The following is a 121,896-nucleotide window of genomic DNA, read 5'->3' as shown; positions in this document are numbered from 1 at the left end:
GGTGGCAGTAGGGAGGTCAGTGTTCAATCACAGAAGTGCACCAGACCAGAGAGGGGACAGATGGGGTTGGTAAGAGGGGTCAGATTAGAGATTTATTTTAAAAACGGGCCCACACGATTTTCTGACCTGCTGGATGTGATGTTGGAACCAAGAGGGCAGGGATGACTCCAGGATTTTGGCCTGAGCATCCTGCAAGAATGGAGTAGCCACTGACTGAGGTGGTCAAGACTGGTGGAGCACAGTTTTTTTTTTTTTTTTTTTTGATGCTTTGGGCCAAGAGCATGGTTCATTTTTTTTTAATTTTTTTATTTATGATAGTCACACACAGAGAGAGAGAGAGAGAGAGAGAGAGAGGCAGAGACACAGGCAGAGGGAGAAGCAGGCTCCATGCACCGGGAGCCCGACGTGGGATTCGATCCCGCGTCTCCAGGATCGCGCCCTGGGCCAAAGGCAGGCGCCAAACCGCTGCGCCACCCAGGGATCCCAAGAGCGTGGTTCAGACGTGTTAAGTGTGAGGGGCCTGTTAGCTCTCCAAGCGGGTGGCCCGCTGGATTCTGAGGTTGTTTGGGGACGTGATCCTGGGGGACATCTCTAGAGCCTCGCCCAAGTACTATCACGACGGGCTTCCTCTCCTCTGTCCTCCCGACGGCTGGAGCCTCCCTGGGGGGCAGCTCTTCGCGCCTCAGCCCCTCCCGCCGGCAAAGCCCCTCTTTCTTCTCTGGGGCGAACACCGAGAAAAATCCACAGGAACGACGCCGCGCGGCACGGCCTCCAGCCTCCCCCCCTGCAGGCCAAGGGGCTAAGCCTGCGGCGGTGGAAGCGCAGACCCGCCCCCGGCGCCCGCGGAGCCCCGGGTGGGCGTGGCCTGCGGTGGGCGTGGCCTGCGGTGGGCGGGCCCTGCGGTGGGCGTGGCCTGCGGTGGGCGGGGCGGGGCGCGGCGCGAGCGCACGCCACAGAAGGGGGCGTGGCCGCTGGGCTCGCGCGCTCGCAGCGTGCGCGCCGGCCCTCCTGCTTCCTGCGCTTCCCCGGGTGATCAGCTGGTGTGCGCTGCCCTGACGTGGGCCGGGGCACGTCACCGCCGAATGGCAGCCTCCAGAAAGGCACCGCGAGTAAGGTGAGGGACCTGCCCGGGAGCCGGCATCTGGGCAGGGCGCGGGCCCCGGGGCCCGGGCGCGCAGGCTGCAGCCCCGGAGGGCAGGACCTAGAGGGTGAGCAGCCGCAGGCGGCGCATCGCGGTCTGGAGGAGGCCGCGGCGTGCGGGAGCCCCCCGAGCGGGAGCAGCGGGAGGGAGTCGTGCGGCCGGGCAAGTTCCGGGCCGTTTTTGGAGGGCCGCGGGCGCCCTCGGGCAGCCGGATACCGGCCCGTGGACGCCTGTGCCCGCGGAGCTGCGGCGCTCGGCCCGAGGGGCGGCGGCCGTGGCCCACCTCCTCCCCAGGCCTGGCTGGAAGGCCCCGCTCTTGCAGGAAGTTGGCCCCTCCGGGCGCCTCCGGGGGTCCTGGGAATGGGTGAGCCCCTGCCTTCTCCCCTCCTCCCGTGGACTGTAATCTTGAGGTTACAGCCCTGACAGTACGGACACCAGCAGCTCGCCTTACTCACTTGCCACCGCCAGGAGGATAGGGACCTGCGGGCCCATCCCCATCAGATGGTTTCAGTGGCTGTGTAAGGGAATACTGTGTCATAACCTCTAGGAAGAGCCCGCCAGGAACGCGCCCTGGGCTCTCCCTGGGCTCTCCCTGGGCACAGGGAGCTGGGAAGGATAAACTCCTGGTCTCAGACACATTTCAGCCTATGCACCCCCCCGCCCACCTAGGGTATGCTTATTACAGCAGCTAACAAAGTGGGAGACAGAGCAATGTTGGGAGATCACAAAGGCCGGAAGCAAAGATCCCTGGCGTTCCACACGGGATCAGGGATCAGCCGTGCTCAGCTCAGGTGGGACTTGGTGACTACCCTTGGCAGGATGGCCAGGCTCACTTGCTGAACACAGACCATGGCTTGTATTAGTGATTGTGAGTGGACAGATCCCAAGCTGACCTTGACCTGGCCTTGGCCTTGCTGGGATGGGATGTTTGGGATGGGTAGAGAACCAGACCTATCTTGTGGAAGGATGGGGGGAGGTGTGGCCATCCTGGTGTGGAAGGAGTTGCCCCCTGTGTTAAGTGCTGGAAATGGGGTTAGGCAAGTGGATAAGGATGAGTTAGATCCTAGGCACATCCGTGGACCAAGAGTAGGTTTATAGAATCACAGTATTTTGGGGGGCAGGAGGGTCTTTGAGCATCTGCTGGCAGAGCTTCCTTGTCACACACAGAAGGCAACTGAGGGACCGGCAAGCCTTTTGCCCCAGGCCCTTCCCCTTGTGGCAGAATTTGAGGGCTATTCAGTGTAAGCATGAGAACTTCTTGCAGTTCAGGTAAAATGGACTTAGGTAAAAAGAGGTTGAGCTGGCCTCTAGTGCAACTGAGTCCAGGAGACCAACCCTGGCATCAGTCTTGGCCTCTCTTCGGCTCCAATTTCCTAACTGTTGGCTTCGTTCTCAGGCCAACTTTCTCCTTATGGGAGGTATGCCCGTTCTGTGTTGGCAGCCCCAGCAGAAATAGAGCCCTCTTTCTTAATGGTTGGAGCGCAAACCCCAGATCTGATTTCCAGGGGGCTGATTTGACCGTATGTTTATTCCTGAACCAGTTGTGTGGTCCCAGGGATAGATTGTCCAGGCCTGGGTCCCAGAACTTGGTGGGTGAGGGGATGACATTCATCCCAACTCTGTAGGCTGAAAGAGACGGGACAGTCTCAGATAGAAACCATTGTGCTTTGACCAAAAGAGGGAGGGATGGATTTGGGGTAGGAAAAGACCACGTTTCCCACTACATACCCTAAAACTTGTTTCAATCTACTCTTATCTGAACTCCTGAGGTGTGATTGAGCAACTCGGTGCTTGTTTTGCCCCATCCTGCGTGTGATAGACACATATGATTCTCATTGTGGACTGAGGGTCAGGGTGCCGGTAAGCACGCCCCTGCTGGGATTTCTTTATTTTAAAGAAAAGAGAGGGATCCCTGGGTGGCGCAGCGGTTTGGCGCCTGCCTTTGGCCCAGGGCGCGATCCTGGAGACCCGGGATCGAATCCCACATCGGGCTCCCGGTGCATGGAGCCTGCTTCTTCCTCCGTCTGTGTCTCTGCCTCTCTTTCTCTCTGTGACTATCATAAATAAAATAAAAAAAAAAAAATAAATAAAAAAAAAAAAAAAGAAAAGAGAAGAGAGAGGGAGAAAGATGTGCCCTGCCTACCTGATGCAAAGGTCGAGCAGGCAGTTCTCTGCACACTTCCTTTCCCTTACCCACGTTATGATGTTGAGAAGGTGTAGGCGGAAGAAGTCCTGGGAAGGGGAAGAGCGCTGTGCTGGATGTTGGGAGGCCTTGGCTGTGGTTCTAGACTAGCCCTGTCACCACCTAGCTGTGAGGCTTTGAGCGAGTCCTTTGATCTCTGTTCCTCAGTTTGTCTAGAGGAGGGAGCTGAGTTGGTACCTGAGGTACCTTGTATCTCTAACCTCTCATGGTAGCCCTGCTGCAGCTGCGAGGCCTGAGAATGTGTCTGTCCAAGTTAAGTGAAGGGTGGCTGGATTTTTTTTTTTTTTTTAAGATTTTATTTATTTATTCATGAGAGACAGACAGAGACAGAGACAGAGACAGAGGCAGAAGGAAAAGCAGGCTCCATGCAGGAAGCCGGATGCAGGATTCTTACCCCGGGACCGCAGGATCGTGCCCTGAGCCAAAGGGCGACTCTCAACCGCTGAGCCACCCAGGCATCTGTAGGGTGGCTGGATCTTGGATTCAGAGATCAGGGTATCACAGGAGCAGAAAAACTGTCATGTTTAACTGCTTCATGTTTAGCTTCCTTCATGATCCTGACAGGAGGGTGGAGGTAGTGATGCTAAGGGAGAGAGCTTTACTTCAAGTTCTCCATGAGCATCACCTGTCAGACCTGATTTCTTATTATGGCTTTGCAGCTGAGGTATGTGGCCTGTGGCAAGTTATCTTTGTTCTCTTTTAAAGTGAACGAATAGAGCTACTTCTGAATAACTTCCCTCCAACTCTCTTGTCCTGTATCCTCATTAGTCACGGGGACCAGTTAACTGCCAAATGTATAGAGAAACCAACTTCCTTGGCTCACCGTCTTGTAAAGGTGAAAATATGAAGTCAAGGAAAACCAGCAACTTGCCAGGTGACCATGCGACATGGATCTCTGCCCAAAAACAAGAGGTTACTTTGTAAAATATTACAACAACTTTATTGAGATAGAATTCATGTACCACACAATTCACCTTTTAAAATTCTGCCATTTCAGTGGTTTTTAGAATATTCTCAAGAGTTGTACAACCATCACCACAGTGTTTTGGGACATCTTTATTCCCCTGCCAGAAGAAACCATGTACATGTTAGCGGGCATTCCTCATTTCCCTCAGCTTCACCCCAGCTCTAGGCAATTGCCAGTCTACCTTCTGTGTCTATGGATTTGCATCTTCTGGACATTGCATATGGATTAATACAGGGACACCTGGGTGGCTCAGAGGTTAAGCCTCTGCCTTCGGCTCAGGGCGTGACCCTGGAGTCCCAGGATTGAGTCCCACATCGGGCTCCCTGCATGGAGCCTGCTTCTCCCTCTGCCTGTGTTTCTGCCTGTCTCTCTCTGTGTCTCTCATGAATAAATAAACAAAATCTTAAAAAAAAAATAGATTAATACAAATATGGTCTTCTGTGACTGGCTTTTTTCACTCAACATAAAATGTTTTCAAAGTTTACTATGTTGCAGCAGGTTATCAGTACTTGATTCCTTTTAATTGCCAAATAATATTGCATTGTATGGATAGACCACTGATTTATCCATTCTTCGGTTGATGGACGTTTGGGTTGTTTCTGTGTTTTGGATATTAGGAGTATGCTGCTATGAACATTTGTATACAAGTTTTTATGTGGACTTTTGTTTTCAGTTTCCCACACCTAGGACTGCAATTGCTGGGTCATAGGATAACTCTTTATTTAACTTCTTGGAGAATGCTGGATTGTTTTCCAAAGTCACTATACCATTTTGTATTCCCACCAGCAATGTCTGAGGGTTCCAGTTTTTCCATATCCTTACCCATACTTGTTATTGTCTATTTTTTTGTATTATAACTTTCCTAGTGAATGTGAAATTATATCTCACTGTGGTTTTGATTTGCATTTCCCTAATGGATAAAGATGTTGAAAATCTTTTCATGTGCTCATGAGCTATTTGTATATCCTCTTTGTAGAAATGTCTGTTCAGAAACCCTTGACCATTTAAAAATTGGGTAGTCTTTTTATTGTTGAGTTGTAATAGTTCTTTATATACTCTGGATGTTAGACTCTTATCAGATATGAGTTGCAAATATTTTCTCTCGTTTCATAAGTTGTCTTTTTACTTTCTTGATGGTATCCTTTGAAGTACAGAAGTCTTTAATAATGAAGTCCAGTGTATCTATTTTCTTTAGTTGCTTATGCTTTTTTTTGCTTATGTTTTTTGATGTCATATTGAAGAAATCATTGCCTGCTCCAGGGGCAGGCAGATTTCTGTCTATGTATTCTGGGAAAACATTTATGTCTATGATCTATTTTGAGTTAAATTTTTAAAAAGATTTTATTTATTTATTCATGAAAGACACAGAGAAAGAAAGGCAGAGACATAGGCAGAGAGAGAGAAGCAGGCTCTAGGCAGGGAGCCTGATGTGGGACTTGATCCTGAGACTGCGGATCACGCCCTGAGCCAGGAGCAGGTGCTCAACCACTGAGCCACCCAGGCGTCCCTTGAGTTAATTTTTATATATGGTGTGAGGGTAGAGGTTCACCTTCATTCTTTTGCATATGGATATCTAGTTGTCCCAGCATTATTTGTTGAAGAGACTATTTTTTCCTCCATTGAATAGTTTTGGCACCATGTCAAAAATTGACAGTAAATGTGAGGGTTTATTTCTGAACTAATTCTATTTCATTGATATATAAGTCTGTCCTTTTGCTAATACCACACTGTCTTGGTTAGTATATTTTATTAGTTTTGACATCAGGAAGGATGAATCCTCCAACTTTGTTCTTTTTCAATATTGATTTGGCTTCCTGGATTGCATTCTCATATGAATTTCAGGATCTCTTTGTCAATTTCTGCATACAAACTAGCTGAATTTTTTTTTTTTTTAAAGATTTTATCCATTCATTCGTGAGAGACACAGAGACAGAAGCCGAGACATAGGCAGAGGGAGAAGCAAGCCCCTGTGGGGAGCCTGATGTGGGACTCAATCCCGGATCCCAGGATCACGCCCTGAGCTCAGGGCAGACCTTCAACCACTAAGCCACCCAGATGTCCCCAGAGTATAAGTTTGACATCTATTTTGTTAAATTTATTCCTAGATACTTCCTTTGATACTTTTGTAAATGAACTTTTCTTTTTTTTTTTTTTTTTAAGATTTTATTTATTCATGAGAGACACAGAGAGAGAGAGAGAGAGAGAGAGAGAGAGACAGGCAGAGGGAGAAGCAGACTCCATGCAGGGATCCCGAAGTGGGACTCGATCCCGGGTCTCCAGGATCACGCCCTGGGCTGAAGGCGGCGCTAAACCGCTGAGCCACCTGGGCTGCCCAAATGAACTTTTCTTTTCTTTTCTATTTATTTATTTATTTATTTGTTTGTTTATGATAGTCACAGAGAGAGAGAGAGAGAGAGAGAGACAGAGACATAAGCAGAGGGAGAAGCAGGCTCCATGCACCGGGAGCCCGATGTGGGATTCGATCCCGGGTCTCCAGGATCGCGCCCTGGGCCAAAGGCAGGCGCCAAACCGCTGCGCCACCCAGGGATCCCCCAAATGAACTTTTCTTAATTCCATTTTTGGATTGTTCATTTTAAGTATTTAGAAAAAAATTTATTATTGTATATTTTTAGCCTTCAGTCTTGATGAGTTTGTTTATTCTAACTTTTTTGGGTAGATTCTTTAGGATTTTCTATTTGAAGATAAAATGCCCTTTGCAAGTAGACATAATTTTACTTTTTTTTTTTTAAGATTTTATTTATTTATTCATCAGAGACACAAAGAGAGGCAGAGAGAGGGGTGGAAACAGGTGAAGTAGGCTCCATGCAAGGAGCCCAACTTGGGACTCGATCCTAGGACACTGGGATCACACCCTTAGCCGAAGGCCGATACTCAACCACTGAGCCACCCAGACGTCCCTTTACTTCTTTTCTAATCTAGATGCTTTCTATGTCAGTTTTTGCCTAATTGCTCTGGATAGAACCTCCAGTACAATGTTGACTTAAAATAGAAATATTGGACATCTCTGTTCTTGTTCTTGATCTTACAGGAGAAACATTCAGCCTTTTTATATTAAAGATATTAGCTGTGAATTTTTGTAATATTCACGATCAAGTTGAAGAATTTCTCTTCTTCCCTTTAATGAGTACTTTTATCATGAAGAGGTGTTAGATCTTGTCAAAATGCTTTTTCTGTCTATTGGGGTAGTCATGTAGTTTTTATTCTTTATTCTGTTGATATTATTTATTACATTAATTTTTATATGTTGAATCAGTCTTTCATTCCTAGGATAAAGCCCATTTGGTGATGATGTATGATCCTTTTTATATGTTACTGGATTCAGTTTTGCTAGTATTTTCTTAAGGATATTTGCACTTATATTTATAAGAGATATTGGTTTGTTTTACTTTTTAATGAAAGAATATATGATTCTTTCAATAAAGAATATCTCATTCTGTCCAACAAAATTAAAGTAGAACATTTCATTCTGCCCACACAATTAAATTCTCCGAGAACAGGTCTGGAGTGATTGGTGAAAATGTCTGGTCTTCTGGTTCTGGCTGTGTCGTAGACTGAGCTAATGCGGGCTCTTCTCCCTTTACTATAAAAATGTGGTAAAATTATAACAAAATTACTTTTAACTTCATAACTGAGTAAAATCCAAACTCTTTGTATAACCAGTAAGAGGCTCCTTGTTGCCTCTCAGATCTTATCTCTTAACCACTTACCTCCTCATCTGCTAGCACATGCAACCACACTGGCCTTCTTGCTTTCTCTGATGTATACCAGGCATACTCCTGCCTTAGGACCTTTGTACTTACTATTCCCCTTTTCTAGAATGTTCCTTTCTTAGACATTCACATGACTTGATTTTTAGGACTCTGCTAAAATATCATCTATTAGCAAAGAGACCTTGCCTAGAAAACCCATATAAAATCACCTTTCACCTTAACTCCCTGACAGTCTTCCTCTTGCTCTGCTTTACTTCTTTTCATAGAATGCATACCCCCTGATAGAACATATTCTTGTTTTGTATCTTTTGCCTCTCTTCCTGGATCCTCCTCTTTTTAGCATCCTCTAGCCCCTACCACACACCCTTCTAAAACTCCTGAGATCAGTGATGGTGTCTGTTTTGTTCACTGTTGTGTCTAGAGTGCCTGGATTGTATAGGAGAGTCTCAATGAATATTTGTTGACTGAATGGACTTGAAAGAGAGAAATCCTCAGGTGCCAGAAATTTAGAGGAACTTAAAGCTTGAATGGTAGCTAGTAAGCTGAGCCTGAGGAGGTTATTAGACTCTATAGGCCTTCATACCTGGGGTCCAGGGCATCAGACTATCCTGTATGCTGATTGGAGACCTGTGTGTAAATCTCCTATCGAAGAAAGTGGAAATTAGTCTCATAAGCAAACAACAGTGACAGTAGTGCTCACACAATCTAGGACATGTCTGATTTTCATAGATGAAGTAGTCTCAACTGAAGATAAGCTCTTTTTTTTTTTTTTTAAAGATTTAATTTATTTATTCATGAGAATACACAGAGGGGAGAGAGAGAGAGGCAGAGACACAGGCAGAGGGAGAAGCAGGCTCCATGCAGGGATCTTGACATGGGATTCGATCCTGGGTCTCTAGGATCAGGCCCTGGGCCATAGGTGGCTCTAAATCGCTGAGCCACCAGGGCTGCCCTGAAGATAAGCTCTTTTTTTTTTTTTTAAATTATTTATTTATTTATGATAGTCACAGAGAGAGAGAGAGAGAGGCAGAGACACAGGCAGAGGGAGAAGCAGGCTCCATGCACCCGAAGCCCGATGTGGGATTCGATCCTGGGTCTCCAGGATCGCGCCCTGGGCCAAAGGCAGGCGCCAAACCACTGCGCCACCCAGGGATCCCTGAAGATAAGCTCTTAATAAAAGATTACAAAACACACAAGGAATAGCTTACTAAGAGGGAGCCATCAGACCCAGCAAATTGAAGATTAACCATCCCCAGACCTTCTAATGGAAAGTCTGAAATGAATTATAAAGGCCCCAAATAATTAAAGCTGAGAGAAAGAATAGGAACCATAGTGAAAGAATGAGACACCATGAAGAAAGAGCAGTCAAATTTAAAGAGAACCAAACAGAATTTATACATGTAAAAAAAACCAGTCATTGCAAACAAAAGCTTTTTAGACTGCTTAGGAGATTAGACATAGCTGAAGAGAATTCAGGAATTAGAGGTTAGATATGAGAAGGTTTGCCTACCATGGTGCTGTTGTAGTTGCAAGTTTTATCTGAAACTTTTACTTATTTCGTTATGATACCGGGGTGAGAGTCCTTCTGACTCACGAAGGAAAATTGCTAAGTCAAGTAGATATCCTCTAACTAAGCTTTGCCACATTTCCTATGGTCAAAGTCTGCAATATCTGTTCTTTCTCTTCTTAAGGGCAAATCACCAGGATTTTCAGCTGAGAAATTTAAGAATAATTGAGCCTAACGAAGTGACACACTCAGGAGACCCAGGTGTGGAAACAGGTAATAATTTTGCCTATTAATTAGATGGGAGTCTGAAAAGAATTTTAGGTCCCTGTACCCTAATCCCAAGTTGGGAGAGAAGAGAGGGTAAAGGATTAATAATTGCTCATGGCTGGGACCGAGGGGACAGAAATCTGGAAATTAAAAACCATTTTATCCTTTGGGTTCTAGCTAGTTGTTTTTGTATATATTTGCCACTTTTTTAAGGTAATAAGTTAAGAGAATTATAATTTTCATATTTCCTATTTTTGGTGATTAAGTGGTAGTGGTTGAGGAGTACATAGGTTATTATTGAAAATACCCTGTTCTAGGGTCTAGAGGTGCCTGGGTGTCTCAGTTGGTTAAGTGTCTGACTCTTGATTTTGGCTCAGGTCATGATCTTAGGGTCGTGAGATGGAGCCCTGCATTAGACTCCAGACTCTCTCCTTTTCCTCCCTCTGCCCACCTCCACCCTGTACCCCTTCCCCCAAAAGCACTATTCTAGTTTTTCCTGTCTCTAACATAAACTTTTATTACTACCTTAGAGATTGGCTTTCAATTTTTGTCATAAGATTTTGAAATGAGAAAATTTTATAGTATATTACTCTGCTATATAAATTATGCATTCAGGAAAATCTTTTTGGGAAAAATTTCTGGAACCATACTCTCTTCCCAGAACTGGTTAGTTGTGTTGTTGGGTTGCCAGAAACTTGAATTCTGAAAAGTGGTATATTACTGTATTTCTATCCCTTGAAAGCTAGTGCTTTTCTTTGGGGTACCCAGGAGCATTTACTTTTAGTCAACTGGAAAACTTGATTATTTGAAGTTCATAAACCATAGAAGAGCAGTGTTATAATTGCATGCAATTAGGTTCCTTTTCTTTAAAAATATGGATACATATATCCAACATATTTTAGGCCATATTAGGAGGGAGGAGAAGAGGAAGGAAAAAGGAAGGGGAAAAAAGTAAAGGAAAGGAAACAGTGATAGAATTATCAAATGTAGAGTTTAAAGAGACCTTCTCTTTAGTATGTCTGAAGAAATAGAAGTTCGGGGACCATCAGTTGTTTGAGGTTGCAGATCCCGTGGAAACTGGAATCCACTTGTTTCGATTCTGTTGGTCTTAGAATACTTTAAGAGAGCGTAGCAGAGCGTCCTCCAGATAATATGGTATAATAGTGCACAGACTTGGGAGTTAGATAGATACTAGGTCCTGGTGCCTGATGATTGAGTTGAATGGGGCAAGTATTTAACTCTTTTCCTTTATCTGTAAAATGGGAATACTGAAACCTCCCTTGGAAGGGTTATTTTGAGAACCATTTAAGTATGTAAAGCCCTTGGTCCTCCCTCAGCAGTGAGACAGAGAAACAAACCACTGCCTCTAAAGCTATTGATGCTGGAAGAGCAGCCTGATATCTATGTGTGTGTTAAGATGCTGAAATTGGAGTAAACCAACCCCTTCTATTCTTACAAAAAGGCGTGTAAGAAACCCAGCTGGTGCTTCAGATATAGATTCAAATAATATTTCTTGAGCTTTTATAATGTACCCGATGCTGTGCATGGTGGTACTTTCACACATGTTGTGAAGTTGACTTCTCCTACCCACCCAGTGAGATAAATACGGTGTGCCTTTCATATACTTCTAAGCAGTGAAAAGTTTTGTTTATGATAAAGGCTCAAGGTTTCGGAATCTATTTCTAAAAGCAGGCCCACATATGCAAGAGACTTTTACATGAGTCATTCTCTTTAAAGCATGATTTAAAAATACCTGGCAGCGTATGGGCTAATGTTACATCATGGACTAGGCTTGTTGCTCTTGGCTTCCTACTTCCCAGCACACCCTGATTAACTCTTGGCTGCTTCTAAATTTCTCAAAGTGATAGAATGCGGAATGAGCAGATGCTGTTAATACGACGTCTTCTAATAGCTTCTTTCACTGAAGATTCATTGCTGTTGATTATATTGAGTCTGGAAAGATCATGACATGAATTTGGGACATTCACTCAGCCATCCTTGAGTGAGTATCCACATGTGTTAGGTGGTGGGCTTAATACGTGGATTCAGGAATGATGATGACATGTCCCTAGTTTAAGGAGAAGCAATATGCATACCTGTTGTACTATTTATCACATTGCTTTCAGGGTTAGTTAGTATCTACCTCTATTAATTGTACACACATAACATTTACTATGTGCCAAGCACTGTTTCTAAGGCCTTTGTATATAGTAACCTATTTAATCCTTGTAAGATTTTTCATCTCCTCTGTCTTGGTTGCTTTTTCAGCCACTGCCACCTCCATGGCTGGATCTTGTAATGGTGTCAGCTTTGTCCCCTCCTCAGCTAGCGCCTGATCCATTCAGTCTCTTTCACGGCCTGTTGGTGCTTGTGGCTACAGCTGTCCAAGCCACCTTGGCGCATTGTCACCACCTCCGTGAAGCTGCCTCCATGGCCACAGCTCGTTGCTTTGGCCATTGCCTGTCACTGTCTTCTTCACCTTTACTATGGCTGCCACTGCTGCTTACCATGTCCTAACTGTAGGTTGTGGTATTGGGACACATATCAAACACAAAGATATCTTTGTGACAAAGAAGTGGCTGCCTCTGACCCAGGACACCAACCAAATGCAAAGGGCGTGAAGGAGGAGGGGGGGGGGCGGGGGCAGCAGTTATGGCAGGTGGCATTTTTTAAGGAAGTGTGAAATTCTGTAGTAGAGTAACCCTGCAGTGCTGATGATTCTGAGGAGGCCAGTGGAGCGGGAAAAGGAGATGATGAGGCAGGAGATGGTGATGAAGGCCAGGATGTGCTGGTGAGGAGGCAGGTTATGGTGCCTAGGAACCAAAGGAGACCTTTGACTAATTCCATTTCATCTTTGATGGTTTTTAGTTTGTAGTTGAGGATTTTGTGCTTGCCATTGGTTCTGTTGATTTTGTCAATGAAGTCAGTGACCAATAATGTTGATACACACGATAGAGCGATAAACACCCAGTCAGTGCCATCAAAATCCTTAAGTCAGCATATGCCCAAATAGAAACCAAATTCTATAAGGAAATAAATGATCTTGACAGAAAATACATCGGCTTCTATCATGTTTTTGCTCTTTAAAATTCCAGATGCCCAGCCTATACTTCAGACTAATTAAATTATTAGAAGTCCCTCAGGTACTTCTGTTTTGCAGCCAAGGTTGAAATACTGCTCCAAAGGAAGTCTACTTTTTGGCTTGGCTCTTTTTAATGATAACTTGCTCAGAAATACAATTTGAAACCCCTGAAAAATGTCATACTAAAGTTTCAGATGCTGGCAAGCTTGCAAGGTCACTATAGGCTTTATTTTGAACCCAGTTGGAGGTATTGACATATAAACTTAGTTTGGATCAGATCATTGTGATCTCTCTTTCTTAGATGAGAAATTACAGGTTCAGTAGATTAGACAAAAGGAAAGGATGCTCCTCTGTATTCAGAATTAGCTCTAATGCAAGGAACTAATGCCTGTTCAAATTGAATAGGACCATTTCCAGTGACTCTAAGTACTGTCCTTTGGAGACTCAGATGGAGCTCTGAGGCTGGTGGTTGAAGCTACCCTTGCAAAATGAGAATGAGGCACTTTTTCAGTGAGTCCTAAGATCAGTATGATGCCTCATAAGGGAGTCTATTGGATGTAACCATAATGATGGAGACTTCTGTAGCTCCAGATGCTGGCAATGATGGAGAAGAAGCAGATGGAAATGTTAAAGAAAAAGAAACTTAGAAAGATCCATACCTAGCCAAGTTCAAGCTATAGGGTGTCAGTCTTGGAAGATATAATGGCCCCAGTGTAACTCTTCATTACTTACAGCTTTGTATGCTAGGATATTTTTGGTTAAAATATTTTTTATTTGTTTAAAAAAATGAGTTGGCAAAATCTGAAACACTGGCAGCACAAATGCTGGTGAGGAAGTAGAGCATTGGGAACTTTCATTCGTTAATGGCAGGAATACAAATGGTCAACCACTTAGGAAGACAGTTTGGCAGTTTCTTATAAAACTAAATATATCCTTACCTTATGATCCAGGAGTCATGCTCCTTGGTATTTACCCAAAGGAGCTGGAAACTTATGTCCACACAAAAACCTGTACACGGATGTTTATAGCAGCTTGGTACATAATGGCCAAAACTTGGAAGTAACCAAGATGACCTTTAGTAAATGAATGTATAAATAAACTGGTCTATCTAGGCAATGGAATATTATTTATCCCTAAAAAGAAATGAGCTATCAAACCATGAAAAGACCCAAAAGAACCTTAAGTACATATTGCTTCGTGAAAGAAGCCAATCTGCAAAGGCTGTGTGTTATAGGATTCCAGCTATTTGACTTGCAAAACTATGAAGACAATAAACAGATGAGTCACTTTCAGGGGTTGAGGGCCAGTGAGGGGAGGGCTAAATAGACTGAGCAGAGGGGATTTTTAAGGCAATGAAAACTTTTCTTTTTAAAATTATTTTATTTTATTTTTTGATTTATTTATGATAGAGAGAGAGAGAGAGGGAGAGAGAGAGAGGGAGAGGCAGGCAGAGACACAGGCAGAGGGATAAGCAGGCTCCATGCTGGGAACCTGATGCGGGACTTGATCCCTGGACTACAGGATCGCGCCCTGGGCCAAAGGCAGGCACTAAACTGCTGAGCCACTCAGGGATCCCCGGGCAATGAAAACTCTTAAGTTATTTTGTGTGATATTGTAATATTGGATACATGACATTATGCATTTGTCAAAAACTATAGGATGAAAAAAAAAACTATAGGATGTACCACACCAAGAGTGAATTCTTATACAAACTATGGATTTAAGGGGATAATAATGTGTCAGTGAGGGTTCATCAGGAGCAACAAATGTACCACTCTGGTGAGGGATCTTTTAAAAAATTTTATTTTATTTTTTTCAAGTTTATATATATATATATATATTTTTTAAAGATTTAATATATATATTAATATATAATATATAATATATAATATATAATATATAATATATATAATAATATATAAATATATATATATTTATTTATTTTTTAAAGATTTAATTTATTTATTCATGACAGACACAGAGAGAGAGAGAGAGGGGCAGAGACACAGGCAGAGGAAGAAGCAGGCTCCATGCAGGGAGCCTGATGTGGGACTCCATTCCGGGTCTCCTGGATCACGCCCTGGGCAGAAGGCAGGCGCTAAACCACTGAGCCACCGGGGCTACCCTCAAGTTTTTAGTTAAATTCCAGTTAGTTAACATATAGTGTGATATTAGTTTCAGGTGTACAGTTTAGTGATTCAACACTTAGAACACTGGGTGCTCATCACAAGTGCCCTCCTGTTTTTTTTTTTTTTTTTTAAAGATTTTATTAATTTATTCATGAGAGACACAGAGAAGGAAGCTGAGACACAGGCAGAGGGAGAAACAGGCTCCCTGTGGGGAGCCCAATGTGGGACTCAATTCCAGGACCCCGGGATCACATGTTGAGCCAAAGGCAGACGCTCAACTACTGAGCCAGCCAGGTGCTGCCACAAGTGCCCTCTTTTTTTTTTTTTTTACAAGTGCCCTCTTTAATCCCCAAAAGCCATCCTTTCACCCATCTTCTCTATAGTTAAGAGTCTGTTTCTTGGTTTTCCTCTCCTTACTCCCTCCCCTCATGTTTATTTCTTAAATTCCACATCTGAGGAAAATCATATGGTATTTGCCTTTCTCTGGCTGACTTATTTCACTCAGCATAATGCTCTCTAGTTCCATTGGCGGTGGCCTTGATTGTGGGGCGGGGTGGGGGGGGGAGGATGTTTGTATGTTGGGAGGAAGGAGGTATAGAGGAACTCTATTTTCTGCTCAGTTTTGCTGTGAATCTATAATTCTTCTAAAAAATAAAATCTATTTAAAAAATGAGCTGGAAAAACTCATTATTCTACTTGAATTCTAATAGTATAGTTTTGTGTCACTATATGGGATTAGGAAAATATGGTTGCTGTTTTATAATTGGCTTTTTGTGAAGTTGTTTTGTTATAACTCATGGGACTATAGTTAGATATAGTCCTTATCTAGTCAGATCTATAGTTACTATACAGTATGGTTTATCAGAACTGTACACTGATACCAATATTTTTTGAGAAAAGATTTTCTTTTAAAGATTTTATTTGTAAAAAAAAAAAAAATAAAGATTTTATTTGTGAGAGACACAGAGAGAAGGCAGAGACATAGGCAGAGGGAGAAGCAGGCTCCATGGAGGGAGCCTGATGTGGAACTTGATCCCGGGACTCCAGGATCACACCCTGAGCTGAAGGCAGACGCTCAATCTCTGAGCCACCCTGGTATCCTGAGAAAAGATTTTTTTGAAGAACTAACTAAAGTGATTTGAAAGTCTGCTTGCGTCATCTGTGCCTTTATCACATCGAAATAGTCGATGCAATGCTCTGAGTACCTAGAAATTAGTAAAATTTTAAGAATTCTAGTAAGACCACATTTAACATTTTCTTTTTAATGATTTTCATATTTCTGTTTCTATTTTGTATTTTCTTGAGCTGGTGACTCTGTCTCAAAAAACTCTAGTTTTATTGGGATAGACTCCTAGGGACCCCTGTGATTTTTTCAGGGCTCAGTTTGGAAACCTTGGATCTACTCTGCTCTCACCATATTTTAGAGAGGTGAACACAGACCACTGAGGCCTGTCCCCTTCTCCTTGACGTTGCACACCCAATTGATAGTAAGTATTCACTAGAGCACATGACTTAGACTCTTGACTTGTAGTGGTCTGACCTTTCTACTCTTCATCTATAGTTGGCTATTTAACTGAAACATAAAACATACTTCTTTTAATGCAGTCAAACTTAAACAGTAAGATACCAGAAAAAGAAAATAAAAAATCCCCCTGTCCAAAGGTAACCATTCATTAACACTGGGGTGACTGGCCTTCTAGAAACTTCTCTGTGGATATACACATACGGAATTTTATTTTATTTTTTATTTTTTATTTTTTTTAATTTTTATTTATTTATGATAGTCACAGAGAGAGAGAGAGAGAGAGAGAGAGAGAGGCAGAGACATAGGCAGAGGGAGAAGCAGGCTCCATGCACCGGGAGCCTGATGTGGGATTTGATCCCGGGTCTCCAGGATCGCGCCCTGGGCCAGAGGCAGGCGCCAAACCACTGTGCCACCCAGGGATCCCCACACATATGGAATTTTAAATAAGAACGATCTATACATATTTTATAATCTGTTTTCAATCTTTGCAAGTGAAATACAGGTCTGTATAATTTTTTTTTTTTTTGGTCTGTGTACCTTTTAATGATTTTAGTGTACTATTATATGTATTATATGTATTATAGTTTATTTACCTAGTTATGTATTTTCCTCCACTTTTTAAAAAAAAACTACAAAGATAAACAGGTATCTTTGTGCATTTATATATCTCTTTGTAATATAGTCCTGGAAGTGAAAGGGGTAACTGATCAATTTGGAAATGAGTATTAGTAGCTCAACTTACTTGCCGCAAATGGCTGTTTGGAAGTGGTATATAAAACTATAAACTTGAGAGTTTTAGGGACCTTTGGTTTTGGTCTGGTGGTGAGGTGGTCAGTTTGAAGATGCAGCTGGGGTGAGGCAGCTGGCAGGTATGTCTCTAGGGCTCTCTTTGAGCTAGTCATGAGTTGCATAGAGCAGGCTGGTTTTGGAACTAACTCTCCTGTTTTTGCAGACGGCAGGATGGCTCCAAAGGTAACCTCAGAGTTGCTTCGGCAGCTGCGACAAGCCATGAGGAACACAGAGTATGTGACAGAACCGATCCAGGCCTACATTATCCCATCGGGAGATGCCCACCAGGTACTGAGGGAGATGGGCCAGTGGTGGACCTCATCAGCCTCTACTCTGTTTTCATTCTTTTCCCTCATCCCCAGGGTGTTTGTAGGATTCTAGTTGTCAGTCTATAGCTGAGCATGTCCTCCAAGGCTTAGCACAGGGACCTGTGTCTAGTTGGCTCTCATGAATGCTTGTGGATTTGTCCCTGGCTCCGTTATTTCCAGTGAATGCACTCAGTTTTCAATAACTTGTGGAAGCGTTAGTGGACAAATGAAGGGGCAGAGGTCTGGGCCTTTCTGTTGCTGACACACTTTACCCCATCTCTTTTGCCACACCCTTTCTTTATAAGAATTGCCTGTCCTGCCTCCCTTCTCCCCGTCCAGACTATCCCTCCCATCCCTCTGACATGGCTGGAAGAACAGCCAGAAAGTAGTCTTGATCTGTACCCCAGCAGATTTTAGGAATAATTTTGAATACTACCTTCTCCTTTCCTTCCTCCCCTACCATTACCTTTGATGGAAGCAACTCAGTAAGTGCCCTTTACCTCTGAGAACACTAGTGATCTAAATATGGGAGGAGTTGGGTTTAGAGAGGTGGAGACTGCATGTGATGGGGCTGAAGGGCAGAAGGGTGGAAGGATTCTAGTATCTACTCTTTTAGGTCACTGAGTCAGCAAGTGTTTAAGTGCCTATACCATGGTCATGGGACTGCAGGTTTACAAAGGGATGTGACAGTATACAAAATACTGTTCAGAGGGATGAGACAATATACAAAGAATATACAAAGTATTATTCTTCCATAGACTCATCTATACATATATATTTTTTATAGCCTTTGCTTATATGCAAGGCACTGCCCTAGATATGGTACATGACACAAAGATGAGAATGGTCCTGTTTTCAAGAAGCATACAGTTGAGTACTGGAGTAGAGACATGTCTGTATTCAAGGTGGGACGTGGAAGTGCCATCAAGAAAATCTGGACAAAACACTGTGGAAGTTTGAGGGTGAAAGGGAAGATGACAGATGGCTTCAAGAGCAGGGAACGCATTTGAACTGGATTTTGAAGAATGGGTAGAATTGGATAAATAGAGGAAGGGGAAAGGATTCTAGGTGGGAAGATTAGTAGGAGCAAAGGCAGAGAAGCGGGGAAGGTTGGAGTACTTTGAAGAAACAACATGGCAAATTCCCATGGCAAAAGCCCAAGGAGGGCTTAAGCAATGGTGGGAAATACAGCTGGTGCTCTAGGATCCAATAGTTATAGGTTGCAGAAACTGCCTTGAGGTCCTTTGAAAAATAAAAAGACTTTATAAAGGTTTATGGGCAGAGCCACTGCTTTGGCAGAACTCTAGCTTATGAATGGTGGTCTTTGGACTTGTGGAATGTCAGGGCCTCAGATGGAGTGTCTCATGGAAACTGAGGGCAGGAATGCAGGAGGCCAAGAACAACTGGGATGGGAGGGTTTCAGTTCTTGCCATAGATCAGTTTCTTCCTTTCTTAGGCAACAAGGTAGATGGTAAATAGGGGTCCATCTGACAGTTCCCACGTTTATATCTTGATCTTTTACTTTGAAGATACCAGATTGAGCTAGAACCTTAATCCCAAATCCAGAGTCCTGAGTGAGAACTTAAAAAAATTTTTTTTTATTAGAGTTCAATTTGCCAACATATAGCGTAACACCCAGTGCTCATCCCGCCAAGTACCCCCTCAGTGCCCATCACCCAGCTGAGTGAGAACTTGATTAGCATAGTAACTTGGTGTATTTTGTATTTTCTTGAGCTGGTGACTCCCAAAAAACTCTAGTGTGGGGATCCCTGGGTGGTGTAGCGGTTTGGCGCCTGCCTTTGGCCCAGGGCGCGATCCTGGAGACCCGGGATCGAATCCCACGTCAGGCTCCCAGTGCATAGAGCCTGCTTCTCCCTCTGCCTGTGTCTCTGCCTCTCTCTCTCTCTGACTATCATAAATAAAAAAAAAAAAACAAACAAAAAAATCTAGTGTGTGTGTATGTGCACGCATTTGTGGGATGGCATGTAGTGTAGATATGACTGATGAGGGTCTACCATGATGGAGGGGAAACGTGTAAGAGTATTACTTTAAGTTGAACAAAGTTCCCCAAAATGTCAACTTGAACTGGCCTCTTTTCTGTCCCTCCCCAAAGGTGCCAGACTGCATGGTTGTGACAATATCAGGCCAGTGTTAATCTGGGATAGCAGGAATATTGGACCCCTGCCTGGAAACATAAGATTTCCTGGCCTCAGGGAGCAAATGAAAGGCTGAAATGAATAACCAAAGGGATTGGATAATTTGAGGCAACAGCGTGTAGTTAGTATACTTTGATGTTTAGAGCCTTATTCCCCCAATAGTATTCCATAGTATTTCTATTGTGTCTCATAAGATGTTCTGGATAAAGTGTATTCAGTGGTCAAGAAAATGGTAAATGAGCTGAGCAGTTTCTTTTTATTGTTACGGTAAGGAAGCTTAACATTAACTGTCATCGCAGCTATTTTTAAGTGTACAGTACAATAGTGTAAACTATGTGCACATTGTTGTGTAACAGATCTCTGAAACTTTTCCATCTTGCAGAACTGAAACTCTGTACTCATTGAACAACTCCCACCCTTGCCTCCCCTTTTAGATTTTTATTTATTTATTAGAGAGAGAGAGCAAACACAGAGGGAGATGGAGAAGTAGACTCCCCGCTGAGCAGAGAGCCCGAAGCGGGACTCAATCCTAGGACCTGAGATCATGACCTGAGCCAAAGGTGGATGCTTAACTAACTGAGCCATCCAGGTGCCTGTCTAGTTTCTATTTCTAAGAGTTTGACTACTTTATATACTTCATATAAGAGTGGAATCTTACATGGAATCATACAATATTATCTTTTTGCGACTGGCTTATTTCACTTAGCATAATGTCTTTAAGGTTCATCTATGGTGTAGCATATGACAGGATTTCCTTTTTAAAGGCCAAATGATAATCCATTGTGTGCATATACCACATTTTTTTTATATGCCACATTAAAAAAAAAATCTGTTCATGTGTTGATGAACATTTAGGTTGCTTCTAGCTCTTGGCTCTTGTGAATAATGCTGTAGGGTATATAAATGTCTCTTCGAGATCCTGTTTTCAGTTCTTTTGGATATATACCCAGAAGTGGAATTGTTGGATCATACAGTAATTCTATTTTTTTTAGAAGTAAACTCTACCCCCAATGTGGGGCTCGAACTAAGGACCCCAAGGTCAAGTGTCATGCTCTATAGACTGAGCCAGCCAGGTGCTCCAGTAATTCTATTTTTATTTTATTTTATTTTTTATTTTTTACTATTTTTTAAAAGATTTTATTTATTTATTCATGAAAGACAGAGAGAGAGACAGAAAGAGACAGATACATAGGCAGAGGGAAAAGCAGGCTCCATGCAGGGAGCCTGACATGGGACTCGATGACGCTCTGGGCTGAAGGCAGCGCTAAACTGCTGAACCACCCAGGCTGCCCCAGTAATTCTATTTTTAATTTTTTGAGGAACCTCCATACTACTTTCTATGGTGGCTGTACCATTTTACCTTTTCACCAGCAGTGCACAAAGATTCCAATTTCTCCACATACTTGCCAATACTGTTATTTTCTTTTTCTTCTTTTTTCCCCAATAATGGAATCCTAACAGATATGAGGTAATATCACATTGTGGTTTTAATCCTCCATTTTCATGATGATTAGTGATATTGAGCATCTTTTTTTTTTTTTTAAAGATTTTATTTATTTATTAAAGACACAGAGAGAGAGAGAAAGGCAGAGACACAGGCAGAGGGAGAAGCAGGCTCCATGTAGGGAGCCTGATGTGGGACTTAATCCTGGGTCTCCAGGATCACGCCCTGGGCTGAAGGCAGCGCTAAACCGCTAAGCCAACGGGGCTGCCCTTGAGCATCTTTTCATATGCTTGTTGGCCATCTGTACAGCTCTTGGAGAAATGTCTATTGAAGTCCTTGGCCCGTTTGAATGGTTTTTTAACTGTAGGACTTTTCAGGGCTTTCAGTATGCAAATGTGCACTGTGCAACTCTGAGGAGAGGATGAAGTATTTATTCAGCATTTTCTAGACTTAATTGGAATTGGAATTCCATGGAATTCCAATTCCACAGTCATCTCAGGGGGTAGGGTAGGCTCAGGGACTCAGTGTTCCATGGAATCCCTTGGTCCATTGATCCATAACAGCACTTTTCATGCTATGATGGGTCTTACTTGCTTCTCAAACAGGTGAGAGGAAAGGGAGATCCTTGTGTAGAGAGGAGAAGCCACCAAAGACTAGGGTTCTGCATGTAAAAGTGGACGAAGGGGGAGGTGAGAGTGTGTGAGATGTGAGTATAGGAGAAATAGAAGATCTGGTTAGAGCGGGAGTTGGTGGCATGTGAGGAAGCAATGGTGGAGGAGTACATTACCGTTAGCTTTAGTAGGCAGTGGGGAGGTGGGGGGGGAGTTGGGTGCAAGTTTAGGGCAGGGGTTTATAACAATTCTTCCATTCACTTCTGTTCTTTAGAATAGATGAACAAGATTCGCTACCTTCGTAGGAACCAAAGTTTCATCTTGCCTAAGGACTGGATGAATAAGTAATTCAGCCAACTCAGCCTGGGCCAGAGTCATGGTAGGAGGTGTAGGTAACAGGCACCCCAGCATTTAAGAAGGGCAGACTCTAGCCTTGTTCCTGAGGAAATCCTTTTTCCCTCTGCCTGGGCCGCCTCTGATGGGTCTTTCCTGCCTCCTGTCAGTTCAGGCTTTAGCCTTTGGACTTGGGCTTCGTATCACATGGATTCTGTGCTGATGCGCCAGTGATGTTTTTCATTTTCTGCCTTTCAGGCATCAGGCAGTTGCCCTGGACTGATTGGATTGCAGCTGTTTTATCTCAATGTTGAGCAGGATGGTGGTTCCTGAGGTGGGAGCACATTATATGGCAACTGGTGTGGGATCTTCTGTAAGTCCCTGTATGGGTCTGGTTTCTCCATAGAGACCGAACAAATAGGATGTATAGAGATAACTATTTATAGAGAGACATCCTGAGGGATGGGCTCCCACATTAGGTCCCCTGGTTCTCAGACTTTCGAGTTTGAACTGGAACTACACCCCCAGCGTTCTTGGTTCTCTAGCTTGCAGATGGCACCAGTGGTGTATGTCCCTGTCTGAGTTAAAGGCCCGAGAACCAGGAATGCTGATGTCTGAGGGCAGAAGAAGACAATGTTTCTGCTTAAATGAGAGAGCAAATTCGACTTTCCTCCATACTTTTGTTTTGTTCAGACCTTTAATGACTTGGATGCCGAACACATTGGGGTGGCAATCATCAGCCAGTAGCTGATTCAAATGTTGTCTCTTCCAGAAACCAACTCATAGACAAAGTCAGAAATAATGTTTTACCAGCTAGCTATATGGGGATGCCTTATCCCAGAAGGTGGCCCACAAATTTCACTATCCCTGTCCCCTAGCACACTGCTGTCTGAAATTGGGTCTCTCTTCTGAGAGGGTCATAGAGCCTGTTGTAGAGTCCCAGCCAAAGACTCCTTACAGCTCTGCCTTGTTTGTGAGCCTTCACCTCCAGGGGAGGCCTTGTTGTAGGAAAGACTGGACCATGAATGTTATTTGAATTAAATGTTGAAAGGTTAAGGGTTAAGGGTGTTAAGGGTGGTTAAGGTTAAGAGTGTGTTGGCATTTCAGTTTGTCTTCTACCTGGAGTTAGGATACAATGTATATGTTTACTAGTAGGCGATGTCCTTGTAGCCAAGGTAAGCCAAGTTTTATTCTTGGTTCTGGGTGCTGTCTGTGAGCCTTCTTTTTTCTTTTCCTTTCTTTTCCTTTTTTCTTTTCTTTTCTTTTCTTTTCTTTTCTTTTCTTTTCTTTTCTTTTCTTTTCTTTTCTTTTCTTTTTCTTTCTTTTTTTGTCATTTTAAAGCTATTTTTGGTCCAATATCTTGATTTGGGCCTAATCCGTCCAAAGCAGTTCCTTGTTAAACTGGGGGAATGACAATGAGAGTGGCTGAACCACAGGTGATATTCCAGGCTCTCCCCAGCTCTTCATCCCCTGCTAATGATCCCAGAATATTAGAATTAGTTGGCTTCTCCCTGGATGAGGAGACTGAGAGTCAAAAGCCTGTTGAGCCTCATCTCCCTGGATGAGGAAGCTGAGAGTTCAAAATCCTGTTGAGGGCTTTTGAACAAGGCAGTGACATAATCAAAGGAGCAGTGTTGAGTGTGGATTGGAGAAGGGACATTCTGGGAACTAAGAAGCCATTGGGAGACCATTGCAGGATCCCGGAGTCGGGGTACAGAGGCCTTGGACTTGGTGGTGGCCTTTAGGAGCAGAGAGGACGGAAAGGATTTGGAGGGAGAAGTAGTAGAGCACAGATTGAATGTGGACCTTATAGGCAGATGGCAGAGGGGTTTGGGAAGGTTGGAACCTGGGAGAGTTTGTGATGCCACCGGAGAAACAAATGAGAAATGCAGAGTTCCTTGTTTCAGTTCCTGTGGAGAGGTGGGGCATAGTTGGGGTGACTGCTAAGTGGGACTCTGGGGCCTTGCCAGGACTGTGAAGACAAGGAGCAAGGGTTGGCTTTGTGTGTGACCTGCCGCAGCAGCCTTCTCAGGAATAGAGAAGCTGCTGTTCTCTGTTCCTAATTGTTTCATTTCAGGCTAGATTCAGGTTTGATGGAATTTCTCCTCTGGGTGGGGAAGGGAGGGTGTTGGAGAATGAAGGGGAATCTTGAATTCTGTCTTTTGTGTACTTTCCAAAACATAAATATGCACACCCACACACTATTCCATGCTAGAGAGAGAATGCACCCCAAATGCATAATTACGCAAGGACTGGGCACTCCAGGAGTCTGCGTCTCACTGTCCTCTGCAACTCTAAGAGTTCGTTCTTTGTAAACCCAGGACAAGTGATGTGGTAATCATGAGTTTGGGCCCAGGGGGACTTTTACAATGAGAAGTTGTCCATTCTTTCTGGTAATCTGAATGCTTTCATGTACCATCTAAGTCAAACATTGGGATTTGTGGGTGCCTCTGGCCCTTAACCTGGAGAATCATTGAGTGGGGCCAGAACTGTGCCAGCACTACCCTTTAGAAATTCAAATTCTTTATCCCCCCAATATGTAAGGCTTCATTGTTCTGCTCTTGGGTGTGTTTAATCAAAGGGTCATGTTCTGTCAGAGGTGACTGCCAGTTTGAGTTTTTGGCTATTTTTATGGTTCCTCCTTCTGGAAGACTTGAATCAGATTTTCCTAACCTCTGTCCTACTTCCATTCTTCCTGGAGTCAGCTTCCTGTTTTGTATCTCTTAAACAGGCTCTCTCCTAGGGTGGAGTAGTGATTTTTTTATTTTTAATTATTTTGGAGTAGTGATTTTTATCACAGAGTGATTTTATCTACTGTATTAATTAGAGTAATGCTAGCTGTGGTAACACATCTCAGAGTTTCAGTGGCCTGGTATTGTAGAGCCTTATCTCTTGTTTGTATAGCTGTCTGGAGTGGGTGTTCTTGGTTGGTGGGTGACTTTCTTCTACTAGGAAGAGAGTCATTCAGAGATCCAGGCTCTTTCCATCCTCTAACACCACTACTCCAGTGAGTGGAAGGCGGAGGAGTATGAAGAGGTCACACCCCCTTTTTACTGCCCTGACCCAGACATTACCCCAACCCTACATTTCATTGGTGAAAACTAGGCATGTGACCCCACCTAGATGCCTGGGTACCCGGGAAAAGAAGTCCTAGAGGGGAATATAATTGTTGGCAATAGTAGGGATTTTGTTATCATCACCCAAGGCAGGGCATGGATAAATGCCAGTGTGGATTGTCCTGCAAATTTCTGACGTGTGGGAGTTCTCTGAGTGGAGTGGGCTAGAAAGCTTTGTGGAAGAGGATGTATTTGAACTGGATTTTGAGAGGTGGTTAAGGCTTTTTTCCCTTATTTATAGTTGTGTTTTATTTGGCTGAGTATTATTTACTTGTTTGAATTAGATGCCAACACTTGAAAGATAGGTGACCTTTCATCAACACACATATATTTAGCTTCTGAAATACTGAGGGGTGGCAACATGTGGCCTGTACTCCAGCATGACAGGCATCAGAGGTGAGAAGAGCTGCTCTCTGGAAAAGTCACTTCTTAATCCTCCTTGTCTAGTTTACTTGCCTGTACCCTAAGACACTTGAGTTTGAAACCACAGTTACAATCCCTTCTGGTCTGAATAGTACATTCGTTTCCTCCCGCTGCTATAACATTATCACAAACTTAGTGGTTTACAATAACAGAAATCTGTTATCTTACAGTTCTGGAGCTCTGGAGTCTACAGTAGGTCAGTAGGGCTATGTTTTTTCTGGAGATTCCAGGGGAGAATCTGTTTCCTTGCCTTTTCCTGTTTCTAGAGGCCACCTGCATTCCTTAGGTTGTAGCCCTTCCTCTGTCTTCAAAGAGATGGCTAAGATTTTAGCTAGGTACAGAGAAAAAGGCTCATCTTTCCTTCTGCTTTGTTCATTTATTCTGCAGATATTTTTAAAAAATATTTATTTATTTATTTATTCAGAGAGAGAGAGAGAGAGGCACAGAGACACAGGCAGAGGGAGAAACAGGCTCCATGCAGGGAGCCTGACGTGGGACTCGATCCCGGGTCTCCTGGATCACACCCTGGGCTGCAGGCGGCGCTAAACTGCTGCGCCACCAGGGCTGCCCTATTCAGCAGATATTGATTGAGGATGAATATATACTACCTATGCTGTGATAGGGACAGGGGCAGTCAAAATTGACAAATACTCTGATCTCATGGAACTTATATTTTGGGGCAGGCTAATAATAATAATGTAAGAAAGAAGAAGAGCATAAAAAAATGTGCTATACAGAGAGGTAAAGGCCAGGTGGCCACTTTGGGTGGTTCAGGCAAGCCCCTCTGTGAGGTGATGTCTGATCTGAAATGTAGTGACGAGAAGGAGCTAGCCATGCCACGATCAGAGAGGGACTTTGATAGGCACAAGAAAGAGCTTATGCAAAGGCCCTGAAGCCAGAACGAGTTTGGGAAAGAGCAGAAAACCGGTGGTGTGGCTTGAATGTTTCAAGTGGTGGAGAGAGTGGAGGAGAGTCCTGAGAGGACAGCAGGGCCTGGTCAGGCAGTGCCTTGGGGACTGGGCTGGAGTTCGGATTTTACCCTAAGTTTGATGGGAAGCTCTTGGTAGGTTTTAAGCAGGATGCTAACATGGCGTGTGTAGACATCTTGGAAAGCTCACTCTTGAGTGTGTGAGAAGAATGGATTGGTGGGTCCCTGGTCCAGGTGGAGATGATGGAGGCCTGAACTGGGTGCTGGTCTTAAGAGATGGAGAGAAATGGTGTTTTTGGAGAAAAAGCCAATAGCTCTACTTCCTTGTTTCTCTTTCCTGGCATGCTAAGGTTTTGGGTTAATTATATCTCCCGGGAGAATGTTCTTGGATTTTGCCAGCCTCACAGCTGGGGGAAAAGTAGGAGGCCCAGGCCCAGTGCTTGTCTGCCTTTTGCCTAGCTTGTTGGTATAGAGGTGACAGCTTCGGTCAGTGACGGCTTCCTGGCAGGTTGACTACTTAGGTCATGTCTAGACATTCTTGCCCAGACCTCCTCTTGATCCCAAACCAAACATGTCCACCTGCTGTTAATTCCACCTCCCTTTGGAGAAACCTGCCTCCTGCCTTTGCTGATAGGCAACTCCTTTGAGAGGGCCTGTCCCGCTAGGGGTGGGGCATTCCTGGAGAGCTGCGTGCTTGAGTGGAAGAGTCTGCCTGTGCCCAGACGAGCAGTCCCTTCTCTGCCAGCCCTTTGCTGGCAGCCTCACTGTGTGTCGCAGGTGGCTGAGCCTCTAGCAGGGGAGACTCAGACTCCTTGGCCATCAGGAGGGCCCCTTGCCTCTTCCCCATTGTGTACTGTGAGTTTTAGCATGGAGGTTATTTTTGTTTCCTTAGTTTTCCCAGCCTCTTGGACGCTTTTTCATCATTCAGGAAGAAACTAATGCTATCTGTTCCACTGCACACTTGCAGCACTCTCAGCATTCTGGTGAGTCGTTTTAGACATTAACTTATTGCTCCTCACAACGATCCTGGGAGAGCGGGAGCTCTCCTCTACCCTCCATTTTTGCCTTCTTTTTCTTTAGTCTTGCACCCAGTGATTACTGCGTTAATAACCAAATGAGAATTCTGCAGTTCATAGATGCTGCTGGCGGCCATTCTTCCTGGTATTAGTGCTAAGATCAAGCATTCCTCTGTGTTTGGGGGATAAAACATGTGCCTGCTGTGGCTTTTCGCAGTCTGAGGGGACCTGTTTTAGAAATGAGGAACTGAGCCTGAGAGACGCAGTGAGCCTTGTTGTAGACCACGCAGCTGGGTCTGCTGGAGGGCAGGTGTGACCTTGAGCTCTGTCATCTGTCATGGCTCCCTCTGTCATGGCTTCCTCTGTTGGCCCTTTGGGCATCTCCATGGAGAGTGGTCCTCTGGCCGGTTTGAGGCTGTTGCTGCAGCTACCTCGGTGAAATGAGTGGGAGCGAGACATGGATGCTTTTTCACCCCTACTTTGTGTTGACCTAAAAAATGCCTTGGTCTGGCAGCCCCATTCTCTATCATCAGCATTCTTTTTTTTTAAAGATTTTATTTTATTTATTTATTTATTTATTTATTTATTTATTTATTTATTTATTTATTAAGATTTTATTTATTAATGAGAGACACAGAGAGAAACACACACACACACACACACACACACACAGAGAGAGAGAGAGAGAGGCAGAGACACAGGCAGAGGGAGAAGCAGGCTCCATGCAGGGAGCCTGATGTGGGACTTGATCCCGGGACTCCTGGATCACACTCTGGGCTGAAGGCAGCGCTAAACCGTGTTGAGCCAACTGGGCTGCCCTATCATCAGCATTCTTTTCTTTTTTCTTTTTTTTTTAAGATTTTATTTATTTATTTGAGACACAGAGAGAGAGAGAGGCAGAGACACAGGCAGAAGGAGAAGAAGGCTCCATGCAGGGAGCCTGACATGGGACTCGATCCCAGGTCTCTAGGATCAGGCCCTGGGCTGTAGGCTGCACCAAACTGCTGAGCCACCTGGGCTGCCCCATATCATGAGCATTCTTAACCCTGCTCGGTCCTTTAGCTTAGAAGACCCCTGCCAACAGTAGAAGGAATAGCAGCTCTGGTTTCCAGCACACCAGATCCTGGCCCAGCTACTGACCTGTGAGTGGGCAAGTTGCTTAAAGATTCCGTCTTCACCCTTCAATTTTCTCACTTGCCAGTAGTCTTATCCCAGAGAGTTGTTGCGAAGACGAGAGATAACATGTCACATGGGTGCAGCACAGCAGAGTGCTTCAGAGCCTGAGTTCAAAGCCCCTGCTACCTTTGGGGAAGTTACTTTACTGTGTTTAAGTGTGTTGCCAGAAGTGTCCCACCATGACCAGGTACCATCTGCACAGAAATGTGAACTTTCTGTGTTGTTCAGTCTCTAACCCCTTCCTTTTAGAGGCAAGGGGATGGGAAAAGCATGCTTTGGGACATGACATTTTCTTTTGCTGAAGCCTCCTGGATCAGAGGAAGTGTTTCCATTTATTCTCTAATGGGAAGGGACAGGGTCTGTATGGGAATGACAGGGTCTGTATGGGAATGATTGGTGACGCCACATTAGAGGAGAATACACCCAGAAGTTCGGAAACAAGCTCATGCCTAAAGAGATCTAAGAGAACTATTGGCACCTAAAACAGAAATTCAGCCTTTCTTTTCAGAAAAATAACAGATGCCTAAATGTCAGTGACAAGGAAGAGAGAAGGCTATTGGTTTGTTTTTTGAGTAAGATCTCAGAAAAGAGCAGTTTATTATGTTTTGTCTTAATTTGCTTTGTTCTCCAGAAAAAGAAATAGAGGCTAGTGGGAATAGCTCTTTTAGCCCATATTTAATTAGGGTCTTCTGCAGCATGAGCAGAGTTTTCTTCATGTTCAGCTTGACTTTTTAGCTAGACTGTTCCTTGAAGGTGCCAAGGCTTTGCCAGCCGTGTCCGCTGTGTCCCCTTGCACACAGCCGGGCACATGGAGAACAGTCAGCATGTGGCCGGTCTAGGTCCACTTCAGCATCCTTTCTGTTTTCCAGAGTGAGTACATTGCTCCATGTGACTGTCGGCGGGCCTTCGTCTCTGGATTTGATGGCTCTGCGGGTGAGTTGCTAAATTCTCTCTCTGTTCTTTCTGTATTTTGTTTGCTTCCCCGAAATAACCAGGCCAACTTTCAGCCTGTGATAGAACCAAAAAGAAAATGCAAACCAGATACTCCCCCTTGAGCCTCTGCAGAAAGGTGTGAACTCCCAGCATCCCCCAACTCTCTGAGTTTACCTTTTAGTGGCCCTTTTCTCGATGCTTTTGCTATTAAAGTTTTCTTTTTCTTTTTTGCTATTAAAGTTTTAAAAAATTTTTCTTTAAAAATGCTTTGGACTTTTTATTGAATATAGCATACAGACAGACAGTTGTATCAAATAAACCGAAAATACTTGTGTAACTAGCACCCTGAATAAGAAATGGGACACTGACAGCGTCCCGAACCCACCCTAAGCTTGCTGGTCCTATGTCATTCTCTAAGTGCTTGACTTCCAGATTCAGTAATTTCACTTTCAGTTTAAAAACAAAGGGTAATATTGAGCTACATTGGTGCCCTGCCCTAACTTTTCCAAAACTGCTGTGCCCTCGAGTTTTAGGGTGATATCCCCCCTTCAGACTCTCCTGTGTTACACTAGCTAGACTTGGCAAAGAACTGCTTCCTTTGGTCTAAGTGCTTGTGTTGGTTGGCACCTCAGGGTTGCCTTTGGCTGGTACGTCTGCCAGAAGCCCTGAGTTCTGTCAGGCGGTAGGGACTGAGGGCAGGTAGGGATGGGAGGCATCCAGGAGTCGCTGTGAATACTGATAGTCCAGTTGATTTCTCTCAGGAAAGGTGAAGCAGTTCTCCACCATAAGTGGAGCAGAGCACTATGATCACTGTGCTGGAGTCCGTTTCCCCTCTGTCTTGTTGATCATGAGGTCTTTTTGACCATAGGTACATAGTCCTCTGTTCTGTTGGCCTTGACTCGTGCTGTGTAGATGGGGAGCTCCAGGGACCCATCAACCTGGGCTGCCTGAGGGCGGTCTCCTTCAAAGCTTGACCCACAGCTGGTTCTCAGTGGCATTGTCTTCTCTTGCCTAGAGTTTTTCCTGGAGTCAGAGGCCCATCTGCCCCACTGGGCGTGAGTGGTGGTGGTAGGCTGACCGCACAGGAGCTGGTACTTCTCACTGTGCTTCTCAGCCTGCTGCCACTGTGTGCAGCTTCTATGTGGTCGTCAGAAATTTTTCTCTTTCTTTTGCCCCCTACTCCAGGCACGGCCATCATTACAGAAGAGCATGCGGCCATGTGGACTGATGGACGCTACTTTCTCCAGGCTGCCAAGCAGATGGACAGCAACTGGACACTCATGAAGATGGGTGTGTAGAGGTGTGGCCAGCCCAACTTTACTTGGCCAGCTTTGGGAAGGGACCCTAGAGTTCTTCAAGGTCTCTGGATCTTAACCCTTTTGTGAGGTCATGGTCCCTTTTGAGAATTCAGGGTGTGTTAGTCTGCTTGGGCTGCCATAACAAAATACCATAGACTAGGTGAGTTAAACAACAGAAATGTATTTTCTCAGTTCTGAAGGCTGGAAGTCTGAGATCAGGGTGCCAGCATGCTCAGGTTCTAGTGACAGCCCTCCTGATTTACAGATGGCCACCTTCTCTCTTGAGTTCTTACCTGGCAGGGAGAACCTCTCTTCTTCTTTTTAGAATCCTATCGGATTAGAACTCCACCCTTAGGATTTCAACATAGGATTTTGGGGGGACACATTCCAGTTCATGGCATAAGAAAACACTCTTTCTCTCATGTCTACGTGCACATGCACACACAGAGGCAGACATCTGGGGGCTCTGGGGCTGGTACAAATGGATAGGCTAGTGGCCTTTAAACTTGTTTATTGCATGCCTCTGGCTCATGTACCTTCAACATATATTATACTTGTTTATATGTTTATATATAAATATCTGCATTTCAAATGTGAGCAAAGATTAATTTCTTTATTTTTTAGACAAAAATAAATACAAATAGACATCTTAACACTTCCTGCTAACACCCCAGGGGATTGTTCAGTGTGTCCCTGGGGTATGGGTATCTCTCTTTGGGGCCCACATCTCTAGCTGTCAGGTCTGCCTGTTCCATCTCGTAGGTATGTAGTGGCCTGGCGGACGAGTCCTCCTTCCTTCTAAGTCCCCCTGTAGTTGGCTGTGTTTTCCCCAAGCCCCCCTTTCCTCAGGCGTCTCTCCTGTGTAGGGCAATTCTGGTGGGTTTGGTTGGGGAGTGATTCATCCCTGAGTTTTTGCCAGATATCTGTCTGCTAGGAAATAGCATGACTTCATCCTATAAAAGTCATACTAAGGGCATTAAAAGAAAACTTCGTTAGTAAGTGGCTTTTTAGCGGTTTGGAAAAAAATAGCCAAGAATCAAATAGCAAAATAACAGCTCAGTGCCAGCTTTTAGGCAGTTTTTTGGAATTGAGGTTCATGAGCTCATTTCTTTATAAACCTTTGAACTTCCCCTCTGTGGTTATGTGGTTATCAGCAGTCAGTAGGGAAAACAGTGAAGATAAGTACTGTTTTTAGAATATACGAACTTTCACTCTAAATATAGATCTATTTCACCAAGATGTTAACTTTTTAGTAAAAATCTAATCAGTTAAGAAGCATACATCCAAATGTAGAAGGTATTGGCTTAGATTGAAGAAAAACTGGAATATCAAAAATAACTTCACTTCCTTTCTTGAGGTTTATTTGGTGTCCCATGACTCGTCTCTTGGAAATGGGAAGGGCTGTTTGCTCTTAGGAATTGGGAAGCCAAGGAGCCATCGTAAAGATGATGGTGATGAGACCTGTGTGGCCCTCTTGTAATCTTTGGAAAGATTTCTTTGCTGCTGAGACTTGTGTTCAGACCCCAGTCAGGCCTGGTTCAGGGGTGGGAGCCTCCTATCTGCCGCCCTACCTTACAGTGAGGGGAGAGCACCATGTCCTGTGTTTCCTGGTGTGAGATGTGAGGGAGGGTTTCCAGTTCCCAGCCTTCACCAGTCACGACCCAAGTGTTCATCAAGTGACCAGTAGTGATAAAGTGACCAAAGGCTGAGAAGATGTTCTTTGCAATGACATATGTGCCAGTGTTGCAGTGATTCCCAGGATGCTGTTTTTTACTAGGAGTTGAATGAAAATCTTGCCTTTTCCTTTTTTTTTTTTGGTCTTCTTACTCCTATGCTTTTTTTTTTTTTTTTTTTTTTTTTTTAAGATTTATTTCAGAAAGAGAGGGAGAGCGTGAGTGTGAGGGGCAGAGGGAGAGGGAGAAGGACTATTAAGCGGACTCTGTGCTGAGCACAGAGCCTGACATCGGCTTGATTCCACAAACCTGAGATCATGACCTGAGCTGAAACTAGGAGTCGGACGCTTAACCAGCTGTACCACCCAGGCACCCCTGGTGCCATCATATACTTTTTAAATACATCATCTTATCCTTCTTGCAATCTTCCAGGATTAAGCAAAGTTTGGGTTCTCTAAGTGCTGCCAACCTACCATATAGAAGGTGCTTCATAAAGACCCTAGGATCATGATGTTGGTGAAGTGCATCCTTTGGGTAGGACTATGAGCTTGGGTCCATTGGGAATTGTTTCTTACATGTTCTTCCCTTGGTAGGTCTGAAGGACACACCAACTCAGGAAGACTGGCTGGTGAGTGTACTTCCTGAAGGATCCAGGGTTGGTGTGGACCCACTGATCATTCCTACAGGTGAGTGAGCTGGGGTCCTTCCAGTGTGGGGGAAGAAGTGGATTCTAGATGCCTCTCCATTCCCTTTGTTTGCTTGTGGACTTGGATCATTTAGGGGCTCAGCATGACTTGATGTCATGATAAAGGTCAAGGTGAAGAGAAGAGTTTTGGCAGAGAGGCAGGGGAAGGCTGTTGGTGGTGAAAATAACCTTTTTACACTCATCCTGCATACCCAGTGCTAGGCCATGGGAGGACCGCCTTTCAGAAGGCACTGCTGCCTGCCTCAGCTGAAATGGCATTTGGTTCATGTATGGTTGGGCTACGTGTATTTCTCCCCAGATTACTGGAAGAAGATGGCCAAGGTTCTGAGAAGTGCAGGCCACCACCTCATTCCTGTCAAGGAGAACCTTGTGGACAAAATCTGGACAGACCGTCCTGAGCGCCCGTGCAAGCCCCTCCTCGCACTGGGCCTGGATTACACAGGTCAGAACCCTGCTGCGCCTAACAGGGCCCCCAGCCCTTGTTCCCTGCCCGTCACCATTATCCCCATCCCAGTCCTCTGAATCAGAATCCAGCTTGAGCTGGTGGGCGGTTTTGCCTCACCCTGGCACAGTGCGGCATTTGATGAAAGCAGGAGCTTTATTTGTTTCCACAGTGGCCACCTACTTGCCACTTATTTGCATAATTTATGCTTGCCACGCTCTTCTGGGCAGACCTTTGGCCGCTGCTAAGATGGCTTTTTTACCACTCTGTTGCTAACTGCCTCTAACATGTCTGATAGTGGAAACAGGGCTGGGGGCTTTCTAGGTTCCATTTCCTTTTCTTCCACCCGCATTTGGAGGTTTACCTTCCTAGGCCCCCCATCCTGTATCTAGAACCTTCTGCTTTAGAGGCTTTGGGTTGTGGGTGGGTTTCTTTGGCCTGTATATTAGTGGTTGATGAAGAGCAAGTTGTGAACTGTTGGTGGGAGCTGAAAGTGTGGATTTATAGAACAGTGAGGGATACAGAGAGAGGCCAGGGAGGTGGGGCTGCAGGGGAGAGAGCTGTGCGGTAGAAACAGAAGAGGAGAGGTGGATGGGGGATGTCTGGAATGTAGGCAGATTGCCCAGAGGGGTCCTGGGAAGAAAGCATTACAGCCCGGGCTCTTGCCAAGTTTTAAACAGCATTCCCGAGCTGATCTTCAAAGCTGTGTTGGTTGCGGGGGCAGCCCCCAGCTTGCTTTCCCTGTGACGCCCTCACCGGAGGGGATCACAGACGGAGGGGGATCGGTCCAGTGAGTGGCCCGGGGTCAGCTAAACATTTTCCACGAGCATGTTTTGAATTTTTTTTTTTTAACTGACTCAGAGGCTCCGACCTATTACTTGTACAAGAGGGGAGAACAGATGTTGGGGGTAAGACTTTTGGTCAGCAAACGTGAGTGACTCCTACGTGCAGGACACTGTGCCAGGGGTTGGGTGAACCAGATGGTTCCCCAGTTCCCAGGGGCAGGCTTGTAACCTGAGCTGTCAGTGCTGTTTCATGGCGGGTGATGGTGGTGATAGTGGTGGTGAAGGGGTGTGCCTCTCTAGGGCTGCAGTTTCATCTGGAGAGCTGCAGGGAGCCAGCCCCTGGCTATGATGGGACAAGGGTGATTTGGAACTTAATAGTCACAGAGTCAGATTGCAGGGAGTTCCTAGGTCTTAGCACCATGAGGCGAGTCTCTCAGCTCCAAGAATGTCAAGTGGTGGGTGATTATTCCCCTGGGCCTCTAAGCCTGGATGAGTTTTCTCTGCTGGGCAGTATCTTCTCATAGCTCCCTGTGCTTCTGCCACTATTCAGTCTTGACACAAGATAACTACTGCTGTATTGATTGTCTTCCCTTCTAAATTGTAAGCCCCATGAGGGCAGGGGCTAGGTATCGCTTAGAGCTGTGACTGCAGTGATGAGCACAATGTCTGGCAGATATCTGCCCACAAAGTCTAGATACTTCAGAGACATTTGTTGGATGAACAAATGCATTAATTTTGTGAGTGAGGCTGTCAGGGCTCTCGAAAGTCAACAGGCTTGGACAAGAAGCTTGAGTCCAGGCCTCCTGTTTCCTCAGGCAGCATGCTTTGTATAAGATGGCCTGGGTAAGAATGTTTGGGATGGGTTCTTTCACTTGGCTCCCGTGCAGGGCCAGAGTCACAAGCACATTTGTTTCTTGCAGGCATCTCCTGGAAGGACAAGGTTGCAGACCTTCGGTTGAAAATGGCTGAGAGGAATGTCGTGTGGTTTGTGGTCACTGCCCTGGATGAGATTGCGTGTAAGTGCTCTGGCTCTGCTGTGTGGGCACATTACCTGGTCTCTCCCTTGGTTCTCTTGGAATCTGGGTGTTCACGCCAGTCTGCTTTCTGAGTGGCCAGGGAATAGACAAAAGACCACGTCACCAAATGAGTACCCAATACACCAAGTAGGATGGAGAAAGAATGACAGAGAATGGGAGAGAGGGACATAGCTTGGCTCAGAGTGGTATTATAGCCTGGGGCTGATGCGAAATCTGTGATGTCCACCTCTGGCGAGTCTCTTCAGGACTATGACACCACCAAGGAAGGACATTTCTTCCCAACATTTTGTGTCTGTCAACATTCATATGTCTCTCCAGCTGTAGAAATGGCACCATAGGAGATTATTTTTTTTCTCTACACTTTTCCTGTATTTCCCTCAGGTCTTCACAGTGGGGATGTTCTAGAAATATTTCTATATCAGAAAACTCAGGAACTGAAGATTCTTTACCAACTTTTTTTTTATTTTTAAGATTTTATTTATTCACGAGAGACAGAGAGAGAGGGGCAGAGACGTAGGCAGAGGGAGAAGCAGGCTGGAGCCTGATGTGGGTCTCAATCCCAGGACCCTGGCATGACGACCTGAGCCAAAGGCAGATGCTCAACCACTGAGCCACCCAGGCATCCCTTCATCAACCTTTTTGATAACAATAGCAGTTTCTGAATCTTTAGACATTAAATAACCCTTATGCAGTTGTTTAGTACCTTGTCATCCTCTAGAACCTGAAGACATTTGGTTGACTCTTTTTGTCCTGTCTTCTGTTTTCTGATTGGATTTAACCCAAGGTAACTGAGAAGAGGCACTACTTTATCTGTTTATCTTCTCACTAGAGAAAGAGACCCTACTACACACTGTCCTGTTTTTCCAACTCCCAACCCCTAAACTTTGTCAAATATCAGTGATGTTTGACATGTATGTCATATATCAGTGATTGATATCTTTAATTAACTACCTAGATATTGGCGAGAATAACAAATGTAAAGTTAATTTCTCCCTTTGATTTTAAGAAAATACATTCTTGGGACACCTGGGTGGCTCAGCGGTTGAGCACCTGCCTTGGGACCAGGGCATGACCCTGGAGTTCTGGGATCGAGTTCCACATCGGGCTCCCTGCAGGGAGCCTGCTTCTCCCTCTACCTATGTCTCTGCCTCTCTCTCTCTGTGTCTCTCATGAATAAATAAATAAAATCTTAAAAAAAAACACATTCTTTTTTTTTTTAAAGATTTTATTTATTTATTCATGAGAGACAGATAGAGAGAGAGAGAGAGGCAGAGACACAGACAGAAGGAGAAGCAGGCTCCACATAGGGAGCCTGATGCGAGACTTGATCCCAGGACTCCAGGATCATACCCTGGGCTGAAGGTTACGCTAAACCGCTGAACCACCCAGGCTGCCCCAAACACATTCTTATTGTGGAAAATGTAGAGGAAATAAAAAGAAGAGAAAAATATCCGCTATAATTTTGTTACCTAGAGATAATCACTATTAATATTTTGTGCGTATATGTCTTATAGCTTGATTTTTCTAATGTCTCTGTATACTCTAAGCATATATAATCATAATTTAAGTAAATGTAAATATCCCATCATATGGTTATCCATAACTTACTTACTTAACCATTCCCCTAAGGATGGCCTTTGGGTTATTTTTGATTTTCCCTTGACTTTATTATGATGCTACCATCAAAATCTTAGTACATCAGAATCTCTGTATATTTCTGATTATTTTCTTATATTTGTGATTGGCTTTTAGGGGTGGCATAACGGGTTAGAGGGTATGTACATGGTAGGGCTTTGGACCCATCTTGCCAGTTACCTGCCAGAAATGTTTATGGTGGATATGAATATGCCTGTCCTGGCACACCCTTGCCAGTCCCAGATACTGTCATTTTTTAAAAAGTGCTAGTCTGATAGGTAAAAAATATTGCTTCATTGCTGTACTGTGAGAGGCCATTATTTTAAAATAGAGGCAGTTCTTTTCTCTCACGAGGGTCTTTTTAACATTCTGTTCTTCGGGAGAGCAAGAATTAGGCAGCTGGAAGCTATGGGAGCATAGCTATGGTCTCTGCTGGCCCCTGTACTTCTTAAACATACAATGACTTCCCCAAATGCCCATTGACACTGGCTCTAGGCAGGTCCTCCACTCTGGTTTGGTACCACAGTTTACCCTTGGGTGGGCTTGGATTTGGGTTTCATTCATGGGCCTAAGCCCTGCTGACTCACTGCTTTTGTTCCTGTGCTGGGAAGTTCCGCCTCCGTGGAGCTCCTCGACTCTTAGCCAGAGGGCCTTCTTTGAGCTCCCTCATCGTGGGTGGGTCTCAGTTTTTCTACCCTATGTCTTCAGAAGGGAGAGAGTGCTTGGCCCTTTTCCCTTTACTTGGGAGTGCCAAAGGTTTTCCCTGTGGCAAGGCCAGGCTTGGCCGGTCACCACCAGGCAGACCATTTCAACTCTTTTGTTTGGAGGGTAATTTGCCTATTTTTTGACTAACTTCCATTGCATTCCGTTCCCGGGGCAGTGCTGTGGCAGCATAAGGAACAGATCTGGTGCCATCATTTGGTGGACATGAGCAACTGCAGCTCAGAGGTAAAACCAGGAAACAAGGTTTCCTGCTTTTCTGAGAGATGAGTGTCACTGAATCCTTCTGTAGAAGCCTTCCATGGATGCCAAAGTACTTAAAAATTCCTGTTAAAATCTCAAATCTTTTTTTTTTTTTAAGGGCTGTTCAATCTCCGAGGATCAGACGTGGAGCACAATCCCGTGTTTTTCTCCTATGCAATCATAGGATTGGAGACGATCATGTGAGTGTTTGCCCCACACGGGAAAGTCCTTCCTTCCACACAGCTCCTCAGATGCTCTGTCTCCCTTCCTGGTCAACCCCATCGCTGCCTGAGGTCCTGCTGATGCGTTGCTTTTCTTCTGCTTTTCCCCTTTCCTGCCTCTCTCTCCCTTTCCCTTCTGATCTTCCTACACAGTAGGTGTTTTTTACATCTCGCCTCTTTCTTAATCTTCCAGATGATTTGAAATCCATGAAAGTATCTCTAGTACTAGGAGATGAAAAAAAAAATAGGCAGGGACATCAGAACAAAACTGGAATGAGGTTAGTTCACAAGATTCCTGCTGCAAAGTCTTGGTCAGGCCATACACTGGATTCTAGGTTTTGTAGCAGCCAGTGCAAAGGGATGGATAGGCTCAGTGCTGCAATCCTGGGTACACAATTCAGATAAACTCTGGCATTCAAAGGTCGGAAATGACCTAGGAAGATGGTTATGCCTTGTTGAATTGTCTATTTATCTGCCAAGGAATTGCTTGTGACCTTCTTGTGGTTGTGCTTCTATCTGGATGGCTCTCTTTATTCACATAACATTTATGAGTTTCTAGAATCTCTGTTGGCTGCTAGGTTGCATCAGACAGATAGGGTCTGGGGCTAGAGTTGGGGAGATGAGTGTCTCTTCAGGGGGTTCAGGCATGTAAGTGCGCACTGACTTGTCAGTAGGATGGATATTGGGCCTGGCCTAAACTTGGGGGTCACAGGAGACTGACAAGTAATACTGAAGCAGAGATCAAAGGCACATGTGAGCTGGTTAGGTGAATGGGGGCCACGAGGAATGGTGATCTAAGCAAAGGAGAACAGCATTGTCAGTGGCTCTGGGCAGGGGAGAGCACGATGGCTGTGAAGGACCTGGAGTGGCTTAGTGTGGTTGGAACATGGGAGTGTGAGGCCGGAAGGTGAGCAGGGGCCATGGAAAGGAAGGCCTGTAAGCCAAGTCCAGGAGCTCCGACCTTTGTTCTGAGGACACTGGGGAGCTGTTGAATGGATTTTTCACAAGAAACCACATGATTTTGCAAATCATAGAGAATACTATGGCTGTGAACATGGGATGGCTAGGGGCAAGACTGGATCCAGGGAGACCAGCTAGGAGGCTGTGACACAAATCCAGCAGGGAGATGGTGGCAGTGTGAACCTGGCCTGTGACTGGGCAGGGCTGGAGTCAAAGCTGGACAGACTGGATGGGATTTAGACTATAGGTCCAGAGATCTTAGTCGAGGGAAGGAAGGACATCGGGGACAGTGCCCAGGTCCTGGCTGGAGGAACGAGGTGGATGGATATAACATACACAGGGATAGAGACAACTTGGTGAACAGGATGTGGGAAAGGAACACGGAGAAGGAGAAGCTGCTTGGTTTTGATTGCTAAAAGACGGAGCCTGTTGTATTTGTGGGCCATGTTCCTCCCTCTCGCTCACATGCCCTCTTTTCTCTGCCACCTCACTTCTCGCTTCTCTGCAGGCTCTTCATTGATGGTGACCGCATAGATGACCCCAGTGTGAAGGAGCACCTGCTTTTTGACTTGGGCCTGGAAGCCGAATACAGAATCCAGGTGCTTCCCTACAAGTCCATCCTGAGCGAGCTCAAGGCTCTGTGTGCCAATCTCTCCCCAAGGGAGAAAGTGTGGGTCAGCGACAAGGCCAGCTATGCTGTGAGCGAGGCCATCCCCAAGGTTGGTAGCCCTGCTGAGGCCCATTCAAAGCCTGTACCTACCAGCTGCCAGCCCCTTCCCAGTTCTGGCATCCTGCAGCTTTGTCTTTGAAACAGAGGTTGTTCTGGACGATCTCTGGGACTGGCTGTCAGGTCAGGGATGACCTGTCCCTAAAGGAGCCCTTTGGGCTGGAGCCATCTTGAGGGTCTGAGGGCCCTTAGAACTCATTGAGTCTTCTGTGTTTTCCAAAATGTAGCATGAGAGAGGATCTTAGGTGGTAAATATGAATGCTTAGGTTTATTTAGGTGTTACCTGTTTTATTTTTTTATTTTATGTTTTTAAAGATTTTATTTATTTATTCATGAAAGACAGAGAGAGAGAGAGAGAGAGAGAGAGAGAGAGAGAGAGAGAGGCAGAGACACAGGCAGAGACACAGGCAGAGGGAGAAGCAGGTTCCATGCAGGGAGCCTGACCTGGGACTTGATCCCAGGTCTCCAGGATCATGCCCTGGGCTGAAGGTGGCGCTAAACCGCTGAGCCACCCAGGCTGTCCATGTTACCTGTTTTAAAAGCAATTTAGTGTACACTAGAAAAAAATATTTCTAGCGTTTGAGACCATGATATTATAAAAATTATTTCTTAAGACAGAGTTTAACAAACTAAGTTGATTTAAAGATGGTCTAAAGAAGTATTAAGTAAATAAAGGTCTAGAGGGTAGGCAGCCAGGGTGGGAGCTGAGTAGGTGGTATGAGAACACCTGAAATCTGGGAAACACAACATATGCCCCTTCCGTACCACATTTACCAGTTAAGGAGGCTGGGGACCCAGAGTGGCGTGGGAAGTTAGAGACTGGTTGAAGGTCAAATGATAGTGGTAGCCTTGCCCTTTACTGAGTCCCTGCTGGGTAGTGCTAAGCAGTGGGCACCTGTCTGCTCATTTTCACTAGGGCTCAAGGCAGGACTGTAATCCAGGCCACCTTGGATGTATGTAGCCTTTTCAACTGTCCTGCCTTGGGTCTCTGGCTGCAAGTGGCCTTTGGTAAGCCCAGGGTTATCTCCTCTCTGCTCCATCCTGGGAAAAGCCTAGGCCTGGCCCACTAGACCTACCTTGTGAGTGCACCCTACCACCCTCATAGTATGTGTGAGTCAGTCTTGACCTGAGTTGGGGGGTCATGCCTGCTTTCTTTGTTTCAGGAGGTCTACATGTGAGAGTGAGGGAATGAGATTGGAGAGAATGAATGCCTTTCAACAAGCTCTGTGCAAGAGCACAGATGTGGTCCTGAATCCCTCTCCCATAACACAGGGCTGGGTTCCAACTCATTCTTAAATTGGATAGGGTCTTCCCATACCATGAAGAGCAGGTGATGTGTGATCCTGGAACAAGATAGAGGAAGGAGTGGGAGCCCTCCCTCATCAGTCATGTGTGTCCTCAGACAATGGGAAAAAGCCTCCTTTGTGCAGCAAGAAAGGGGTTATTTCGGTCAAGCTTTGATCGTTAGTGAAGTCTGACCATGACCATGACCATGACCATGACCATGACCATGACCATGGAGGCTTGAAAAGCAGTATCTTCCTGATGGCTGGCAGCCAGTAGTGTCCAAGAGCTGAGGATGGGGGCAATAGAAGAGAAATACTTTGTTTGATGGACTTTATCTTTTTGGAAGAGCTCAAGCCCCTTTCGTCATGCTCAGAGTCCTCAACCGAAAGGGGTGGGTCTTCAATCCCCAGGCACAGCCAGGTGGGTCCTGAGTGGAAGCTCTTCACATGATTTGTCTTACGTGTGATGTGCTGGGTGAAGCCGTGCCTGCCTTGGCCTGGGGTGCGTGGAGCCGGGTTTGATTTCCCATACCGCTCCTTGTGCCCCTAGGATCATCGATGCTGTATGCCTTACACCCCCATCTGCATTGCCAAAGCTGTGAAGAATTCTGCTGAATCAGACGGCATGAGACGAGCTCACGTGAGTAAAGCAGCCTGTGCAGAAGAGGGGGTGTCAGGAGGCCCATCCCAGTCCCTCGCCTGCCGCGTGGCTTTGAGCCTGGCACAAGGTCAGAAATTCTCTGAGCCTTCCAGTGTTAACGAGAGAATGAAATCAAACACTCAGTGGGTTAGATCTTTACAGAGTCTAACATACACCACAAAAAAAAGGCATTGATCATGATGTCTCTTAAAAGGCCCAGCATATATTTCAAGGCCAGTGGTGGGTCTAGAAGGATGTGAGGCCCACAGATGGCTTTTGCCAGTGGTTTGATCGCTGAGGGATTTGCCCCTGCTCTCCGGGAGGGCCTTTCCTGGTTGTGCCTGAGCTCCTGAGCAGCAGAGGAGGCCTTTCCCTGCTGGTGGGAATTGCTGCCCAGTTGTTTACAGGGAGTGCCTGCATGAAAAGTCCTGATGGCTGGAGGGCGTGCCCTGTGAGTCCAGCCTTCTTGGTATCCTGCTAGGGCTGGACTCTGAATTTGCCCAGCTGATTTGCAGTAATAACTTTAAAAAAAAAATGTCTCCATTGTTTGCACAGATTAAAGATGCTGTTGCCCTCTGTGAACTCTTTAACTGGCTGGAGAAAGAGGTTGGTTCTTAGTCTTTGTTTACCACGTGGCTGTAGATTATTCAGAAGCTGTAAACGTGTGACTCTAACCGTGGCCCTCTCTGTGCTCTGGTGACTCTGAGGTCTAAGGTCTTGATCCAATTTTAGTACTCTCTCTTGGTAGTTCTTTCAGGAAATTTGGTGTGTATTTAGAATTTTTTTTAGTTGTTGAAAATAGTAACATTGATGAAGAAAGAATTTCCTTAACTGAGAGGACCTTTTTTGGGTCAAGGCATTTTCTTGTAAGTGGAATTTCATTATAAGGAAAAATGACTCACAATAATATTATAGGCAAGCTGATTGTATTAAGAGAAAAAGATCTTTGTGTACATTTTAGACTTCAATTTGAGATATAAAACTCTGGATAGTATATTGACTCTTCGGCCATGAGTTTCTTGCCTTTTCATTCCTTATGGTTGACAGCAGGGGGATTGCTTTGTGCTGTTATTAAACAATCTCATGTTCCCTTTAAGTGTTATATAAACAACTCTTTAAAAGTAGCTTAAATTGGAAAAAGAGTATCACCCTTACTCCCACCTATGTAACTATTTTATTCCCTCTGGCTGTTGTTGTTCTGTGTAAATCAATTTTACATGTCTCTCAGTGTATAGATATGATTTTGTATTTTATTTTATTCACTTAGTACCATAGTGTGAGCATTTTCCATGTGCTTTGAGGCCTTTAAAAAGGATCCAAATTGTAAAAGCATTGTGTGGTGACAGATGGTAGCTACACTTGTAGTGAGCATAACGTAACACAGAGATGTTGAATCACTGTGTTGTATACCTGAAACTAACATAGCATTGTGTGTCAACTACACTCAAAACCACAAAAACAAAACAAAACAAAAAAAAATAGCAACAGAAAAATGGATCCAAATAGAGAGGTTGTGTTTAGTGGTTAGACCAATTTGCCATTCCTCCTATTTTCAAGTATTTAGAGCATTTTTTTTTTTTGTGCTATTATCAGCTTGTAATACTATCTTTGTGTTTATCTTTTTATTTAGGATGACTTTTTTAGGACGATATCCTAGCAGGAGATGCTTTTGAATTTTTAAACTTAGATGGATTGTTTGGGGGAGGTTTTAGGGCATAACATGGAGGCAAATAGTTGAATGAAAAATTGAAAGGATAGAAACCCCTTCTACTTTAGATAGCTTTGATAAGAATCTTTAGACATTCCCTCCTTATTAAAGATGAGACATCAGCTGTGTCCTGTAGGTAGAAAGTTGGGACATGGGAAGTGAAGAAAAAAATAAGCTTTTAATGCATGCCCTTTAATATGTACGAAATGCATTGATATATTGCCCCAGATGGTTTATAAGCAACTCTCTTAATAGGTGCCCAAAGGTGGTGTGTCCGAGATCTCAGCTGCTGACAAAGCCGAGGAATTTCGCAGGTAAGGAACCATGTGTGGGGGTGTGGGGGCATGAACCTTATGGTTATTTCTTTGGCAAGTTAAATGAGGCTGAGAGGGCCCCGATTCTTGGCACAATAAAATCCTTTAAGCCGCTTTGCTCTCTGTGCCTTTCTGTTCTAGGCAACAGGCTGACTTTGTGGACCTGAGCTTCCCAACGATTTCCAGTACGGGACCCAATGGCGCCATCATTCACTACGCGTAAGGCATGCGGAGGAGCACGCTGCCTGGCTTTGCTGCTGCTTCTGCACAGAAGCCTGAGCAGGGGAGAGACATTATTTTACCAGAGGCCCCAATGCCCACCTCTATGTGTTTGTTGAAACTGTTCTTATATGGGACATGAGGACTTGTTATCTCTTGTTTCCTCTAAATCTCCAAGTCTCTGCCTTTTGGGAGCCTTGACCTCAGGTGTATGGCATTGATCTTCTCCATGATATAGTCAAATGGGTTGTCCCCTCTTTCCTTTCTGAGGTCACAAAAGCTGTCATAGCTCTTGATCATGGTGATCAGAATATTTAGTGTTTGTCTTTCCTGATAATGGTAGCCTTCTTGATGTATGAGTCCAAACATCTTGTGAGCTCCATCCATCACCTCCTTACTGAAAAACTTATCACTAGGTTATTGAGCATCCTCTTGTGATAAGGGAGTTAAGTAGCACCCTTTCTTTCCTCCCTGCGGGCTTGAAGCTTGGCACCCAGCCTATGGGGAATATCAGCAGATGATGTGCAAGATCCTGTGGACTCACAGCACAGAGCGTTCCCTGTACTCTGAGATGGGAGGAGCACTGATGAGTTTGGGAAACGAAACTTGGCTTGGTCATTAGGCTCTAGCTTCAGATTTGTCCAGTCGAATGGCTTTGCCTTGTGTTGAGCATTTTGAGTTCTTTGCTTCATGTCTGTGATATACACAATCAGTGGTGGAATGCTTGGTCTGTCTAACCGGGCTGTATATAGGCAGAGATCCCTGCCCCCCCCCCCCCCCCTTTTAATAATTGCTTTTAGACCTTTTAGTCTTGGGGCAAATTTTGAAGCGGTGTGTGGGAGACAGTCACAGATGTGATTGTGCAGTTCTCTTACATTAATGCTTCTGTTCCAAAATTAAAATGTAAAAAGGACTTCAGTTTTTTTTGTCTTATGTTTAATTCAGGTGATGAATTTCTTGGCTGGATACTATCCTATAATTTTGCATATAATTAACACATGAAAAAATTTCAGATCAAGGAGGGGGAGAAGTCTGCTTCTGCTTTGGCATTTTTACCCTGTGGGCTGTGGGAAGCCTGTTGAGAAGCAGGGCGCTGGAGCTGGTTCCATATCTGATTGTCTTTCTCAGTCGTTTGGCTTGGGTGTGACCACTGATGCCCTTGGTGCTGAAGAGAGGAGGTGGTGCCTGGAAATGAAGGAGTCCTTCTCTCAGATGCAGGACAGAGAATTGGAATGCTCCCTTTAGCATTTCCCAGTGCAGTGGTACTATCTGGAAATCAGATCACTCTTTAAAAATACCTCATGTTCATTTAAAAAAAGTGCTTCAGCATTAGAACATTGTGATCCACTCCTTTTCCCAGTTAAAACCCCTTTAGTTTTTCTCCCAAACTGAGACATTTACCTTCTGCCTGTCTGGTGGTGTTGGGAGCACATGGGGAGGCCCCTGACGTGGAATCTGAGGCTGGGGCCTGGGACTCCCACACCCAGAGACAATGACTCCTGGCCGCTCCATTCCCAGTTTTCAGGACTATAGCATGGTCCTCTTGAATCTATTGATTATTATTTCTGTAGCTTTTATAATTATTACATGAATACCTGTTTTGTTCCAGATACAAATAGAGATAGATGTGAAGAAATACGTTCTTCTTCCTTCTCTTGAGCTCTTTATCCAGTTGTGGAGATAGATTGGGTCTTTGAGTAGTTCTAGAAGATTAAATTATTTGGAATAATTGTGTGGGTAACTTTTAATTTTGATATAATTTCAGACTTACATAAGTTGTAAGAGTAGTATAAGGAACTCTTGTATGTCTTCTCCCAGATTCAGCAAGTAAATTTGTGGAATAATTAATTTTTAATTAACTTTCTTAGGCCAGTCCCTGAGACGAATAGGACCTTGTCCCTAGATGAAGTATACCTCATTGACTCGGGAGCTCAGTACAAGTAAGTGAACTAGGGCTTGATTGGGGTTGGGTCAAAAAACTTGAATAGGGAGCAAGCCAGGCTCCAGCCAAGGGTGCTCAGCTGGGAATCTCACTCTGCTCCAGGCACTAATGGAATCGTTCTCATGTCTTGTCCTTTTTTTCACCCCTGCTTGAACTTGTCCGTTGGTGACTCTTCCCACAAAAGGCTGTTTGATAGAAATGTTTAGTTCTTGGCCGGAAGTTGTTAAATACTAAATAAATAACTAAAAGCAAGCTTTCAAAACCATTGGAAAGGCTTCTTCCATAGCTCATAAACTGCGTGCTAGCTCTCTGGACTTGCAGCGGCCCCAGGGCCTTACGAAGTGAGAGATTAATTTTAAATGAGTAAATGAGAAACTAGGGTTGCCCCTGAATTTCTGAATTTCCATCTTGATGTCTCGCAGCTTTCATACTCAGCCTCTAGAAAGTTTCTCAGAGAAGAACCCAAGATTTTGCTGGATCTGAATGTGGAACCCAGGAGAAGGAGCTGGAATAGGTGTTGTCTGCATTAAGAGAGCACAAGCCAGGCCTTTTAATGCTCCATTCCCACTGCAGTTGGGACTGTGGCTGATGGAGAGCCTGAGTATTTTTTTTTATTTTTAAAGATTTTATTTATTTTTTAGAGAAAGAAAGAGAATGAGAGCAAGATTGGAGGGAAGGGATCTCCCCAGAGGGAGAGGGAGTAGGAAAGAATCTCACTGACATGGTGCTGAGTGCAGAGCCCTACATGGGGCTTCGGATGCTTAACCGACTGAGCCACCCAGGTGTCCCTGGAGAGCCTGATTATTTGGTGGGGTCTGCCACATATGTGGAAATGACAGCCTAGCCTGGGGACACACTGGTTACCATTAATGATAACAGCTTAGAGCTCAGGGTGTTGAGATGGTTCAGTTTTAAATTTTAGTAGGATTGCAAAATTCCCATTTCTCTGTTAGGGGTGTGAATTAGGCCACTCTAAGAGATGCCTTTGGGTATTTTTAGGGTCTAGTCCTTTGCTGTCCTGAGGGGAGGAATTAGAGGTTGGCCCAGTTTTGATAGAAGCAGGTTCCTATTTGCTCCTATTTACTTTGTCCTCCTCCCCCTCATTTATAACCCCGTGATAGTGTCTCCGATGAGACAGTCCTCACATTGTAGACCAAAAGTGCTTATGTCAGGGCCTGATGGAGTTCATTCTCACTACCTCCGGCCATCCTAGCATTCATACTTTGTTTCATTTTATTTATTTATAAAAAGATTTATTAATTTGAGAGAGAGAGAGAGAGAGAGAGAAGACCACAAGCAGGAGGGGAGGAGCAGAGGGAGAGGGAGAGAGTGAATCTTAAGCAGATTCCACACTGAGCATGGAGCCCGATGTGGGGCTTGATCTCAATGACCCTGAGATCATGACCTGAGGTGAAACCCAAGAGTCAGATGCCTGACTGCACCACCCAGGTGCCCCTGAGCAAAAGCTTATATTTAGTGAACACTAATCTGTCCTTTCTTTTGGAAAGGGATGGGACGACAGACGTGACACGGACCATGCATTTTGGGACCCCTACAGCCTATGAGAAGGTAAGCTGGAGCAGAAAACGAGAGAGCCCTCCCTGCTTTCTTAAGAACGGCATTGCTTTTATGAAAAGGAATTGTATAATGAAGTAAAATTTGTCTGTGAGTTAGTAAAACAGCTCATTACTCTGGAGCCTGGCTTATCTGCTTCGTGATGTCCATTTAATTAATTACTGGAGAAATTTTAAAAGCATTCCGTTTGCTAAGGTCAGAGCCACTCAGATTTCAGTTTACACAGCGTCAGTGTTCTCTTGAGTCAGGAAATCTCTATGGAGATGGGAGTGGGGTAATGAAACGTCTGCTTTTTACAAACTGTCTTGATTTGATTCTGAAAGCCACCTGCCTTCTTTTAAGTTCAGCATTTCCATCTATGGCTTACCTCAGGCACCCCCTGCAATGGTACACACTGCTTAGGTTGTGCTGTCTGGCGTGGAGAGGAGATGGCAGTGAGGTAGAGGGATGTGCACCAGGAGTCTGGAGGTTGGACTTCAGGTCTTCTCTGCTGTACACTGGCCCCGTGACTTGCCTAAAGCACTTAGACCACCTCCATAAAAATGGGGGTAAGAATACCTGCCTCCAGGGCTGGTTGTAAAGGTGCCATGACCCTGGTAAATTCCAGGATCAGTCCCTACCAGGTGAATGTTGGTTGAGTCTCTTGAGTGAATCTGTTTTTCTAGGAGCTCCTATAGGAAGTTTATCCCAGGGGTAGAGTTTTATGCCAAGCTGCAGAGCAGATTTCATAGTCTTGGTCTTGTACCTCATCTGTTTGTAGACACGAGCACCTTAAAAGAATTTGACCTCGGTGCCACATACCTTTGGCATGACTCTTTTGTGCAGGCTAAAGAGCTTGAGACCAGATTGAAGGGTGTGGGTTTAGTTCTGGTTCTGTACCTTACTGGCAAGCCACTAACCTTCCAAGCAGCACTCTTCTTTTCCAGGCAGTAGGGCTAAGCCCTGAGTATAACATTGGTAAGGGGCACAGTTGCTGGAGCAAGACCGCCTGGCTTAAGGTCAGATGCTGCCAATTACAAGCTACGCCACTGGCAGGCTAGTTCATCTGTGTCAAGTGAGGGTGACAACAGAATCTCCAGCATAGCGTGTGGGGTTTAGTGTTCAGTGCTTAGTACCATGCCTGGCACAGGGGACTAGCTCGGTAAATGTTAGCTGGTGTCATCAGGATTTTTTGTTACTTTTCCTCGTCTTTCTCAGGCTCAAAGTGTATCAGAATGTTCATTACAAGGGAAGGACCTGTGGGCTCATCTCTCTCACAGTTCTCTTTTAACTAACTTTAATTTCAAGATTTTCTGAAAAATAGGCCCCATGGCCCACCTTTTTTTTCCACCAGAGTTTTTTCTTTTTACTCTGATTTTCTCTGTGGTGTTGCTAAAAACCTTCAGAAGCAAGGTTTTCTGAACTGCCGGGACACTACAGGACCGAAGCATCTTGTCCTCGTTCTGCAACATGCCCCCTGGGTTTTCTTTGGCAGGAATGCTTCACATATGTCCTCAAGGGCCACATAGCTGTGAGTGCAGCCGTTTTCCCGACTGGAACCAAAGGTAGGTGGTTCCTTCTGTCATATGGCAGGCTTTTTCTTGTTCAGGTACCAAACATGTCTAAATTTGGGTAGGAGAACATTTCCTTTCTTGTCATGTCAGGCCCAGCCAGGGCTAGTGTTGCATGGAGTCTCCTAGAACCACTGACTGAGCTCAGGGAACCTCCCAGGGAGCCAGGCTTTGGTTTGGGCCTGATGTCAGTGGTGTACCTCTCCTAACCACCTAAGGTGTTAGATGAGACATATGGGTGGATCCCAGGAGAGAGCAGCCAGGGCTGAAGGCCTCCAGACCTGAGTGGAAGTTGATACAGCCTCCTATCTGTCCTGCCTCAGTGGACCAGTGCCTCCTTTTGGGATCCTTGTCAGGATTTATTTTCCTGGGGACCTGACTTCACATATATACCAGTTGAGGACTGATGGCTGGGCATTAGATGGGGAGTGGACAAGCCCTGGGCCTTGGATCTGCTTAGATTGGGCCTGCATTCATCTCCCTTGGCACCTATTTCCTTGTAGTCTGTTTAGAGTCTCCTCTTTGTAATCCTGAAACCTCAGGATCCAGAGCCAGGAAGGGGATGTCTGTATCATCAACACCCTGAGCTGCAGCAAGGTGTCCAGCCCCTTCACTGGCTTCCTGGACAAACAGTTCTCTAGCTTCAGACTGAGCTCCAGACTGGCTGGGGAGTGGCCGTCCTTGGGAGCTCTGATTGTTAGTTCTTTCTTACGCTGGGTTGAAATCAGAGCCCTCCAGTAACTTTTACACGTTGGTTACTGTTTCACTTTCTGGAGCCAAGCATAATAAATCTAATCTCTAAAGTGCTTTGCAAATTGAAAAGTACTGGACAAATATCATCAAGTGGTTCTTATGTGTCTTTCAGGACACCTTCTTGACTCGTTTGCCCGCTCAGCTTTATGGGATTCTGGCCTGGATTACCTGCACGGAACAGGACATGGTGTTGGGTCTTTTCTGAATGTTCACGAGGGTCCTTGTGGCATCAGTTATAAAACCTTCTCTGATGAGCCTTTGGAGGCAGGCATGATCGTCACTGATGGTAAGTGTCCCTCACATCCAGGGTGTGCACGGGTCTTCGAGCCTGTATGAGGCTCTCTGTTGTTTCTTATATTTTGATGATCTTAAAGTAAATTGGATATAATTTCCCCCTTTTGTCACCTTGAATTTAACAAGACAACTTTTTATGATTATAAAAGTGGTACGTGTTCATTTTAGAAAAGATGAGACTGTGGGACAGTGTGTGGAAGATGAAAATCATTTGGAATCCAACTACCTAGGGGGAAACATTGCTTAATATTTTGATGTTATAGCTTTTGGTCTTTTATATATGTGTGTATCTTTTTTTTTTTCTAATCATTCCGATTCTACTGGATGACCTATTGTTTGTATTCTACTTTCTTACTTAATGTACTACTTTTCCCACATCATTACCAGATCTCTGCATAAATTTTAATGCCTGCATCGTTGTGTCTCATGAATGTGCTCCAGTGATTTATTTGGTGAACCCTCTGTAATTGTATTCCCTACCCTGGCACCTGTTTTCAGGGACTTTGGAACCTTTCTGCTCTTCGAGTACCTATTGGGGGTAGCCTTATGGAGGAGGGATCTCTTGGCTCTTGCGGCCCAGAGATGAGTGGGCTCTTGACCTGTTTCCCCTGCTCCTTCAGAGTGGAACTGTCATTCCAGGAGCGAGCCCTTCCCCTCTGTGTGCACGTGTCCATCATGGGCTGCTTTTCATTTCTGGGTTTGATTTCTTTTAGAGCCGGGGTATTATGAAGATGGGGCTTTTGGAATTCGCATTGAAAATGTTGTCCTGGTGGTTCCCGTGAAGACCAAGGTAGGTGATTATTTATTTATTTATTTATTTAAAAATTTTCTAATTTCTTAATGAGGCGAAATGAAGATGTTTGTCTTTGGAGCCACGAGTGTGCCATTCTGGAGCCAAACTGGATCTTCCTTGCCCCGACATCAGGGAGTCCCTTAGAAATTACTCTCCTCTGCGAAACCAGAAAGAAAAACCTTAGTGAATTGGGATCCACAGCTGGAATTCATGGGCCCCAGGCAGGCCCCTGCCAGATGTGATTTGGAGCTCTCTCTGAGTTTACTGGAGGCTGCTTCTTGTCATGATGCTTCCTCTACTGGGGGCAAGTGTTGGGGCTGAGAGAGGTGCTTGTTTAACGGCTCCTCCCAAACCCGGGGCCAGGGCTTGGAAACTGTATTTTCAACAAATGTCTCAGATGATTTTTATTGGGTAAAACTGAGGAACCCTCAGTTATCCATGGGTATAACAGGCCCCGCAGGCTGGTGATTAGACAGGTCTTTTGCCCTCCAGAAGACAGGTGCTTCACCTCCCCATCACTATTATCAAAAGGTTACAAGGCTTGAGGTGCTAGGCTTTACCTAGAAGACCCATTTATTCCTGTTCTGTGGTGATGGTGGAAATGGAACAGTTGGAAAGAAGTGGCTTCCTAAGCCTGCAGGGATCTGCTCTCTGCTTCCACATTGAAGTCACTGTCCTTGTGAGTGGCCTCACACCTCACTCAGTCCCACAGGCCTTGCCAGGAGCAGAGACCCAGCATGCTGGCAGGTGCCCTGGCCATTCCATGCTATGTAGCATGGACAGACCTGTTATCTGTCACCTGATGAGACCAGCTAGTCAAGGCAGGACACATGGTTAACTGTTAAATAAAAGTGATGTTGGGAACTTGTACTCCGATAGAGTCTTGAGAACACAAACCATTGATGCCCCTCATCCAGACTACCATGCTCTGCCCCTGCTGCTTCTCTATCACAGTGGACATTAGCTTGCAGACCTGCTGCTGACAGCACCTCGGCTTTTCTGGTAGCTGCTGTTGGCATAGCGGAGCAACTCGAGGACAGTGGCATCAACTGGGTTCATTGTACCTCCTGGGCCTATGAAAATGCTGACCGGCTCACCCCTTCTTGGTTTCCTAGTCACACGTGGCCCCAGGGCATGGGGGCGGTGATCATGTCTGGGGGGGAATGACCTCATGGTGGTTCACTGTGGTAGAGAGGAGTAAAAACTTGTGTTTTCTTCCTTTTCCAACAGTATAACTTCAATAACCGGGGAAGCCTGACCTTTGAACCTTTAACTTTGGTTCCAATACAGACCAAAATGATAGATGTGGATTCTCTTACAGACAAAGAGGTAATGAGGGTGGCTTGGAGGAGACAGAGTGAGAGTGGGGGTGGAGAGCTTACCTCATATTCTCTAGTCTGTTCTCACTTGTTTAGAGGTGTGTGCCACCTGAGTCTGAAAATCCTGGGTCTCCTGAGGACTATAGGTGCTTGTCCTGTATTTATTTGTTGGCTCTCCAGGTAGAGATAGTCCTCCTTGCACCATTGTGGGGCTGCAAGTCTATGACTGGGACTGGTCCATGTTGCTTTCCTTGAGGCCCAGACCTGTAGGTGTGCTGAGGTGCGTTTAGCAAACCATGGGCCACGCGTCTTCTCTCTGAAAAGCTGGATGGGTGGTAGGGCCTGTTGGCCATTGCATATGCCAGATTGTTTTCTCGTGTTGAATGAAACATTAAGGGAACGAAAAGCAAAATCTATTATCACATGCCCAGTTTTCACACAGAGAGAAGAGAGGTGGTGCCTACTATCTGGTCACTCCAGGCTGTGAAACTTTGTAAAGCTTGGAGCACAGTGGTGCCCACTATCAAGCTCAGAGGGTTGCAGGTCTTGAACCCCCCTTCACATCCTGTGGTGGGTGTCTGGGGCCAGAGGGCCAGGTGAGGTGGCAGGCCCCGGGACCCAGAGTAAGGCCTGAGGGATCAGGCAGGTGATGAAAATCAGAGTAGAGAAAAGGGTCAGAAACAGGGCAGGAACAGTCAGCACTGGACAGACAAACCATTCCCAAGCCAGAAGCCAGGAGGACATAAGTTCCAGAGCAAGGCAGGTGACTGATGGGAGCCAAAGGCAGGACAAGCATGACAGGTTACTGTAGGAGTAAATTTTTGTTGCCCAGAAGAGCCACTGGCTTCATCCTGGGGACCTTGAAGTGCCCCTTCAGGCACCTGGGCCTCATGCTTGGCACCAGAGCAAATGCCTCCAAGGCCTGAGGAGGCCTCGCTGTTGGACTGTAGAATGGGACTCTCCCAGCCAGAAGCCTCTTTTCCCTTATCCAGCTCACAGATGGGTGACAGAAAAAGACCATCTACTTCCTGCTTAGCATGGGCACCTCTGCTTAACCGTCATTGTCCTTGACCAGCCAGATGTTCCCACTCACGGCACTTAAACGAGGGGTACTGTTGTGGCTTTATTCAGCTTGTAGATGGTGCTGGACAGGAGACACAGCTTGTCGGCAGCACAGGGTCCAGTGTGTCTCTGGCAGGAAGAGTTCCTTCAGCAATCCAGGGGCTCGTCTCGAGCCCCCCTATGGGTGACTCAGGTGAAAGGGGACATGATGAACACATGAGTGGGCATGGAAGCCATCCTGCTTTGAATCCTTGGTGCACCGTAGGAGCCAATGTCTCTTCTCACGGGCTTGGGTACAGCTTCCAGGGTCTTAGCAAGGGATTCTCCTGCAATCCTGTAAAAAGTCACTCTCCTCTCGGCAGCCCATGGCAGTGGCTCCCTACCACATAACTCTAGGTCACACAGTCTTTGCTGTCCCTATAAAGTGCACTATCAAGAGGCATTCCTTCCAGTAATACTCTACTTTGTCCCGGGAAATAGTGCATGGGGAGGGGTGAGCAAGGCCATTCTTCTTTGAGGGAGAGTTTTGTTAACCTAACTCAGTCCACCCCATGACATTGGACATAGACCAGTGGGTTCTGTTGTCATCATTGGTTCATTACTACACTGTGCATGGCCAAGTCACTGTTCTTTCTACCAATTCGTTTTTATAGGGCAGATAGTATCTTCTTAGCCTTAGATCATAAGCAAGTTCCTACAAAGAGCAGTAGATGTATTTAACATATCAAGCAGAGTATATTTGTTGTTTCTTTTAGCAAAAGAATCTTTTTCCATGTACCCCTTAATAAATCCGGGGCTTCATTCTCTTTGAAGGCACATTACTACCCACAACCAGATTCTTTCCATTTGGCTTTTATGATACTTGGTCATGCCCGTTACCATCTCCCAAACAGTCTTTTTGGTTTCTTTAGGGACTTTTTGGATTGGGTTTGCATTCCCATTCTTTATCACCAGATGGCAGCTGAGGACTTTGGTCATGAACATGGGCGGCTGCAGACTTTCAAGGCCTTTGGGATGTTGGTCAGGTCCCACTGAGGATGTGGGTACAACTGAAAGGGTCTTAGGGGACTTTGACCTCGGCTTCAGGGTTGGCTGCCTTCGGCTGCAGGCTGTCTTGTAGCCCATTCTGACCCATAGCAGTCTGCTAGCTTTTGACACCCTGTCCTGCTCCCCAGCTCCCAGCAGGGGCTAGTAGATTCTTAATAGTGGGGAGTGGAGCCCTGGCTGGGTCAGAGCCAGCTGGCAGTACCACTGCATCTGTCTGCCCATCTTAGTCCCTGAGCTCATCCTTGGTATGTGGGCGAGACCGTAGTCCCTGATGTCCGTCCATTTGTAATACCACTGCCTTCCCAGATGGTGTGTGGGTCATCACAACAGCAGCATAGATGATGATATTACTCTTGCCAGCCTCACTGCACCTGAGTGTCTGGTCAGGCCCACTTCATGGACAGTGAAGAGAATAGGTGGTAGTCCTCTGGGTAGAACTTGCTTCACTCTAGCCTTCACACCCGCCCTGCCCCAAGGGGGAGACTTCACCCTTTTATGGCTACAGAACTTTCACCATCAGGTGCTGGAGATCAGCTCTGACCCAGGCACCAAGTCCTGTCAGACCTCCTTCATTCTTACCTCTTTTTTAAAAAAAATCTCTTGGGGTGGTGGGCACATTCAGCTGAGTGTCTGAAAGTTAAGCTCCCAGGCCCATCCTGTAGCACCACAGTCCTTGGTTCGCCAAAGGTTTGGGGTTCATCTAGATAGCCACACTCCCAACACCCATAGGGGCTCAGCTGATCCTAGTTTATTCAGCTTTGTCAGTGGATACAAGTAGGAAACTCAGTGCATTGGTGGGACACCTTCAGGTGTGTCTCTTAGCAGGGCTCTTACTGGCCATCTCAGCGCTAGTTTTCAGTACTCTTTCCTCCACTGCCACCCTGAGATGGCGAAGGTATTTGGGAATAAGGCCACATAGGTGGGTGTAGAACCTACCAGATTGCCTGCCCCATCCCTCTTACAATGTCCTGTGGTTGTGGCTTCTGGGGGTCCTGTTGAGAATAATACCTGGTTCCAGGTTACTCTGACTCAGGGGAGCCCAACACCTTGCTCTCAGGTAAGTATGGTTCCTTCACATGCAGTAGACTGTTCTGGAAGCATTTTGCCGTAAGTGATGTGGCCTTGTCCCATCGATTTCCAGGGAAATAGAGCACAAGGAAGTCACTCGTCCCTAAGCAGGGGGAGAAGGTTTTGTGTATCTTTGTCCTCAACTTGTAATCTTGGTACTCGGGGCCTCCCTGTTTGCCCATGGAATCCTTGGGAGAGGTGTGAATACCGCATTTGGCTTTCTCCCTTCTTGTAGTGTGATTGGCTCAACAACTACCACCTGACCTGCAGGGATGTGATCGGGAAGGAATTGCAGAAGCAGGGCCGCCAGGAAGCTCTCGAGTGGCTCATCAGGGAGACACAGCCCATCTCCAAACAGCATTAATGCCTCCCTGGTTTGGGTTTTTGTAAGACGCTCCAGGGAAGGGAAGAAACCTGGCAGATTCCTGACATCTGTCTCCTTTCCTCTCCTTCCTTTCTTCCCCTTTTTACTTTGAGATTCTAAGGAGAACTGAAAATCTTCTTATCCTCTTTGATATTTTCTTGCAAACACTCGATCTTTTATGATTTTTTTAATTATTGAGAACGAGCCAAGAATAAAATTGCTGCACTGGAAGGAGGGTCCCCCCCAAAACTGAACACTTGACCCGGGGGGACGCCTCGAGCAGCCACAGTGAGTTCTCTGGCCCGTGATGGTGAAGCCCTGCGCGCTTGCTCTCTGATGGTTCCAGGTGCTAGTACATCATTCACAATCTCCTTGATTCATGGGACTGTATTTATGATCAGTGAATAAAATGTCAAAATGTACTCTGTCTCAGCCGTGTCTTTCCTCGCATCACTGTCCACCCTGCGTGTTAGACAAGCTCATTCCTAGGGCTGGTGGCCTTCGGGGGAGATGTTTTCTAGGTAGAAGGTTCCCTCTGAGGGCAGATCCCTGGCCTCCCCACATATTGTCTGGCTTAACTGGAAAGCCTCCCTTTCTTTTCTCTAGAAAACCCAGTATTTTGGTGAGTATGTCAAAAGTGAGTCTTCCGTGGTCCACCCGGTGTCACACATTGCGGGGTCTCCCCCGCACACCAAAGCCATCATATTTCCTTGCTTGTGCACAGTGTTCTGTGGTAAGTGCCTGCGACTCCCCATCCTTGGGCTTTCTCTTGACTTGCACACATGGGGCAAGCCCAGAGGGCTGCAGAGCTGATGTTCCATGACAGACCATCATAGTTCGGCACAGGAGAACAGACTTCTTCAGCCCTTGACTGGGATGTCTGAGGTGTGGTCTACACTGACTCATGGGGTTGCCCAGTGGGATGGAGCCCCGTTGCCCACCATGGTAACTTGTTCAAGAACACACCCTTTATTTTCTTTCTTTCCTTCTGTGTTTCACTTTTCCTTTTCCCCACCGGTATTTCCTGGGGACATCCCCCCCAATAAACTAATTACACACAAATCCTTGTGTCAGGGCCTGCTTTTTAAGGAACCCAACCTAAGACATACCCTGGAGATACAGCCACTAATCTGGTATATGTTTTTTCCAACTTCTTTGTGCTAAGTATTCAGTAACATGAAGAACAAGTATATGTGTATAAAAGAATACATATGTGGAAACTAATACAACACTGTGTGTCAATTATACTTGAATTTAAAAAAGTGACAGACTGCTTCCAGTCTGAATTTAACACTGAACATTAAAAATGGAAACCTCTTTGATTGAATTGATAGTGTTGTGTACATACAACCTAAATCTAGTTTTAATCTGTTAGGAAATTCAAGTTATGTTTGGTTTGATGGGTTAATTAGTAACTTCTGAAAGTACATCTTTTCTGCTGTCAAGATGAGATTATCAGTTCAAAATGCGGATTTAAGTTCTCTGAAACGGAGGGAAATTTTTAAAATATGTGAATATTTTACATTTTTGGATTTATGGTTTTAATATCTGAAAAATATTAAAATTAAATAACCTCCTTAATCATAAAAAAGAAAGAATATGTATGCATGCGCACACACACATCACATGTATAAACATTGGGTCATGCTATACATATTACCAAATTTTTTTTAATTTGGCGGTATATCCAATTATTTTTCTATATTGGTGCACATAGATCTGATTATTTGTGATATTTCATTGTATGGTTAGCTCTTTTTAAAAAATTTTTATTTATTTATGATAGTCACACACACACACACAGAGAGAGGCAGAGACACAGGCAGAGGGAGAAGCAGGCTCCATGCACTGGGAGCACGAGGTGGGATTCGATCCCTGGTCTCCAGGATCGCGCCCTGGGCCAAAGGCAGTCACTAAACCGCTGCGCCACCCAGGGATCCCTGGCTAGCTCTTTTTAAAACTAATCTCATTAAATCTTAAACCATATCTTGGATTTGAATGGCTTTGAAAGATGAACAATATAGGCATGCTTCGGCCATCCACCAAAAGCATGGTTGGCAATGTCTGTTACTTTCTGCAGCTGGGGAAGCAGAAAATAGAGTGAGCTAATCTATTTTTACCATTCAGAACCAGGATGTCAGCAGGGAAAGTTTCACTGATAACGATGAGCCTTAAATTGACAGAGTGCCTAAAAACACTTGCCAACATTTCCGTTGTCCTTCCTCTCTTCTCTCAAGGATCGTTGGTTCCACCTGCTATGTGGGAGGAAGCAAGATACATGGCTAGTTCTCAGGTTGTATTTGTGATGTGGACTCAAAATAACAGGATGCATTTTGATCCACCAAAGATCAATTCTTGAATATGTGTGTTTCACACTTGCTCCTCTCTGTGTCCCATAGGATTGGACTTAAAAGAAGTTTCTCCTTAAATGATAGGATGTATTAGTCATGTTTCTCCTCCATCATCCCTCTAAAAGTCAGAAGACCTCCCCTTTAGGACTCAGACCATCATCTCTTCTGATATCCTGAAGGTTTTCCTCTCTCAGGAAACGGGAGCTGTGAATTGCAGTTGATCTGGAGTTCAAGCAGACCATAACTCAAGTGTGACAGCAGCTCCACTGTTTGTTCAGCAGGCTGTTAAGCCTGTCACTTCCCAAGGCAGCCTTAGAGCAAAGTTTGATTTAATTGGCTCAAGCCCAAGAAGCAAAGGTTCCTGGTGCCAGGTTCCTGGAACTTCCTGCCTGGATCTGTGTGTCTTGGCATTAAGGCCAAGTGACAACACTAGGCAAGCTGATCCCAGAAAGATGGAGAATCGGACTATAACCGCAATGTGCAAGTGCTTAATTAAAGGGAGGATGAGATAAACGTGAGTCAAAAGACTCTTCTTTACATTTAAATAAATGATTAAAAAAAAAGTTTGGGTGTAAAAGCAGATAGTATGCTAAATTTATGGAATAATTCCAGGGAAGTTGATTTTTTTAAAAAAAATTTTTTTTGTTAACTTTTTATTTATTTATGATAGTCACAGAGAGAGAGAGAGAGGCAGAGACATAGGCAGAGGGAGAAGCAGGCTCCATGCACTGGGAGCCCGACGTGGGATTCGATCCTGGGTCTCCAGGATCGCGCCCTGGGCCAAAGGCAGGCGCTAAACCGCTGCGCCACCCAGGGATCCCAAGTTGATTTTTTTTTTTTCTTGTTCAGTTTATCCCTTGGTGAAGTTTTAATGTACGAGGTGGTGAGGATTCCAGGAGGGGTACAGACATGGGGCTTGTGCTGTGGACAGCCCTCAGGGGCTGACTTCCCTCTTGGTAAAATAAATCCATCCATGTCATTTGTACGGTGTGAGGGGCCTGCCCACCACCCAGCCCTTTGTGCTTGTCCAGCCCGAGGGCCCATCCTGGCAGCACGAAGACAGGAATGGGCAATTGTGTAAGGAGGCATGGTTGTGAGCTGGGAGGATGGTTTTGCCCTTGCTGTTTCCACACAGCTGGGGGATTTAGGCCAGCAAGGACATGAAGAGTCAGTGAGAAGCAATTTGTAACATTTTTCATGCAAAATAGATTGAATCTATTTCAATCTATTTTGCTCCTGGGGGAGATGGGGGTGGTTGTGGGAAGGTGGGGGGGGGGGGGTTGAGGGGAGGGGCTTGGCATTTAAAGCCCATACTGTGCTTGTTAGGTGTGGAAGTATTTGGAGTACAGAGTAGGGATTAAATGCACAGTATCTGTGTTTGTTTGTTTGTTTATTTATTTATTTATTTATGTATTTATTTATTTATTTATTATAGTCACAGAGAGAGAGAGAAAGGCAGAGACACAGGCGGAGGAAGAAGCAGGCTCCGTGCACCGGGAGCCTGATGTGGGATTCGATCCCGGGTCTCCAGGATCGCGCCCTGGGCCAAAGGCAGGCGCCAAACCGCTGCACCACCCAGGCAGGGATCCCAGTATCTGTGTTTAAAAACAAAAATGCAGATCTTGGCAAGATGGTGGCAGTCATGTTGTAGTTTTTGGATTTCCCCAAATCACTCCATAAAAATGGTGTTTTGCTGGGATAACAAAAATAAAACTCATGGATGAGGTCTACACCAGAGGTAGGTGACAAGCATCCCCACAAACCCTTGCTGTGAGCATGTCAGCATCAGTGTAGGAGGAAGCCGAAGGTCTGCCAAGAGCCCCCAAATAACCATCAGGAAGTTGAAATCTCAGTGAACCAATTCAAGAGTGGCCACCGAAACAGGGAGGGGGGAGGGTGTGTAGTGGTGATGGTTTGCACACATCAGTAGGTGAGCAGGAGGGATTTGAGGTAAGGCCAGCAGGGCTGGAGCGGGCAGTGTCCCAGGAATGCCTAGGACAAAGTCCCACACTCAGGAGAAACTAGTGATAGGCTCCCAGAGAAGGCAGGTCTGGTGCAGAACAGACAAAGGAAAGAGGACCAGTGGGAACAGAGCCAGGACCTTGCAGAAAGTAAGTGCTGTGTCTTTTAACGTATCACAAAGTCAACAGCAAAGGCCGCTGGCTCTAGAGCCCTGAATACAACTATCCTAGTTCAAGTCTCTCTTCCAGAAGTTCAGGAGAATTAATTTCACCTAAAAATGGGCTACAGAAAACAAGATTGAAGTAAAGTGCTCTTATGAACTTAAAAATAATGTGCAGAATGACCTGCCTACGGTGAAATCGCATCATCAAGGCATGTCCATAAAAAAGTGAAAATGATAATGTTTCAAAAATACATCTTTGGTTTGAAAAATAACATGCCAGAACAACATAAGACAGAATTAGAAAAGATGGGAAATTGAGAACTCAAGAAAGAATGAGAAAAAGCAATCATTTTAAAAATGAAGGAAAAACCAGCAGGAAGACCGAAATGAATAAATGCAACAATGTTTCAAGATCAATAGAAGATGAATAAGAGGAAAACAAAAAATAAAACCAAAATGAATAAAAGGGATTTAAGAGAAATTGACAGTTATAAAAGATAGGCAAAAAATTTAATATTTATGTAATAGGTTTCTCTAAAGAAGAAAACTTTTAAAGCAAGGAAATAGAACAAAAATTAACTATAATTTTAGAAAATATTCCCAAGATTTAAAAAACTCAAAAAGTTTGAAATTACACATTGCAGAGGAACATCCCAAAACCGAATAAATAGGCCCAGAATGACCAACAGGACATATTGTAATAAAGCTCTCATAGTTTTTTTTTTTTTTTTTTAAGCTCTCATAGTTTAAAGAAAAATAATAAATCCTTTAGTATTCAAACAAATGATCCAGTAACTTAACAGTAGAAAAAAATGTGCGATTGCCATCTAGAATTGTTCACAGCAACATTTTTGGTGATAAGTAACATGTGGTTATGCTTACGGGGGGTGTTCATTATAATTCATTGAGCCCCACATTTGTATCCTGTGTTTTTTTGCATCTGGTGTGAAGGAGGCAGGAGGTACCCACCTGCACCTCACATGCCCTGTGATGAGGAAGGCTCACAGGAGAAATATTAAAATGTGATTTTATTTTCATTTTGATACTTTTAAATTTTTAAAAAGACTTTATTTATTCATGAGAGATACACAGAAAGAGGCAGAGACATAGGCAGAGGGAGAAGCAGGCTCCCTGACACCGGACTCCATCCCAGGACCCCAGGATCACACCCTAAGCCAAAGGCAGACAGACACTCAACCACTGAGCCACCCAAACAACCCATTTTGATATTTTTAAAATGTGTGTGTTTTTAAAAAATTATTTATTTATTCATGAGAGAGAGAGAGAGAGAGAGAGAGAGAAAGAGGCAGAGACACAGGCAGAGGAAGAAGCAGGCTCCATGCAGGGAGCCTGATGTGGGACTTGATCCCCGATCTCCAGGATCACGCCCTGGGCTAAAGGCAGTGCTAAACCGCTGAGCCACCCGGGCTGCCCTTTAAACGTGGTTTTAAAGAGGAGCTGAAACTGTGTGTATGTGTGACATACCCTAGTTTTTAAACATCCATAACCAATCTCATGTGAAACAAAAACCAGAAACCTGTGTGGGTCAAACAAACATGTGGGACCTGAATTTGGTTCTTGGGCAGCAGTTGTGTCTCCTCGTTGGCCTGTCACCCCAGGACAGGCCTCAAGTCCAGTGACCGCTGCCCAGTGAGAGGATGGCTGCCCGGCACCTCTCAGACACCGGGGCTCAGGTGTGCGCATCCACTCTCTTCATGAAAGGAGATGCTGCAGAAGACTCACCGCGTCATATGGCTGAGGATCTCTTTCTAATTGTTAGTGTGGACTCTCAGCATCTTTTATTTTTTATTATTTTATGATTATTTTTTAAGAGGAAGAAGGGATCTTAGGAGGGAACAGGTCAGCTTGAAGGCCCTCACCAGGGTTGCACAGATTCCTGGTCTGGTTCTCCAGCCAGGGCTCTTTCCTCCAGCAAGTGCTGCATCCCCAGTCCCTGTCCTACCAGCAGGGACAGCCACTGGCTCCAGCCACCCTGCAAGGGGCCCCCTCCTGTCCTTTTAATTCTCTCCCTTCTTCGGAGTCTGTATGAGTGTTTCCTGATCATTCCAGTTGAAAGTCCCTGCTCCAAATTCTTGTTGCATTTGCTTTCTTCACAAACGGTAGTGGATATTTCCTTGTTAAAACCAAACTTTTCCCATATCTCTCTAACTAGACTTGTAGCTTGTTGGGACTAGCCAGGACTGGGCACACTCACTATATATTTATCGATTGATCCAGTGGTGAAGACATCCCAAATATGTTTACAGCTGAGCTAATTACAAGAGTGATTGATTTGGTCCCACCTCTTAATAGCTGGTATGGGGCAAATTACGTACTTTTCTCTGACCCCATCATCGTCTATAAATGGGGATGATATGATATTTGCTGTTAGCATATTTGGTTTTTTTTTAAAGATTTTATTTATTTATTCATGAGACACACACACACACACACACACACACACACACAGAGGCAGAGACACAGGTAGAGGGAGAAGCAGGCTCCATGCAAGGAGCCCGATGTGGGACTTGATCCCAGGTCTCCAGGATCACACCCTGGGCTGCAGGCGGCGCCAAACCGCTGTGCCACCGGGGCTGCCCCTGTTAGCATATTTGTGCGGGCTACGTGAAAAATTCTGCACAAAACACTAGCCTACTAGACAGGTAAAGTACAAGTACTCAGTTACCTGGGACACCCAAATTTTTAAGCAGAAGGTGAGGTGCCTGTTTTGAATTCTCTGCTTATTTTCCCCTATTTCTTCCTTCTCTGATTTTCTCATGTTATTATTAAAAAAAAAACTTTATCATTTAGAACTGTTTTAAATTTACTGTGACGATAGTATAGGGAGTTCCTTTACACCCTGACCCTGGCTCCCCTGTTATTAACATCTTACATATTATGGTGCGTGTGTCACAGTTAATGGACTGATGTTGATGTATTATTATTAACAATAGACCATAGTTTATTCAGATTTCCTTAGTTTTTTGCCTAATGTCCTTTTTCTGTTCCAGGATCCCATTCAGCATATCACACCGCATTTTGTTGTCATGTCTCCTTAGGCTCTTCTTAGTTGTGTTTCTTGGACTTCATTTTGGATGACCTTGTGAGTTTTGAGGAGTTCTGTAGAATGCCCCCCTATTGCGATTTTTCTCATGACTAGACTGTGGTTATGGGTTTTAGGGAGGAAAACTACAGAGATAAAGGGTCATTTTTATTGCGTCATATCAAGGGTACAGACTTAGAACATGACTTTTCCTGTTGCTATTGACCTTGGTCACCTGGCTGAGGTGGTGTTTGTCTGTTTTCTCCCCTATAGTCACTCTTAATCCCCCATTTCCATACTGTACTCTTTGGAAGGAAGTCACTATGTGTAGCCCACTAAGCTATGCTCAGTTTTCCTTTTTCTTTTCTTTTCTTTTTTTTAAAACAAGCTCTGGCCAGTTTCATTAAAGAAAAATTTTGCATGATTTACTTTTCACCAGTCTGTTCTGGCATGCTTCTAATGATATCAGAATCACCTGGATCAATGATAGCCAGTGTGCATACTCTGTAGTATTTCCCACATGCTGTGCCCAATTCAATATTCTTGCCACTGTAGTGATGGCCACCAGTTTTGGCCAACATGGCATAGTATTCTATTTCAGATTTCCTCAAAGCCGGGCAGTTGTTGGCCAGGATGACCAGTTTCACTTTGCCGTGTCTGATCATTTTCAGGGTCTGCTTGTACCCCAGCACGTGCTTTCCCCTCTTCATAACCAGTTGGAGCCTAGAGTTGATCAACTCCAGCGACTTTTTCGTCTTCTTTGCGGCCACCATCTTCCTGCCTTAGATGCGGGACGGCCCCAACCAACAGCAACCTATGCTCAGTTTTCTTAAGGGTGAACTGTCTACATCAATTATTTGAAATTCTGCATAGAAAATTTGTCTCTTCTCACATTCATTTTTTTCAATTATTGTTTTGTATCCAAATTGACTTATGATTTGGTTTATAATTAATATTACTGAATTTTATTGCAAATTCTTCTAGCTTTGGCCATGGGGAACTCTTTCACCTGGTTCCTTTGTCTTTTTGATACACTTCCGTAGGTGTGTGTGTGTGTGTGTGTGTGTGTGTGTGTGTGTTTAGGCACGTTCTTACTTTCCGGCCCCAGGCTCATCTTGTGTATTTCTCACCTCAGTTCTAGAATCAGCCATTTCTCCAAGAAGCCCAAGTTCCTTTTTTTGGAGAAAAGTATTTAAAATTACTATCTGGATAATGGATGGATTCTTTGCTACTGGACTGTCATTGTTTGTAGGCTCTCCCAGCCAAGGGCAAGGAAATGTATGTATGTACACTAACCATCTCTATCTATCTATCTATCTATCTATCTATCTATCTATCTATCTACTTATATATAAATTTCCACATGTAACTATCTGTGTCTATATTAAGCTAGATGTGGTATTGATATCTCCAGCTCTAATCTGCGATCACCCACCCCTGCTTCTCTGGAATCTCCCACTCCACCAGTGTGAAAGCTGGCTCCAACCATCCCCATCCATTTACCTAATTGATGAATTCTGCTGTACATGTGTGGCAGTATTAGGTTTGTGAACCTGTGCCACAGTGGGAAAAACTCTATCAACTCGAGTTCAGTGTTTATATGCAGTTCCTTTTGTTTTGGTTTTGCAGACACCACTCATTTCCAAAGTGATTTAAGGCAGCACCCTCCTTCCTCTCCCTTCAGTGAGCTTGTTTCACACATTTGAATGCAGTTGGAATGTCTTGCCACAGCCCTCATTCCATGCTGGGGCCTCCCAAACTCTTAATTGATTTTTTTTCCAGTGTGCATGCATTCACATTCATTCTTTGTGCTGTATGGTTCATTGGGTTTTGGTGCATCGTACAGTGTTGTGTGTCCACACCTACAGGATCATACAGAGTAATTTCACCGCCTTCATGGAGTCCCCTGGGCTTCATCTACTCAGACTTCCCACCTGTTCCCCATGTTGCTGGCATCCACTGACCTGTTTTCTGTCTCTGTAGTGTTGCCTTTTCTAGAAGGTCATATAATTGGCATCATACAGTATGTAGATTCTTTCAGACTGGCTTCTCTAACTTAGCAATATTTAGATTTATCCATGTCTTTTTGTGGCTTGATAGCTTATTTCTTTTTATCACTGAATAATATTCCACCTATTGGAAGAAATCTTGTTTTTTTCTATCATATTTTTTTATTGAGAGGGAATTTTTTTTCCTGAGGGAGTTTTTATTTTATTTTTCCATTAGAGGAGTAGCATGTGAGAGACAGAGTACTATAGTAATTAGGAACACAGTTCCAAAGCAGATGGCACCGTCTATTAGCTGTGTGTCCTTGGGCAGGAGCACAACTTCTCGGAGCCCCAGTTTCTCTTTCTGCAAAGGGAGATTAGTGGTGGCCTCTCCCTGTCCTTTGGTTGTGAGGACTGAATGAGAAAGCTCCTGTGGTGCGTGTCCCCAAATGTTGGCAGCCTGGACACCCATGACTTCCAACCCAGCCCGAGGGACTTGGTTTTGAAATTGCAGTTTATTGAGATTTAATTCACACACCATGCAATTCTCTATTTAAAGTGAGATGTGGATGCTGGTGCTTTCTCAGTCTCCCCAGAAGGTATCAAAGAAGGTTTTCACGCAGACATTATGACTCTAAGATGTATCCTCATGTCTGAATTGTTAGAATGTGAAATAAACCTCATTATAGAAAACCTGACCAAGCCTGCTCGGGTGATCTGGGGCTGTGGTAAAGCCTCTTGGAAAAGGAGTGAGTGGGAGATGACTTCTCCACCGTCCTATCCTCCCTTTCTTTCCTCCCAGGGTCAGAAGAGTCTGCAATATGCTCAGGGGGATGGGGAGGGCAACTTTCTGAACAAGGGAAATATTTTGTTTATTAAAAAGATTTTATTTATCAATTTATTTTAGAGAGGGGGGTGGGAGGAAGGAGAGAGAGAATCTCAAGCAATCTCTGCGCTCAGCACGGAGCCTGACTCGGGGCTCGATCCTAGGACCCTGAGATCATGCCCTGAGCAGAAATCAAGAGTCAGACATTTAATTGACTGAGCCACCCAGGTGCCCCCAAGAGAAACGTTTTTAAAGAAAAGGACGAATCGTCCAAGGAGAATGCTTGGGAAGCCACAGGGGGGAGATCCTGGAGTTTCCACAGCTGGAAGTGTGGCCCCCCAGGGGTTAGTGGGGCTCGCTGTGGGCGCCCAGCCCGGCCCTCTGAGCAAGCCTGCGGAGGGCACAGCTGCAGCGGGGCGCGCCTTGCGCGGTCAGCAGGTGGCAGTGTGCGCGGTCAGCAGGTGGCAGTGTGCGCGGTCAGCAGGTGGCAGTGTGGTCCTCCAGAGAGGGCCGGGGCGGGGGGCCTGCGAGGACGTGCCGGAGGACGGGTACTAGGACACCGAGGAGGACCCGCCCGTGCTCAGCGGCTGCCGCGCAACGCCCTCTCAGAAGTCACCGTGGGCAGGGATGTAGGTACAGTTCATTTAACGAGGATGGCCCGAAATGCCGGCTCGGATGGGAGCCCGGGCTGGGGTGACGGGTGCAGAGCGATGCATCCCAAGGGGCCCCTCTCAGGGCGTGTGCTTCAACGGAGACACCTGTCCCAGTGTGACTACAGCACAGGGGAGTTTGTAATGTAAGTGGGACAGGCTGGGGTGTCTGCAGAGCTTCCCTGAGGCCTCCGCGGTGCTCTGGCCCACGGGCACATCCGTGCCTGCGTCCGGCTTCCAGGCCTGCGTGAGTCCATCCAGGTGAAGTCGCGACCCCAGCTGGCCTCTGCCAGGACGGCTCACCATGCCCATGCGAGAGGCTGGAAAATCACAACTTTGGGGATCCCTGGGTGGCGCAGCGGTTTGGCGCCTGCCTTTGGCCCGGGGCGCGATCCTGGAGACCCGGGATCGAATCCCAAGTCGGGCTCCCGGTGCATGGGGCCTGCTTCTCCCTCTGCCTATGTCTCTGCTTCTCTCTATCTCACTGTGTGCCTATCATAAATAAATAAAAAATAAAAAAAAAAAATTAAAAAAAAAAAAAAAAGAAAATCACAACTTTGCTCTCTGGCCTTTTTTTTTTTTTTTTAAGACTTATTATTTTTTTAAAGAGAAGTTTTAGGTTCACATCAAAATTGAGAGGCAGGTACAGATTTCCCTGTCCCCACACAGGGGCAGCCTTTCCCATTATTAACACCCCCCCCCCCCCCCCACTGGGGTGGTACATTTGTTACAATTGATAACCCTACATCGATGCATTACAAGGACTAAAATCCATAGTTTATATTATGCTTCGCTCTTGGTGTTATGCACTCTGTGGGTTTGGATAAATGTATAATAGCATGTAGTCATCATTATGGTATCATACAGAGTTTTTAAAAAAGATTTTATTTATGAGAAAGAGAGAGAGAGCACGAATGATGAGGAGGGGCAGGGGGAAAGGGAGAGAGAAGCAGACTCCCTGCTGAGCGGGGAGCCCGGATGCAGGGCTCGATCCAGCACCTTGAGATCATGACCTGAGCCGAAGGCAAACGTGTAACCAATTGAGCCACAGAATTTTTCACTGCCCTAAGAATCCTCTGTGCTCCAGCAATTCATCCCGCACTCCCTGATCCCCAGCAACCACGGATCTTTAACTGGCTTCATAGTTTTGCCTTCTCCAGGGTGTCATAGAGTTGGAATCCCACAGTATGTAGCCTTTTCAGATTGGCTTTTTTCACTTAGAAGTATGCATTTTAGGGTTCCTCTATTCTTTTCTGTCTTTTCACAGCTTGAGCTCATTTCTTTTTAGCGATGAATAATATTCCATTGTCTGGAGCTACCACAGTTTATCCATTCACCTTCTGCAGGACACTTTGGCTGCTGCCATGTTTTGACAAATACGAATAAGGCCGCAATTCTGAATTAAAGATTCATGTGCAGGTTTTTGTGCAGACATATGTTCAACTCCTTTGGGTAAATACCAAGGAGCACAAGTGCTGGTGCGTGTGTGAGAGTATGTTTAGTTTTGTAGGAAACTGTCAAACTGTCTTCCACAGTGGCTGCAGCCTTTTCATCCTCACCATCAACAATCTCACTTCCTATCCCTCTCCCTCTGGGACTCTGGTTTGCAGCCTTTTGTGGCTTTCCCCTGACTTTGTCCCATTTAGTCTTGGACAAGGGAACTCCATGTGGATTTCATTATCTGCAGCAGGAAATACACATTATGGGTTCCCATCCACAGTGCTGTTTCCTATTTAAGCAAAGGCTAAAGGGTTATGTTCACTCAGACCCTAGAAACCTTTTCTGCCCTCTCCATGTGTTGTGTTTTGCACTCTGTAGCCTCAGGAAGTCTGATTAGTTTAGTGGTTTGGAGCTCAGCACCAATAAGATCAGAATCCTTTGTTGAGACCCCACATGAGCCGGTGGATTTCTTTTGTTCCATGATCATAACCAATACCCTCTAACTTGTCACCATCGTCATGATGTCCTGGCTTCTCCTCTCTTATTCTCATCCCTTCAGTCTAAAAATGAGGTCCTCTAGCTCCCACCTTCAGGACTGGCCTCTCTCAGACTCCAGGACCTTACTCATCCTCTGCCCAGCTGAATTGCTGAGCTGATTCTGAGTCCTTTTTTCTGTCAGTTGGGTTTCTCCCTTGTCCCCACTTCTATGACAGAGACTGGGTTTCTGAGTGATCCTGCCTGCCTGAGTTCCAGCTTTTATTTTCTGCTCAGCCTTCTGGTGACTCCTGGATTTCATGAGGGCAGAAGTACTAAGGTGGTGGGGTGGAGAATACCTATCACTTACCCAATGTAAGACCTTGGCTTGGTTCTTGGCTTCCCTGAACTAGTTTCTTCCTTACTTATGGGGATGGGAATGGCTAAAAAGACTGCTTGTACCGTCTTCTACAAAATGTTTAGTCAGTGCCAGTTCACTAGTTTCCATTCTTCCACTTCCTCTATCTTTGCATTCCCGGGACCTGGAATGTTCCAGCTTCATTGGTGCCAATTATTTCCCTGTCTTTCTCACCTGTAGACTACAGAACCCCATGTTCATTCATATGTGGTGGGACACTTGCCACTTGTGGGGCTTGGCGGAGCTGCCACTAGCCTGGAACATTGCCTCTCACTCTGTCTCCAGCACCACTGCTGTGTTGCTTCCTGTCCCAGGGATGTGTAGCGCAGGGATCCAATCCCTGATCCTTCTAGTCCACTCCCTGACGTGGTCTACCCTTCTCCTTCAAGGGCATCGGAGGCACATTGCTTACTAACTTCTACAGCACTAGACTTGCTGCAACCTGGTGAGGGAGCCTGGGTGACAATGCAGCCCATCACCATCTTGGGTGCCTGCTTCAAAGAACATCTGGTAAGGAAGGTGCATTGCTTGCAAAAACAAAACCAAACCAAACCCTGACACTAATGATTAGGAACATTTGGGTCTATTGGTTTGCTATAAAGACTGGCAGAAAAATCTCTACAAAGTGCATATGTTGGAGGCAGAGCAATAGAAAACACTTATTTTTCTGAGAACTTTCTAAGTGTGGGTCTTCTTCTAAGTACTACACAGTTGTCCTTTCCTATAATCCTCCCCCAAACCCTATAAAATGGGGCACTGCTAACAGTCCAATTTTGGATGTAAAGAAGCTAAAGAGGGAAGGAAATAAATGACTTGTTCAAGATGGCACAGCTAGTAAAGGATGGAACCAGGAACCTCACTGGGCAGTGTCTCTGGAGACTGTGCTCCTATCTGAGGGGCTTTATTACTTCTCTGCCCATCCCCACCCTCATGCTGATCCTACATAGGCAGCCGATGTTTGCAGAGCTGGACACACTCCTTGCACAACCTGGATGTGATGGGAGGTCTTGGGGATCTGGAGGAGTGCTCTTGCTGATTCTGCTCTGAAGGAAATTATATTTGCCATGACTATGGGTCAAGGAATAGCATTCACAGATGCAGATGTAGATGTGCCAGCTGTCCTTTGGCAGAGAGGTGACCAAATGTGAGGTACCAGTGGATGAAAACAACCATGTGCAGGAAACGAAAGGGAAGTCATTACCTTCTCCCTGCCTACCCCAGTGTGCAAGTGTAGAATTAGCGGACACGGGTATAAGGTAGACCTGATGCTAATTGGCAGAAATGCTTTCATTGCCTTATGAAGCAAGGTTCATTAACTGAAACATAATGTTCAGTGTGACTTTAAAATTAAATACCTAAGACATAATGTCTCATGAGGCAGATGTGAAGTGGAGTTATTTATATTCTTGCACTTTAGCATGCTAACTCGCTGGATTATTTAAAGCCAAATCCATTCTGGGAAATTTAAGGTACAAACTTGGCCTCTTTTCAGAGAACTTCATACTAGCTTTGATACTTTGACTTGTGAGGTCATCAGATTCCTTTCTCTTTCTTTTGTTAGTATCAGTTAGTGTAACTCAACCTTTTCATTGAACATCTATGGGAAGAGAGAATAGAACATGTCTCTACTATAGAAGAATCTGTGATGTTTTGGAGGTAGAGCTTATTGGGCTGACATATGGCCACATTATACATGTGGTAGAAACAGTATCAGCTGTGTTATCATTTGTAAGAATCAGAAATGGCCTCTTTCCACATTTAGGAAAAAAAAAAAGTGGAAGGAGAAGAGGTTTATGGTTAGTGGCACTGGTGTTGGGCATCAGGAACAGTTGGTGTCAAAAGGGTGTGATTCTGTGCTGAAACTGCCCTTCAATCATTCTCTCTTACCACCACTTGGCCAAGGCTTGGGTCCCAGGAACGAGCATCTGCCCTGTGAAGCCTGGGTCGTTGGCCTGCCTCAGGGGGCAGTGGAGAAACAGTGCCACCCCTTGCCTTCTGCTGTTACAGGAGGCAGGGTGAGGTGGCAGGGGCTGGGTTTACCTTCAGCCAAGGCCTTGAATGATGGGGAATTCTCCCAAACAGGAGATGGAGGGACTAACAGAAAAGGAATGGTGGGTGTTGAAGTCTGGATAGCCAAAGCAAAATAAAATTGCCCCCCTGTTGACCCTTGGCAAAAACACCGACTATTGAGAACTATAAATACATATTTTTCTTTATGTAATATATAAGGTTTTTTAAAAAGTTATGTTTGTAAGAAGTCCTGTGGCAGATGGACCAGGATACTACCTACAGAAAGAAGCTCTTGGTGCATCTTTGTACAAGGACGTGAAGTGAAACACAGTCTCAGATTGATTGATTTGAGGTGGGTTGCCTTATAATGAATTGTTCTGAAGGAGATTCAGCTGCATACATGTGTAACTGCATGCCCATGGGGAAAGTGGATGAGTTTTCTGTGAAGGCCCCTCCCCTGGAATAGCTTTTTTTTTTTTTTTTAAAGATTTTATTTATTGATGAGAGACACACAGAGAGAGGCAGAGACACAGGCAGAAGGAGAAGCAGGCTCCCTGTGGGGAGCCCAATGTGAAACTCAATCCCAGGACCCCAGGATCACGATCTGAGCCAAAGGCCAACATTCAACCACTCAGCCACCCAGGTGCCTCTCATCTGCTCTGTTTTAAAGAGAAGTTGACACTATCATTTACCATCATTGTGTGGACACAGTGTGTGTGGGCTACACACTTGCCCTTCCTCTCTCCATCCTCCTCTCAAGAAAAGTCAGGAGTTCTAGTTCTGCGGCTTCTCAGGCACCACTGGGCACCTGCGGACTTGTCTCCTTCCACACTCAGCCATCAGAGAGGCTTGAACCAAGAAGCTCAGAATCCTGAAGGAGCCCTGCCCAATGAATCACAGCACCTGGGACCCCGCAGCTCATTCACACCAGCAGGGCCCATGTTTGGGGATTTCTGGGTGCAGCCAGATTTCAACACAATATAATTGAGAGGCTGAATGTGCTAAACAGGGACAAAGACAAATGCATCCACAATAAAACCAAAAACCAACCAAACTTCCAGGACAGAGGTTTATTACAAAACAGATGGAAGAACATTATCTCCGAATAAAACAGTCATTTAACTTAAACATATTTAACTTGATGAAACGTCATGAAATTGCCTTTGTTTTTGTCACTTTGGTTTTTTTGGGAATGTTGCCAATGTCTTCCTTATGCACAGCACCATGGGGGATGCTGAATGGAAGAATCTGGGCCCCAGCCAGTGCACTCCAGGCCTCATGCAGGGACAGGACAGACACAGGGAGGGGGTGCTCATCCTTGAGGCCAGGGCACAGGACATGCTTACTCTGGGTCGGGGGATTCGTGATTGCAAGTGAGCACATGGGGCTTTGGAGCTCCTGGCGACGTTCTGCTTCTTCATCTGGGTGTTGGCTTCACAGTGTGCCCGCTTTGTGAAAATCCAGAGAATGGTGCACTTATGAGACAGGTGTATGTGACACGTGTAAGCATTATATTTAAGTAGAATGTTGCAAACACTTCACCACTGTCTACCCTGGGCCACTTTGAAACCCACTCATCAAGTTTATCCATATTTGGCAGAGGAGAAGAAACCGAGCCCCGGGGAGGGGGAAGTGTCTTTTCTGGGTGACAAGGCAAATCAATGGTCAAACTGGGGCTGGGTCCATTAAGGCTTAGCTTGGGGCCCGCTCACTGCTTCAGGCTTAGTCATCATTTAGTAACCTCTTCCCTTTTAGGAAATGTCCTGGTGGCTTTAGGGACCCCGCTCTGGGGGAAGGGTTTTAATATACACTTGCTGGGGACCTATGGGAGGGACGTGGCTTGAATCCTGGCCTCACCTGAAGCTCTTCCATCCCCTCAGCTGAGAGCTGTCCACCTCTGACCCGTAAATCCTTGCCTCACCATGCCTTCATTTTGTTATTTTTCTGGAGAAGAAAGTTCCTCTCCTCCCTTTCAAGGCAGACTTTTCTCCCACTTGCACCCTCGAGGCTCTCCAACCTGATTTATTTTGTTAATTCCTCTTGTATTTGCATTTAAAAATTTTATTTATTTATTTGAGAGACTGAGAACATGAGTGGGAGGGAGGAGAGGGAGAGGGAGAAGCAGGCTCCCCACTGAGCGGAGAGCCCATGTGGGGCTCCATCCCAGGACCCCCAGGATCATGACCTGAGCTGAAGGCAGGTGCATAACCGACTGAGCCATCCAGGTTCCCCTGTATTTGCATTTAATCTTTCTTTTCCCCCAGTCGGGTCATATCCTTCTGACTGCAAATATACTCAGTATTTTTTCCTCCCCTCCAAACAGTCCCTTCCTTGGTTTGGATAATGAGTCAACAGGTATTTATAAAGAGCTGTCCATGCTCCAGGTAGAGCGGGTCTCACCACCTCTCAAGTGCTTATCTGTCTTCAGACTTTCTTTCTTTTAAAGATTTATTTATTTATTCATGAGAGACAGAGAGAGAGAGAGAGAGAGAGAGAGACACAGAGACACAGGCAGAGGGAGAAGCAGGCTCCCTGCAGGGAGCCTGATGTGGGACTCGATCCAGGGTCCCAGGATCAGGCCCTGGGCTCAAGGCAGGATCTAACCCACTGAGCCACCCAGGGATCCCATCTTCAGACTTTCTGAAGAAGCTCGCTCCATCTGCATTTTCTCTGGTTCCTTGTGCCCTGTGTCTCTCCCACCAACCGTTGTCTGGCTTCACCTTCACCACCATTTTATTTCTATTTCATTTATTTTGATTATTTCATTGCATGTTATGCAGCCAGCATCCATTCAGTAGGATGAACGCTTGCTGGGTTGCCTGGTGTGGCCCCACTTCCCCTAGTTCTGCCAGAGTAATTACTAACATTAATTACCGAGAGAAGTGTTTGGTTTGGATCTGAAGCCATGCGGTTGTTCCACTGCTTGGTAGCCATAGACGGTGGCCTCTTTTTTTTTTTTCTCTTCTCATTTGTGTGGATTCTTGTGTCAGTCTTGGCAAAGCGCGGGTAATGGTTCTGACTTTGATGACAAACAGACCTTGAGTTTATTAATTATTTATTTATATTTATTTATTTTTAAACAGACCCTACGTTAAACCCCAGAACCTCCTGCACAAGCTCTGGACTTCCATTTCTTTGTCTGTAAACATTGGAATGAAAGTAAAGGTACTTCCCTCACAGGATGGCTACTGTGTTCAGGGAGGGAAGCATTTAAAGTGCTTGGTGTTGGGGATCCCTGGGTGGCTCAGCAGTTGAGCGCCTGCCTTTGGCTCAGGGTGTGATCCTGGAGTCCCGGGATCGAGTCCCGCATCAGGCTCACTCTGAGGAGCCTGCTTCTCCTTCTGCTTGTGTCTCTGCCTCTCTTTCTCTCTGTCTCTCATGAATAAATAAATAAAAATCTTAAAAAAAAAGTGCTTGGTGTTCCTAAAAAAGCTAAAAATAGGACTACCCTACAGTCCAGGATATGCACCACTAGTATTTGCCCCCAACATATAAAATCACCAATTCAAAGGGATACATGCACCACCAGGTTTATTGCAGCATTATATGCCACAGCCAAATTATGGAAGCAGTGTCCATTGATTGATAAATGGATAAAGAACATGTGATATATATTTACATAATGGAATATTATTCAACCATAAAAAGAATGAAATCTTGCCACTTGCAACAACATGGATGGAGCTAGACAGAGAAAGACAAATACTATATGATCTCATTCATGTGTGGAAGAAACAGAACAAATGAGCAAAGGAAAAAGGGAGAGAAAGAGACAATCCAAGAAGCTGACTCTTAACTATAGAGAATAGACCGAAGGTTATCAGAGGGGAGGGTGGGGGGATGAGAGAAGCAGGTGATGGGCATGAAGAGTACACAGTGTGATGGGCATGAGTGATGTATGGAATTGTTGAATCACTACATTGTACACCCGAAACTAATATAACACCGTATGTTAACTATAGGAATTAAAATAAAAATCTTAATAAAAAAAAAAAGTGCTTGGCATGGCTCCAGGTACAGAGCGAGAGCTCAGTGAGTAGTGCTCTCTTCTGGGAGCCTCTTCCCCCTTCACCCGTGGACTCCCCAGAGTCTCTGCCTTGCTCTCCAATGCCTTCCACTTCCTCTGGTTCTTCATCCTTGCCTGCCCTAACCTGCTGGAATGCTATGGTTCAGCCCAGTCTTGTGGTGAGGGGTGTGAGCTGAAGCAGTGACGCTCTGGTTCAAATCCCAGTGCTGCTGCTTACCAGCTGCACGTGTGTGTGTGGGGGCAAGTTGTCTAACTTCTTGGTACCTCAGTGACCTCACCTGTGAAATGGGGATGCCCACCTCATAGGGTGTGTATGAAGATCCTGAGGGCTCAGATGTGAATCAGTGCCTCGCACAGGCACCTGATAAACACCCAGGAAGTGTTACCGTTCCCAGCTCCCAGGTGTCTGTCCTCTCTGACACTACCTGTGTGGAATCTGGGGGCCCTCACAATCCTTTCTTTCCCTTCCCATGTGGCTGCACCCCTGTTGTTTCATTTTGTTCACTTTGTTCATTTAATTCTGACCTACTCAGACTAGCATCCCTGCTACAAGTCTCTTCCTTTTCCAATACATTTATACATTTCCCATGTATGTAGCAGCTGAATGTTTTCTGAAGCACATTTCTGATTGCACCACTCCTCTGCTCTAAAACCTCCTATGACTCCCCATTGTCCACAGACTGGATCTCAAATCCCAGCCTAATTCAAACACCTCCCATCTGGACCCCACTCCCCTAACTGACTTCATTCCCCTGCTGCACCCTTCCCACTCCAGATGGTGCACTGAATGGTTGTGTTCTTTCTCCCTGTGTCCTCCCCATGGTTACTCACCTTGGGGCTTTCCCCCTTACTATCCATCTGGAACACTCTTTCCCTCCCACGTACCCAACTTCTACCATTCTTCAAAGCCGAGGGGAAATGTCACCTCTCCTAGTCTGCCCTGATTTTTTCCTATACCCCAAATTGGAAGGATTCTCTAGAATTTTGAACCTCTCCGTTGGCTCCACTTTCTACTTTGCATTTTGTGTGAACATAATTTGTCCACCACAGGTTACCTGCCACTGTTCCTGGGTCTGCTTCTCTCCTGCCAGCTGTCAGCAGCCACGGCACCCTACCCTCTGCTTGTCCAGAACAGGAGCCACCGAATGCTGCTGCCCTGAGGTGGGCGCTGCGAAAACCAGCCAAGTCTCCTTCTCTGCTGTGAGGGATCATAAAGCTGAGCTGGGGCAAGGAGTGTGTGTGTGTGTGTGTGTGTGTGTGTGTGCATGCACATGTGAAAATGACTCAGGAACATTCTCAGAGCAGCACAGCACACAAAATGGAGCAGATTAAGGCAGTGCCCCCCGAGAACTGGTAAGTTCTCTGAGGCTGCAGAGCAGGAAGGACCAGGCCTTGTGTGTGATGGGGAGGCTCCGAGCAGCGGGGAGTTTGCTCGGGGAGGCATGAGGATTAACTCGCAGCAGATGGAGGCCTGGGGCAGGGGGCCCAGTCTACTTCGTGTCTATTTTGTCAGTGGTTGAGGGATATTTCCTGTCCCGGGGCGGGGAGCTCTCCAAGTCCCTGGTTCCTCTTCTGGCTGCGCATGTCTAGTGACTGGATCACAGGCTGTGGTGACAGAGTGACTTACTGGGGTTTAAATCCTGGATCTCCTAATGGTTGACTGCGTGACCTTGGGCAAGTCATCGGAGCTTCAGTTTTCTCATGCTGGCCGGAAGGACACAGCTGACCTAAGCGCCTGGAAGTTCACACGTGCTCAGTTCAGTTTAGGACACAACTCCAGAGCCTCAATCTCTTCACCTTCTCGGAGGAATGTCACCAGCTGGCCTCTGTAGGGGCTGGGAGCACAGCGCTTGGCCAAGGCACAGGTCACCTCCCAAAGCAAGGTGTGTCTGGGGTTAATTAAAAACACCTTGATATCACCCTATTTAGTGAATTATCCTCCTACACTTCCAGAATGTGTTAAGGGATTATGTTAAAAAAAATAAAGCCACGACTTTCACACAAATGTAAACTGAACAGGCATCAAAGATTTCACTTAACTCACGAATGAGGGAATCTACGCTTCCCATCGACTCTGCTTTTGCCTCATTGATCATTTTATTTTATTATTTTTTAAAAGATTTTATTTATTTATTCATGAGAGAGAGAGAGAGAAAGAGAGAGAGAGAGAGATAAAGAGAGAGAGAGAGGCAGAGACACAGGCAGAGGGAGAAGCAGGCTCCATGCAGGGAGCCCGACGTGGGACTTGATCCCGAGACTCCAGGATCAAGCCCTGGGCTGAAGGCAGCGCAAAACTGCTCAGTCACCCAGGGATCCCCCTCACTGATCATTTTAATTCTCTCCCATGGCTCTTGGCTCCCACTGTACAGGTTGGAAAGAAATTATGCAGGAGTATAGGAGTGGGGGTGGGGTAGGGAGAATAACCTTGGTTTTAAGAGGGTGTTTTCCATTTTATAGCTTAGTGTGTTTTGTTGTTAATTTCCTAGTTATGGCAAGTCCTAACTAGTCCTAAGAGGGAGGAGTTCCCTGAGACTGAACACTATGGAGAAAAGACAGCGAAACAGAAAGGAAGAGTGAGGGACCTTGCCATGGAAATTCAGGTGAGTCATGAAGGGAGCTACAAATCTAAAGAGAGGCTAACAGCTTCATTCATCAGCATTTCTTTATTTCTTTCTTTATTTTTTTAAAAAAGATTTTAATTAATTAATTAGCTAATTAATTATTAACTTAGAGTGCAATTAAGGGGAGGGGCAGAGGGAAGAGGGAGAGAGAGAGAGAGAGAAGCAGATTCCCCATGGAGCACAGAGCCCAACTCAGGGCTTGACCCTGCGATCATAACCTGAACCAAAATCAAGAGTTGGACATTTAATTAACTGAGCCACCCAGGCACCCCCACTCATGAGCATTTATTGAATACTTACTGCATGCAGTGATGCAATGTGCTGTACCAGGTTGTGTGAATATAATACATATTACATACATAATTGTGAACATGACCCCATTCTCACCAGCCTTGTAGTCTAGTTAGAGAGATAAAGCCACTTTGAGCCAACCTGTTGAGCGTTTTGATTTAGTGGTCAGAGAAGACAGACCAGGATAGTGAAGCAGCTTGGAAATTTGTCTTGGAGAAATTTTAGCAGGAAGGTGAGGGTCTCAGTGTCTAAGAGGGTGGTAAGTGGAAAAAGGCACTTATTCTGTGGGCTCAGAGAAGCAGAGTGAAGACTCATCATTAATTCATTTAACAAATATTGTTGAGTGCTACTTTGTGCCAGGCTCTGTTCTAGACACTGGGCTTTTAAGCAGTTAAAAAAAAAAAAAAAGGACAAAAATGCCTGTCATCAATATTGATTTTTTTTCCAATAGGAGGAGGAAGTTGCAGGGAAGACAGGCCCAATATCAGGATGAATTTCTACAGCCAAGACTGTTCAAAGATGGACTTTCTCCTTGATGGGATAAAAAGGACATTCAGGTTTATTGGATTGACCATCTCTTGGTAATGATGTAGGTAAAAAAGTCAAATTCACAAGTGACAGAGCCAAATGCTTGTTTGATTGATCTTTTTTTAGCTCAGTTCTGGACCTTTTGGAAGACCTGGACATGCCTTCTTCCTGAGTGAGTGAGAATGTTCTGGCATAGGATAGTCTGGAGCTGAGACTGGCAGGGGCAATGAAGTGTTACTCTCAGAAATAGCACATCTTTACCCTATTCCGTTTGTGTGCTCCCTCTGTGCCAGGTAACAGAGGAATGCCTGCAAGACCCAGTCCCAGCCCTCGGCAAACTCAAAGTGGAGCTGGGAAAACAAAATACCTTCTGAGAGGTGGGTGGGCCATCCTATAGCTGTGGTTCAAAGAGGCGGCAGCCAACTTTATTAAAGATGTAGGTTAAGCTTTATTTTCTGCAGGTGTCCTTTGTAACATGGAATACATCTGGGGAGGGATAAATTGTTATAACGTGGCTTATTTTACTCATGGTAGTAAGGCATACCAGAATCACTTTCCACAAACATTTGTGGGGCTTCTACTACCAACCAGGCATAGTTCTGGGTGGTGTGAATACAAAGAGGAGAGCGACCCCAAATACTTAGCATGTAAGGTTCTGTAAGGAAAGCAAAGAGCTGCTTACGTAATTAAAGAAGTCTCCTGTATGCAGTAGCATACACTCACCCATTGTTCTCTTCAGCGATTTTTATACATTTATACACTTGAGATTGCCATTCTATCATTTTGTAGATTTGGGTTCATCTTTATTATTATCTAAGCAATAAGAAGAGCCAGCCTAGCTGATGGAAATGGCAGCTCAAACCTAAGAAATTTAATTTCCTATTTTGTTGAGACAGCCTCGGGAAGACTGTGATTAAGTTTGGGGCTCTCAAAGACCATCTACATGTCAGTTAAATTTAAACTCAGCACATGGACCACCCCTTGAAAACTCCAGCATGCAGGAGATGCTCATTGTTAAAGCCCCTGCCTTCAAACAACTTGCCATTAGGGAGTACATAGGTGGGTGCACTGGTCCAGAAGGCAAACTGTGTTCTAAAAACTTTGGAAGACTTAGAGAAGAAAGCTCTTGTGGCCTCTAAAGAGGGCAGTAATCAGGAAAAGCTCAACAGAAGAGGTATTGTTAGAAACATGGACCCTTCTGAAGACTGGTGGTATTTCAACCAAGGAAGAAGAAAAGGGGACCCCTGCAGAGTTGTGCTTGGATTGTGAACACAGCAGATTTGACAATCAGTGAGGTCCCCTCCCCAGGACCGGACTATTCAATTTCAGTAGGAAGACGGAATTGAGGATAAAGGTTCAGATGTTCACGTAGGATGTCTTTGATGTTCAGGGGTCTTCCTAAATGAACGGTAATACCCAACTTAGTCCTGTAATCCACACAAAGATGATTAAGCACACAAATTGAGAGCGTTCTTATTTAAAAAGCTCCCTCACTTATCAGTCCCCTACTATGTACTAAAAACTCAAAGCTCTAGTGGGGAGTCGGTATCACTAAAACACCCTAGAGGGGAAGCAAATAGGCCCTTTGATTCATAGACAAAAGTAATGTGATGGACCTATGACTTGAAGTCTCATGCCCAGAGTTCCTGCAGGAGTGAGGTGCATGTGACTGAGGTCCCTGCTCAGTGACGGCCATGGGGCCAGGAGTGCAGTTTGGAGCTGGCTGCATAGTGACACTGTGTTTCCCAGTGGTCCCAGGAAACTGCACACCCAGTGACCTCTGAATTCCTCTCATGCTGAAACCAAGTGAGTTAATGACCACCAGCATTCAGTGTTAATGACCACCACCAAGCTTTCAAAGATCTGGCCACAGAGGGATGATCTTTCTCCCATCATTTCCATTAGTGTCTCTGAAGGCCAGAAAGTTAGTGCAGGAGGTTGGATTGGCAAGGATTTACTTGGAGATGATTTCAAACAGATTATTCCTCTAGGAATAGATGGTCCAGTTAGCACTGAGAGTGGGACACAATAAAAGTTCAATCACAAAAACAGATTGTTAATATTAGCCTTCTGGTGATTATTTCTCTCCCCTCCCTGGCCAGTTCTGCTGCCCCCCTCCTCCTTTTCTATCAGTAATTTTCACACTGATTTTGAAACCTAAACCCAGTTATGCCAACCTTCTATCCAAAATCGTCCAATGACTTCTGGAGCTCTTAGAATAAGGACCCTGGAATGTGGACCCTGGAATAAAGGCCTGTATGACTTGACATAGTCCTCCTCCCTAGGCTTCTCTCTCTCTCTGTACTCTCTCTAACTCCCTTTGCTCCAGCCCTACAACCCATCTCTCAGCTCCTGATAACATCTAATTCCTTCCCACAGGCCTTTGCACATGCCACTAGCTCTGCCTGGAATGCTCACCTCCTCTGTATCCACCTGTCAGCTCTTACTCACAAGTCAGATCTCAGAGCTTCCTTGTCCTAGGAAAGTGTTCCCTGACCTTCCTGACCAGCTCAGAGCCCCCTGCCCCCCCATCTTACCACTGCACCTGCTGCTATATGTAGCACTTACTGCATCTGGAAGCCAACATTTATTTTGTCATAATTTGATTGATGGTATATCTTCCCCATTGGACTGTGAGGTCCACAGCATAAGAAGTCATATTTGTTCTTACAGTTTAATCACTAGGCTCCCAACACAGTACTCACACATGGTAACAGAGTTTCACAAATAATGTTCCATTCTTTCTACAAATATCTATTGAACACCCATGGACTGATGCTAGTGACTATTGTACAAGTGAGAGAGAAAAAAAAAGCCCAAAGGATAATAGTGGTGGTATCACCAGAGAAGGGAAAGTTGCAGACACAATATGATTTAAAGAGGCGAATGGAAAAAGTACAGAGGTTAGTAAAACAGTTTCTCAGTCTCTGACAAAGAAAGGCTCTTGGTGGGCCACACTTCGATTCATGTCTACTATCCGGTACTTGTTCTCCAGGATGACAAACTCTCTGAGGTAGCCAGCACTTCCTGAGAGACATCAAAATAGTGGTAGGGGGTTGTTCAGAACTCTGGGAAATTCAACGGACAATTTTTATTTCATTTAGCAAATGTGTACTTAGACGTAGCCTTTTATGGGCTAGCTCTAACCTGTTAGGAGCAGCAGGAAGAGCCTCACCTGTTCAGAAATGATTCACTCACAAGACAGAATGTACTTTGATGGCTGTAGGAAAGAGCTATAGCCTGGATTTATTTATGTCATCTGAGACATATCTAGAGAATACCATCTTTCAGAATGAAAATGAAATTCTGGAGATGAAGAACTGTTTTTTAAGGGAAGTTTGTTTGCGCTGACACGATCACTTGAGAGCATCAGCTTGTGTCTTTGTATCCAGAATTTACTGAACTGTAGAATGAATATACAATACATCATTTGCCTTAGGCAGCGCGCTGTAAATATTTCATGGCTTTAAATATGTGCCATGATTAGGTATGTGTTTTAGTAGTCAAACCAATAAGGGTTTAAAGCAATGAAATGAAAATTTTTTCTTTCAGTTCAACATGTTTTCATCTGGGAGCTTTAAAAACATATCACAAGACAAATGCTCCAAGGCAAAGTTTCTCCTGGTGATATCAGCAATGGGAAAGGGATCTTGAGATCTTGGTCTTTAGCACCTCCATTTTTTCTAGAACAAAATTCCCTAAAAATGTGTATAAAAGCCCATAGCTACTTTGCAAATTTGTTTTGGTATAAGATGATATTACTCCAAAAACCAGTTTTAAAATAAACTAGTGAATACATACTGAAAGAGAGCTTTAATGTTGAAATGACCCTAAAATAAAATGAATAAGTGAAGAAATAACATTCAACAAGTATTATTGAACACATACTATGTATTGGGCTTCTCAATATCCAAATTGAGATGACAATTAGTAGCTCTTGGCACCCTAAAGATCAAGATAAGGTTGGTTTGAATTCTTAAATCCATGTCTTGTGACAATTCCCCTAGCCTTAAAGGGATGTACTATTTAAGAGGGGAGCTAAAGCAAGTTCAAGAGTAATTATAATGTAGGGAAGAAGTAAGGTATACAGAGGAGAAAGAGAGAAAAGCCCTTGCATCTGGAAGAATCAGAGATACTTCTCAGAATTGTGGAGATAGGTTTAGATGAAGGCAGAGAGTCCAATTACGGACCAAGGAAATAGTGTGAGCAAGGATATGGTGTCAGGAAAGTGTAGGGCAAGTACAATTGTCCTTTGGTTGACTGGAGCATGAAGTATATGAAGGGAATAGTAGTGAGGAAAGGCAAGAACAAGCAGATGATTTGGAAGTTAAGGATTTTGTCAATGGCTAAATTATCCACATGTCCTGTCTAAAGACTTGTTCTTATCCCCTGACACTAATGACATCTGTGTACAATGATTTGAGGGCCTGTTTTCAATTCTTTTGAGTATATACCCAAAAGTAGGCAAACTCCATTCTTAATCCTGATGAATGGCCTCATCTTATTTTATAGATTGATCCCAGATCCAAATCCTTCTGGCAGAACTCAAAAGCACCATTTCCCCATTTTGCTTGAATGTTCCCTTTATTTATTTTTACTTTTTATTTTTAAAAATTTATGTATTTGTGTGTGTGAGAGAGAGAGAGAGAGAGAGAGAGAGAGAATGAATGGGGGTGGGGAAGTGGCAGAGGAAGAAGTGGACTCCCCACTGAGCGGAGAGCCAGAAGTGGGCCCATCCCAGGACCCTGGGATCATGACCTGAGCCACCCAGAGCCCCTGAATGTTCCCTTTAAATAAGCCTTATATATTCTCCTTGTTCAAAAGCAATGTGGAATAGGATAGAGGACACATGGTTTGAAGCCAGAAGACCTGCCACGTATGACCAGAGCTGTCAGTTGGTTAGCTAAAATTGTTCATCCTTCAGTTTAGTTAAAACTCACTTTACCTCACCTATACCCTTTACTCATCTCAAAGTTGTGATTAGCATCAAGACAACTGGTGTTTTGGAGCATTTTCCAAATGTCAACCATTCTTCCATGTTGGTAGGTACTAGGTCCTTAAAATTTCTTTTTCTTTTTTAAGATTTTATTTATTTATCTGAGAGAGAGAGAGAGAGAGAGAGAGAGAGAGAGAGATAGAGATAGAGAGAGACAGAGACATATACAGAGACAGAGACAGAAGCAGGCTCCATGCAGGGAGCCTGACTGGAAACTCGATTCCAGGTCTCTAGGATCACACCCTGGACTGAAGGTGGCGCTAACCTGCTGGGCCACCTGGGCTGCCTGGTCCTTAACATTTCAAGCCAGAAAAGACTTTTATTTTTTTATTTTAAAATTTTTTGTATATTATTTTATTGGAGTTCGATTTGCCAACATATAACACACAGTGGTCATCCCATCAAGTGCCCCCCTCAGTGCCCATCACCCAGTCACTTCAACCCCCAGCCCACTGCCCCTTCCACTACCCCTTGTTCATTTCCCAGAGTTAGGAGTCTCTCATGTTCTGTCACCCTCTCTGATATTTCCCATCCATTTTTTCTCCTTTCCCCTATAATCCCTTTCACTATTTTTTATATTCCCTGTATGAATTATACCATATAATGTTTGTCCTCCTGCAATTGACTTACTTCACTCAGCATAATACCCTCCAGTTCCATCCTCGTCGAAGTAAATGGTGGGTATTTGTCATTTCTTTTTTTTTTTTTATTTGTCATTTCTAATGGCTGAGTAATATTCCATTGTATACACAGACCACATCTTCTTTATCCATTCATCTTTTGATGGACACGGAGGCTCCCTCCACAGTTTGGCTATTGTGGACATTGCTGCTAGAAACATTGGGTGCAGGTGTCTTGGTCTGTCACTGCATCTGTATCTTTGGGGTAAATCTCCAGCAGTGCAATTGCTGGGTCGTAGGGCAGGTCTATTTTTAACTCTTTGAGGAACCTCCACACAGTTTTCCAGAGTGGCTGCACCAGTTCACATTCCCACCAACAGTGCAAGAGGGTTCGCCTTTCTCCACATCCTCTCCAACATTTGTGGTTTCCTGCCTTGTTAATTTTCCCCATTCTTACTGGTGTGAGGTGGTATCTCATTGTGGTTTTGATTTGTATTTTCCTGATGGCAAGTGATGCGGAGCATTTTCTCATGTGCTTGTTGGCCATGTCTATGTCTCTTTGGCGAGATTTCTGTTCATGTCTTTTGCCCATTTCATGATTGGATTGTTTGTTTCTTTGGTGTTGAGTTTAATAAGTTCTTTATAGATCTTGGATACTAGTCCTTTATCTGATATGTCATTTGCAAATATCTTCTCCCATTCTGTAGGGTGTCTTTTTGTTGACTGTTTCTTTTGCTGTGTAGAATCTTTTTATCTTGATGAAGTCCCAATAGTTCATTTTTGCTTTTGTTTCCCGTGCCTTCATAGATATGTCTTGCAAGAAGTTGCTGTGGCCAAGTTCAAGAAGGGTGTTGTCTGTGTTCTCCTCTAGGATTTTGATGGATTCTTGTCTCACAGTTAGATCTTTTATCCATTTTGAGTTTATCTTTGTGTATGGTATAAGAGAATGGTCTAGTTTCATTCTTCTGCACATGCCCAATTTTCCCAGCACCATTTATTATAGAGACTGTCCTTTTTCCAGTGGATAGTCTTTCCTGCTTTGTCGAATCTTAGTTGACCATAGAGTTGAGGGCCCATTTCTGGGTTCTCTATTCTTTTCCATTGATCAATGTGTCTGTTTTTGTGCCAGTACCACACTGTCTTGATGATCACAGCTTTGTAGTACAACTTGAAATCCGGCATTGTGATGCCCCTGGGTCTGGTTTTCTTTTTTAATATTCCCCTGGCTATTCGGGGTCTTTTCTGATTCTACACAAATCTTAAGATGATTTGTTCCAACTCTCTGAAGAAAGTCCCTGGTATTTTTATAGGGATTGTGTAATGTGTGATAGTGAGTGGGTAAATTGCCCTGGGTAGCATAGACATTTTCACAATATTAATTCTTCCAATCCATGAGCATGGAATATTTTTCCATCTCTTTGTGTCTTCCTCAATTTCTTTCAGTAGTATTCTGTGGTTTTTAGGGTACAGATCCTTAGAGCAAGTGTGCTTGGAAGTGCTGTTATCACATAGATCTAACTGAGGCCCCTAGGGGGCAATATTTGGGAGCTGAATTGGGGGGTTAACTAGATCTTCTGATGCAGGTTTGGGCCTTTTAGACCTCCCCACAGCCAGACCTCCCTCTGAGGCTCAGTCAAATCCTTTGTCTTTTCTCCTCTGGTTGAGGAAAAACAACAGCAAACACAGTGCCTCTGAGTTATTCACTGAGTCTGTTGAGCTCAGATTTATCTCCAGCCTGGCTGTTTGACCTTTCCTGAATTTCATTCTCTAGGTGTGGGAGGGAAGCCAGTCCTTCCTCTGGCCCCTGCTTAGTATCCTTGGGAATTCTCTTATTTGTATTCCTGTCACTGCCACTTTTAATGCACCAAAGCCTGCGTTTAAAGCAATAACCAGCCTGACGTTTATGAAATAAAAGATTGATATCAGCTTCATGAAACTCAGGCAAAAAGCAATATCTTTTCTATATCTTGCTATGGCTTTAACTCCAGGAACTTTTATACTTGGTGGCCACTGAAAAATGAAATAATAATAATGACAATAATAAAAAAAAGCGCTATCTCCTAAGAACCACAGTTTTGAGTAATGTTTTCTTTAATTTCTTTATTGATTTAATGACAAGAGAAGATTAGACTTATTGCTTTCTTCAGTGTCCAAGTACATTTTCACTTTTAAAACAAAGATCATAGTGTGTAGCTTAAAGGTTGATGTTTTGTTTGTCACCTGGCTTATTTATGCATTGGTGACTTGGGAGGCTGAAATGCATGGCCATGGCCACCCTGTTTTCTCACGAGGAAGGTAAGAATTAGATGTGAGAAAGCTTTGCTTCTCTTATGAAATAAAACATTCTGGAAAATAAGTCAGCTTTATACCTGATCTTCCAGAAGGTCATTCTATTTTATGGTGTGGACTATTTATTTACACACAGAAGGCACAAGTGCCTGAAGTAAGTATAGGATTTGACATCTGTGACCCAACATAATTTGGGTTCAGTCAGACTTTTCAGTCTTGTCCCCCATTACTTCACACCTGATGAGCTGGTCAAACTGGACATTTGCCATTTCCCACGAGATTATTTTCAATTTTACTTTTATCCAGTCGACAACCTCTGTCCTTTAATTGGAGTGGTTAATTTATTTACCTTTAACTGGGTTTGAGTCTACCATCTTGCTTTTTGTTTCTTGTTTGGGCCCTCTGTTCTTTGTTCCTTTTCCCCTCCCTTCCTGCATTCTTTAACTGAGACTTTTTTTAGTATGTTATTTGATCTCCTCTAATGGCTATTTTAAAGCCCCTTCTGCTAATTCCACCATTCCTTTCATTTCTGTATCTGTTCCTATTGACTGGTTTCTTTCTTGGATTTGGGTCACATTTTCATGGTATTTTTCACATAACTAGAAAGTTTTGATTGTATGCTGGATGCCACAGTATGATTATCTGTATTTTATCATTTTCCTTGTTAGAAGAGTTAGGTTTTATCCTGGCAGAGAGTGTATTTACTTGTGGTTTAAGATGGTCAGGTCTTGATATAGGTACATAGTGAAAAAGGGAGGAAGGTGATTAAAAGTTAGAAAAATATTTAGGGAACAAATCATCCAGAACTTTGTAGGCCCCAGTAAGGAGTCTGAATTTTACTTAAAGTAAACAAGAAAGGCTTACAAAATTTTTAGTGAAAGAATGATACAATCTGGGCAGCCCGGGTGCCTCAGCGGTTTAGCGCCACCTTCAGCCAAGGATGTGATCCTGGAGACCAGGGGTCGAGTCCCACGTTGGGCTCCTTTCGTGGAGCCTGCTTCTCCGCCTCTCTCTCTATATAGAATAAATAGATAAAATCTTAAAAAAAAAAAAAAAGACTCAAAGAATGATATAATCTATTTTTTTAAAAAGACTTTTCTCAGTCCAATTAAATAAACACTTATTGAAGACCTCTATGAGTCAGGGTACATGATAGACAATGGAAATCAGACCATGAATGAATATATAGGACATTCTTTTTTTTTTTTTTTAAGATTTTATTTATTCATGAGAGACATAGAGAGGCAAAGACACAGGCAGAGGAAGGAGCAGGTTCTACGCAGGAAGCCCGATGTAGGACTCGATTCCAGGATCATGTCCTGAGTCAAAGGTAGATGCTCAATCGCTGAGCCACTCAAGCATCCATATATAAGACATTCTTGCCCTTGAAGAGCTCACGGTGTGACTGGGGCTATTATGTGTAAGCGTTATGATGGAGGCAAGCACAGGGAAGTATTGGGAAACAGATCTGGTGCCTCAGGGATGGTCCTAGAGGGAGTTACACTCAGCTGGCTCTTTAGAAATGACGGACTACATCCAGGTGAAAAGAGGAGAGGTACCAGAGGCAGGCAGACTACCTTGATTAAAGGTATGAAGAAATGAAAGAACTGTGGGTGCAGAAACACAGAGTTCAGTTTTGCTGAGTGTGAAGTGTGAAGCTTTGTTTACCCTCTTCCTCCTGCCTCCAGGGTGCTTCCTACCCCCAACCTGAGTTCTACATGTGTGTGGGCTTCCACGTGTTCTTCAGGTTCAATTCAAATACCACCTCCTCCCTGAGCAGTTTCTGATGCCTACAGAGAAGTGATTAGTGTCTCCACTGGTAGCGTCTCTCTTATGCTCATATCGAGCTATCCATGTCCAATTTACCTGTGTTTCAACTAGAGTCTAACAGCGATTGGCCTATAGTGCTCAATAAATATTTATTGATTAATAAATTCATGAAAATCTCCCAGGATGATCTCTAGGTTTATTGCCAACTCCATCAACTTTGTCCAGATTCCTACATCTTTTCACCACCCTGGGCTCAGCCTCTCAAATAGTTGTCTCAAATCACCAGGCAGCCATAACTTTCATTTGTACCACACTATATTCATTGACCCCTTTCAATTCAAACAATGAGATATCTACTTTTTCTTCATCTTGTTGTATCAAGTGTCTGGTACTTAAACCTGGAAGAACTCTTAAAAAATTATCTAGTTTGTTGCGTTTTAAACTTGGCTTCACGTTAAAATCACATCGGGAGACTTTAAAAAACATCTATGCCTGGGAGCCACTCTCTAGTCTCTAGAGACTCTGACTTAATTGGCTTGGGTAGAGGCTTGGATATCTTATTAAAACAAAACAGGGCAGCCCCGGTGGCCCAGCGGCATAGGGCTGCCTTCAGCCTGGGGCGTCATCCTGGAGACTCGGGATCGAGTCCCATGTCAAGGTCCCTGCATGGGGCCTGCTTCTCCCCCTACCTGTGTCTCTGCCTCCCTCTCTCTGTGTCTGTCATGAATAAAATTTTTAAAAACAGCGTAAATAATTATCCTCAGGTGATTCTAATGTGTAATCAGGAGTTAAAGCCACTGATCTAAGGCACATTCCTTGTGTAGGACAAGTCATACCTGTTATAAGGAAGTCCAGAGAGGTCAAGTGACTTGTGTGAGAGTCACACAAGGAACCTAATATATAGCAAATCTGCATCTAGAACCAAAGTCTCCTTCTTATGATGCTTTAAAAAACATTTATTTATTATTAAAGTTTTTATTCAAATTCTATTTAGTTAACATACAGTGTTAAATTAATTTCAGGTATGCAATATAGTGATTCCACACTTCCATACATCACCTGGTGCTCATCACAAGTATCCTCCTTAATCCCATCACCTATTTCACCCATCCCCCACCCCTCTCCTTTCTGGTAACCATCAGATTGTTCTCTGTAGATGAGAGTCTGTTTCTTGGATTGGCCCTCTCTCTTTTTCCCTTTGCTCATTTGATTTGTTTCTAAATTCTACATGGGTGAAACCATATGGTATTTGTTTTTCTCTGATTGACCTCTTTTGCTTAGCATAATACTCTCTAAGTCCATACATGTCATTGCAAATGGCAAGATTTAATTCTTTTTTATGGTTGAGTAATATTTCATTATATATACATATATATAAATATAAAAAATATATATACATACCACATCTTCTTTATCCATTCATCAGTTGTGGACACTTGGGCTGTTTCCATAATTCAGCTACTTTCTCCTAACCAATTTATGAGCAGTCAATGCTCTTTGAATTCTGAACTCTGACTCCCCCTTCTCATGAGAACAAAGCCATATTCTTTGAAGCCTGATGAGCTTATGTTTGTGGGAGAGCATTTGTTTTCATGACAGTGTTCAACTCCTCTTCAGAACAGAGAAGTTATTTGTCTAAACTTGATAATCATTTGTCCATAATTTCATTGGAGGTTTTTTACAAGGGTAAACTTGTATTGTACTGTCTCACTCCCAGGGTTGTTACAAGGATCAAATGAGGTAACACACTAAAAGCATTTAACGTCGGGCTTGTGGCAGTGTGTGTGCTCAATAAACAGAAGTAAGCAGCAATGTTATTATTACTATCATAATTCTTAATCAGTGCTGTGTTACAACCCTAATTAACAGTGATACTGATGCACAATGGTTGTGGGTAATGGCACATATTTTAGCATCTTTGAGGGACTGTACTAGGCACTTTACATAACATAGTTTCGTTTAGCCTTAAATCATCTCTGCTGTAAGTATTATTATCTCTAGTTTACACATGAGAAAATTGAAGCCAGAACATCTAAATATCTTTCTTAGTCTCACTGATAAATGATAGAGATAGGTTTGGGTCCCAGTCTGGCTGGTCCCAAAGTTTATGTGCTTTCGTTCACAACTGACTGCCTTGTTCAGTCACAGCACATAAACTTTGCAGAAGGGGTAATGGAAAGGCAATGGAAAGTTAAGGCTCTCGTGGCTGCATTCTTGACATTTCAGGTTAACACTCCAAGGGACAACAATCATGGCCTTCCTCAAAATGGGCATTTCGAGTTGATGTTCCTGCTCTACCTGTCACAGCTTCAGACATAAACACATCTTGTTAATCAGGTGGGCCCCGTGATATCCCCTACGTATGTTCATTCCTGTCCCTTTGCTTCTGGTCCTGCTACTGTCACCATCTGTGAATCTCTTTCCTCCTCTACTTTCCTCTCCAAATACTAATTTCTTAAGGCTTAGTTTAAACCCTCATCTCTGTGACATCTTCTCTGGCCACTCCAGGCTGTGTAGACCTTTCTTTTCTTTGAATTCCTATTATAATCAGGGCAGGTGAGACTTGTCTTAGTCCATATCCTTTGGTCAAAAGTAGCAAACACCACTCTAGCCTCAGGCATATGAAGGAATGAGGCATATGAATGTAACAGAAGGACACAAAATTTATCTCTCGAGACTGAGGGATAAGTCATGTATCTGGGACTTATGAGGGACTTGATCCAGGATCTGAAAGCCTTCAGGAAGCAAGGCTGCTACTCTCTCTTATGGGTCTCAGTTTCTGTCTCTGTTTTGCTTCATTTTTTCCCATACAAAAGGTTTTCTGTGTTATTTTCATGTCCATTACTTGGTCAGCATCCCTCTACTCTTACATGTTCTTCTAGTTCAAATGTTTGAAGAGACACACAGGAATTCCAATGTTGTGGGAGGGATACCCCCCCCTTTTTTTTTTTAAAGTAGGTTCTGCCCAGAGTAGAGCCCAACACAGGGCTTGAACTTATGACTCTGAGATCGAGATGTGAGCTGAGATTGGGGCACCGGGTGGCTCAGTTGATTGAGCATCTGATTCTTAATTTTGGCTAAGGTCATGATCTCAGGGTTGTGAGACCGAATCCCGTGTCCGGCTCCATACTCAGTGCGTTGTCTGCTTGAGATTATTTGTCTCCCTCTGCCTCCTCCCCAGCTCTCGGTCTCTTTCTCTCTCAAATAAATAAATAAATAAATAAATAAATAAATAAATAAATCTTAAAAAATTAAAGACCCGAGCTGAGATCAAGAGTTGGACACTTAACCAACTGAGTCACCAAGACACCCCAAAAGGGACTCTCATATTAGCCCATCTCGGTATTCAGTGAACACCACTGTGGTTCAATCAGCTGTGACCCAAGCGAGAGTATACTTTGTAGGTAGGGGCAGTTTTTCTGACATGGGAGTGGGAGGCAGTGTTAGCTGGGCAAGAAACTGGAAAAATGCCCACTTCAGCACTTGATAAGACATTGCCTTGGATAATTCTTTAATTGATACAGTAATTACTAGTGACATTTCCATAGGCTTCCCCATGGAAGTAACACTGTTTTTCCTATCTTTTTTGTACTTGCCTCTCATTGCACACACTCAAAATGCCATATCTAATTGCTTATGAGTGGATTGAAACAAGGAGCAGGAAACACTATTTAGAGAGCTGCTATTCTCCCTGGTTTTGGGCACAGATCTCCTAAAACCCTTGGAATTTCTTGGGTGATGAAGGTGATAGGAGTCTTTTGTTCTAATGAGGTGACTCTTGGTAGGCCCCTAGATAGCTTCAGGATAGGGACTTGGTCCAGAAAGTCCAAGCTTTAAACAGAAACTTGGAACTTTCAGCCCTAACCTCTCAACTTTCGGGGAGGAAGGGGGGCCGGAGATTGAATTAATCACCAATGGCCAGTGATTCAATCATGCCTATGAAATGAAATATTTGTAAAGAACCCTACATGATGGGGATCAGAAAGCTTCTGGGTTGGTAAACAAACACATCAAGGTGTTGGGAAGATAGCACACCTGAGGAGGGCATGGGAGTTCTGTGCACCCTATTCTTTTTTCTTTTTTTAAAGATTTTATTTATTTATTCATGAGAGACACACAGAGAGAGGCAGAGATACACGTAGAGGGAGAAGTGGGCTCCATGTGGGGAGCCTGATGTGGGACTCAATCCTGGACCCCAGGGATCATGCCCTGAGCTGAAGGCAGATGTCCAACCACTGAGCCACCCAGGCATCTCTGTGCACCCTATTCTTAATGCATCTTTGCCCTGTGTGTCTTTTCCATTTGGCTGTCCTGCATTGTGTCCTTTATAAAAACTGCTCATACTAAGTAAAATGCTTTCCTAAGTTCTGTAAGTTGGCTTAACAAACTATCCACCCTGAGGAAGGGATTGTGGGAACCCCTGACTTATAGCCTGGTAGTCAGAAGTATAGGAGGCCCAGGACTTGTGGCTGGGGTCTGAAGAGGTTGGGGGCAAGCTTGTGGGACCAAGCATCAGAATTGAATTGAATTATTGAGTACCCAGTTGGTGTCTGGAGAATCAGAATCGGTGGTTGGGGTCCGAAAACCTCCAGAAAGGCCAAAGGGAGAAGCCCTGCATGAAGGAAGTAGAGATATTCCCACAACCACCAAACTTCACAGAACACGCTGGTACCCAGTGGCTTCATCTGCTCATACTGCATGAGAGAAAAATAAAACAAACCCCAAACCCCAAAACCTCTCTAAATGACCCTGAAAAGTTAGGAACTGGTGGTGCCTCTAGGTCAAACAGCAAAGCAAGCTTGTGAGGTTTCCCAAACGATATTCAGCTCAGGGAGCCCAGCTGGTGGAGCTGCACAGCCTGGCCTTGGCATCTTCCAAAAGCTTTACCTCAGCAGGACTGGGCCGTGTGGGAACGAGGCGTTAGCTCTGAGCCTTGCTTTCCAGCTCAGTTCTGATTTCTCTGTGAATCAGGACTCCCTGTCACAGGAGGAAAGTACCCCAGCACTTCCCAAACCCCAAACTCCTCTGGGGAAGGCTCTGACAGTGCCCATTACACTGTGTGGGGGGGAGGGGGGCTTGCATTTTCATACCTGCTCCTAGGGTAGCTGAGGAAACTTCGATTTAGCACCATATACCTCCTGGGCACACGATGGCCATTTCCGAAGTTTACCATGCCCTGGTTCCACATGAATCTTATGCCTCCACTTTGTTCAGCTCCCCTGAGCTGTGTCAAGGGCTGGGAGAAGGAGGAAGAGGAGGAGGAGGAGCAGGAGGAGGAGGAGGAGAGGACCCGGCCTCCAAGGCCAAAATGAATCGTGATGTGAAAAGCTTTGTTCTCTATGAGCAACATGTCAACCTTCATCAGGCAGGTGGAAGAGAACTTTTCTTCATTTTGACCAAGAATTAGCGCCGCCTGGGTGTCCACCCAAGCTGTCTTTGAGCCAGCTGGCCTGCATCTTCTGTGTCTGTGGGTAAAGTCTTTCACCTGCGGCACTAATGACAGGGCAACTTCTTAAAAAATGCTGGAAACAAGTAAGCCTTGCTGGGTTTTGATAAGCCATACAAGAATGTTAGGAGGTATAGCTATATCCCCTAATGAGATACACCACTGAGAGGCAATTCAGTCAACTAATAACCATTAATTGAGCATCTACTACATGCCAAAGACTATGATAGGTAACAGGGTATTAGGGTTAAATACAGCCTGGCACCCCACCAAATGCCACAAGATAAGAATTTCTGTACATACAAGCTTATCTTTGTTTTTTTTTAAGATTTACTTATTTATTTGAGAGAGACAGAGCACACAAGTGGAGGAGGAGGGACAGAGGGACAGGGAGACACAGACTCCCCGCTGAACAGGGAGCCTGATGTGAGGCTCCATCCCAGGATCCTGGGATCATGACCTGAAAGGAGATGCTTAACCGATTGAGCCACTCAGGCTCTCCTCTTTTTTTCCCCCCTTTTAAATAATTATATCCAAAGCTGTTCATCTACTGTTTGTTAGGGATAAACAAATTGAAACTTAAAAAAGAGGAAGGACTTCAAACAAAGCTTGTTTTTCAAGAACTTCCTCATGTTACAATTCTTTTCCTTACGGCCAAGCCTCCTCTTTCCTCTCCAGCCTGGGCTAGAAACATATGTGCAAAAGCTCCATGTCCCGAGCAAGAAATGTGCAGGTAGAAAGAAATGTGTAGCTCATTCCTGAGCAAGTGTCATTCTTCCCACATGGGCCCTGCCCCAGTGAGCCTCAGGTAGAGGTAGGTGGTTGCAGAACATCGATATGGGGTTTCAGCTCCACTGAATGGTGGGGATGGTGAGTAATGGACCACCATGGGGTAAACAAGGATCACACCAAACTTTCACAATTCCCTGACTACAGCTCTTCAGGTCACAGCCCCCTTGACCACCATCAGCACCCAGTACACATGAAGAAGCACTCTGTTTTCACTGCTTCTCACACATTCCGTTCTGGTGGAAAAGTTGCCAGTGTGATATTTATCCTGCAAGTCTTAGAATCCAAAAGCTCCAAAGGCAATTCTTCCCTTTGGACTTTCTGCCTTCTCTCTCTAGTTCTTCATTTGAGTAGTTTACAAATATAGAAAAGAGGCAGGAAGAGAAAAACAAGAATAATCTTTCTTTAAAGTGACCACTGGCCAATGTAGAGTGACATATTGAATATATATATGTATATATATACATATAAAATACATATATACTCTCTACATAAGTATTTTCTCTCTCTCTCTCTCTCTCTCTCTCTCTCTCTCTGTGTGTGTGTGTGTGTAAGCACATTTGCTTTTATTCAGTTTGACAATATTAAACTTTACCCAAGCCCTTTGCTCCTGGAAAACAGTGACAGTTAAGAAATCTCCTACTCTTTTGTGTTCTGATAAACAACTAGTTTATCATAAAGAACTACCCTTCCCCATGTGACTTAGATAAGACTCAAGGTCCACTCTTTCTCATGGCTCTCAGAAGACATGAGGGTGGCTCCCTTATTTACCTGTGACAAGGCCAAACACAGACCCCTCTCCCTTTTGTCTGACCTGCTGACAAGGCTGGATACAACCTCTCCAACTTCCTGTTCTTTGTCTCATGATTGATTAGCTGAGATTAGAACTGTTTGTGCCCCCTAAAACTAGCTAACCACAGAGAAAAACATTTCCTGGTCTGATAACTTGACTGAGACCTGCCCTGCTTGCAAAACAACCCCAACTGTAAATCATCGCACTTATTTACTCCCCTTTTGCTCCTACAAAAGTTTAGTGCAAAACCATCCCGTGGAGACGTCCTGATCTTTGGATCTGGGGTTCTCTTTTATTGCAATATTCTGAATACATCAATCTTATTCATCTGGTTTTTGCCTTTCCCCTCAGCTGACTGGTTTTTGCCTTTGACAAGCTACCCAGGTTTTGTTGAACCTCTATTGTACAGGTGGGAGGCAGAGATAACTATGACACCCTCCCCTAAGAGCTCAGCATGGACCAGAAAAAAGATACACAAACCTGAGCAATCCTAGTACCTGGCAGGCTGTAATAAGCACTGAGATAGGGGAAGAGCACCAAGGTAACTGTGGAGATGGGAGAGATGGGGTTTGCAGTTTTGTGTGCCCCCCTCTCTTAGGGCTATGTCCCTGGTTGTCAATAAAATATTTCCTGGACTTCTGGAAGAAATTGCTGCTGGGAAACATGAACTTTAAAATCGATATGGAAGAGCAAAGCAATCTTCCCAATGCGTGGTCCCCTGCTGGTGACACTGAGGAGTGAGAGCGAATCTAAGTACACCTGGCATCACCTCTCCCAAGCCACCTCAAATAGGCACACAATTGTAGTAAACCGGATGTTCTTGATATGCAAGTATAATAGCTTCAAAAAAGTCTTCTGGTTCCCACTTCCAACCAACCGGAGAGCTTCTTTCTGCAGAGAAAATTCGTGACAGATACTGTCTACTTTCAAGAGTCTGAAAATTACCAGAGCAGCCAGAATGACACCGCCAGCAGACATGGGGCAGGAGAATGTGGTATCCAGCCGGCCTCAGGAAAATGATAAGGGACCAACTTGCTGAGCTGATTGCTGCATGAAGATTATTTACACAAACCCAATCTGGTCCTGGCCAGTGAAAAGTGGATTGAAGGGAATTATCAATTAGTAGTTCATTATGACTTTAGCCTTGCTTTAGCGTGCAGAGGCTCAGATTGCAGCAAGTGGGTTGCTTTCCCTTCCTTTCAAGACTGGGGAAGGGGAGATAAATTGCCAAACAAAATCATATTGCAGAGGGGGCAGTCTAGCACAGCTTCCAGGGAATCATAAAGGGCATCAGCTTTGATCATAAATCACAAATGTGCATAAACTTAAATGCACATTACAGTGGGTGAAGCCTAGTCTAAATTGGTGCATTTTTGTTTCAATAGCATTTGATTATTCTTGTGATGTTATTACTGTGATCATAACTATTGCAATTTGCTAGTGTATTGAGATAGCTTGTCCAAAGAGATGCAGCTTGAAATCATGAATAACAAAGGTGATTTGCTGTGATCGCGCACTGAGAGGGCAATTTGTCAGGCACAGTTCCATTTGGGGGCCTCAGTGGGTTGGGGAGAGCCTGGCCACTTACAGGTGGGGAGAAAGATGTGGTGGAAAGAGAGCTGACCTCTGTCCCCAATTTTGCGGCAGGACCTTGGAGAGGTCACTTTACTGCCCCCCCCCCCCCCGTGTAGTTCCATAAACACACTGTAATGCACATTAATGCTTCCAGATCTTTGCATACCCTGGCTGCCTCTTAGAGAACACCCTCTTCTCTTTTCCTCAAAGGTCTGTCACTTGATAAATTGTCTTCCTTCAAGTTTCTGCTAGAACATCACTTCATTAGATCTTCCCCTGATCTCTCTAGGTAGAGCAGATGACAGGACAGCCATCAGCATTTATTAGTATCATGTATATAAGATAGTGTGGGGGTGGTGAAGCTCATGTATCACAGAGTATTATAAGTATTAAAAGCAGGAGGCGTGTCTGGTTCAACTTTATATCCACTGCACAGTGATGGCGCTTGGAGGACATTTAGTAAATGTTGGTTGAGTAAGTTTCTTCCCCAGCATAATGAGAAAAGTTCTCACAGAATTGTAGTAAAGATCAAGGGGAATTATAAGTATTAAAATATCTGCTGATGAACTATACACTAATCAAACATCTTCAAATCAAACCGGACAAGAAGAATCTGTGTGAGAAATCACATGGGTGCTCATAAACCCAGCTGGTGTCTGCCAATCTGACTTCAAGAATCCAAGTTTCTTGCCTCAGCAGCTCAGCAGAACAAAAAAAAAAAAAAAAAAAAAAAAAAAAATCCCATTTTATTATGAGTCAAAAAGGGAAAGGTATTGCCAGTTTTTTAAAAGTAAAGTATGGAGAGATGTACTGAATGTCAAGGTAGAGTAAGGCTTTGGAACACAATCTGCCTGTCAACAGTTGTATTGGCAAACAGTGACGGTCTGTACTCTTAGACTTTAGGTGGCAGGTTTGCCTCTGACATCCAGGGTCTTCTACTTCTTAGAAGGCCCAGGGGAAGAGGAGGGTCTCTCATGGTTCTTGCTCCTTCAACATGATGTAGGGAAACATGAGGCATCAGGAAGACCAGAAGAAGAGGGGTGTGGCTCATGGAGGGAGCCAGGAAGAGGAAACCGCTTGGCTGACAGTCCCTGGGGCCACGCTTTGTTACTTCTGGTCAGGATGATTGGCCTTAATCTCCATCCTGCCCTCACATGGACACAGGTGGGAGGTAGAGGGGAGGATATACTTTCTAGAAACAAGGGGAAAAAGTCCTTAGGCTACACAAAACACCTGGGTCTCCATCTTAGCACCAGGAGTTATTCTGAAGTTTGCTAAAGGCTTCATCACTATTATGCAAATATTTACCAAATGATTAATTTCTAGAACTCTGGTTCCACTGTTTGTTGTGGATATATTTTATTGTAGTGGGGCAGCATTAGAAAGGAGCAGTTACTTTCTGGGAGAGAGGACTGAGCCATCTCAGTTTCTGGGCATGGGCAGGACAAATCATTTTCTTTTTTTTCCTTAAAGATTTTTAAATTTGATGGAGAACGAGAGAGAGAGAGAGAGAAAGAGAGAGAGAGAAAGAGAGAGAGAGAGATAGGCTCCCTGCTGAGCATGGAGTCTAGCACTGGACTATCCCACCACTCTGAGATCATGACCTGAGCCAAAATCATGTTTAACCAACTGAGTCACCCAGGCACCCCCAAATCATTTTCTTTGTCATTAAAACTCATACTTGGGTGGGAACCGGGAGGTAGAATGCACACTGTGTAAGGGACATCATTCTCCCTACCTTCCTGTTAGACTAGACTGTAACCTCCCTGAGGGGAGAGACAATGGCTCCTTTACTTAGCTCTGTACTTCCATCCACATGCATAGAATACAAGTGAAAGAATGAAAGAAGGAGTGAGCTCTCTTATTTTTTTAAAGGTTTATTTATTCATGAGAGACACAGACTGAGAAAGAGGCAGAGACATAGGCAGAGGGAGTAGCAGGCTCCATGCAGGGAGCCTGATGTGGGACTCGACCCCGGATCCTGGGATCATGCCCTGAGCCGAAGGCAGGTGCCCAACCGCTGAGCCACCCAGGCATCCCAGGAATGAGCTCACTTAAACACCACCCATGAAGACAGAAGAGTACTCAGTTCTGTTTTAGGGGGAGAGTGTTGCAGGAAGGTAGAGACAGGGTGGGAAGGGATGTGACCTGGCTCTTAGAGAAAAACTGGGAACTATCACCCAGGGGCTGATTTCTCCCAAGGAAGAGCAGTCAGTGGTTCTGTTTTTATCTCAAAGTCCAGCTTGGAGCAAGCGAGGTTGGACAGGCTCCCCTCCCCGGGTTCCACCCTATTTCAGGTCAGAGGAAGAGCTCTGGAAGACGAGAAATGGGAACAGAGCTCTGGCTGTGCCCATAGACACAGCATGGACTGTGTTTCCTGGGTCCCTTTTCATCATCACAGAATTGGTGAGGAGGCAGTTCATTCTGTGCTTCTCTGACATTCCATGGGCCGTTTGGGTTTGGAGCAGCCATTGCAATCAGTAAAGTTTTTTGACAAGGCCTCTTAAAAAAATTTTGGCTAATTGTTCACTTGACTTAACAGTATATCTGTGTTTGTTTTAATACATAATAATGTGTGTGTAGGAAACCTTCTAAAGGCACAGAATTATCTTAGAAGCTGAGCCATGTTTACCTTTGATTCTTCGTCTCTGTGTGGGCATTACCACCTAATTCCTGAGTGTGGGGAACTTCAGAGCTACATGACTTGAGGGTCCCTTCCAGCTCTTAAATTTAAATAAATTTGGAGTAGGTGGTTCCTCTCATTTCCCCCAAACAAACCCACATTCCCATTCCTTGTTTCATGATATTCTGATCTGAATGTCATCCTTTGATGAGAAAGTTAAGGATAACAAAATTCTACAGAATTCTTTAGTAAATCCTTGAATTCAGGGATTCATACCATCTTTGTTTGTTTTATTTCTCCCTAGCCTATTTCTAAATATCCCTGATAAATTTAGATGGAAAGCATTCAGGAAAAAAATTCCTTTCTGGATATGTCTCTACTCTAAAAGCATGCCATACCCCCCTTAGTGCAGCTTCTTGCTGCACTAGCTTCTTGATAACAAGTAGGTGGAAAAACTGCAGGAACAATTATTTATTCATTGTTTTCTGTTTCTTTTCTTTCTTTTTTTTTTTTTTTTTTTTGGTCTTAATAATTAGTTTTGTAATTGCTAGACCTCTATTGGCTCCAATAAACAACTGCTTGCCATTTTAGGATGCCTGATTTATAGGGGATTACTAGATGTTGACAAGAGCTGAAATTATGTGGCAACAATATTTAATGCCTCTGGTGTCCCTGTATGCAATTTGCCCGCTTTCCTGGTGCAGCTCTAACAAACCCAGTGGAGGTCGGCTCACTGCTAGGGGCCAAAGAGCAAGTCTCCCTTGGATGCAGCCACTGGGAGAACTCATTGGTTATGCTGACAAGGACATTACTTGCTCCTTAAATCAGAAGGTCATCCTCATCCCCTGGGACCAGAAGGCAGGAACTACGGTCCTTCCAACTTTCATAGCCTCAAAGACCTGAGGCCCATTTAGAGGACTCTTAAGAACATATCTCAGGCATTGCTTGTGACAATTGATATCACTAAGAGAAAACTTCCCGCTCAGCACATGGGCTTATCAGCACATTCAGTACACTGTCTTTGGGAGACCCATACCACATGAGAAATGGGAATTAATCTGAAGGGGAAAAAGTATTCTCATCCTTGTACCTGACTCTTCTTTTTTAAAAAACACTTTTATTGAGATTTAATTTATCTATAATGAAATGCACTCATTTTAAGTGCGCCATTGAATGTTTTGGCAAATATGTATACTCATGTAACCATCACAATCAAGATACAGAACATTTTTTCTTCCCCCCATAACGCCTTCATGCCCTTTACACTCAATGCTCTGCACTTCTAGCTCCAGGCAACCATGGCTTTTTGTCACTATAGATTAGTTTTACCTATTCAGGAATGTTAAATGAATGGAACAATATGGCATGTATTCTTGTTTCTGGCTTCTTTCGCTTAGCATATGGTTTCTGAGATTCATCCACATTTTTTCTGCATGCCAGTAGTTCTTTTTGTTTCTGAGCAGTATTCTGTTGCATAAATATACCATAATTTGTTATCCATGTACCTGTCGATGGCCATTTGGGTTGTTTTCAGTTTTTGGCTTGTGTGGATAAAGTTTCTATGAACAAAGGTGTTCTTTGTAGACATACATTTTTGTTTCTCTTAGATCAGTATCTAAGGATAGAACTGCTGGGTCATATGGTAAGTATAGATTCAAATTTTTAAGAAACTGCCAAATAGTCTCTAAAGTGTGTGTACAAAAAAAAAAAAAGTGTGTGTACAATTTTACATTCCCATGAGCAATGCATGAGACTTCTAGTTGCTCCATATCCTCACGCACACATGGCGTTGTTAGTCTTTTTTTTTGTTTTTAAGATTTTTAAAATTATTTTTAAGTAATCTCTACCCCCTGCGTGGGGCTTGAACTCACAATCCCAAGATCAAGAGTCACATTCTCTACTGACCAAGCCAGCCAGGCACCCAGTATTAATTTAGTCATTTTACTGTATGTGGAATAGTATCTCATGGTTTTATTTGTATTTTCCTGATGACTAATAATGTTGAACATCTTTTCATGTACTTTTGGTCATTCACATAAGTTTTGTCAAGTGTCTTTTCAAGTAGTTGGCCAATTTTATTTGTCTTATTATTTTGTAGGTTTAAAAAATTCTAGATTTTGTCAGATGTGTATAGTGTAAATATTTTATCCTGGTCTGTTGCTTGCATTTTTATTTTTAATGAGCAAATATTTTAAATTTTGATTAAGTCTGATTTTCCTTTTTCTTAAATCATTTTTCATCTTAGGGTCAATAAAGATCTGTTCCTCCTTATCCTTTTTTTCCTAGAAGTTTTACAGTTTTATTCTTTAAAAATTATGTATTTATTTATTTTAAAAAAGATTGTATTTATTTATTCATGAGAGACACAGGCAGAGGGAGAAGCAGACTCCCTGCAGGGAGCCCGATGTGGGACTTGATCCCAGGACTCTGGGATCATGACTTGAGCCAAGGGCAGATGTTCAACCACTAAGCTACTCAAGTGCCCCAGAAGTTTTAAAGTTTTAAATTATTTATAGAAGTTTATGGTCCATTTAAAGTTTATTTTTATATATGGTGTGAGGTGCATCAAGGTGAGGGTCAAGATATGGTTCCTCATATTTATATCTAGCTGTTCCAGCAGCAATATCAAAATGGGTATTATTTCCCTAAAATGACCAAAATTCAATTGACTATAAATGTGTGGATCTATTTCAGAATTCTATGTTCTAGTCTATTAATTTGTATGTTTATGTTTATGCCCACACCACACATTTTGATTACTGTCTGAAATGATGTAGTATAGGCTTCTCTATTTATCTTTTCTCAACATTGCTTAGACTATTATCAGTCTTTTGAAATTGCTTTTTATTTTTATAAAAATAAAAAAAGTTTATACTTGTTTATAGACATAAAATTGATTTAGGTATGTTGACTTTGTATCCTGCAAACATGTTAGACTTATCAGTTATGGTAGCTTTTTTTTAATGGATTCCTTAGAATTTTTACTCATCATCTGTGAGTAAAGACAGTTTTACTTCTTTTCTTAACCGTATGCCTGTTTTTCTTATTATTTATTTATTTTGGTTTATCTCATTAGCTAGTGCCTCTAGTACAATGTTGAATAGTAATAGTTATGGTGGACATCCTTGTTTTGTTCCCAGTCTAAAGGTATTCAATCTGTCATAATTTAGTATGATTCACAGATACTTTTTAAAAATCAGGTTGAGGACATTCTCCTCTGTTGCTAGTGTGTTGAGAGTTATTATTATGAATGGATGCTGAATTTGGGAAAATGTTTTATGCATCTAAGCAAGTGATCATCTGCTTTTACTCTTTTATTCTGCTAATGTGAAAAACTATGTTGATTAATTTTTGACTGTTAACCCAACTTTCTATTCCTGAGAAACCACCAACCTGGTCATAATTTATTGGCTTATTTACTTATTTATATATTTTTAAAGATTTATTTATTTGAGAGAGACAGAGAAAGAGAGAGAGAGCAAACATGGGGAGGGGCAGAGAGAGAGAGAGAATCTCAAGCAGAAGAACCTCTGAGGATGGAATCCTTTTTTTTTTTTAAGATTTTATTTATTTATTCATGACACACACACACACACACACACACAGAGAGAGAGAGAGAGAGAGAGAGAGAGAGAGGCTGAGAAACAGGCAGAGGGAGAAGCAGGCTCCATGCAGGGAGCCTGATGTGGGACTTAATCCCGGTCTCCAGGATCAGGCCCTGGGCTGAAGGCGGTGCTAAACTGCTGAGCCACCAGGGCTGCCCTGAGGATGGAATCTGTTGCAGGGCTCCTTCCCATAATCCCGAGATCATGACCTGAGCCAGAATCAAGAGTTGGAAGCTTGGGGTGCTTGGATGACTCAGTTGCCTAAGCGTTGACCTCTTGGTTTCGGTTGGGGTCATGATCTCAGGGTCATGAGATCAGGTGTATCTGGCTCCGCACTCAGAGGGGAGTCTGCTTGGGGATTCTCTCCCACTGCCCATCCTTGACTCATGCTTACACACTCTCTCTCTCCAAATGGGTAGATAAATCTTATTAAAAAAAAAAAAAGTTGGAAGCTTAATCAACTGAACTACCCAGGTGCCCCAATTTTTTTGGCTTTTTTATATATTGCTGGATAAACTTTCTTAATTTAAAAAATCAATTCTTCACGGGGGATGTTGGCCTGTATCTAGTTTTCTTTTCTTATAATATCTTTGTTTGTGGTATCAGAATAAGTTGGTCTCATAAAATCATTTCAGAAGTGTTCCTTTCTTCTGTATTTTATGAAAGAATTTGTTTAATATTACATCAAATTATTCTTGAATATATATATTTTAAATTTTATTTATTTATTCATGAGAGACACAGAGCATGAGAGGGAGAGCAGAGACACAGGCAGAGGGAGAAGCAGGCTCCATGCAGGGAGCCAGACATGGGACTCAGTCCCTGGTCTCCAGGATCACGCCCTGGGCCGAAGGCAGCACTAAACTGCTGAGCCACCCGGGCTGCCCTATTCTTGAATATTTAATAAAGTTTATCATGTAGCTATTTGGAGCTTGAATTTACTTTATAGAAATGTTTTTAAAAAATCTTTCTTTCTTTCTTTCTTTCTTTCTTTCTTTCTTTCTTTCTTATAGAAATATTTTAAAGTAGGAATTCAGTTTCCATAATATATATAGCATTGTTAATGTTTTAATTTCTTATGATGATTTAATATTTCTAAGAATTTTATCTTTCTAGAAATCTATTCATTTCATCCATATTGTGGAATTTAATGGAATAAAGTTTTCCATAATATTTCCTTTTTTTTTTTAAAGCTTTTATTTATTTATTCATGAGAATACACAGAGAGGAAAGAGAGAGAGAGGTAGAGACACAGGCAAGGAGAGAAGCAGGCTCCATGCAGGAAGCCGCATGTGGGACTCGATCCCAGGTCTCCAGGATCACGCCCTGGACCGAAGGCGGTGCTAAACCGCTGAGCCACCCGGGCTGCCCCACAATATTTCCTTTTTATCTTTTTAATATCTGTAGGATCTAAAAAAAATTTTAAAAAAATCTGTAGGATCTGTAGCAATTTCCTCCCTTTCTTCCTAATATCTTTGTACCTTTACTTCTTTTTTTTTTCCTGATGAACTTGGAAGTTTATCAACTGCACTGAGCTTCTCAATGAGCTTTGTTTATATTGTATTTCTCTGTTTCTTGGCCCTTTTCTGTGAACTGGTTTCTGCTTGTCTTTATTTTTTAAAATTTTTTTCACTTTGGGGTTAATTTGCTTCAACTTTTCCACCTTCCTAAGATGGTAACTTACACCCTTGATTTTTAGACCTTTATTCTTTTTTTTAATGTGAGCATTCACAGTTCTAACTTTTCCTGCAGTCACTGCTTTAGTTGCATCATTCATACTTTGAGATGGTGTGTTTTAATTTTCATTCAATTCAACATTTTTCTCATTTCCTTTGTGACTTTTTTCTTGGACATATTGGTTAATTGGTATGTTGTTAAATTTTTAAATATTTAGAGATTTTCAAGATATCTTCTTGTTAATTTCTAATTTAATTATATTTTGGTCAGAGAACATACTCTCTTTAATTTCAGTCTTTTAAAATTTATTGAGTCTTGTTTTATGGCTTACCATCTGGTGTATTGTGGTGAATGTTACATGAGAAATGAAAAACAATGTGCATTCTGCTGTTTTCAGTGTGATGTTCTATAAATATCTATTAGGTCAAGTTGGCTGTAGAACTGAATAAAAGATTGGGTAAGTCATAGTTATTTTACTATGACTAGAAGCAAAATCTTCATTTATATTTGATTGTACATGTTATAATTAAGCCATATTGGAACTGGTCCTCAAAGCCAGCTTGAATCAAATGTAACACTAATTCAGTTTTAGAGATTGTTCCAGATCCAATGCTTCCAGCTCATTCCTCGCTAAAAGGAATGGTTTCTTGGTAGCAACATAATTTTTTTGTTTTTAGGCGCTGAAAGTAAGTAAAACAAGAGCTCCAAATTACTTACCTCTGGCTCTGATACTATAGAACTGTATAATTAAAAAATGGCCAGAGAAAAATTTATGACTTTTAGAGAATATTATATTTTGTGTACAGAATTTAACTTTATTCATGGTCATAATTCAGAAATTATTTATCGTATGATAAATAAATGAAAAATTATGATCAAGATAGGGAATTTTTTTACCTCCATATGTAGTCTAGAATCCCATTAAAAATAACTTTATTGGGGACAAACCTCCAGTTATAAAATAAGTAAGTTTTGGGGATATAATGTAAAGCATGGTGTCTGTAGCCAAAAATATTGTAGCGCATATCTGAAAGTTGCCAAGGGAGTAAATCTAAAAATTCTCATCAGAAGAAAGGACAATTTTGTAACATTTTATGGTGATGGATGGTAAATAGACATATTGTGATCATTTCAAAGTGTATACAAATATTGAATCATTTTGTTGTACCCCTGAAACTAATATAATGTTATAGGTCAATCATACTCCAACAAAAAATAACTCTATTAATATACATGTCTAGAACCAGTGAATTAAATCTGATCTGTGATCGTGTTTATTGGCTATGTAAAGTATATCCTGCTTTAAGTGATAATAGGGGTAATTGTGTCTGAGAAACGGAAGGAAGAAGAGAAGTCAGAGAAAAGAAATAAACAACTATTCAGTCTTTTAAAAAAATTTAGACAATTTTTTTGCTTATGTTTAACTACTCCATATTACACATGCTTGTTTAAAGCAACAATAGTAACGATGTTTTGTGAGTTTATAGCATACATGAAATTAAAATATACGACAATGATAGCATAAAGGTCAGGAGGGAGTAACTGGAACCATACTATTAAAAAGATCGTTAACAAGTATTTCAACTATATTTCCACCCACTACTTTTATTTTTAATCCTGTGTTGTGTGCATTTTACTGTAATAAAAAATTGGGTGAGAGAATATAGACTATTTTAACGACGGAGGAAGTTAGATGTGGATAAACATAAATCCACAAAATCTTATATCATCTTAAAGTATTTGAGAGGGGAACAGAATTTTCATTGTTGTTTTGTGGTTGCACTGACATTTTAAATGTTTTTATTCAGTGTTCTCAATGGGCTGTTTTTCTAGACTCAATATTCAGTCTTCCTTGAAGAGGGAGCAGAAAACGATGACCATGGCCAGCTGCAGGCAGATGTCTCATATAAGTTCTGAGATAATGGCTTACATAAACTTTACAAAACTAAAATTTTTATTAAAATTTTTTTGTATATATACATACATACACAAAAAGCACTCGTAAATGCCAGATCAATTAATCTTAATACACAGAAATGTCTGTGTAACCACACCCAGACCTAGAGCACTGCCAGCATCCCAAGTGGACCTCTTGAGTTTCTTCTGGGTATCATTACTTGAAGAGAAAGCACCATCCTGACTTCTAGCTGCATAAATTCATTTTGTCTATTTTCGTTTTTTGTATTAACAGAAGCATATAGTTTGTACTCTTTTGTGTTTGGTTTCTTTTACTTAATGTTCTGTTTCTGTGGGATTTGTCTAAAGCATATGATTTCAGAGAGTTCATTCTCATTGTGTATAGATAATAGGATATTATCTATTCTGCTGTTGTTAGACATTTGGATAGTTTGAATACATTTACAATTAAAATGTTTTATTGAACCTTTAAAATTATGGGTTTAAAAATTCACATTATACAGAATACTATGTATATATTAAATATTCTTTGGAAAGGTTTAGGGGATATATCAAATATTAACCCTTAATTCTGTCTTCAATTATTATTATTATTTGCTTTTAGTTATTTCGAATTGTCTTCTATCTGTACTTTCCAGATTTCTCTAGCTAACAACTATTTGTTCAGTACTCAAAACAAATAAAATCACCTCATGAAATTAAAGACTTAAGCTTTGCCAAATTAATCTGGCCATAAATTATTGATATTTACTAATATTTGATGACTCACCAAGCCAGGCCCTTGGCCCAGAGCACAACCAACTTTTTGAGTTGATGAAAGCCAGTGAACAAAGGACTTTTATGCTGGCCCATGTTAACTAAAGGTTGACTGATCATTCTGAGTTCAGTTTGCCGAAGAAAAGTAGATCATTAGTCAAATTCTCCAATCTACTTATTATAAAAGGAAAATCTGGTCTTAAGTTGTCAGAATGTAGCATATGGAGAAAAAGCAATGGCACACTAAAGCAGCAGATGAAAGTTGAGATTCTGTTACAATGCCATCAGGAGTTTTTGCTATCTGGGTGCCGTTATCATGGGGTTGCTTCTCTTCAAGAAATGGTACCAAATACTTACATGGCTTGGTTTCCCAAGTCCTCTTTTTTTTTAAGTGAGATCATAATATATTACTTTTCCTTGTATCAGTCTTCATAAATACCGTTTCTCCAACTTCTCTTCACTCTTACATTGTTTATTAACTACTCTGCAGCCTTAGTATAGAGGCTATGTCTACACATTGGAGCGAGGACATGATAGATACTACTTCTTATGAACCTTCTCTTCATATCAGCATACGGTCCTTTAAAGTCTATTCCAATAATTTCCAGCTGTCTTCCCGAAACACTAGTGTAGATAATGTTACCAAGTCTTTGGAAGAAAATTTTCTACAGTCTAATATATTTGAGAAATACCAAGTTAAAACACTCTGAACAGAGTGTTTCTTTCTTTCTTTCTTTCTTTCTTTCTTTCTTTCTTTCTTTCTTTCTTTCTTTCTCTTTCTTTCTTTCTTTCTTTCTTTCTTTCTTTCTTTCTTTCTTTCTTTCTTTCTTTCTTTCTTTCTCTTTCTTTCTTTTTGATTTTATTTATTCCACAGAAAGGACACACAAGCAGGGGGAGTGGCAGGCCGAAGGAGAAGTTCAAGCAGGCTCCTCATGGAATAGGGAGCCTGATGCGGGGGCTTGATTTCGGGATCACCACTGGAGCAGAAGGAGGCAGAAACTTAACCCACCAAGCCATCCAGGTGCCATCAACAGGTTTCTTTCTTCCAATGTTTCTATAGTCTAAAGTGAATTGTGATGCTCCAGGTGGCTGAGGATTTATTATGAAGCATTTCCTAATGTATGTGACAAAGGAGATGCTGTGTGTGTGTGTGTGTGTGTGTGTGTGAAATGCATGTTAGCATAGTGTGGAAGTGGGGATTCTAAGAACATCTTTGTTACATGTTTATTTGAGTCACAAAACTCCAAAGTCTACAAGGGTTGGACAGAAACTACAATTAAGTAGGGTCTGGGATGGGGTAGGAGGGTGGGGATGTGGTCTTTCTGAATTGGGCACTTCTCAGCTCCAGCTGATTGCTGCAATGCTGGAGTGCTGCTCCAGGAGTTTTGAATCTTCTGATTTGTGAAATGAAGAGAGAAATCTAGATTTTTATTTTTATTTACTTATTTATTTTTCTATTTTGGTACATTTTTTTAAAATTTAAAATTTAAAATTTTTTATTTAAATTCAATTAGCCAACATAGAGTACATGATTAGTTTCAGATGTAGTGTTCAATAACTTATCATTTGGATATAACACCCAGTGCTCATCACATCATGTGTCCTCCTTAATGCCTATCACCTGCTTACCCATCCCCCATCCACCTCCCCTTAAGCAACCCTCAGTTTGTTTCCCAGAGTTAAGTGTCTCTCATGATTTGTCTCCCTCTCTGATTTCTTTCCATTCAGTTTTCCCTCTTTTCCCCTATCATCCTCTGTGCTGTTTTTTATATTCCACATATGAGTGAAACCATATGATAATTGTTTTCCTCCAATTGACTTATTTCACTCGAGAAATCTAAATTTTTATATAAAATGCTTTAAGCTTTAGGGGTCAGAAAATAATTTGAATGTTTTTAAAAACACTGTGTAGATCACACAAAACATGTTTCCCAACTAGATTCACCCTATAGGCTGAGGACTTGCAAACTCTGAAAAGACCATGCATCCATCACTTATCATCCAGTGCTTTGTGCTATCTGATATATTTCAGTTTTTCCATGTGTGATATTTAAATTGTTCATTATATTGCACGAGTTTTCATGCATGTAATGATAACAGTATTAAATCATTCTTGAAAATTACCAGATATGGTGTTAAGGACTCAAACCTAAGGTATTTAACTCAATCTTTGCCATATGAAGGCATGTATTAACTACATTTTAAGGTGAGGAAATAGAGAAATTAAAGAAGTTAAATATATCATTCAAGGTCAAAAGAAAGTGGTAATAAGTGGGTGGGTTTTACAATTCTGTATGCCTTTCCACTAATTCTGTGTTCACATCTCCTGTCTTCAACTGGGCAATTCATAATAGATGGAATGTAAATTCTTTGAGAATGGGAACCATATCTTCTCCTTCTATGGGACAGCTGACTATTTATGGGAAGAAATTCATATAACTGCACACATAGTTGGTTCTCAAAAATCACTGTCTAATAGATTTTTACTGTAGTATTGAAGTAGTGTGGAGTAGTGAAAAAAAAAAAACCACTTGATTTCAAGTCAAGAAATTTGATCTTGATATATAGCTTGTCACCCACTGGGCTTTTTCTCAAAGTGCTATAGACCTTAATCCATAAAGTAAGTGTGTTGGACTAGAAACTCAATGGGTTCTTTCTGGCCTCCCAAAAATCTATAACTCTGATTGATCTATGTTGTTGTGGAGATCAACCTGGAAAACTAGACTTTTGGTCTGAGTTGGCCAGTGGCAATATATTAGGACAATTCCTGTTTGCAAGTAACACCCCCCCACACACCCTGCCTGCCCGCCAATTATCTTAAGCTGAAAAGAAATGTACTGGCTGAGAACTGCAAAGTCTAGAGCTCTTGTGAGCTTCAGGTGCAGCTTGGAACGATGACCCAATCTTCTTCCATCTCTCTGCTCAGTGCTATGCTCCTCACAGTGTTGTTTTCACTCTTATGCTCCTCAGAGTCACAGCAGCTCCAAACATTTTGTCATTTTAGCTTTATCCAGCTGGAGAGAGAGAACTTTGTTTCCTTTTCCTCCCCCTTCCACATAGACAAATGTTTAGGGTCAGGGTCTCATTATATTAGATAAGGTTAAAGTCCTATCTCTGAAGCTATCAATATAGCTAGGAGCACAGGATATGTTGATAAGATCAACTGGTGGTTCTGTATTCTGGCTTCACAGTAGAGTCACCTAGAGTTGCTAAAAATGTTTATGTTGTTTCCATACCTTAGAATTATGACAAAATATCTGGGGATAAATTGCAAGCATAAGCATTTTCTAAAAACTCTCCAGGTAATTTCATTGTGCACCCAGATTTGAGAACCAGACACTTAGACTTTTCAGTACCTGCCCCTGGAAGGGTGAAGTCAACTGTAGCTGAAACCCAGACTGAGAGTATAGGAGGTGTGATGTACTAAAGGGAATTTAGACAACTATTTTACTTAAAGAAAGATGAAGGAATCCTGGATGGTAAGAAATAATAGATATCCTCTAATTGAGGAAGTGAACAATATTTGATTCCTCTTTCTTCCCTGTTTGTCTTCATATTTTGCCCTAAGTAAGTAACAGCTGTGGTGCCTATAGGTTCCTATGGCCTCATGATTCAGTTATTCATCTACTAGTCTGAGGGTCAGAACCTCAAACCCAACTGGGTTTCCATTGGGTAGTTATTTTCCTTTCTCTCAAGAAGTGACAGTCAACAGAGGTCATCAGAGGTTAGGGTGTGGCCTTTTCCTTGGGCCTACGGGGCAGGGCGGGGAGGGGGTCACTGAGACCTTGCCTTCTCCTACAGATATCTCTTCCTGTGAATTCCATCCCTAGAATTCATACCATTTCCATTTTCTCTTGAAATGTAATTCTTGTTATGGCCAGCCAACCTGTTCTCCCTAAGGAAAACACATTCCCAGCTTCATGAAAATAGAAGACATTAATTCTAGGATTCATAAGCCAGCCCTATTCCCAGGCATTTAAGAATGTGAAAGAAACATAAATCACCAAGAAAAATAAGATGAGCCCAAAATAGCCCCCAGAGCCCTGACTTCATTTTCCATAAGGCAGGGACTCTTGCCAGAAAGACCCACGCTGACCAGGCTCAGAGTCTCAGAAGTTCTGCAGTGTGCTGTTGAGTATGAATTTGATGGTCCTCAGACCTCCTTTCAGTGTTCCAGACAATTCTTGCGTGCACCTGAATGCTACATGTCTTATACCATGCTTAGTTAGGCCTGGCCACCCAGGTATCCTCCATCTTGAATTATACCTGTCCTTAGTGTGTCAACTCATTGCCCTGCTCTCTACAAGAATCTTCAGGGAAAGAGGGATGTGATTAGGAAGAAAAAGGAAACTTCCTTATGCTAGGCACTGTGTCAGATGCTTTACAATATCCTCACAACGTTCCAAGGAAGTGGGTATTGTTATTGTCCTCGGTGGGTGAAGTGACTTAATTGTTCTCAAGTCATGTAGCTGGTATACCACTGAGTGTGGACTTGGTCCTAGGTTTTCCTAACATATAAAGCTCAATGTGTTGACCTTTCTGAGAATATATTTTTCCTTCCCAGGGGCATCACCAAGTTCACTGAGAGCATGGGGCATCTCTTGCATATTGTGGAAGCCCCTGAGCCTCAGATAGTTCCTGGCCAAGAGTGGCTGCTTAGGACACATGTGTTAAATAAAAGACATGGACTGGTGTGTGGGGAAGATATTTTTGACTTGGAAAGGAGGTTTTAGCTTCCCCATAAATGATGCTTAACTCTTTCAGTTCATAGACCAGTTTTGTTTGTCAACACAAGGAATACTGAGGTGCCCATATTCCTCTTGGCAGGATAGGCATGCCTGAGCACCCCTTCATACTTGGCCTCGGAGCAAGGAGATGGTGGAGATCTTTCCAGATTTGTACAATTACTTCTTTTTTCTTTTCCCAGACTGCCTGTGTAAGGATCTCATTATACCGCACGGACAAGGGAACCTTGCCAAAGTGACTCCAAACCAGGGACATTTGGTCCTGTAAAAACCCATGGAAGAAGGTACTCAAAAATATTTGAAATCTTACAGTATTAGAGGATGAGTTACAACAAAGTTACTTGAGTTCATCTCTCTCATTTATTACCTCTCCAAATTATGAAAGCATCAAGTACTGTGTACTCTACTAATTAGTTTTCCCACCCAGCTTTATTGATATACAATTGACAAATAAAATCGTAAGGTATTTAAAGCTTACAATATGATGACTTGACATTCGTATAAGTTGAGAGTATTCCCTCATTGTGTTCATTAGCACATCTATCACCTCACATGTTTACTTTCCTTTTTTCTTTTTCTAATGTTTAAAATTTTTTAATTTTTAAAGTTTTATTATTTTTCTTGAGAGAGACAGAGACAGAGAGAGTGTGCATATGGGATGGAGATATAGGTAGGGGGCAAGGGAAAGAGAGAATCCTAAGCTTGCTCCAGCAGAGGGGCTCAATCTCACAACCCTGAAATCATGACCTGAGCTGAAATCAAGAGTTAGACACTTAACTGGCTTAACCACCCAGGCACCCCTACCTTTTCTTTTTTTCTTGAGAAAACATTTAAGCTCTACAATCTTGGCAAATTTCAGTTACACAGTACAGTGTTATCGACCATGATCACCATGTTATACATTAGATCCTCAGACCTTATTTATCTTCTAATGGAAAGTTTGTACCTTTTACTAGTCTCTCCCTATTTCTTTCAATCCCTAGCCCTTGGCAATTACTTTTCTACTTTGTTTCCTCTCCTCAAGTTATAAGCGATCTCATGAGTTGTCTTTCTCTGCTCTATTGACCAGTTTGGGGTAGAGAACAGACACGTCTTCCTACTTTTGGAAGGAAATCAAGGCTGTGGGGTATGTCTAGATCACTTAACTATTTAACCCAAAGAACATGAAAAGTTACCATGAAAGTTAAGAAAGAATCTTGCAAGAGTCCTACACTTGGTCCTGATCCTCTGCTCCTTTGGTGACTACTGTTCATTGCCCCTGCTGAGGATTTGAGAATTGAGACACACTGCCAGGGGAGGAAGCCTGTGGGAAAAATATTCTCAACATTAACTGGTTCAGTATGGTCTATTATAGGAGGCTCAAGTCACTCTTAGGCACTGTGGTTGTAGACTCTAAGGTTTGCCTCTTCTGAGAATAAATGATGCATCTTCTAAGACTCAGCAGATAGGGGGACTGTGAGATCCTTTTGGTTCACTTAGAAAATGAGTTTTATGTATTTATAAGAACAGAAATCAGTATGTGCTCTAATGCAAACTAATTAGGATACTGACACCTAGAAAGGAATCACTTGGCAATATGTATGAGATACAGATCCTCATCATAAAGATAAAAAAATTTGTAAAATAATAATGGATAAATGAAAGTACTAAAAGTTAATGAAAATTTCTAAAATAATATGGCTAAATGAAAGTACTTATTGGCACCAATCAGAACATTTGGACGGTACCTTGCCTTGTTGGACACATCATAAGGTGACTCTCAGTTAGTCATGTTCTTATATTCCCTTCCCTTGTGTGTGTGTGGATTGGTGATTTGCTTCTAGCTAATAGAGTAGGACAAGAATGCAGTAAATTTTGAGGATGTAATTAATATCCCAAATCATTGATTTTGAGTTAATCAAAAGGGAGATTATTTTGGGTGGGCCTGATTTAATCAGGTGAAATATCTTAAAAGAGAAACTGGAGGCTCTCTCTGAGATGAGAGACCCTCTCTCCTGCTTGTTTTGAAGAAGCCAGCCCACCATGAGTTCTACAAACACAAGGAAATGAAATCTGCCAACAGCCTGAGGGAGCTTGAGCAGATCTTTTCCAGTATGTTCAGCATCTTGACTGCAATCTTACGAGACCCTGAGCAAGGGACCCAATGAAGCCATTCCTAGATTCCTGTCCCACAGAAACTGTGAAGTAATAACTGAGCATTGTTTTAAGCCTCTTGTTGATGTAATTTTTTATGCAGCAACAGGTTTAGTTTTGGAGACAAATCCACGATTGTATTCTAGCCTGCTCTTGCCATCTCTGTGCCATTCATTGAGAAAATGATTTCCCCCGCTCTGAGCTTCAGATCCTTGATTTGTAAAATGGACTTAATAATACTCCAATTCAAGATCAAAAGAGTGGTTTTTGTGAAAGAGCTTCTAAAGTACAAGTGCTCTATGTATGAGGTACTAGCAAATTATCTAAACATGGTAGGTTTTTTCACTGAAGTTTTGGGTAAAGTGAAAGGATATGTTTATCTGAGCATGCTCTATAGAAAGCCACAATACTTCCTTGGACCTAGAGTGCTAGACAGTAAGGGCACTGATTGGTCCCCAAAGAGTAATGCTCATATTTCATGTTTTGATTTTGAAAAAATTACTGCAAAGCTCTGCAAGGCTATACACAAAAAATAATAAATGGTCTTCAGAGAAATTACCATAAACATATAATGGGAAAACAGGTGGTATTTGGTGGATAAAACTTTACTTGTTGACGGGCAAAAATTATATGCAGACACTGCAGGAAGCTATCTATAACCAGTAGTTTTTACCACAAAATGTTAGCAGTATTTACCCTCCTGTTTTCAGAGAATTTTTCCTTTGATCAGAGTCAGGAGCAGGCTGCCAGTGAGAGCCCTGCATTGATTTGCTCCCATGGGACCAGGGTTGTTTCTTGATAGTTGAAGAAGGGATTCTTTAATATCCCCCTCCCTAGCTTTTGTTCTAGTTTCTGATGAGTTTGGCCACAGGAAAGCAGTGAATCTCACTGTCTTTGGATATAACTGATTTTAGTATGAGTGAAAGAATTCAGCCTACAGAAAAAGTAAGACGAGGAGAAAGAAATCCTATTAGGATCATTTTCTTCATTCTACCAGGGCTGAGACCGGGGCCTTCCTGCCGGCACATCCTAGGTGACTTAGTCCAGTTGATTTTTAAATAACTTGGGTGATTGTCTCCTTATTTCTCCCGGGAACTCATTCTACCATGTAATGGAGCTGACTCTTAGGACGTTGTTCTTGACACAATCTTAGGGTGTACAATTTCTTTATACATTTCCCTTTATTCAGTTCCATTCCATAAAGAAATCAATACAAATTTAAAAAGAGAGAGTGAGCGAGAGAGAAATGTGGCGAGGAGAGAGACCGGGTAGGAGAGGGGTAGTGGCTGGCTGGTAGGAGGGGAGAACAAGCAGGTGCTGTGCCAGGAAACACTGATAGAAAGACTAGTTGGGGGAAATGCCCTCCACCCCCCTGAATGGATCTGAGGCAGAAGCAGCTCAAGACCAACAACAAATTTCCTTCTTAATATTGAGCTGTCTCACGGCACCTGGGTGCCTCAGTCAGTTAAGCATCAGACTCTGGATTTCAGCTGAGGTCATGGTCTCAAGGTCATGAGATGGAGCCCCACGTTGGCCTCCATGCTCAGCGGGGAGTCTGCTTGAGGATTCTCCCTTCATCCCATCCCTCCCCCACTCTCTGTCTCTCCCCCCCCTCTAAAATAAATATATAAATCTTTAAAAAAGATATTGAACTCTCTCTAAACGAAAGTGTGCCTCAAGATGTTGATTTCAGTAATCTGTAAGGATTTGGTCAATTTTGGGGCTACTAAATACAAGTCGATGTTTAATCCATTTCAAAACCCCGTAACTATTCATGTTAACCAGCATAACCTAAGTTTTTAACACCCGTCCTGGGAGGACAGGGGGGTGAGGGTAGGGAAGAGAGCGTTATTCCCCTTCATGTTGTGACTTAGAGGCTGTTTTTCCTTACAGACCCAATCCACCCTCTCCTCCCTCATTCACGCTCCCATGCTGCTTTATTTTGGAATTTGGGCTTACAAAGCAGTCGATTCTGAAGTAAACACAAGAGGGCAGACGTGTAGCACACAAGAGGTCTCTGCTGTCACCAGAGCCAAAGCAGAACCCTACTCCTCCCTGATCCCACATCCTGTCAGGACAGTTAAGAGCACAGATTCCAGATGGATGTCGAGAGAATAAAGACCTCACATGACATTCTTAATTTGTAAAAAGAAATTTGAGAGGTATTCAAAGAACTATTTCTTCATATCAGCTAAAGGTAAGTATGATTTAAACATTCAAGTCTTGCTCCATGGTCCCTGGTTACCGAACTACAAAATCATACCCCACAATGACTAGCTGTTGTTCTTGGAATAAAATTCAAAATTGTCCACGTGAGCCACAGGACCGTGTCTGATCTGGTCCTTGTTGGGCAATCCGAACCCGTACCTGGCCACTCTTGCCTGTGTCCCAACCACATCGACCACTGTCCATCTCCTCAAACGTGTCACCCTTCCTGGGCTAATGGGCTTCCAGATATTGCCAACCCCTCAGTCCCTTTCTGTTTCTCTGATTAATCCTGTTCACTTTTTATGCCATCACTTAATCACCCCATCTTCAGGGACAACTTCTCTGATCACCTCCCTTCCTAGAGGTTGGGTCTCTGCCATGAACTCTCATAGGACTTTACCTCCAGAGCAGGTATAATTAAACACAGAATCACATGGGTACACAGGTAAGTGTGCCCACTCCACTGGACTGTAAACTCCACGAGGACGGAGACGTAAGGGCTGCTAGCATCTTGTGCATACTGGAAACAATCTCCTTTCTGTAGGGGAAATGACTGTAGGTTATAGCCCATGCTTGGAGACAGGCTGTTTATAGCAAGCTGCGACCCATCTGGGAATGGCCAGGGAATAATCGCCACGATCCAGAGACCTGTAGGTGGTTGTTCAAAGTGATTAGGACAATTAACACTGGCTGCTTAAACTGAGTAAAGGAGATCTTTTCCAGTTGGAAATGAGTTTGCTGCCTGTTTAGGTCATCCAAGCAATGCTCCATGGGTCTCACAAGTACCTTCTGGTGGGTTCCCAGGTTTATCAAACACATACTAGAAGAACCTCCAACCCCCATGCACCTCAAACACTTTTACCAAGTAATTACCAATCTCCTTAGTATTTTGTTTCCTCTCCTGTTGTGCTTTCACACACACACACACACACACACACACACACACACACGGATGTTTTTTCTGATTTAACTTGTTAACTCACTGAGAAGGGAATGCATCTCTGTTTCTTCACAGCAGCTAGTGCACTGTTAAATAATGCTTACAATAATACTTAAGAGTAACAAGTACAGCATATGTTTTGGGAAAATTAGGAGGCTCTTAGAGAACCTTTTTATTTTCTTATATTGTGGATAGCTCACTGGGATATTTAAGTCCAAGTTAAATGTGGATAAGAAGAGTGAAGAGATGCACTGGTATTACATAGATACGCACAAATCACTCATGCTCCAGAAGCTGTATCATTCAAAGACAAGAGTAGAGGGAATGGGTGAATAGAAAGCCCAGGGCTGGAAGGAATCACTGAAGCATAGGATTATTCGTCAGTTGTCTGGAGGGAGGTGGGGAGGGGAGGAGACTATTGCAGAGGCATGTTAAAAAAGCAATCATGAAGAATTGAAGAAATTGGAATGAATAGCACTTTCTGAAAGAAAGACGGAGGCCTGGGGAGTGTATAAGCAGGACTATAGTACCAGCAGCAATGTATTGTGTTAAGGTTGAGTTGGTGAAGAGCTTCCCTTATGGCCTCTGTGGGTGATGAGGACATGGGGAAGTGGCACAGAATCAGGAGCCCATGTTCCCAACTTTTCTGTAAGTCTTGAGTAGGAACACAAAGAGGTCAGTAGTGAATGACACTCTTATGGCCCAAAGTGAACTATCATGGTTAAGACCCGTGATCCCAAGAGGAGAGTTGGTGAATAGGGAGTGGGAGAGAGTCAGGCTGTTTCCCTCCTAAGTAAAGTCCTCCTTCACCTCCACCCTCAGAGGTCTCTTCTTAGCTGGACTGTCTTAGCTCTCACTGCTATTTTACCCACCTAGCACTGAATCTTGCTGTTTCTGGTGCTCAGTATTGTTAGGGTGGGGCTGCTTTTCTCTCCTGTCAGATCAAGGAGACCCTGGTCCGTCTTCATGCCATGGTTCAGTGCATGGTTGCTGAACAAATCTGACATTTGGAAAGAGTCTTACTCTGCATCTAAGTCACACATGTAGTGACCTTTGGGTCCATCTTACCGCATCTCTACTGATATCATTTGGTTTTAATGCTGACCTCCCAACGGAGCAGCTCTGTTTTCAGGCCTGGCTGCTTGTTGCAGACATCCTGTGGTGGAACATCAAAGAATTCATACCATGCCTCCCTTGGAATCAACTACAATAGGGGAGTTTTCTTTACTTTTTCTTCTCTTGATGCTATAGTTGTTTGAACAAACACTGGTTATTGATGATGCAGGTGGCTAGCTTCATTTCCTGCTGTGTGCTTTAATTAGTCTCCTTTCTGGGTCATGTTTTTGACTTTCTATTGGGTGTTCCTGGATGCAGAACCGTGTGGGTGGTCTGGGAGGGCTCCGGTGTTTCCTTACTGGGCTGCAAAGATTATTATTTTTAAAAAGATGTTTGAGATCCATGGGATTGTTTTGCTCTTGCAACTCTCTGAAATATATCCACGATCATGCCTGTTCCATTATTCTCTGATTTAAAAACTTAGGTACATAGTCTAGAGCCAGGATTTGAGTGGGAAGAAAAATCAGTTTCTTTCATGTTGTTTTTAAGCTAAAAATTTAGCAGGAAGCTAAACAAGGGAAAATTGTGGTGTCTTTAATTTCAGCCATTAGGGAAGATAACAGAATGGAAGATGGACTAGAATAGACTTGAATCTGTGCTTTGCTACTACCTAAACAAATGACCTTGAACTGGTCCTCTTAGCCGTTGTGGTCACTGTTTTTTTTCATTTATAAAATGAAAAAATTACATTAAATGGACCAATTCTAAGGCTCTTTTTGGTTCTAACGTTTTAGGGGGACATGGGACACAAACGTCAGAGGCTTATAGAGAAATGGAAGTGTTCTAGTCCTGTGGGAGATTTGGACATGACTAATATAGGGATCATTAAAAACTAGAGAATCATAAAGTGATGTCCTTTGTTTTCCCCTATGGAAAGAAGTCTCACCTAGGAGGTATCTGTGTGCAAGTAAAAGAAAACAGCAGGGGAGACAAAAAGGTACTTGTTCTATAAAGTAAGCATCAGTTATTTTATTAAAATTTTCACAAATTGTTATTTCCACTAGACAGGTAAGAAAACAGAGACCTTGGAAGGTTGAGTTTGCTTTAGATTACAAGATATACAACAATTAAGATTCAAGTCGAAACCTTTTTTTTTTTTTTAAAGATCTTATTTATTTTTTCATGAGACACACACACACACACACACACACACACACACAGAGGCAGAGACACAAGCAGGCTCCATGCAGGGAGCCTGACGTGGGACTCGATCCCGGGACTCCAGGGTCATGCCCTGGGCTGAAGGCAGGCACTAAACCGCTGAGCCACCCAGGGATCCCCAATCCTAACCTTTCTGATTCCAAAGTCTCTACTTCAAAACTCTATTTAAAATAAGATAAAACACTACAAAACAACAAGAACAAACTCCACCTTCCCAAACTTGGATGCATTGCAAACATTAATGCAAATGGTTCTACCAAGGATTCTGAGTGATGGGCAAGAGGAGAGAAATGTTGCCTCATTTTTGTAGTAGGGAAGATTCCTAAAGGAGATTTTTTAAAAAAGGATTTTACTTATCTATTCATGAGAGACAGAGAGAGGCAGAGACATAGCAAAGGGAGAAGCAGGCTTCCTGTAAGGAGCCCGATGTGGGACTCGATTCTAGGACCCTGGTTTTCTGACCTGAGCTGAAGGCAGATGATCCACCCAGGTGCCCCAAGGAGATGGTCTTTTAAGAAGTTTTTCCAAGCTTCCATCGTGCATTCATCTCATTACTAATGAAGGACATGCCTTTCCAGTGGGGTCATATCAACATCATCATCATCATCATCACATGGGAGGTGGAGTGTAGGAGCACAGTTCCCCACCTCCCATCTGTGGAAATTGCCTTCCTTGGCTGCTTAGGCAAATGTGGATAGACTAATTTTCAGCCTGGGATGAGGAGTTGTCAGTGTAGGGAAGGAAAACACTTCCTTTTTTCCCATCTAGTTTCTTTGGCTGGTCTAATAAGTACATTGACATAAGATAGATTAATAGGAGAAGACCAAATTTAATTTCATATGTACAGGAGCCCATAAGAATATGAGACTCAAGTGTGGTGTGTCTGTGTAAGTGACACAGTGACAATGCCACATCCCAGAGGTAAGGAGAATTCTGGGACCACCCCATACTTCCTACTTAGCTGCAATGTTTAGTATGATGCACAGTTCTTAATCTTCAGGGAGCACCAGCATCCCCTGGAGGACTTATTAAGACAGACTGTTGGCCCCACTCCCAGATTTTCACATTCAGTAATTCTGGGGTGGGGTACATACTTTGTAGTTTAATGTGTTCCCAGGTGATGCTGAGAACCACGGTATGCTAAGTAGAGGATCCCCTGGCCCATTTGGTTTAGGAAGGGAAATTTCATGCAGAGTTGTGTAAGAGAATTGGAGGCACCTGTTGCCATCCATAGAGTAGCTCCAGCTGAGTAGGAAACCATCATGCTCATCATGTCAAACATTAAATCTTATGATGACATCACTGCTGCTGCCTGTCCCTTCCTGGGACAAAGTGCCCAGCTGCATGTCTCACCATTGCCCTAAGTCCCTCACCTCATTCCTAACCCTCCTAAACTATGTCCTACCTGCCATCTACACTAGTGGTGGGAGTTGATAGAGGATAATATCTGGTTGACTAGTGGCAATCTCCCTATGATTGCCTTTAGTTGACTAGAGCTGTCCTGACCTTCCTCTGGCCTATGGCCTATGACTCATCACCCAGTGGCCTTTCCACAGATAATGCCCAACAATTCCAAAGAAGGCAACATTTAAAATGGAAACCTAAAATAGCTCTAGAAATTAAATCATCAATAAGTGTGGAAAAGTAACTCTGCTGTATTTATCAAACATATGAAATCCAAAAAAAAAAACACCAAAAAAAAAAAAAAACCCAATTCCACAGCATCTAAGCAACTTCCCTCCATGTGATGTAGATAAAAATAATACCTGAGTCATGAGC

At 43.5% G+C, this 121,896-nt stretch overlaps 1 protein-coding gene and 1 pseudogene across 12 annotated transcripts; one reads left to right on the top strand and one right to left on the bottom strand.

Annotated features, from left to right (window-relative positions):
* The first annotated feature begins 903 nt into the window (after positions 1-903).
* On the top strand, positions 904-56,588 carry XPNPEP1 (X-prolyl aminopeptidase 1). 12 transcript variants are annotated; one of them, XM_072739966.1, is made up of 23 exons: positions 1,020-1,114; positions 9,734-9,822; positions 11,679-11,818; positions 16,404-16,514; positions 17,505-17,629; positions 29,722-29,785; positions 30,971-31,075; positions 33,350-33,442; positions 33,761-33,904; positions 35,610-35,705; positions 38,443-38,524; positions 40,014-40,224; positions 42,069-42,158; positions 42,714-42,764; positions 44,122-44,180; positions 44,322-44,399; positions 46,268-46,339; positions 47,850-47,910; positions 49,391-49,460; positions 50,332-50,505; positions 51,227-51,303; positions 52,537-52,635; positions 56,038-56,588. In XM_072739966.1, exons 5-23 carry the CDS (start codon positions 17,513-17,515, stop codon positions 56,164-56,166), a joined length of 1,872 nt encoding a protein of 623 aa, XP_072596067.1. In that variant the 5' UTR covers positions 1,020-1,114; positions 9,734-9,822; positions 11,679-11,818; positions 16,404-16,514; positions 17,505-17,512; the 3' UTR covers positions 56,167-56,588. The 12 variants fall into 12 exon arrangements, with proteins under 12 accessions (XP_072596063.1, XP_025849154.1, XP_072596071.1 ...); XM_072739968.1 differs by lacking the exon at positions 11,679-11,818 and adding an exon at positions 22,452-22,566 and having other exon boundaries at positions 1,037-1,114; XM_072739969.1 differs by lacking the exon at positions 16,404-16,514 and adding an exon at positions 22,452-22,566 and having other exon boundaries at positions 1,060-1,114.
* Positions 56,589-64,075: 7,487 nt separating this feature from the next.
* Positions 64,076-64,513, bottom strand: LOC112917826 (large ribosomal subunit protein eL30 pseudogene; annotated as a pseudogene).
* Between the last annotated feature and the right edge of the window lie 57,383 nt (positions 64,514-121,896).

Source organism: Vulpes vulpes, chromosome 15 (genome assembly GCF_048418805.1).
Source record: "Vulpes vulpes isolate BD-2025 chromosome 15, VulVul3, whole genome shotgun sequence".
NCBI lineage: Eukaryota > Metazoa > Chordata > Mammalia > Carnivora > Canidae > Vulpes > Vulpes vulpes.
This window is presented reverse-complemented; position numbering and strand designations above follow the sequence as displayed.

Bases quoted from the DNA above. Each gene is read 5' to 3' on its own strand.
- XPNPEP1 (XM_025993369.2), top strand. From the start codon at position 1,083: ATGGCAGCCTCCAGAAAGGCACCGCGAGTAAG. The intron at 31,076-33,349 runs GTGTGTAGAGGT...TTCCCTTGGTAG, and splicing joins CTGGACACTCATGAAGATGG to GTCTGAAGGACACACCAACT. The intron at 42,159-42,713 runs GTGAGTAAAGCA...TTGTTTGCACAG, and splicing joins ACGGCATGAGACGAGCTCAC to ATTAAAGATGCTGTTGCCCT.